The following is a 144,179-nucleotide window of genomic DNA, read 5'->3' on the forward strand; positions in this document are numbered from 1 at the left end:
CGAGAGGAAGCACGATGGTCCCGCCCACATCCAGAGGAGACCCGTTTCCCCTTCGGAGCTCGAGATGAGGGATCCATTCCCTGCTTTCAACGGGAAAGAATTCCCGGCGTTCCCGTCGCATCTCAAGAGGAGGCACTCTCAACAGGAAAGGCGAGAGGAACTCCATGGTCGTACCACCATTCCAAGAGTCCCCCAGATGTCTCAGTCCATTCCAGAGGAGCCTCTTTGCCCTGCACTGGCTCATCTTTCACGCCGAGGATCGACTCACACCACGGTGGCACGTGGGACAGCCCTGTGGGAAAGCCTCGAGGGAAAGCCTCGAGGGAAAACCACAGAACCTTTGATCCACGCGACGGGAAGCGTGACATTGCTGCTACAGCCTGGAAGGAAAGCGCACGTGCATGCCCCCACTCGAGATGAGGCCTGACTCCCCTGGGGAGACTCCACAAGTACCCAAAGATCCATGTCAGCCCCTGAGAGGAATCCTCGGTTCCGGCCCTGACTCCACACAAGGTTTTTGGCCCTGGTATCGACGGGAGAGGAATCCCGAGAGGCCCCCTAGCAACTCGCATGGGGACTGGCCTCTCCTGAGGCCACCAGGGCGGGTCCCTGAGGTCCCCGTCGTAACTCGAGAACACCTGCCGCAACTCGAGAAAATCCAGGAAGTTCTCCCTTCCAGGCGAGATGAGGCCTATTTCCGATGAGGCGTCTGGAGACTAATGACACCTAAACTCTGGAACTTAGAAAGGGTCTTTCACACCCTTGCTGCAACTCAAGAAGTTCACCGCCATACCCGTCTCCACTCGAGAGGAAGCACGATGGTCCCGCCCACATCCAGAGGAGACCCGTTTCCCCCTTGGAGCTCGAGATGAGGGATCCACTCCCTGCTTTCAACGGGAAAGAATTCCTGGCGTTCCCGTCGCATCTCAAGAGGAGGCACTCTCAACAGGAAAGGCGAGAGGAACTCCATGGTCGTACCACCATTCCAAGAGTCCCCCAGATGTCTCAGTCCATTCCAGAGGAGCCTCTTTGCCCTGCACTGGCTCATCTTTCACGCCGAGGATCGACTCACACCACGGTGGCACGTGGGACAGCCCTGTGGGAAAGCCTCGAGGGAAAGCCTCGAGGGAAAACCACAGATCCTTTGATCCACGCGACGGGAAGCGTGACATTGCTGCTACAGCCTGGAAGGAAAGCGCACGTGCATGCCCCCACTCGAGACGAGGCCTGACTCCCCTGGGGAGACTCCACAAGTACCCAAAGATCCATGTCAGCCCCTGAGAGGAATCCTCGGTTCCGGCCCTGACTCCACACAAGGTTTTTGGCCCCGGTATCGACGGGAGAGGAATCCCGAGAGGCCCCCTAGCAACTCGCATGGGGACTGGCCTCTCCTGAGGCCACCAGGGCGGGTCCCTGAGGTCCCCGTCGTAACTCGAGAACACCTGCCGCAACTCGAGAAAATCCAGGAAGTTCTCCCTTCCAGGCGAGATGAGGCCTATTTCCGATGAGGCGTCTGGAGACTAATGACACCTAAACTCTGGAACTTCGAAAGGGTCTTTCACACCCTTGCTGCAACTCAAGAAGTTCACCGCCATACCCGTCTCCACTCGAGAGGAAGCACGATTGTCCCGCCCACATCCAGAGGAGACCCGTTTCCCCCTCGGAGCTCGAGATGAGGGATCCATTCCCTGCTTTCAACGGGAAAGAATTCCCGGCGTTCCCGTCGCATCTCAAGAGGAGGCACTCTCAACAGGAAAGGCGAGAGGAACTCCATGGTCGTACCACCATTCCAAGAGTCCCCCAGATGTCTCAGTCCATTCCAGAGGAGCCTCTTTGCCCTGCACTGGCTCATCTTTCACGCCGAGGATCGACTCACACCACGGTGGCACGTGGGACAGCCCTGTGGGAAAGCCTCGAGGGAAAGCCTCGAGGGAAAACCACAGATCCTTTGATCCACGCCACGGGAAGCGTGACATTGCTGCTACAGCCTGGAAGGAAAGCGCACGTGCATGCCCCCACTCGAGACGAGGCCTGACTCCCCTGGGGAGACTCCACAAGTACCCAAAGATCCAGGTCAGCCCCTGAGAGGTATCCTCGGTTCCGGCCCTGACTCCACACAAGGTTTTTGGCCCTGGTATCGACGGGAGAGGAATCCCGAGAGGCCCCCTAGCAACTCGCATGGGGACTGGCCTCTCCTGAGGCCACCAGGGCGGGTCCCTGAGGTCCCCGTCGTAACTCGAGAACACCTGCCGCAACTCGAGAAAATCCAGGAAGTTCTCCCTTCCAGGCGAGATGAGGCCTATTTCCGATGAGGCGTCTGGAGACTAATGACACCTAAACTCTGGAACTTCGAAAGGGTCTTTCACACCCTTGCTGCAACTCAAGAAGTTCACCGCCATACCCGTCTCCACTCGAGAGGAAGCACGATGGTCCCGCCCACATCCAGAGGAGACCCGTTTCCCCCTTGGAGCTCGAGATGAGGGATCCATTCCCTGCTTTCAACGGGAAAGAATTCCCGGCGTTCCCGTCGCATCTCAAGAGGAGGCACTCTCAACAGGAAAGGCGAGAGGAACTCCATGGTCGTACCACCATTCCAAGAGTCCCCCAGATGTCTCAGTCCATTCCAGAGGAGCCTCTTTGCCCTTCACTGGCTCATCTTTCACGCCGATGATCGACTCACACCACGGTGGCACGTGGGACAGCCCTGTGGGAAAGCCTCGAGGGAAAGCCTCGAGGGAAATCCACAGATCCTTTGATCCACGCGACGGGAAGCGTGACATTGCTGATACAGCCTGGAAGGAAAGCGCACGTGCATGCCCCCACTCGAGACGAGGCCTGACTCCCCTGGGGAGACTCCAGAAGTACCCAAAGATCCATGTCATCCCCTGAGAGGAATCCTCGATTCCGCCCCTGACTCCACACAAGGTTTTTGGCCCCGGTATCGACGGGAGAGGAATCCCGAGAGGCCCCCTAGCCACTGGCATGGGGACTGGCCTCTCCTGAGGCCAACAGGGCGGGTCCCTGAGGTCCCCGTCGTAACTCGAGAACACCTGCCGCAACTCGAGAAAATCCAGGAAGTTCTCCTTTCCAGGCGAGATGAGGCCTATTTCCGATGAGGCGTCTGGACACTAATGACACCTAACCTCTGGAACTTCGAAAGGGTCTTTCACACCCTTGCTGAAACTCAAGAAGTTCACCGCCGTACCCGTCTCCACTCGAGAGGAAGCACGATGGTCCCGCCCACATCCAGAGGAGCCCCGTTTCCCCCTCGTAGCTCGAGATGAGGGATCCTTTCCCTGCTTTCAACGGGAAAGAATTCCCGGCGTTCCCGTCGCATCTCAAGAGGAGGCACTCTCAACAGGAAAGGCGAGAGGAACTCCATGGTCGTACCACCATTCCAAGAGTCCCCCAGATGTCTCAGTCCATTCCAGAGGAGCCTCTTTGCCCTGCACTGGCTCATCTTTCACGCCGAGGATCGACTCACACCACGGTGGCACGTGGGACAGCCCTGTGGGAAAGCCTCGAGGGAAAGCCTCGAGGGAAAACCACAGATCCTTTGATCCACGCGACGGGAAGCGTGACATTGCTGCTACAGCCTGGAAGGAAAGCGCACGTGCATGCCCCCACTCGAGACGAGGCCTGACTCCCCTGGGGAGACTCCACAAGTACCCAAAGATCCATGTCACCCCTGAGAGGAATCCTCGGTTCCGGCCCTGACTCCACACAAGTTTTTGGCCCCGGTATCGACGGGAGAGGAATCCCGAGAGGCCCCCTAGCAACTCGCATGGGGACTGGCCTCTCCTGAGGCCACCAGGGCGGGTCCCTGAGGTCCCCGTCGTAACTCGAGAACACCTGCCGCAACTCGAGAAAATCCAGGAAGTTCTCCCTTCCAGGCGAGATGAGGCCTATTTCCGATGAGGCGTCTGGAGACTAATGACACCTAAACTCTGGAACTTCGAAAGGGTCTTTCACACCCTTGCTGCAACTCAAGAAGTTCACCGCCATACCCGTCTCCACTCGAGAGGAAGCACGATGGTCCCGCCCACATCCAGAGGAGACCCGTTTCCCCCTCGGAGCTCGAGATGAGGGATCCATTCCCTGCTTTCAACGGGAAAGAATTCCCGGCGTTCCCGTCGCATCTCAAGAGGAGGCACTCTCAACAGGAAAGGCGAGAGAAACTCCATGGTCGTACCACCATTCCAAGAGTCCCCCAGATGTCTCAGTCCATTCCAGAGGAGCCTCTTTGCCCTGCACTGGCTCATCTTTCACGCCGAGGATCGACTCACACCACGGTGGCACGTGGGACAGCCCTGTGGGAAAGCCTCGAGGGAAAGCCTCGAGGGAAAACCACAGATCCTTTGATCCACGCCACGGGAAGCGTGACATTGCTGCTACAGCCTGGAAGGAAAGCGCACGTGCATGCCCCCACTCGAGACGAGGCCTGACTCCCCTGGGGAGACTCCACAAGTACCCAAAGATCCATGTCAGCCCCTGAGAGGAATCCTCGGTTCGGGCCCTGACTCCACACAAGGTTTTTGGCCCCGGTATCGACGGGAGAGGAATCCCGAGAGGCCCCCTAGCAACTCGCATGGGGACTGGCCTCTCCTGAGGCCACCAGGGCGGGTCCCTGAGGTCCCCGTCGTAACTCGAGAACACCTGCCGCAACTCGAGAAAATCCAGGAAGTTCTCCCTTCCAGGCGAGATGAGGCCTATTTCCGATGAGGCGTCTGGAGACTAATGACACCTAAACTCTGGAACTTAGAAAGGGTCTTTCACACCCTTGCTGCAACTCAAGAAGTTCACCGCCATACCCGTCTCCACTCGAGAGGAAGCACGATGGTCCCGCCCACATCCAGAGGAGACCCGTTTCCCCCTTGGAGCTCGAGATGAGGGATCCACTCCCTGCTTTCAACGGGAAAGAATTCCCGGCGTTCCCGTCGCATCTCAAGAGGAGGCACTCTCAACAGGAAAGGCGAGAGGAACTCCATGGTCGTACCACCATTCCAAGAGTCCCCCAGATGTCTCAGTCCATTCCAGAGGAGCCTCTTTGCCCTGCACTGGCTCATCTTTCACGCCGAGGATCGACTCACACCACGGTGGCACGTGGGACAGCCCTGTGGGAAAGCCTCGAGGGAAAGCCTCGAGGGAAAACCACAGATCCTTTGATCCACGCGACGGGAAGCGTGACATTGCTGCTACAGCCTGGAAGGAAAGCGCACGTGCATGCCCCCACTCGAGACGAGGCCTGACTCCCCTGGGGAGACTCCACAAGTACCCAAAGATCCATGTCAGCCCCTGAGAGGAATCCTCGGTTCCGGCCCTGACTCCACACAAGGTTTTTGGCCCCGGTATCGACGGGAGAGGAATCCCGAGAGGCCCCCTAGCAACTCGCATGGGGACTGGCCTCTCCTGAGGCCACCAGGGCGGGTCCCTGAGGTCCCCGTCGTAACTCGAGAACACCTGCCGCAACTCGAGAAAATCCAGGAAGTTCTCCCTTCCAGGCGAGATGAGGCCTATTTCCGATGAGGCGTCTGGAGACTAATGACACCTAAACTCTGGAACTTCGAAAGGGTCTTTCACACCCTTGCTGCAACTCAAGAAGTTCACCGCCATACCCGTCTCCACTCGAGAGGAAGCACGATTGTCCCGCCCACATCCAGAGGAGACCCGTTTCCCCCTCGGAGCTCGAGATGAGGGATCCATTCCCTGCTTTCAACGGGAAAGAATTCCCGGCGTTCCCGTCGCATCTCAAGAGGAGGCACTCTCAACAGGAAAGGCGAGAGGAACTCCATGGTCGTACCACCATTCCAAGAGTCCCCCAGATGTCTCAGTCCATTCCAGAGGAGCCTCTTTGCCCTGCACTGGCTCATCTTTCACGCCGAGGATCGACTCACACCACGGTGGCACGTGGGACAGCCCTGTGGGAAAGCCTCGAGGGAAAGCCTCGAGGGAAAACCACAGATCCTTTGATCCACGCCACGGGAAGCGTGACATTGCTGCTACAGCCTGGAAGGAAAGCGCACGTGCATGCCCCCACTCGAGACGAGGCCTGACTCCCCTGGGGAGACTCCACAAGTACCCAAAGATCCAGGTCAGCCCCTGAGAGGTATCCTCGGTTCCGGCCCTGACTCCACACAAGGTTTTTGGCCCTGGTATCGACGGGAGAGGAATCCCGAGAGGCCCCCTAGCAACTCGCATGGGGACTGGCCTCTCCTGAGGCCACCAGGGCGGGTCCCTGAGGTCCCCGTCGTAACTCGAGAACACCTGCCGCAACTCGAGAAAATCCAGGAAGTTCTCCCTTCCAGGCGAGATGAGGCCTATTTCCGATGAGGCGTCTGGAGACTAATGACACCTAAACTCTGGAACTTCGAAAGGGTCTTTCACACCCTTGCTGCAACTCAAGAAGTTCACCGCCATACCCGTCTCCACTCGAGAGGAAGCACGATGGTCCCGCCCACATCCAGAGGAGACCCGTTTCCCCCTTGGAGCTCGAGATGAGGGATCCATTCCCTGCTTTCAACGGGAAAGAATTCCCGGCGTTCCCGTCGCATCTCAAGAGGAGGCACTCTCAACAGGAAAGGCGAGAGGAACTCCATGGTCGTACCACCATTCCAAGAGTCCCCCAGATGTCTCAGTCCATTCCAGAGGAGCCTCTTTGCCCTTCACTGGCTCATCTTTCACGCCGATGATCGACTCACACCACGGTGGCACGTGGGACAGCCCTGTGGGAAAGCATCGAGGGAAAGCCTCGAGGGAAATCCACAGATCCTTTGATCCACGCGACGGGAAGCGTGACATTGCTGATACAGCCTGGAAGGAAAGCGCACGTGCATGCCCCCACTCGAGACGAGGCCTGACTCCCCTGGGGAGACTCCAGAAGTACCCAAAGATCCATGTCATCCCCTGAGAGGAATCCTCGATTCCGCCCCTGACTCCACACAAGGTTTTTGGCCCCGGTATCGACGGGAGAGGAATCCCGAGAGGCCCCCTAGCCACTGGCATGGGGACTGGCCTCTCCTGAGGCCACCAGGGCGGGTCCCTGAGGTCCCCGTCGTAACTCGAGAACACCTGCCGCAACTCGAGAAAATCCAGGAAGTTCTCCTTTCCAGGCGAGATGAGGCCTATTTCCGATGAGGCGTCTGGACACTAATGACACCTAACCTCTGGAACTTCGAAAGGGTCTTTCACACCCTTGCTGAAACTCAAGAAGTTCACCGCCGTACCCGTCTCCACTCGAGAGGAAGCACGATGGTCCCGCCCACATCCAGAGGAGCCCCGTTTCCCCCTCGTAGCTCGAGATGAGGGATCCTTTCCCTGCTTTCAACGGGAAAGAATTCCCGGCGTTCCCGTCGCATCTCAAGAGGAGGCACTCTCAACAGGAAAGGCGAGAGGAACTCCATGGTCGTACCACCATTCCAAGAGTCCCCCAGATGTCTCAGTCCATTCCAGAGGAGCCTCTTTGCCCTGCACTGGCTCATCTTTCACGCCGAGGATCGACTCACACCACGGTGGCACGTGGGACAGCCCTGTGGGAAAGCCTCGAGGGAAAGCCTCGAGGGAAAACCACAGATCCTTTGATCCACGCGACGGGAAGCGTGACATTGCTGCTACAGCCTGGAAGGAAAGCGCACGTGCATGCCCCCACTCGAGACGAGGCCTGACTCCCCTGGGGAGACTCCACAAGTACCCAAAGATCCATGTCACCCCTGAGAGGAATCCTCGGTTCCGGCCCTGACTCCACACAAGTTTTTGGCCCCGGTATCGACGGGAGAGGAATCCCGAGAGGCCCCCTAGCAACTCGCATGGGGACTGGCCTCTCCTGAGGCCACCAGGGCGGGTCCCTGAGGTCCCCGTCGTAACTCGAGAACACCTGCCGCAACTCGAGAAAATCCAGGAAGTTCTCCCTTCCAGGCGAGATGAGGCCTATTTCCGATGAGGCGTCTGGAGACTAATGACACCTAAACTCTGGAACTTCGAAAGGGTCTTTCACACCCTTGCTGCAACTCAAGAAGTTCACCGCCATACCCGTCTCCACTCGAGAGGAAGCACGATGGTCCCGCCCACATCCAGAGGAGACCCGTTTCCCCCTCGGAGCTCGAGATGAGGGATCCATTCCCTGCTTTCAACGGGAAAGAATTCCCGGCGTTCCCGTCGCATCTCAAGAGGAGGCACTCTCAACAGGAAAGGCGAGAGAAACTCCATGGTCGTACCACCATTCCAAGAGTCCCCCAGATGTCTCAGTCCATTCCAGAGGAGCCTCTTTGCCCTGCACTGGCTCATCTTTCACGCCGAGGATCGACTCACACCACGGTGGCACGTGGGACAGCCCTGTGGGAAAGCCTCGAGGGAAAGCCTCGAGGGAAAACCACAGATCCTTTGATCCACGCCACGGGAAGCGTGACATTGCTGCTACAGCCTGGAAGGAAAGCGCACGTGCATGCCCCCACTCGAGACGAGGCCTGACTCCCCTGGGGAGACTCCACAAGTACCCAAAGATCCATGTCAGCCCCTGAGAGGAATCCTCGGTTCCGGCCCTGACTCCACACAAGGTTTTTGGCCCCGGTATCGACGGGAGAGGAATCCCGAGAGGCCCCCTAGCAACTCGCATGGGGACTGGCCTCTCCTGAGGCCACCAGGGCGGGTCCCTGAGGTCCCCGTCGTAACTCGAGAACACCTGCCGCAACTCGAGAAAATCCAGGAAGTTCTCCCTTCCAGGCGAGATGAGGCCTATTTCCGATGAGGCGTCTGGAGACTAATGACACCTAACCTCTGGAACTTCGAAAGGGTCTTTCACACCCTTGCTGCAACTCAAGAAGTTCACCGCCATACCCGTCTCCACTCGAGAGGAAGCACGATGGTCCCGCCCACATCCAGAGGAGACCCGTTTCCCCTTCGGAGCTCGAGATGAGGGATCCATTCCCTGCTTTCAACGGGAAAGAATTCCCGGCGTTCCCGTCGCATCTCAAGAGGAGGCACTCTCAACAGGAAAGGCGAGAGGAACTCCATGGTCGTACCACCATTCCAAGAGTCCCCCAGATGTCTCAGTCCATTCCAGAGGAGCCTCTTTGCCCTGCACTGGCTCATCTTTCACGCCGAGGATCGACTCACACCACGGTGGCACGTGGGACAGCCCTGTGGGAAAGCCTCGAGGGAAAGCCTCGAGGGAAAAACACAGATCCTTTGATCCACGCGACGGGAAGCGTGACATTGCTGCTACAGCCTGGAAGGAAAGCGCACGTGCATGCCCCCACTCGAGACGAGGCCTGACTCCCCTGGGGAGACTCCACAAGTACCCAAAGATCCATGTCAGCCCCTGAGAGGAATCCTCGGTTCCGGCCCTGACTCCACACAAGGTTTTTGGCCCTGGTATCGACGGGAGAGGAATCCCGAGAGGCCCCCTAGCAACTCGCATGGGGACTGGCCTCTCCTGAGGCCACCAGGGCGGGTCCCTGAGGTCCCCGTCGTAACTCGAGAACACCTGCCGCAACTCGAGAAAATCCAGGAAGTTCTCCCTTCCAGGCGAGATGAGGCCTATTTCCGATGAGGCGTCTGGAGACTAATGACACCTAAACTCTGGAACTTAGAAAGGGTCTTTCACACCCTTGCTGCAACTCAAGAAGTTCACCGCCATACCCGTCTCCACTCGAGAGGAAGCACGATGGTCCCGCCCACATCCAGAGGAGACCCGTTTCCCCCTTGGAGCTCGAGATGAGGGATCCATTCCCTGCTTTCAACGGGAAAGAATTCCCGGCGTTCCCGTCGCATCTCAAGAGGAGGCACTCTCAACAGGAAAGGCGAGAGGAACTCCATGGTCGTACCACCATTCCAAGAGTCCCCCAGATGTCTCAGTCCATTCCAGAGGAGCCTCTTTGCCCTGCACTGGCTCATCTTTCACGCCGAGGATCGACTCACACCACGGTGGCACGTGGGACAGCCCTGTGGGAAAGCCTCGAGGGAAAGCCTCGAGGGAAAACCACAGATCCTTTGATCCACGCCACGGGAAGCGTGACATTGCTGCTACAGCCTGGAAGGAAAGCGCACGTGCATGCCCCCACTCGAGAAGAGGCCTGACTCCCCTGGGGAGACTCCACAAGTACCCAAAGATCCATGTCAGCCCCTGAGAGGAATCCTCGGTTCCGGCCCTGACTCCACACAAGGTTTTTGGCCCCGGTATCGACGGGAGAGGAATCCCGAGAGGCCCCCTAGCAACTCGCATGGGGACTGGCCTCTCCTGAGGCCACCAGGGCGGGTCCCTGAGGTCCCCGTCGTAACTCGAGAACACCTGCCGCAACTCGAGAAAATCCAGGAAGTTCTCCCTTCCAGGCGAGATGAGGCCTATTTCCGATGAGGCGTCTGGAGACTAATGACACCTAAACTCTGGAACTTCGAAAGGGTCTTTCACACCCTTGCTGCAACTCAAGAAGTTCACCGCCATACCCGTCTCCACTCGAGAGGAAGCACGATTGTCCCGCCCACATCCAGAGGAGACCCGTTTCCCCCTCGGAGCTCGAGATGAGGGATCCATTCCCTGCTTTCAACGGGAAAGAATTCCCGGCGTTCCCGTCGCATCTCAAGAGGAGGCACTCTCAACAGGAAAGGCGAGAGGAACTCCATGGTCGTACCACCATTCCAAGAGTCCCCCAGATGTCTCAGTCCATTCCAGAGGAGCCTCTTCGCCCTGCACTGGCTCATCTTTCACGCCGAGGATCGACTCACACCACGGTGGCGCGTGACACAGCCCTGTGGCAAAGCCTCGAGGGAAAGCCTCGAGGGAAAACCACAGATCCTTTGATCCACGCGACGGGAAGCGTGACATTGCTGCTACAGCCTGGAAGGAAAGCGCACGTGCATGCCCCCACTCGAGACGAGGCCTGACTCCCCTGGGGAGACTCCACAAGTACCCAAAGATCCATGTCAGCCCCTGAGAGGAATCCTCGGTTCCGGCCCTGACTCCACACAAGGTTTTTGGCCCTGGTATCGACGGGAGAGGAATCCCGAGAGGCCCCCTAGCAACTCGCATGGGGACTGGCCTCTCCTGAGGCCACCAGGGCGGGTCCCTGAGGTCCCCGTCGTAACTCGAGAACACCTGCCGCAACTCGAGAAAATCCAGGAAGTTCTCCCTTCCAGGCGAGATGAGGCCTATTTCCGATGAGGCGTCTGGAGACTAATGACACCTAAACTCTGGAACTTCGAAAGGGTCTTTCACACCCTTGCTGCAACTCAAGAAGTTCACCGCCATACCCGTCTCCACTCGAGAGGAAGCACGATGGTCCCGCCCACATCCAGAGGAGACCCGTTTCCCCCTTGGAGCTCGAGATGAGGGATCCATTCCCTGCTTTCAACGGGAAAGAATTCCCGGCGTTCCCGTCGCATCTCAAGAGGAGGCACTCTCAACAGGAAAGGCGAGAGGAACTCCATGGTCGTACCACCATTCCAAGAGTCCCCCAGATGTCTCAGTCCATTCCAGAGGAGCCTCTTTGCCCTGCACTGGCTCATCTTTCACGCCGATGATCGACTCACACCACGGTGGCACGTGGGACAGCCCTGTGGGAAAGCCTCGAGGGAAAGCCTCGAGGGAAATCTACAGATCCTTTGATCCACGCGACGGGAAGCGTGACATTGCTGATACAGCCTGGAAGGAAAGCGCACGTGCATGCCCCCACTCGAGACGAGGCCTGACTTCCCTGGGGAGACTCCAGAAGTACCCAAAGATCCATGTCATCCCCTGAGAGGAATCCTCGATTCCGCCCCTGACTCCACACAAGGTTTTTGGCCCCGGTATCGACGGGAGAGGAATCCCGAGAGGCCCCCTAGCCACTGGCATGGGGACTGGCCTCTCCTGAGGCCAATAGGGCGGGTCCCTGAGGTCCCCGTCGTAACTCGAGAACACCTGCCGCAACTCGAGAAAATCCAGGAAGTTCTCCCTTCCAGGCGAGATGAGGCCTATTTCCGATGAGGCCTCTGGAGACAAATGACACCTAACCTCTGGAACTTCGAAAGGGTCTTTCACACCCTTGCTGCAACTCAAGAAGTTCACCGCCGTACCCGTCTCCACTCGAGAGGAAGCACGATGGTCCCGCCCACATCCAGAGGAGCCCCGTTTCCCCCTCGTAGCTCGAGATGAGGGATCCTTTCCCTGCTTTCAACGGGAAAGAATTCCCGGCGTTCCCGTCGCATCTCAAGAGGAGGCACTCTCAACAGGAAAGGCGAGAGGAACTCCATGGTCGTACCACCATTCCAAGAGTCCCCCAGATGTCTCAGTCCATTCCAGAGGAGCCTCTTTGCCCTGCACTGGCTCATCTTTCACGCCGAGGATCGACTCACACCACGGTGGCACGTGGGACAGCCCTGTGGGAAAGCCTCGAGGGAAAGCCTCGAGGGAAAACCACAGATCCTTTGATCCACGCCACGGGAAGCGTGACATTGCTGCTACAGCCTGGAAGGAAAGCACACGTGCATGCCCCCACTCGAGACGAGGCCTGACTCCCCTGGGGAGACTCCACAAGTACCCAAAGATCCATGTCAGCCCCTGAGAGGAATCCTCGGTTCCGGCCCTGACTCCACACAAGTTTTTGGCCCCGGTATCGACGGGAGAGGAATCCCGAGAGGCCCCCTAGCAACTCGCATGGGGACTGGCCTCTCCTGAGGCCACCAGGGCGGGTCCCTGAGGTCCCCGTCGTAACTCGAGAACACCTGCCGCAACTCGAGAAAATCCAGGAAGTTCTCCCTTCCAGGCGAGATGAGGCCTATTTCCGATGAGGCGTCTGGAGACTAATGACACCTAAACTCTGGAACTTCGAAAGGGTCTTTCACACCCTTGCTGCAACTCAAGAAGTTCACCGCCATACCCGTCTCCACTAGAGAGGAAGCACGATGGTCCCGCCCACATCCAGAGGAGACCCGTTTCCCCCTCGGAGCTCGAGATGAGGGATCCATTCCCTGCTTTCAACGGGAAAGAATTCCCGGCGTTCCCGTCGCATCTCAAGAGGAGGCACTCTCAACAGGAAAGGCGAGAGGAACTCCATGGTCGTACCACCATTCCAAGAGTCCCCCAGATGTCTCAGTCCATTCCAGAGGAGCCTCTTTGCCCTGCACTGGCTCATCTTTCACGCCGAGGATCGACTCACACCACGGTGGCACGTGGGACAGCCCTGTGGGAAAGCCTCGAGGGAAAGCCTCGAGGGAAAACCACAGATCCTTTGATCCACGCGACGGGAAGCGTGACATTGCTGCTACAGCCTGGAAGGAAAGCGCACGTGCATGCCCCCACTCGAGACGAGGCCTGACTCCCCTGGGGAGACTCCACAAGTACCCAAAGATCCATGTCAGCCCCTGAGAGGAATCCTCGGTTCCGGCCCTGACTCCACACAAGGTTTTTGGCCCCGGTATCGACGGGAGAGGAATCCCGAGAGGCCCCCTAGCAACTCGCATGGGGACTGGCCTCTCCTGAGGCCACCAGGGCGGGTCCCTGAGGTCCCCGTCGTAACTCGAGAACACCTGCCGCAACTCGAGAAAATCCAGGAAGTTCTCCCTTCCAGGCGAGATGAGGCCTATTTCCGATGAGGCGTCTGGAGACTAATGACACCTAAACTCTGGAACTTCGAAAGGGTCTTTCACACCCTTGCTGCAACTCAAGAAGTTCACCGCCATACCCGTCTCCACTCGAGAGGAAGCACGATGGTCCCGCCCCCATCCAGAGGAGACCCGTTTCCCCCTCGGAGATCGAGATGAGGGATCCATTCCCTGCTTTCAACGGGAAAGAATTCCCGGCGTTCCCGTCGCATCTCAAGAGGAGGCACTCTCAACAGGAAAGGCGAGAGGAACTCCATGGTCGTACCACCATTCCAAGAGTCCCCCAGATGTCTCAGTCCATTCCAGAGGAGCCTCTTTGCCCTGCACTGGCTCATCTTTCACGCCGAGGATCGACTCACACCACGGTGGCACGTGGGACAGCCCTGTGGGAAAGCCTCGAGGGAAAGCCTCGAGGGAAAACCACAGATCCTTTGATCCACGCGACGGGAAGCGTGACATTGCTGCTACAGCCTGGAAGGAAAGCGCACGTGCATGCCCCCACTCGAGATGAGGCCTGACTCCCCTGGGGAGACTCCAGAGGTACCCCAAGATCCATGTCAGCCCTTGAGAGGAATCCTCGGTTCCGGCCCTGACTCCACACAAGGTTTTTGGCCCCGGTATCGACGGGAGAGGAATCCCGAGAGGCCCCCTAGCACCTCGCATGGGGACTGGCCTTTCCTGAGGCCACCAGGCCGGTCCCTGAGGTCCCCGTCGTAACTGGAGAACACCTGCCGCAACTCGAGAAAATCCAGGAAGTTCTCCCTTCCAGGCGAGATGAGGCCTATTTCCGATGAGGCGTCTGGAGACTAATGACACCTAAACTCTGGAACTTCGAAAGGGTCTTTCACACCCTTGCTGCAACTCAAGAAGTTCACCGCCATACCCGTCTCCACTCGAGAGGAAGCACGATTGTCCCGCCCACATCCAGAGGAGACCCGTTTCCCCCTCGGAGCTCGAGATGAGGGATCCATTCCCTGCTTTCAACGGGAAAGAATTCCCGGCGTTCCCGTCGCATCTCAAGAGGAGGCACTCTCAACAGGAAAGGCGAGAGGAACTCCATGGTCGTACCACCATTCCAAGAGTCCCCCAGATGTCTCAGTCCATTCCAGAGGAGCCTCTTTGCCCTGCACTGGCTCCTCTTTCACGCCGAGGATCGACTCACACCACGGTGGCACGTGGGACAGCCCTGTGGGAAAGCCTCGAGGGAAAGCCTCGAGGGAAAACCACAGATCCTTTGATCCACGCGACGGGAAGCGTGACATTGCTGCTACAGCCTGGAAGGAAAGCGCACGTGCATGCCCCCACTCGAGACGAGGCCTGACTCCCCTGGGGAGACTCCACAAGTACCCAAAGATCCATGTCAGCCCCTGAGAGGAATCCTCGGTTCCGGCCCTGACTCCACACAAGGTTTTTGGCCCTGGTATCGACGGGAGAGGAATCCCGAGAGGCCCCCTAGCAACTCGCATGGGGACTGGCCTCTCCTGAGGCCACCAGGGCGGGTCCCTGAGGTCCCCGTCGTAACTCGAGAACACCTGCCGCAACTCGAGAAAATCCAGGAAGTTCTCCCTTCCAGGCGAGATGAGGCCTATTTCCGATGAGGCGTCTGGAGACTAATGACACCTAAACTCTGGAACTTCGAAAGGGTCTTTCACACCCTTGCTGCAACTCAAGAAGTTCACCGCCATACCCGTCTCCACTCGAGAGGAAGCACGATGGTCCCGCCCACATCCAGAGGAGACCCGTTTCCCCCTTGGAGCTCGAGATGAGGGATCCATTCCCTGCTTTCAACGGGAAAGAATTCCCGGCGTTCCCGTCGCATCTCAAGAGGAGGCACTCTCAACAGGAAAGGCGAGAGGAACTCCATGGTCGTACCACCATTCCAAGAGTCCCCCAGATGTCTCAGTCCATTCCAGAGGAGCCTCTTTGCCCTGCACTGGCTCATCTTTCACGCCGATGATCGACTCACACCACGGTGGCACGTGGGACAGCCCTGTGGGAAAGCCTCGAGGGAAAGCCTCGAGGGAAATCTACAGATCCTTTGATCCACGCCACGGGAAGCGTGACATTGCTGATACAGCCTGGAAGGAAAGCGCACGTGCATGCCCCCACTCGAGACGAGGCCTGACTTCCATGGGGAGACTCCAGAAGTACCCAAAGATCCATGTCATCCCCTGAGAGGAATCCTCGATTCCGCCCCTGACTCCACACAAGGTTTTTGGCCCCGGTATCGACGGGAGAGGAATCCCGAGAGGCCCCCTAGCCACTGGCATGGGGACTGGCCTCTCCTGAGGCCAATAGGGCGGGTCCCTGAGGTCCCCGTCGTAACTCGAGAACACCTGCCGCAACTCGAGAAAATCCAGGAAGTTCTCCCTTCCAGGCGAGATGAGGCCTATTTCCGATGAGGCCTCTGGAGACAAATGACACCTAACCTCTGGAACTTCGAAAGGGTCTTTCACACCCTTGCTGCAACTCAAGAAGTTCACCGCCGTACCCGTCTCCACTCGAGAGGAAGCACGATGGTCCCGCCCACATCCAGAGGAGCCCCGTTTCCCCCTCGTAGCTCGAGATGAGGGATCCTTTCCCTGCTTTCAACGGGAAAGAATTCCCGGCGTTCCCGTCGCATCTCAAGAGGAGGCACTCTCAACAGGAAAGGCGAGAGGAACTCCATGGTCGTACCACCATTCCAAGAGTCCCCCAGATGTCTCAGTCCATTCCAGAGGAGCCTCTTTGCCCTGCACTGGCTCATCTTTCACGCCGAGGATCGACTCACACCACGGTGGCACGTGGGACAGCCCTGTGGGAAAGCCTCGAGGGAAAGCCTCGAGGGAAAACCACAGATCCTTTGATCCACGCCACGGGAAGCGTGACATTGCTGCTACAGCCTGGAAGGAAAGCGCACGTGCATGCCCCCACTCGAGACGAGGCCTGACTCCCCTGGGGAGACTCCACAAGTACCCAAAGATCCATGTCAGCCCCTGAGAGGAATCCTCGGTTCCGGCCCTGACTCCACACAAGTTTTTGGCCCCGGTATCGACGGGAGAGGAATCCCGAGAGGCCCCCTAGCAACTCGCATGGGGACTGGCCTCTCCTGAGGCCACCAGGGCGGGTCCCTGAGGTCCCCGTCGTAACTCGAGAACACCTGCCGCAACTCGAGAAAATCCAGGAAGTTCTCCCTTCCAGGCGAGATGAGGCCTATTTCCGATGAGGCGTCTGGAGACTAATGACACCTAAACTCTGGAACTTCGAAAGGGTCTTTCACACCCTTGCTGCAACTCAAGAAGTTCACCGCCATACCCGTCTCCACTCGAGAGGAAGCACGATGGTCCCGCCCACATCCAGAGGAGACCCGTTTCCCCCTCGGAGCTCGAGATGAGGGATCCATTCCCTGCTTTCAACGGGAAAGAATTCCCGGCGTTCCCGTCGCATCTCAAGAGGAGGCACTCTCAACAGGAAAGGCGAGAGGAACTCCATGGTCGTACCACCATTCAAAGAGTCCCCCAGATGTCTCAGTCCATTCCAGAGGAGCCTCTTTGCCCTGCACTGGCTCATCTTTCACGCCGAGGATCGACTCACACCACGGTGGCACGTGGGACAGCCCTGTGGGAAAGCCTCGAGGGAAAGCCTCGAGGGAAAACCACAGATCCTTTGATCCACGCGACGGGAAGCGTGACATTGCTGCTACAGCCTGGAAGGAAAGCGCACGTGCATGCCCCCACTCGAGACGAGGCCTGACTCCCCTGGGGAGACTCCACAAGTACCCAAAGATCCATGTCAGCCCCTGAGAGGAATCCTCGGTTCCGGCCCTGACTCCACAAAAGGTTTTTGGCCCTGGTATCGACGGGAGAGGAATCCCGAGAGGCCCCCTAGCAACTCGCATGGGGACTGGCCTCTCCTGAGGCCACCAGGGCGGGTCCCTTAGGTCCCCGTCGTAACTCGAGAACACCTGCCGCAACTCGAGAAAATCCAGGAAGTTCTCCCTTCCAGGCGAGATGAGGCCTATTTCCGATGAGGCGTCTGGAGACTAATGACACCTAAACTCTGGAACTTAGAAAGGGTCTTTCACACCCTTGCTGCAACTCAAGAAGTTCACCGCCATACCCGTCTCCACTCGAGAGGAAGCACGATGGTCCCGTCCACATCCAGAGGAGACCCGTTTCCCCCTTGGAGCTCGAGATGAGGGATCCATTCCCTGCTTTCAACGGGAAAGAATTCCCGGCGTTCCCGTCGCATCTCAAGAGGAGGCACTCTCAACAGGAAAGGCGAGAGGAACTCCATGGTCGTACCACCATTCCAAGAGTCCCCCAGATGTCTCAGTCCATTCCAGAGGAGCCTCTTTGCCCTGCACTGGCTCATCTTTCACGCCGAGGATCGACTCACACCACGGTGGCACGTGGGACAGCCCTGTGGGAAAGCCTCGAGGGAAAGCCTCGAGGGAAAACCACAGATCCTTTGATCCACGCCACGGGAAGCGTGACATTGCTGCTACAGCCTGGAAGGAAAGCGCACGTGCATGCCGCCACTCGAGACGAAGCCTGACTCCCCTGGGGAGACTCCACAAGTACCCAAAGATCCATGTCAGCCCCTGAGAAGAATCCTCGGTTCTGGCCCTGACTCCACACAAGGTTTTTGGCCCCGGTTTCGACGGGAGAGGAATCCCGAGAGGCCCCCTAGCAACTCGCATGGGGACTGGCCTCTCCTGAGGCCACCAGGGCGGGTCCCTGAGGTCCCCGTCGTAACTCGAGAACACCTGCCGCAACTCGAGAAAATCCAGGAAGTTCTCCCTTCCAGGCGAGATGAGGCCTATTTCCGATGAGGCGTCTGGAGACTAATGACACCTAAACTCTGGAACTTTGAAAGGGTCTTTCACACCCTTGCTGCAACTCAAGAAGTTCACCGCCATACCCGTCTCCACTCGAGAGGAAGCACGATGGTCCCGCCCACATCCAGAGGAGACCCGTTTCCCCCTCGGAGCTCGAGATGAGGGATCCATTCCCTGCTTTCAACGGGAAAGAATTCCCGGCGTTCCCGTCGCATCTCAAGAGGAGGCACTCTCAACAGGAAAGGCGAGAGGAACTCCATGGTCGTACCACCATTCCAAGAGTCCCCCAGATGTCTCAGTCCATTCCAGAGGAGCCTCTTTGCCCTGCACTGGCTCATCTTTCACGCCGAGGATCGACTCACACCACGGTGGCACGTGGGACAGCCCTGTGGGAAAGCCTCGAGGGAAAGCCTCGAGGGAAAACCACAGATCCTTTGATCCACGCGACGGGAAGCGTGACATTGCTGCTACAGCCTGGAAGGAAAGCGCACGTGCATGCCCCCACTCGAGACGAGGCCTGACTCCCCTGGGGAGACTCCACAAGTACCCAAAGATCCATGTCAGCCCCTGAGAGGAATCCTCGGTTCCGGCCCTGACTCCACACAAGGTTTTTGGCCCCGGTATCGACGGGAGAGGAATCCCGAGAGGCCCACTAGCAACTCGCATGGGGACTGGCCTCTCCTGAGGCCACCAGGGCGGGTCCCTGAGGTCCCCGTCGTAACTCGAGAACACCTGCCGCAACTCGAGAAAATCCAGGAAGTTCTCCCTTCCAGGCGAGATGAGGCCTATTTCCGATGAGGCGTCTGGAGACTAATGACACCTAAACTCTGGAACTTCGAAAGGGTCTTTCACACCCTTGCTGCAACTCAAGAAGTTCACCGCCATACCCGTCTCCACTCGAGAGGAAGCACGATGGTCCCGCCCCCATCCAGAGGAGACCCGTTTCCCCCTCGGAGCTCGAGATGAGGGATCCATTCCCTGCTTTCAACGGGAAAGAATTCCCGGCGTTCCCGTCGCATCTCAAGAGGAGGCACTCTCAACAGGAAAGGCGAGAGGAACTCCATGGTCGTACCACCATTCCAAGAGTCCCCCAGATGTCTCAGTCCATTCCAGAGGAGCCTCTTTGCCCTGCACTGACTCATCTTTCACGCCGAGGATCGACTCACACCACGGTGGCACGTGGGACAGCCCTGTGGGAAAGCCTCGAGGGAAAGCCTCGAGGGAAAACCACAGATCCTTTGATCCACGCGACGGGAAGCGTGACATTGCTGCTACAGCCTGGAAGGAAAGCGCACGTGCATGCCCCCACTCGAGATGAGGCCTGACTCCCCTGGGGAGACTCCAGAGGTACCCCAAGATCCATGTCAGCCCTTGAGAGGAATCCTCGGTTCCGGCCCTGACTCCACACAAGGTTTTTGGCCCCGGTATCGACGGGAGAGGAATCCCGAGAGGCCCCCTAGCACCTCGCATGGGGACTGGCCTTTCCTGAGGCCACCAGGCCGGTCCCTGAGGTCCCCGTCGTAACTGGAGAACACCTGCCGCAACTCGAGAAAATCCAGGAAGTTCTCCCTTCCAGGCGAGATGAGGCCTATTTCCGATGAGGCGTCTGGAGACTAATGACACCTAACCTCTGGAACTTCGAAAGGGTCTTTCACACCCTTGCTGCAACTCAAGTAGTTCACCGCCATACCCGTGTCGACTCGAGAGGAAGAATGATGGTCCCGCCCACATCCAGAGGAGCCCCGTTTCCCCATCGTAGCTCGAGATGAGGGATCCTTTCCCTGCTTTCAACGGGAAAGAATTCCCGGCGTTCCCATCGCATCTCAAGAGGAGGCACTCTCAACAGGAAAGGCGAGAGGAACTGCATGGTCGTACCACCATTTCAAGAGTCCCCCAGATGTCTCAGTCCATTCCAGAGGAACCTCTTTGCCCTGAACTGGCTCATCTTTCATGCCGAGGATCGAATCACACCACGTTGGCACGTGGGAGAGCCCTGTGGGAAAGCCTCAAGGGAAAGCCTCGAGGGAAAACCACAGATCCTTTGATCCACGTGACGGGAAGCGTGACATTGCTGCTTCAGCCTGGAAGGATAGCGCACGTGCATGCCACCACTCGAGACGAGGCCTGACTCCCCTGGGGAGACTCCAGAAGTACCCAAAGATCCATGTCAGCCCCTTAGAGGAATGCTCGGTTCCGGCCCTGACTCCACACAAGGTTTTTGGCCCCTGTATCGACGGGAGAGGAATCCCGAGAGGCCCCATAGCAAATCGCATGGGGACTGGCCTCTACTGAGGCCACCAGGGCGGGTCCCTGAGGTCCCCGTCTTAACTCGAGAACACCTGCCGCAACTCGAGAAAATCCAGGAAGTTCTCCCTTCCAGGCGAGATGAGGCCTATTTCCGATGAGGCGTCTGGAGACTAATGACACCTAAACTCTGGAACTTCGAAAGGGTCTTTCACACCCTTGCTGCAACTCAAGAAGTTCACCGCCATACCCGTCTCCACTCGAGAGGAAGCACGATGGTCCCGCCCACATCCAAAGGAGACCCGTTTCCCCCTTGGAGCTCGAGATGAGGGATCCATTCCCTGCTTTCAACGGGAAAGAATTCCCGGCGTTCCCGTCGCATCTCAAGAGGAGGCACTCTCAACAGGAAAGGCGAGAGGAACTCCATGGTCGTACCACCATTCCAAGAGTCCCCCAGATGTCTCAGTCCATTCCAGAGGAGCCTCTTTGCCCTGCACTGGCTCATCTTTCACGCCGATGATCGACTCACACCACGGTGGCACGTGGGACAGCCCTGTGGGAAAGCCTCGAGGGAAAGCCTCGAGGGAAATCCACAGATCCTTTGATCCACGCGACGGGAAGCGTGACATTGCTGATACAGCCTGGAAGGAAAGCGCACGTGCATGCCCCCACTCGAGACGAGGCCTGACTCCCCTGGGGAGACTCCAGAAGTACCCAAAGATCCATGTCATCCCCTGAGAGGAATCCTCGATTCCGCCCCTGACTCCACACAAGGTTTTTGGCCCCGGTATCGACGGGAGAGGAATCCCGAGAGGCCCCCTAGCCACTGGCATGGGGACTGGCCTCTCCTGAGGCCAACAGGGCGGGTCCCTGAGGTCCCCGTCGTAACTCGAGAACACCTGCCGCAACTCGAGAAAATCCAGGAAGTTCTCCCTTCCAGGCGAGATGAGGCCTATTTCCGATGAGGCCTCTGGAGACAAATGACACCTAACCTCTGGAACTTCGAAAGGGTCTTTCACACCCTTGCTGCAACTCAAGAAGTTCACCGCCGTACCCGTCTCCACTCGAGAGGAAGCACGATGGTCCCGCCCACATCCAGAGGAGCCCCGTTTCCCCCTCGTAGCTCGAGATGAGGGATCCTTTCCCTGCTTTCAACGGGAAAGAATTCCCGGCGTTCCCGTCGCATCTCAAGAGGAGGCACTCTCAACAGGAAAGGCGAGAGGAACTCCATGGTCGTACCACCATTCCAAGAGTCCCCCAGATGTCTCAGTCCATTCCAGAGGAGCCTCTTTGCCCTGCACTGGCTCATCTTTCACGCCGAGGATCGACTCACACCACGGTGGCACGTGGGACAGCCCTGTGGGAAAGCCTCGAGGGAAAGCCTCGAGGGAAAACCACAGATCCTTTGATCCACGCGACGGGAAGCGTGACATTGCTGCTACAGCCTGGAAGGAAAGCGCACGTGCATGCCCCCACTAGAGACGAGGCCTGACTCCCCTGGGGAGACTCCACAAGTACCCAAAGATCCATGTCAGCCCCTGAGAGGAATCCTCGGTTCCGGCCCTGACTCCACACAAGTTTTTGGCCCCGGTATCGACGGGAGAGGAATCCCGAGAGGCCCCCTAGCAACTCGCATGGGGACTGGCCTCTCCTGAGGCCACCAGGGCGGGTCCCTGAGGTCCCCGTCGTAACTCGAGAACACCTGCCGCAACTCGAGAAAATCCAGGAAGTTCTCCCTTCCAGGCGAGATGAGGCCTATTTCCGATGAGGCGTCTGGAGACTAATGACACCTAAACTCTGGAACTTCGAAAGGGTCTTTCACACCCTTGCTGCAACTCAAGAAGTTCACCGCCATACCCGTCTCCACTCGAGAGGAAGCACGATGGTCCCGCCCACATCCAGAGGAGACCCGTTTCCCCCTCGGAGCTCGAGATGAGGGATCCATTCCCTGCTTTCAACGGGAAAGAATTCCCGGCGTTCCCGTCGCATCTCAAGAGGAGGCACTCTCAACAGGAAAGGCGAGAGGAACTCCATGGTCGTACCACCATTCCAAGAGTCCCCCAGATGTCTCAGTCCATTCCAGAGGAGCCTCTTTGCCCTGCACTGGCTCATCTTTCACGCCGAGGATCGACTCACACCACGGTGGCACGTGGGACAGCCCTGTGGGAAAGCCTCGAGGGAAAGCTTCGAGGGAAAACCACAGATCCTTTGATCCACGCGACGGGAAGCGTGACATTGCTGCTACAGCCTGGAAGGAAAGCGCACGTGCATGCCCCCACTCGAGACGAGGCCTGACTCCCCTGGGGAGACTCCACAAGTACCCAAAGATCCATGTCAGCCCCTGAGAGGAATCCTCGGTTCCGGCCCTGACTCCACAAAAGGTTTTTGGCCCTGGTATCGACGGGAGAGGAATCCCGAGAGGCCCCCTAGCAACTCGCATGGGGACTGGCCTCTCCTGAGGCCACCAGGGCGGGTCCCTTATTTCCCCGTCGTAACTCGAGAACACCTGCCGCAACTCGAGAAAATCCAGGAAGTTCTCCCTTCCAGGCGAGATGAGGCCTATTTCCGATGAGACGTCTGGAGACTAATGACACCTAAACTCTGGAACTTAGAAAGGGTCTTTCACACCCTTGCTGCAACTCAAGAAGTTCACCGCCATACCCGTCTCCACTCGAGAGGAAGCACGATGGTCCCGCCCACATCCAGAGGAGACCCGTTTCCCCCTTGGAGCTCGAGATGAGGGATCCATTCCCTGCTTTCAACGGGAAAGAATTCCCGGCGTTCCCGTCGCATCTCAAGAGGAGGCACTCTCAACAGGAAAGGCGAGAGGAACTCCATGGTCGTACCACCATTCCAAGAGTCCCCCAGATGTCTCAGTCCATTCCAGAGGAGCCTCTTTGCCCTGCACTGGCTCATCTTTCACGCCGAGGATCGACTCACACCACGGTGGCACGTGGGACAGCCCTGTGGGAAAGCCTCGAGGGAAAGCCTCGAGGGAAAACCACAGATCCTTTGATCCACGCCACGGGAAGCGTGACATTGCTGCTACAGCCTGGAAGGAAAGCGCACGTGCATGCCCCCACTCGAGACGAGGCCTGACTCCCCTGGGGAGACTCCACAAGTACCCAAAGATCCATGTCAGCCCCTGAGAGGAATCCTCGGTTCCGGCCCTGACTCCACACAAGGTTTTTGGCCCCGGTATCGACGGGAGAGGAATCCCGAGAGGCCCCCTAGCAACTCGCATGGGGACTGGCCTCTCCTGAGGCCACCAGGGCGGGTCCCTGAGGTCCCCGTCGTAACTCGAGAACACCTGCCGCAACTCGAGAAAATCCAGGAAGTTCTCCCTTCCAGGCGAGATGAGGCCTATTTCCGATGAGGCGTCTGGAGACTAATGACACCTAAACTCTGGAACTTCGAAAGGGTCTTTCACACCCTTGCTGCAACTCAAGAAGTTCACCGCCATACCCGTCTCCACTCGAGAGGAAGCACGATGGTCCCGCCCACATCCAGAGGAGACCCGTTTCCCCCTCGGAGCTCGAGATGAGGGATCCATTCCCTGCTTTCAACGGGAAAGAATTCCCGGCGTTCCCGTCGCATCTCAAGAGGAGGCACTCTCAACAGGAAAGGCGAGAGGAACTCCATGGTCGTACCACCATTCCAAGAGTCCCCCAGATGTCTCAGTCCATTCCAGAGGAGCCTCTTTGCCCTGCACTGGCTCATCTTTCACGCCGAGGATCGACTCACACCACGGTGGCACGTGGGACAGCCCTGTGGGAAAGCCTCGAGGGAAAGCCTCGAGGGAAAACCACAGATCCTTTGATCCACGCGACGGGAAGCGTGACATTGCTGCTACAGCCTGGAAGGAAAGCGCACGTGCATGCCCCCACTCGAGACGAGGCCTGACTCCCCTGGGGAGACTCCACAAGTACCCAAAGATCCATGTCAGCCCCTGAGAGGAATCCTCGGTTCCGGCCCTGACTCCACACAAGGTTTTTGGCCCCGGTATCGACGGGAGAGGAATCCCGAGAGGCCCCCTAGCAACTCGCATGGGGACTGGCCTCTCCTGAGGCCACCAGGGCGGGTCCCTGAGGTCCCCGTCGTAACTCGAGAACACCTGCCGTAACTCGAGAAAATCCAGGAAGTTCTCCCTTCCAGGCGAGATGAGGCCTATTTCCGATGAGGCGTCTGGAGACTAATGACACCTAAACTCTGGAACTTCGAAAGTGTCTTTCACACCCTTGCTGCAACTCAAGAAGTTCACCGCCATACCCGTCTCCACTCGAGAGGAAGCACGATGGTCCCGCCCACATCCAGAGGAGACCCGTTTCCCCCTCGGAGCTCGAGATGAGGGATCCATTCCCTGCTTTCAACGGGAAAGAATTCCCGGCGTTCCCGTCGCATCTCAAGAGGAGGCACTCTCAACAGGAAAGGCGAGAGGAACTCCATGGTCGTACCACCATTCCAAGAGTCCCCCAGATGTCTCAGTCCATTCCAGAGGAGCCTCTTTGCCCTGCACTGGCTCATCTTTCACGCCGAGGATCGACTCACACCACGGTGGCACGTGGGACAGCCCTGTGGGAAAGCCTCGAGGGAAAGCCTCGAGGGAAAACCACAGATCCTTTGATCCACGCGACGGGAAGCGTGACATTGCTGCTACAGCCTGGAAGGAAAGCGCACGTGCATGCCGCCACTCGAGACGAAGCCTGACTCCCCTGGGGAGACTCCACAAGTACCCAAAGATCCATGTCAGCCCCTGAGAAGAATCCTCGGTTCTGGCCCTGACTCCACACAAGGTTTTTGGCCCCGGTTTCGACGGGAGAGGAATCCCGAGAGGCCCCCTAGCAACTCGCATGGGGACTGGCCTCTCCTGAGGCCACCAGGGCGGGTCCCTGAGGTCCCCGTCGTAACTCGAGAACACCTGCCGCAACTCGAGAAAATCCAGGAAGTTCTCCCTTCCAGGCGAGATGAGGCCTATTTCCGATGAGGCGTCTGGAGACTAATGACACCTAAACTCTGGAACTTTGAAAGGGTCTTTCACACCCTTGCTGCAACTCAAGAAGTTCACCGCCATACCCGTCTCCACTCGAGAGGAAGCACGATGGTCCCGCCCCCATCCAGAGGAGACCCGTTTCCCCCTCGGAGCTCGAGATGAGGGATCCATTCCCTGCTTTCAACGGGAAAGAATTCCCGGCGTTCCCGTCGCATCTCAAGAGGAGGCACTCTCAACAGGAAAGGCGAGAGGAACTCCATGGTCGTACCACCATTCCAAGAGTCCCCCAGATGTCTCAGTCCATTCCAGAGGAGCCTCTTTGCCCTGCACTGGCTCATCTTTCACGCCGAGGATCGACTCACACCACGGTGGCACGTGGGACAGCCCTGTGGGAAAGCCTCGAGGGAAAGCCTCGAGGGAAAACCACAGATCCTTTGATCCACGCGACGGGAAGCGTGACATTGCTGCTACAGCCTGGAAGGAAAGCGCACGTGCATGCCCCCACTCGAGACGAGGCCTGACTCCCCTGGGGAGACTCCACAAGTACCCAAAGTTCCATGTCAGCCCCTGAGAGGAATCCTCGGTTCCGGCCCTGACTCCACACAAGGTTTTTGGCCCTGGTATCGACGGGAGAGAAATCCCGAGAGGCCCCCTAGCAACTCGCATGGGGACTGGCCTCTCCTGAGGCCACCAGGGCGGGTCCCTGAGGTCCCCGTCGAAACTCGAGAACACCTGCCGCAACTCGAGAAAATCCAGGAAGTTCTCCCTTCCAGGCGAGATGAGGCCTATTTCCGATGAGGCGTCTGGAGACTAATGACACCTAAACTCTGGAACTTCGAAAGGGTCTTTCACACCCTTGCTGCAACTCAAGAAGTTCACCGCCATACCCGTCTCCACTCGAGAGGAAGCACGATGGTCCCGCCCACATCCAGAGGAGACCCGTTTCCCCCTTGGAGCTCGAGATGAGGGATCCATTCCCTGCTTTCAACGGGAAAGAATTCCCGGCGTTCCCGTCGCATCTCAAGAGGAGGCACTCTCAACAGGAAAGGCGAGAGGAACTCCATGGTCGTACCACCATTCCAAGAGTCCCCCAGATGTCTCAGTCCATTCCAGAGGAGCCTCTTTGCCCTGCACTGGCTCATCTTTCACGCCGATGATCGACTCACACCACGGTGGCACGTGGGACAGCCCTGTGGGAAAGCCTCGAGGGAAAGCCTCGAGGGAAAACCACAGATCCTTTGATCCACGCGACGGGAAGCGTGACATTGCTGCTACAGCCTGGAAGGAAAGCGCACGTGCATGCCCCCACTCGAGATGAGGCCTGACTCCCCTGGGGAGACTCCAGAGGTACCCAAAGATCCATGTCAGCCCTTGAGAGGAATCCTCGGTTCCGGCCCTGACTCCACACAAGGTTTTTGGCCCCGGTATCGACGGGAGAGGAATCCCGAGAGGCCCCCTAGCACCTCGCATGGGGACTGGCCTTTCCTGAGGCCACCAGGCCGGTCCCTGAGGTCCCCGTCGTAACTGGAGAACACCTGCCGCAACTCGAGAAAATCCAGGAAGTTCTCCCTTCCAGGCGAGATGAGGCCTATTTCCGATGAGGCGTCTGGAGACTAATGACACCTAACCTCTGGAACTTCGAAAGGGTCTTTCACACCCTTGCTGCAACTCAAGTAGTTCACCGCCATACCCGTGTCGACTCGAGAGGAAGAATGATGGTCCCGCCCACATCCAGAGGAGCCCCGTTTCCCCATCGTAGCTCGAGATGAGGGATCCTTTCCCTGCTTTCAACGGGAAAGAATTCCCGGCGTTCCCATCGCATCTCAAGAGGAGGCACTCTCAACAGGAAAGGCGAGAAGAACTGCATGGTCGTACCACCATTTCAAGAGTCCCCCAGATGTCTCAGTCCATTCCAGAGGAACCTCTTTGCCCTGAACTGGCTCATCTTTCATGCCGAGGATCGAATCACACCACGTTGGCACGTGGGAGAGCCCTGTGGGAAAGCCTCAAGGGAAAGCCTCGAGGGAAAACCACAGATCCTTTGATCCACGTGACGGGAAGCGTGACATTGCTGCTTCAGCCTGGAAGGATAGCGCACGTGCATGCCACCACTCGAGACGAGGCCTGACTCCCCTGGGGAGACTCCACAAGTACCCAAAGATCCATGTCAGCCCCTTAGAGGAATGCTCGGTTCCGGCCCTGACTCCACACAAGGTTTTTGGCCCCTGTATCGACGGGAGAGGAATCCCGAGAGGCCCCATAGCAAATCGCATGGGGACTGGCCTCTCCTGAGGCCACCAGGGCGGGTCCCTGAGGTCCCCGTCTTAACTCGAGAACACCTGCCGCAACTCGAGAAAATCCAGGAAGTTCTCCCTTCCAGGCGAGATGAGGCCTATTTCCGATAAGGCGTCTGGAGACTAATGACACCTAACCTCTGGAACTTCGAAAGGGTCTTTCACACCCTTGCTGCAACTCAAGAAGTTCACCGCCATACCCGTCTCCACTCGAGAGGAAGCACGATGGTCCCGCCCACATCCAGAGGAGCCCCGTTTCCCCCTCGGAGCTCGAGATGTGGGATCCTTTCCCTGCTTTCAACGGGAAAGAATTCCCGGCGTTCCCGTCGCATCTCAAGAGGAGGCACTCTCAACAGGAAAGGCGAGAGGAACTCCATGGTCGTACCACCATTCCAAGAGTCCCCCAGATGTCTCAGTCCATTCCAGAGGAACCTCTTTGCCCTGCACTGGCTCATCTTTCACGACGAGGATCGACTCAAACCACGGTGGCACGTGGGACAGCCCTGTGGGAAAGCCTCGAGGGAAAGCCTCCAGGGAAAACCACAGATCCTTTGATCCACGCGACGGGAAGCATGACATTGCTGCTACAGCCTGGAAGGAAAGCGCACGTGCATGCCCCCACTAGAGACGAGGCCTGACTCCCCTGGGGAGACTCCAGAAGTACCCAAAGATCCATGTCAGCCCCTGTGAGGAATCCTCGGTTCCGGCCCTGACTCCACACAAGGTTTTTGGCCCCGGTATCGACGGGAGAGGAATCCCGAGAGGCCCCCTAGCAACTCGCATGGGGACTGGCCTCTCCTGAGGCCACCAGGTCGGGACCCTGAGGTCCCCGTCGTAACTCGAGAACACCTGCCGCAACTCGAGAAAATTCAGGAAGTTCTCCCTTCCAGGCGAGATGAGGCCTATTTCCGATGAGGCGTCTGGAGCCTAATGACACGGAACCTCTGGAACTTCGAAAGGGTCTTTCACACCCTTGCTGCAACTCAAGAAGTTCACCGCCATACCCGTGTCGACTCGAGAGGAAGCATGAAGGTCCCGCCCACATCCAGAGGAGCCCCGTTTCCCCCTCGTAGCTCGAGATGAGGGATCCTTTCCCTGCTTTCAACGGGAAAGAATTCCCGGCGTTTCAGTCGCATCTCAAGAGGAGGCACTCTCAACAGGAAAGGCGAGAGGAACTCCATGGTCGTACCACCATTCCAAGAGTCCCCGAGATTTCTCAGTCCATTCCAGAGGAACCTCTTTGACCTGCACTGGCTCATCTTTCACGCCGAGGATCGACTCACACCACGGTGGCACGTGGGACAGCCCTGTGGGAAAGCCTCGAGGGCAAACCACAGATCCTTTGATCCACGCAACGGGAAGCATGACATTGCTGCTACAGACTGGAAGGAAAGCGCACGTGCATGCCCCCACTCGAGATGAGGCCTGACTCCCCTGGGGAGACTCCAGAAGTACCCAAAGATCCATGTCAGCCCCTGAGAGGAATCCTCGGTTCCGGCCCTGACTGCACACAAGGTTTCTGGCCCCGGTATCGACGGGAGAGGAATACCGAGAGGCCCCCTAGCAACTAGCATGGGGACTGGCCGTTCCTGAGGCCACCAGGGCTGGTCCCTGAGGTCCCCGTCGTAACTCGAGAACACCTGCCGCAACTCGAGAAAATCCAGGAAGTTCTCCTTTCCAGGCGAAATGAGGCCTATTTCCGATGAGGCGTCTGGAGACTAATGACACCTAACCTCTGGAACTTCGAAAGGGTCTTTCACACCCTTGCTGCAACTCAAGAATTTCACCGCCATACCCGTCTCCACTCCAGAGGAAGCACGATGGTCCCGCCCACATCCAGAGGAGCCCCGTTTCCCCCTCGTAGCTCGAGATGAGGGATCCTTTCCCTGCTTTCAACGGGAAAGAATTCCCGGCGTTCCCGTCGCATCTCAAGAGGAGGCACTCTCAACAGGAAAGGCGAGAGGAACTCCATGGTCGTACCATCATTCCAAGAGTCCCCCAGATGTCTCAGTCCAATCCAGAGGAACCTCTTTGCCCTGCACTGGCTCATCTTTCACGCCGAGAATTGACTCACACCACGGTGGCACGTGGGACAGCCCTGTGGGAAAGCCTCGAGGGAAAATCACAGATCCTTTGATCCACGAGACGGGAAGCGTGACATTGCTGCTACAGCCTGGAAGGAAAGCGCACGTGCATGCCCCCACTCGAGACGAGGCCTGACTCCCCTGGGGAGACTCCAGAAGTACCCCAAGATCCATGTCAGCCCCTGAGAGGAATACTCGGTTCCGGCCCTGACTCCACACAAGGTTTTTGGCCCCGGTATCCACGGGAGAGGAATCCCGAGAGGCCCCCTAGCACCTCGCATGGGGACTGGCCTTTCCATAGGCCACCAGGCCGGTCCCTGAGGTCCCCGTCGTAACTCGAGAACACCTGCCGCAACTCGAGAAAATCCAGGAAGTTCTCCCTTCCAGGCGAGATGAGGCCTATTTCCGATGAGGCGTCTGGACACTAATGACACCTTACCTCTGGAACTTCGAAAGGGTCTTTCACACCCTTGCTGCAACACAAGAAGTTCACCGCCATACCCGTTTCGACTCGAGAGGAAGCATGATGGTCCCGCCCACATCCAGAGGAGCCCCGTTTCCCCCTCGTAGCTCGAGATGAGGGATCCTTTCCCTGCTTTCAACGGGAAAGAATTCCCGGCGTTCCCGTCACATCTCAAGAGGAGGCACTCTCAACAGGAAAGGCGAGAGGAACTCCATGGTCGTACCACCATTCCAAGAGTCCCCCAGATGTCTCAGTCCACTCCAGAGGAACCTCTTTGCCCTGCACTGGCTCATCTTTCACGACGAGGATCGACTCACACCACGGTGTCACGTGGGACAGCCCTGTGGGAAAGCCTCAAGGGAAAGCCTCGATTGAAAACCACAGATCCTTTGATCCACGCGACGGGAAGCGTGACATTGCTGATACAGCCTGGATGGAAAGCGCACGTGCATGCCCCCACTCGAGACGAGGCCTGACTCCCATCGGGAGACTCCAGAAAGACCCAAAGATCCATGTCAGCCCCTGAGAGGAATCCTCGGTTCCGGCCCTGACTCCACCCAAGGATTTTGTCCCCGGTATCGACGGGAAAGGTATCCCGAGAGGCCCCCTAGCAACTCGCTAGGGGTCTGGCCTCTCCTGAGGCCACCAGGGCGGTTCGCTGAGGTCCCCGTGGTAACTCGAGAACACCTGCCACAACTCGAGAAAATCCAGGAAGTTCTCCCTTCCAGGCGAGATGAGGCCTATTTCCGATGAGGCGTCTGGAGACTAATGACAGCTAACCTCTGGAACTTCGAAAGGGTCTTTCACACCCTTGCTGCAACTAAAGAAGTTCACCCCCATACCCGTCTCCACTCGAGAGGTAGCACGATGGTCCCGCCCACATCCAGAGGAGCCCCGTTTCCACCTCGTAGCTCGAGATGAGGGATCCTTTCCCTGCTTTCAACGGGAAAGAATTCCCGGCGTTCCCGTCGCATCTCAAGAGGAGGCACTCTCAACAGGAAAGGCGAGAGGAACTCCATGGTCGTACCACCATTCCAAGAGTCCCCCAGATGTCTCAGTCCATTCCAGAGGAACCTCTTTGCCCTGCACTGGCTCATCTTTCACGCCGAGGATCGACTCACACCACGGTGGCACGTGGGACAGCCCTGTGGGAAAGCCTCGAGGGAAAGCCTCGAGGGAAAACCACAGATCCTTTGATCCACGCCACGGGAAGCGTGACATTGCTGCTACAGCCTGGAAGGAAAGCGCACGTGCATGCCCCCACTCGAGACGAGGCCTGACTCCCCTGGGGAGACTCCAGAAGTACCCAAAGATCCATGTCAGCCCCTGAGAGGAATGCTCGGTTCCGGCCCTGACTCCACACAAGGTTTTTGGCCCCAGTATCGACGGGAGAGGAATCCCGAGAGGCCCCTAGCAAATCGCATGGGGACTGGCCTCTCCTGAGGCCACCAGGGCGGGTCCCTGAGGTCCCCGTCTTAACTCAAGAACACCTGCAGCAACTCGAGAAAATCCAGGAAGTTCTCCCTTCCAGGCGAGATGAGGCCTATTTCCGATGAGGCGTCTGGAGACTAATGACACCTAACCTCTGTAACTTCGAAAGGGTCTTTCACACCCTTGCTGCAACTCAAGAAGTTCACCGCCATACCCGTCTCCACTCGAGAGGAAGCACGATGGTCCCGCCCACATCCAGAGGAGCCCCGTTTCCCCCTCGTAGCTCCAGATGAGGGATCCTTTCCCTGCTTTCAACGGGAAAGAATTCCCGGCGTTCCCGTCGCATCTCAAGAGGAGGCACTCTCAACAGGAAAGTTGAGAGGAACTTCATGGTCGTACCACCATTCCAAGAGTCCCCCAGATGTCTCAGTCCATTCCAGAGGAACCTCTTTGCCCTGCACTGGCTCATCTTTCACGCCGAGGATCGACTCACACCACGGTGGCACGTGGGACAGCCCTGTGGGAAAGCCTCGAGGAAAATCCTCGAGGGAAAACCACAGATCCTTTGATCCACGCGATGGGAAGCGTGACATTGCTGCTACAGCCTGGAAGGAAAGCGCACGTGCATGCCCCCACTCGAGACGAGGCCTGACTCCCCTGGGGAGACTCCAGAAGTACCCAAAGATCCATGTCAGCCCCTGAGAGGAATCCTCGGTTCCGGCCCTAAATCCACACAAAGATTTTGGCCCCGGTATCGACAGGAGAGGAATCCCGAGAGGCCCGATAGCAACTCGCATGGGGACTGGCCTTTCCTGAGGCCACCAGGGCGGGTCCCTGATGTCACCGTCGTAACTCGAGAACACCTGACGCAACTCGAGAAAATCCACGAAGTTCTCCCTTCCAGGAGAGATGAAGCCTATTTCCGATGAGGGGTCTGGAGACTAATGACACCTAACCTCTGGAACTTCGAAAGGGTCTTTCACACCCTTGCTGCAACTCAAGAAGTTCACCGCCATACCCGTGTCCACTCGAGAGGAAGCACGATGGTCCCGCCCACATCCAGAGGAGCCCCATTTCCCCCTCGTAGCTCGTGATGAGGGATCCTTTCCCTGCTTTCAACGGGAAAGAATTCCCGGCGTTCCCGTCGCATCTCAAGTGGAGGCACTCTCAACAGGAAAGGGGAGAGGAACTCCATGGTCGTAACACGATGCCAAGAGTCCCCCAGATGTCTCAGTCCATTCCCGAGGAACCTCTTTGCCCTGCACTGGCTCATCTTTCACGCCGAGGATCGACTCACATCACGGTGGCACGTGGGACAGGCATGTGGGATAGCCTCGAGGGAAAGCCTCGAGGGAAAACCACAGATCCTTTGATCCACGCGACGGGAAGCGTGACATTGCTGCTACAGCCTGGAAGGCAAGCACACGTGCATGCCCCCACTCGAGACGAGGCCTGACGCCCCTGGCGAGACTCCAGGAGTACCCAAAGATCCATGTCAGCCCCTGAGAGGAATCCTCGGTTCCGGCCCTTACTCCACTCAAGGGTTTTGTCCCTGGTATCGACGGGAGAGGAATCCCGAGAGGACCCCTAGCAACTCGCTTGGGGACTGGCCTCTCCTGAGGCCACCAGGGCGGGTCCCTGAGGTCCCCGTCGTAACTCGAGAACACCTGCCGCAACTCGAGAAAATCCAGGAAGTTCTCCCTTCCAGGCGAGATGAGGCCTATTTCCGATGAGGCGTCTGGAGACTAATGACACCTAACCTCTGGAACTTCGAAAGGGTCTTTCTCACCCTTGCTGCAACTCAAGAAGTTCACCGCCATACCCGTCTCCACTCGAGAGGAAGCACGATGGTCCCGCCCACATCCAGAGGAGCCCCGTTTCCCCCTCGTAGCTCGAGATGAGGGATCCTTTCCCTGCTTTCAACGGGAAAGAATTCCCGGCGTTCCCGTCGCATCTCAAGAGGAGGCACTCTCGACAGGAAAGTCGAGAGGAGCTCCATGGTCGTACCACCATTCCAAGAGTCCCCCACATGTCTCAGTCCATTCCATAGGATCCTCTTTGCCCTGCACTGGCTCATCTTTCACGCCTAGGATCGACTCACACCACGGTGGCACGTGGGACAGCCATGTGGGAAAGCCTCGAGGGAAAGCCTCGAGGGAAAACCACAGATCCTTTGATCCACGCGACGGGAAGCGTGACATTGCTGCTACAGCCTGGAAGGAAAGCGCACGTGCATGCCCCCACTCGAGACGAGGCCTGACTCCCCTGGGGAGACTCCAGAAGTACCCAAAGATCCATGTCAGCCCCTGAGAGGAATCCTCGGTTCCGGCCCTGAATCCACACAAAGATTTTGGCCCCGGTATCGACAGGAGAGGAATCCCGAGAGGCCCGATAGCAACTCGCATGGGGACTGGCCTTTCCTGAGGCCACCAGGGCGGGTCCCTGATGTCCCCGTCGTAACTCGAGAACACCTGCCGCAACTCGAGAAAATCCACGAAGTTCTCCCTTCCAGGAGAAATGAAGCCTATTTCCAATGAGGGGTCTGGAGACTAATGACACCTAAACTCTGGAACTTCGAAAGGGTCTTTCACACCCTTGCTGCAACTCAAGAAGTTCACCGCCATATCCGTCTCCACTCGAGAGGAAGCACGATGGTCCTGCCCACATCCAGAGGAGCCCCGTTTCCCCCTCGTAGCTCGAGATATGGGATTCTTTCCCTGCTTTCAACGGGAAAGAATTCCCGGCGTTCCCATCGCATCTCAAGAGGAGGCACTCTCAACAGGAAAGGCGAGAGGAACTCCATTGTCGTACCACCATTCCAAGAGTCCCCCAGATGTCTCATTCCATTCCAGAGGAACCTGTTTGCCCTGCATTGGCTGATCTTTCACGCCGAGGAACGACTCACACCACGGTGGCACTAGGGACAGCCCTGTGGGAAAGCCTCGAGGGAGAACCACAGATCCTTTGATCCACGCGACGGGAAGCGTGACATTGCTTCTACAGTGTGGAAGGAAAGCGCACGTGCATGACCCCACACGAAACGAGGCCTGACTCCCCTGGGGAGACTCCAGAAGTACCCAAAGATCCATATCAGCCCCTGAGAGGAATCCTCGGTTCCGGCCCTGACTCCACACAAGGGTTTTGGCCCCAGTATCGACGGGAGAGGAATCCCGAGAGGACCCCTAGCAACTCGCTTGGGGACTGGTGTCTCCTGAGGCCACCAGGGCGGGTCCCTGAGGTCCCCGTCGTAACTCGAGAACACCTGCCGCAACTCGAGAAAATCCAGGAAGTTCTCCCTTCCAGGCGAGATGAGGCCTATTTCCGATGAGGCGTCTGGAGACTAATGACACCTAACCTCTGGAACTTCGAAAGGGTCTTTCACACCCTTGCTGCAACTCAAGAAGTTCACCGCCATACCGGTCTCCACTCGAGAGGAAGCACGATGGTCCCGCCCACATCCAGAGGAGCCCCGTTTCCCCCTCGTAGCTCGAGATGAGGGATCCTTTCCCTGCTTTCAACGGGAAAGTATTCCCAGCGTTCCCGTCGCATCTCAAGAGGAGGCACTCTCAATTGGAAAGGCGAGAGGAACTCCATGGTCGAACCACCATTCCAAGAGTCAACCAGATGTCTCAGTCCATTCCAGAGGAACCTCTTTGCCCTGTACTGGCTCATCTTTCACGCCGAGGATCGACTCACACCACGGTGGCACGTGGGACTGCCGTGTGGGAAAGCCTCGAGGGAGGGCCTCGAGGGAAAACCACAGATCCTTTGTTCCACACGACGGGAAGCGTGACATTGCTGCTACAGCCTGGAAGGAAAGCGTACGTGCATGCCCGCACTCGAGACGAGGCCTGACTCCCCTGGGGAGACTCCAGAAGTACCCAAAGATCCATGTCAGCCCCTGAGAGGAATCCTCGGTTCCGGCACTGACTCCACATAAGGTTTTTGGCCCCGGTTTCGACGGGAGAGAAATCCCGAGAGTCCCCCTAGCAACTCGCATGGGGACTGGCCTCTCCTGAGGCCACCAGGGCGGGTCCCTTAGGTCCCCGTCGTAACTCGAGAACACCTGCCGCAACTCGAGAAAATCCAGGAAATTCTCCCTTCCAGGCGAGATGAGGCCTATTTCCGATGATGCATCTGGAGAGTAATGACACCTAACCTCTGGAACTTCGAAAGGGTCTTTCAAACCCTTGCTGCAACTCAAGAAGTTCACCTCCATTCCCGTCTCCACTCGAGAGGAAGCACGATCGTCCCGCCCTCATCCAGAGGAGCCCCGTTTCCCCCTCGTAGCTCGAGATGAGGGATCCTTTCCCTGCTTTCAACGGGAAAGAATTCCCGGCGTTCCCGTCGCTTCTCAAGAGGAGGCACTCTCAACAGGAAAGGCTAGAGGAACTCCATGGTCGTACCACCATGCCAAGAGTACCCCAGATGTCTCAGTCCATTTCAGAGGAACCTCTTTGCCCTGCACTGGCTCATCTTTCACGCCGAGGATCGACTCACACCACGGTGGCACGTGACACAACCCTGTGGCAAAGCCTCGAGGGAAAGCCTCGAGGGAAAACCACAGATCCTTTGATCCACGCGACGGGAAGCGTGACATTGCTGCTACAGCCTGGAAGGAAAGCGCACGTGCATGCCCGCACTCGAGACGAGGCCTGACTCCCCTGGGGAGACTTCAGAAGTACCCAAAGATCCATGTCAGCCCCTGAGAAGAATCCTCGGTTCCGGCCCTGACTCCACACAAGGTTTTTGGCCCCGGTATCGACGGGAGAGGAATCCCGAGAGGCCCCCTAGCAACTCGCATGGGGACTGGCCTCTCCTGAGGCCACCAGGGCGGGTCCCTGAGGTCCCCGTCGTAACTCGAGAGCACCTGCCGCAACTCGAGAAAATCCAGGAAGTTCTCCCTTCCAGGCGAGATGAGGCCTATTTCCGATGAGGCGTCTGGAGACTAATGACACCTAACCTCTGGAACTTCGAAAGGGTCTTTCACACCCTTTCTGCAACTCAAGAAGTTCACCGCCATACCCGTCTCCACTCGAGAGGAAGCACGATGGTCCCGCCCACATCCAGAGGAGCCCCGTTTCCCCTCGGAGCTCGAGATGAGGGATCCTTTCCCTACTTTCAACGGGAAAGAATTCCCGGCGTTCCCGTCGCATCTCAAGAGGAGGCACTCTCAACAGGAAAGGCGAGAGGAACTCCATGGTCGTACCACCATTCCAAGAGTCCCCCAGATGTCTCAGTCCATACCAGAGGAACGTCTTTGCCCTGCACTGGCTCATCTTTCACGCCGAGGATCGACTCACACCACTGTGGCACGTGGGACAGCCCTGTGGGAAAGCCTCGAGGGAAAGCCTCGAGGGAAAACCACAAATCCTTTGATCCACGCGACGGGAAGCGTGACATTGCTGCTACAGCCTGGAAGGAAAGCGCACGTGCATGCCCCCACTCGAGACGAGGCCTGACTCCCTTGGGGAGACTGCAAAAGTACCCAAAGATCCATGTCAGCCCCTGAGAGGAATCCTTGCTTCCGGCCCTGACTCCACACAAGGTTTTTGGCCCTGGTATCAACGGGAGAGGAATCCCGAGAGGCCCCCTAGCAACTCGCATGGGGACTGGCCTCTCCTGAGGCCACCAGGGCGGGTCCCTGAGGTCCCCGTCGTAACTCGAGAACACCTGCCGCAACTCGAGAAAATCCAGGAAGTTCTCCCTTCCAGGCGAGATGAGGCCTATTTCCGATGAGGCGTCTGGAGACTAATGACACCTAACCTCTGGAACTTCGAAAGGGTCTTTCACACCCTTGCTGCAACTCAAGAAGTTGACCGCCATACCCGTCTCCAATCGAGAGGAAGCACGATGGTCCCGCCCACATCCAGAGGAGCCCCGATTCCCCCTCGGAGCTCGAGATGAGGGATCCTTTCCCTGCTTTCAACGGGAAGGAATTCCCGGCGATCCCGTCGCATCTCAAGAGGAGGCACTCTCCACAGGAAAGCCGAGAGGAACTCCATGGTCGTACCACCATTCCAAGAGTCCCCCAGATGTCTCAGTCCATTCCAGAGGAACCTCTTTGCCCTGCACTGGCTCATCTTTCACGCCGAAGATCGACTCACACCACGGTGGCACGTGGGACAGCCCTGTGGGAAAGCCTCGAGGGAAAGCCTCGAGGGAAAACCATAGATCCTTTGATCCACGCGACGGGAAGCGTGACATTACTGCTACAGCCTGGAAGGAAAGCGCACGTGCATGCCCCCACTCGAGACGAGGCCTGAATCCTCTGGGGAGACTCCAGAAGTACCCAAAGATCCATTTCAGCCCCTGAGAGGAATCCTCGGTTCCGGCCCTGACTCCACACAAGGTTTTTGGCCCCGGTATCGACGGGAGAGGAATCCCGAGAGGCCCCCTAGCAACTCGCATGGGGACTGGCCTCTCCTGAGGCCACCAGGGCGGGTCCCTGAGGTCCCCATCGTAACTCGGGAACACCTGCCGCAACTCGAGAAAATCCAGGAAGTTCTCCCTTCCAGGCGAGATGAGGCCTATTTCCGATGAGGCGTCTGGAGACTAATGACACCTAACCTCTGGAACTTCGAAAGGGTCTTTCACACCCTTGCTGCAACTCAAGAAGTTGACCGCCATACCCGTCTCCAATCGAGAGGAAGCACGATGGTCCCGCCCACATCCAGAGGAGCCCCGTTTCCCCCTCGGAGCTCGAGATGAGGGATCCTTTCCCTGCTTTCAACGGGAAGGAATTCCCGGCGATCCCGTCGCATCTCAAGAGGAGGCACTCTCCACAGGAAAGCCGAGAGGAACTCCATGGTCGTACCACCATTCCAAGAGTCGCCCAGATGTCTCAGTCCATTCCAGAGGAACCTCTTTGCCCTGCACTGGCTCATCTTTCACGCCGAAGATCGACTCACACCACGGTGGCACGTGGGACAGCCCTGTGGGAAAGCCTCGAGGGAAAGCCTCGAGGGAAAACCACAGATCCTTTGATCCACGCGACGGGAAGCGTGACATTACTGCTACAGCCTGGAAGGAAAGCGCACGTGCATGCCCCCACTCGAGACGAGGCCTGAATCCCCTGGGGAGACTCCAGAAGTACCCAAAGATCCATGTCAGCCCCTGAGAGGAATCCTCGGTTCCGGCCCTGACTCCACACAAGGTTTTTGGCCCCGGTATCGACGGGAGAGGAATCCCGAGAGGCCCCCTAGCAACTCGCATGGGGACTGGCCTCTCCTGAGGCCACCAGGGCGGGTCCCTGAGGTCCCCGTCGTAACTCGGGAACACCTGCCGCAACTCGAGAAAATCCAGGAAGTTCTCCCTTCCAGGCGAGATGAGGCCTATTTCCGATGAGGCGTCTGGAGACTAATGACACCTAACCTCTGGAACTTCGAAAGGGTCTTTCACACCCTTGCTGCAACTCAAGAAGTTCACCGCCATACCTGTCTCCACTCGAGAGGAAGCACGATGGTCCCGCCCACATCCAGAGGAGCCCCGTTTCCCCCTTGGAGCTCGAGATGAGGGATCCTTTCCCTGCTTTCAACGGGAAAGAATTCCCGGCGTTCCCGTCGCATCTCAAGAGGAGGCACTCTCAACAGGAAAGGCGAGAGGAACTCCATGGTCGTACCACCATTCCAAGAGTCCCCCAGATGTCTCAGTCCATTCCAGAGGAAACTCTTTGCCCTGCACTGGCTCATCTTTCACGCCGAGGATCGACTCACACCACGGTGGCACGTGGGAGAGCCCTGTGGGAAAGCCTCGAGGGAAAGCCTCGAGGGAAAACCACAGATCCTTTGATCCACGCCACGGGAAGCGTGACATTGCTGCTACAGCCTGGAAGGAAAGCGCACGTGCATGCCCCGACTCGAGACGAGGCCTGACTCCCTTGGGGACACTCCAGAAGTACCCAAAGATCCATGTCAGCCCCTGAGAGGAATCCTCGGTTCCGGCCCTGACTCCAAAAAATTCTTTTGGCCCCGGTATCGACGGGAGAGGAATCCCAAGAGGCCCCCTAGCAACTCGCATGGGGACTGGCCTCTCCTGAGGCCACCAGGGCGGGTCCCTGAGGTCCCCGTCGTAACTCGAGAACACCTGCCGCATCTCGAGAAAATCCAGGAAGTTCTCCCTTCCAGGCGAGATGAGGCCTATTTCCGATGAGGCGTCTGGAGATAAATGACACCTAACTTCTGGAACTTCGAAAGGGTCTTTCACACCCTTGCTGCAACTCAAGAAGTTCACCGCCTTACCCGCCTCCACTCGGGACGAAGCACGATGGTCTCGCCCACATCCAGAGGAGCCCCGTTTCCCCCTCGGAGCTCGAGATGAGGGATCCTTTCCCTGCTTTCAACGGGAAAGAATTCCCGGCGATCCCGTCGCATCTCAAGAGGAGGCACTCTCCACAGGAAAGCCGAGAGGAACTCCATGGTCGTACCACCATTCCAAGAGTCCCCCAGATGTCTCAGTCCATTCCAGAGGAACCTCTTTGCCCTGCACTGGCTCATCTTTCACGCCGAGGATCGACTCACACCACGGTGGCACGTGGGACAGCCCTGTGGGAAAGCCTCGAGGGAAAGCCTCGAGGGAAAACCACAGATCCTTTGATCCACGCCACGGGAAGCGTGACATTGCTGCTACAGCCTGGAAGGAAAGCGCACGTGCATGCCCCCACTCGAGACGAGACCTGAATCCCCTGGGGAGACTCCAGAAGTACCCAAAGATCCATTTCAGCCCCTGAGAGGAATCCTCGGTTCCGGCCCTGACTCCACACAAGGTTTTTGGCCCCGGTATCGACGGGAGAGGAATCCCGAGAGGCCCCCTAGCAACTCGCATGGGGACTGGCCTCTCCTGAGGCCACCAGGGCGGGTCCCTGAGGTCCCCGTCGTAACTCGACAACACCTGCCGCAACTCGAGAAAATCCAGGAAGTTCTCCCTTCCAGGCGAGATGAGGCCTATTTCCGATGAGGCATCTGGAGACTAATGACACCTAAACTCTGGAACTTCAAAAGGGTCTTTCACACCCTTTCTGCAACTCAAGAAGTTCACCGCCATACCCGTCTCCACTCGAGAGGAAGCACGATGGTCCCGCCCACATCCAGAGGAGCCCCATTTCCCCCTCGGAGCTCGAGATGAGGGATCCTTTCCCTGCTTTCAACGGGAAAGAATTCCCGGCGTTCCCGTCGCATCTCAAGAGGAGGCACTCTCAACAGGAAAGGCGAGAGGAACTCCATGGTCGTACCACCATTCCAAGAGTCCCCCAGATGTCTCAGTCCATTCCAGAGGAAACTCTTTGCCCTGCACTGGCTCATCTTTCACGCCGAGGATCGACTCACACCACGGTGGCACGTGGGACAGCCCTGTGGGAAAGCCTCGAGGGAAAGCCTCGAGGGAAAACCACAGACCCTTTGATCCACGCGACGGGAAGCGTGACATTGCTGCTACAGCCTGGAAGGAAAGCGCACGTGCATGCCCCCACTCGAGACGAGGCCTGTCTCCCCTGGCGAGACTCCAGAAGTACCCAAAGATCCATATCAGCCCCTGAGAGGAATCCTCGGTTCCGGCCCTGACTCCACACAAGTTTTTGGCCCCGGTATCGACGGGAGAGGAATCCCGAGAGGCACCCTAGCAACTCGCATGGGGACTGGCCTCTCCTGAGGCCACCAGGGCGGGTCCCTGAGGTCCCCGTCGTAACTCGGGATAACCTGCCGCAACTCGAGAAAATCCAGGAAGTTCTCCCTTCCAGGCGAGATGAGGCCTATTTCCGATGAGGCGTCTGGAGACTAATGACACCTAAACTATGAAACTTCGAAAGGGTCTTTCACACCCTTGCTGCAACTCAAGAAGTTCACCGCCATACCTGTCTCCACTCGAGAGGAAGCACGATGGTCCCGCCCACATCCAGAGGAGCCCCGTTTCCCCCTCGGAGCTCGAGATGAGGGATCCTTTCCCTGCTTTCAACAGGAAAGAATTCCCGGCGTTCCCGTCGCATCTCAAGAGGAGGCACTCTCAACAGGAAAGGCGAGAGGAACTCCATGGTCGTACCACCATTCCAAGAGTCCCCCTGATGTCTCAGTCCATTCCAGAGGAACCTCTTTGCCCTGCACTGGCTCATCTTTCACGCCGAGGATCGACTCACACCACGGTGGCACGTAGGACAGCCCTGTGGGAAAGCCTCTAGGGAAAGCTTCGAGGGAAAACCACAGATCCTTTGATCCACGCGACGGGAAGCGTGACATTGCTGCTACAGCCTGGAAGGAAAGCGCACGTGCATGCCCCCACTCGAGACGAGGCCTGACTCCCCTGGGGAGACTCCAGAAATACCCAAAGATCCATGTCAGCCCCTGAGAGGAATCCTCGGTTCCGGCCCTGACGCCACACAATGTTTTTGGCCCCGGTATCGACGGGAGAGGAATCCCGAGAGGCCCCCTAGCAACTCGCATGGGGACTGGCCTCTCCTGAGGCCACCAGGGCGGGTCCCTGAGGTCCCCGTCGTAACTCGAGAACACCTGCCGCAACTCGAGAAAATCCAGGAAGTTCTCCCTTGCAGGAGAGATGAGGCCTATTTCCGATGAAGCTTCTGGAGACTAATGACACCTAAACTCTGGAACTTCGAAAGGGTCTTTCACACCCTTGCTGCAACTCAAGAAGTTCTCCGCCATACCCGTCTCCACTCGAGAGGAAGCACGATGGTCCCGCCCACATCCAGAGGAGCCCCGTTTCCCCCTCGGAGCTCGAGATGAGGGATCCTTTCCCTGCTTTCAAGGGGAAAGAATTCCCGGCGTTCCCGTCGCATTTCAATAGGAGGCACTCTCAACAGGAAAGGCGAGAGGAACTCCATGGTCGTACCACCATTCCAAGAGTCCCCCAGATGTCTCAGTCCATTCCAGAGGAACCTCTTTGCCCTGCACTGGCTCATCTTTCACGCCGAGGATCGACTCACACCACGGTGGCACGTGGGACAGCCCTGTGGGAAAGCCTCGAGGGAAAGCCTCGAGGGAAAACCACAGATCGTTTGATCCACGCGACGGGAAGCGTGACATTGCTGCTACAGCCTGGAAGGAAAGTGCACGTGCATGCCCCCACTCGAGACGAGGCCTGACTCCCCTGGGGAGACTGCAGAAGTACCCAAAGATCCATGTCAGCCCCTGAGAGGAATCCTCGCTTCCGGCCCTGACTCCACACAAGGTTTTTGGCCCTGGTATCAACGGGAGAGGTATCCCGAGAGGCCCCCTAGCAACTCGCATGGGGACTGGCCTTTCCTGAGGCCACCAGGGCGGGTCCCTGAGGTCCACGTCGTAACTCGAGAACACCTGCCGCAACTCGAGAAAATCCAGGAAGTTCTCCCTTCCAGGCGAGATGAGGCCTATTTCCGATGAGGCGTCTGGAGACTAATGACACCTAATCTCTGGAACTTCAAAAGGGTCTTTCACACCCTTGCTGCAACTCAAGAAGTTCACCGCCATACCCGTCTCCACTCGAGAGGAAGCACTATGGACCCGCCAACATCCAGAGGAGCCCCGTTTCCCCCTCGGAGCTCGAGATGAGGGATCCTTCCCCTGCTTTCAACGGGAAAGAATTCCCGGCGTTCCCGTCGCATCTCAAGAGGAGGCACTCTCAACAGGAAAGGCGAGAGGAACTCCATGGTCGTACCACCATTCCAAGAGTCCCCCAGATGTCTCAGTCCATTCCAGAGGAACCTCTTTGCCCTGCACTGGCTCATCTTTCACGCCAAGGATCGACTCACACCACGGTGGCACGTGGGACAGCCCTGTGGGAAAGACTCGAGGGAAAGCCTCGAGGGAAAACCACAGACCCTTTGATCCATGCGACGAGAAGCGTGACATTGCTGCTACAGCCTGGAAGGAAAGCGCACGTGCATGCCCACACTCGAGACGAGGCCTGTCTCCCCTGGCGAGACTCCAGAAGTACCCAAAGATCCATATTAGCCCCTGAGAGGAATCCTCGGTTCCGGCCCTGACTCCACACAGGGCTTTTGGCCCCGGTATCGACGGGAGAGGAATCCCGAGAGGCCCCCTAGCAACTCGCATGGGGACTGGCCTCTCCTGAGGCCACCAGGGCGGGTCCCTGAGGTCCCCGTCGTAACTCGGGATAACCTGCCGCAACTCGAGAAAATCCAGGAAGTTCTCCCTTCCAGGCGAGATGAGGCCTATTTCCGATGAGGCGTCTGGAGACTGATGACACCTAACCTCTGGAACTTCGAAAGGGTCTTTCACACCCTTGCTGCAACTCAAGAAGTTCACCGCCATACCCGTTTCCACTCGAGAGGAAGCACGATGGTCCCGCCCACATCCAGAGGAGCCCCGTTTCCCCCTCGGAGCTCGAGATGAGGGATCCTTTCCCTGCTTTCAACGGGAAAGAATTCCCGGCGTTCCCGTCGCATGTCAAGAGGAGGCACTCTCAACAGGAAAGGCGAGAGGAACTCCATGGTCGTACCACCATTCCAAGAGTCCCCCAGATGTCTCAGTGCATTCCAGAGGAACATCTTTGCCCTGCACTGGCTCATCTTTCACGCCGAGGATCGACTCACACCACGGTGGCACGTGGGACAGCCCTGTGGGAAAGCCTCTAGGGAAAGCTTCGAGGGAAAACCACAGATCCTTTGATCCACGCGACGGGAAGCGTGACATTGCTGCTACAGCCTGGAAGGAAAGCGCACGTGCATGCCCCCACTCGAGACGAGGCCTGACTCCCTTGGGGAGACTCCAGAAGTACCCAAAGATCCATGTAAGCCCCTGAGAGGAATCCTCGGTTCCGGCCCTGACTCCAAAAAATTCTTTTGGCCCCGGTATCGATGGGAGAGGAATCCCGAGAGGCCCCCTAGCAACTCGCATGGGGACTGGCCTCTCCTGAGGCCACCAGGGCGGGTCCCTGAGGTCCCCGTCGTAAGTCGAGAACCCCTGCCGCAACTCGAGAAAATCCAGGAAGTTCTCCCTTCCAGGCGAGATGAGGCCTATTTCCGATGAGGCGTCTGGAGACTAATGACACCTAACCTCTGGAACTTCGAAAGGGTCTTTCACACCCTTGCTGCAACTCAAGAAGTTCACCGCCATACCTGTCTCCACTCGAGAGGAAGCACGATGGTCCCGCCCACATCCAGAGGAGCCCCGTTTCCCCCTCGTAGCTCGAGATGAGGGATCCTTTCCCTGCTTTCAACGGGAAAGAATTCCCGGCGTTCCCGTCGCATCTCAAGAGGAGGCACTCTCAACAGGAAAGGCGAGAGGAACTCCATGGTCGTACCACCATTCCAAGAGTCCCCCAGATGTCTCAGTCCATTCCAGAGGAACCTCTTTGCCCTGCACTGGCTCATCTTTCACGCCGAGGATCGACTCACACCACGGTGGCACGTGGGACAGCCCTGTGGGAAAGCCTCGAGGGAAAGCCTCGAGGGAAAACCACAGACCCTTTGATCCACGCGACGGGAAGCGTGACATTGCTGCTACAGCCTGGAAGGAAAGCGCACGTGCATGCCCCCACTCGAGACGAGGCCTGTCTCCCCTGGCGAGACTCCAGAAGTACCCAAAGATCCATATCAGCCCCTGAGAAGAATCCTCGGTTCCGGCCCTGACTCCACACAAGTTTTTGGCCCCGGTATCGACGGGAGAGGAATCCCGAGAGGCCCCCTAGCAACTCGCATGGGGACTGGCCTCTCCTGAGGCCACCAGGACGGGTCCCTGAGGTCCCCGTCGTAACTCGGGATAACCTGCCGCAACTCGAGAAAATCCAGGAAGTTCTCCCTTCCAGGCGAGATGAGGCCTATTTCCGATGAGGCGTCTGGAGACTAATGACACCTAAACTCTGAAACTTCGAAAGGGTCTTTCACACCCTTGCTGCAACTCAAGAAGTTCACCGCCATACCTGTCTCCACTCGAGAGGAAGCACGATGGTCCCGCCCACATCCAGAGGAGCCCCGTTTCCCCCTCGGAGCTCGAGATGAGGGATCCTTTCCCTGCTTTCAACGGGAAAGAATTCCCGGCGTTCCCGTCGCATGTCAAGAGGAGGCACTCTCAACAGGAAAGGCGAGAGGAACTCCATGGTCGTACCACCATTCCAAGAGTCCCCCAGATGTCTCAGTGCATTCCAGAGGAACATCTTTGCCCTGCACTGGCTCATCTTTCACGCCGAGGATCGACTCACACCACGGTGGCACGTGGGACAGCCCTGTGGGAAAGCCTCTAGGGAAAGCTTCGAGGGAAAACCACAGATCCTTTGATCCACGCGACGGGAAGCGTGACATTGCTGCTACAGCCTGGAAGGAAAGCGCACGTGCATGCCCCCACTCGAGACGAGGCCTGACTCCCTTGGGGAGACTCCAGAAGTACCCAAAGATCCATGTAAGCCCCTGAGAGGAATCCTCGGTTCCGGCCCTGACTCCAAAAAATTCTTTTGGCCCCGGTATCGATGGGAGAGGAATCCCGAGAGGCCCCCTAGCAACTCGCATGGGGACTGGCCTCTCCTGAGGCCACCAGGGCGGGTCCCTGAGGTCCCCGTCGTAAGTCGAGAACCCCTGCCGCAACTCGAGAAAATCCAGGAAGTTCTCCCTTCCAGGCGAGATGAGGCCTATTTCCGATGAGGCGTCTGGAGACTAATGACACCTAACCTCTGGAACTTCGAAAGGGTCTTTCACACCCTTGCTGCAACTCAAGAAGTTCACCGCCATACCTGTCTCCACTCGAGAGGAAGCACGATGGTCCCGCCCACATCCAGAGGAGCCCCGTTTCCCCCTCGTAGCTCGAGATGAGGGATCCTTTCCCTGCTTTCAACGGGAAAGAATTCCCGGCGTTCCCGTCGCATCTCAAGAGGAGGCACTCTCAACAGGAAAGGCGAGAGGAACTCCATGGTCGTACCACCATTCCAAGAGTCCCCCAGATGTCTCAGTCCATTCCAGAGGAACCTCTTTGCCCTGCACTGGCTCATCTTTCACGCCGAGGATCGACTCACACCACGGTGGCACGTGGGACAGCCCTGTGGGAAAGCCTCGAGGGAAAGCCTCGAGGGAAAACCACAGACCCTTTGATCCACGCGACGGGAAGCGTGACATTGCTGCTACAGCCTGGAAGGAAAGCGCACGTGCATGCCCCCACTCGAGACGAGGCCTGTCTCCCCTGGCGAAACTCCAGAAGTACCCAAAGATCCATATCAGCCCCTGAGAGGAATCCTCGGTTCCGGCCCTGACTCCACACAAGTTTTTGGCCCCGGTATCGACGGGAGAGGAATCCCGAGAGGCCCCCTAGCAACTCGCATGGGGACTGGCCTCTCCTGAGGCCACCAGGGCGGGTCCCTGAGGTCCCCGTCGTAACTCGGGATAACCTGCCGCAACTCGAGAAAATCCAGGAAGTTCTCCCTTCCAGGCGAGATGAGGCCTATTTCCGATGAGGCGTCTGGAGACTAATGACACCTAAACTCTGAAACTTCGAAAGGGTCTTTCACACCCTTGCTGCAACTCAAGAAGTTCACCGCCATACCTGTCTCCACTCGAGAGGAAGCACGATGGTCCCGCCCACATCCAGAGGAGCCCCGTTTCCCCCTCGGAGCTCGAGATGAGGGATCCTTTCCCTGCTTTCAACAGGAAAGAATTCCCGGCGTTCCCGTCGTATCTCAAGAGGAGGCACTCTCAACAGGAAAGGCGAGAGGAACTCCATGGTCGTACCACCATTCCAAGAGTCCCCCAGATGTCTCAGTCCATTCCAGAGGAAACTCTTTGCCCTGCACTGGCTCATCTTTCACGCCGAGGATCGACTCACACCACGGTGGCACGTGGGACAGCCCTGTGGGAAAGCCTCGAGGGAAAGCCTCGAGGGAAAACCACAGATCCTTTGATCCACGCGGCGGGAAGCGTGACATTGCTGCTACAGCCTGGAAGGAAAGTGCACGTGCATGCCCCCACTCGAGACGAGGCCTGACTCCCCTGGGGAGACTCCAGAAGTACCCAAAGATACATGTCAGCCCCTGAGAGGAATCCTCGGTTCCGGCCCTGACTCCACACAAGGTTTTTGGCCCCGGTATCGACGGGAGAGGAATCCCGAGAGGCCCCCTAGCAACTCGCATGGGGACTGGCCTCTCCTGAGGCCACCAGGGCGGGTCTCTGAGGTCCCCGTCGTAACTCGAGAACACCTGCCGCAACTCGAGAAAATCCAGGAAGTTCTCCCTTCCAGGCGAGATGAGGCCTATTTCCGATGAGGCGTCTGGAGACTAATGACACCTAACCTCTGGAACTTCGAAAGGGTCTTTCACACCCTTTCTGCAACTCTAGAAGGTCACCGCCATACCCGTCTCCACTCGAGAGGAAGCACGTTGGTCCCGCCCACATCCAGAGGAGCCCCGTTTCCCCCTCGGAGCTCGAGATGAGGGATCCTTTCCCTGCTTTCAACGGGAAAGAATTCCCGGCGTTCCCGTCGCATCTCAAGAGGAGGCACTGTCAACAGGAAAGGCGAGAGGAACTCCATGGTCGTACCACCATTCCAAGAGTCCCCCAGATGTCTCAGTCCATTCCAGAGGAACCTCTTTGCCCTGCACTGGCTCATTTTTCACGCCGAGGATCGACTCACACCACGGTGGCACGTGGGACAGCCCTGTGGGAAAGCCTCTAGGGAAAGCTTCGAGGGAAAACCACAGATCCTTTGATCCACGCGACGGGAAGCGTGACATTGCTGCTACAGCCTGGAAGGAAAGCGCACGTGCATGCCCCCACTCGAGACGAGGCCTGACTCCCCTGGGGAGACTCCAGAAATACCCAAAGATCCATGTCAGCCCCTGAGAGGAATCCTCGGTTCCGGCCCTGACTCCACACAAGGTTTTTGGCGCCGGTATCGACGGGAGAGGAATCCCGAGAGGCCCCCTAGCACCTCGCATGGGGACTGGCCTCTCCTGAGGCCACCAGGGCGGGTCCCTGAGGTCCCCGTCGTAAGTCGAGAACCCCTGCCGCAACTCGAGAAAATCCAGGAAGTTCTCCCTTCCAGGCGAGATGAGGCCTATTTCCGATGAGGCGTCTGGAGACTAATGACACCTAACCTCTGGAACTTCGAAAGGGTCTTTCACACCCTTGCTGCAACTCAAGAAGTTCACCGCCATACCTGTCTCCACTCGAGAGGAAGCACGATGGTCCCGCCCACATCCAGAGGAGCCCCGTTTCCCCCTCGTAGCTCGAGATGAGGGATCCTTTCCCTGCTTTCAACGGGAAAGAATTCCCGGCGTTCCCGTCGCATCTCAAGAGGAGGCACTCTCAACAGGAAAGGCGAGAGGAACTCCATGGTCGTACCACCATTCCAAGAGTCCCCCAGATGTCTCAGTCCATTCCAGAGGAACCTCTGTGCCCTGCACTGGCTCATCTTTCACGCCGAGGATCGACTCACACCACGGTGGCACGTGGGACAGCCCTGTGGGAAAGCCTCGAGGGAAAGCCTCGAGGGAAAACCACAGACCCTTTGATCCACGCGACGGGAAGCGTGACATTGCTGCTACAGCCTGGAAGGAAAGCGCACGTGCATGCCCCCACTCGAGACGAGGCCTGTCTCCCCTGGCGAGACTCCAGAAGTACCCAAAGATCCATATCAGCCCCTGAGAGGAATCCTCGGTTCCGGCCCTGACTCCACACAAGTTTTTGGCCCCGGTATCGACGGGAGAGGAATCCCGAGAGGCCCCCTAGCAACTCGCATGGGGACTGGCCTCTCCTGAGGCCACCAGGGCGGGTCTCTGAGGTCCCCGTCGTAACTCGAGAACACCTGCCGCAACTCGAGAAAATCCAGGAAGTTCTCCCTTCCAGGCGAGATGAGGCCTATTTCCGATGAGGCGTCTGGAGACTAATGACACCTAAACTATGAAACTTCGAAAGGGTCTTTCACACCCTTGCTGCAACTCAAGAAGTTCACCGCCATACCCGTCTCCACTCGAGAGGAAGCACGATGGTCCCGCCCACATCCAGAGGAGCCCCGTTTCCCCCTCGGAGCTCGAGATGAGGGATCCTTGACCTGCTTTCAACGGGAAAGAATTCCCGGTGCTCCCGTCGCATCTCAAGAGGAGGCACTCTCAACAGGAAAGGCGAGAGAAACTCCATGGTCGTACCACCATTCCAAGAGTCCCCCAGATGTCTCAGTCCATTCCAGAGGAACCTCTTTGCCCTGCACTGGCTCATCTTTCACGCCGAGGATCGACTCACACCACGGTGGCACGTGGGACAGCCCTGTGAGAAAGCCTCGAGGGAAAGCCTCGAGGGAAAACCACAGATCCTTTGATCCACGCCACGGGAAGCGTGACATTGCTGCTACAGCCTGGAAGGAAAGCGCACGTGCATGCCCCCACACGAGACGAGGCCTGACTCCCCTGGGGAGACTCCACAAGTACCCAAAGATCCATGTCAGCCCCTGAGAGGAATCCTCGGTTCCGGCCCTGACTCCACACAAGGTTTGTGGCCCCGGTATCGACGGGAGAGGAATCCCGAGAGGCCCCCTAGCAACTCGCATGGGGACGGGCCTCTCATGAGGCCACCAGGGCGGGTGCCTGAGGTCCCCGTCGTAACTCGAGAACACCTGCCGCAACTCGAGAAAATCCAGGAAGTTCTCCCTTCCAGGCGAGATGAGGCCTATTTCCGATGAGGCGTCTGGAGACTAATGACACCTAACCTCTGGAACTTCGAAAGGGTATTTCACACCCTTGCTGCAACTCAAGAAGTTCACCGCCAAACCCGTCTCCACTCGAGAGGAAGCACGATGGTCCCGCCCACATCCAGAGGAGCCCCGTTTCCCCCTCGGAGCTCGAGATGAAGGATACTTTCCCTGCTTTCAACGGGAAAGAATTCCCGGCGATCCCGTCGCATCTCAAGAGGAGGCACTCTCCACAGGAAAGCCGAGAGGAACTCCATGGTCGTACCACCATTCCAAGAGTCCCCCAGATGTCTCAGTCCATTCCAGAGGAACCTCTTTGCCCTGCACTGGCTCATCTTTCACGCCGAGGATCGACTCACACCACGGTGGCACGTTGGACAGCCCTGTGGGAAAGCCTCGAGGGAAAGCCTCGAGGGAAAACCACAGATCCTTTGATCCACGCGACGGGAAGCGTGACATTGCTGCTACAGCCTGGAAGGAAAGCGCACGTGCATGCCCCCACTCGAGACGAGGCCTGTCTCCCCTGGCGAGACTCCAGAAGTACCCAAAGATCCATATCAGCCCCTGAGAGGAATCCTCGGTTCCGGCCCTGACTCCACACAAGGTTTTTGGCCCCGGTATCGACGGGAGAGGAATCCCGAGAGGCCCCCTAGCAACTCGCATGGGGACTGGCCTCTCCTGAGGCCACCAGGGCGGGTCCCTGAGGTCCCCGTCGTAACGCGGGATGACCTGCCGCAACTCGAGAAAAGCCAGGAAGTTCTCCCTTCCAGGCGAGATGAGGCCTATTTCCGATGAGGCGTCTGGAGACTAATGACACCTAACCTCTGGAACTTCGAAAGGGTCTTTCACACCCTTGCTGCAACTCAAGAAGTTCACCGCCATACCCGTCTCCACTCGAGAGGAAGCACGATGGTCCCGCCCACATCCAGAGGAGCCCCGTTTCCCCCTCGGAGCTCGAGATGAGGGATCCTTTCCCTGCTTTCAACGGGAAAGAATTCCCGGCGTTCCCGTCGCATCTCAAGAGGAGGCACTCTCAACAGGAAAGGCGAGAGGAACTCCATGGTCGTACCACCATTCCAAGAGTCCCCCAGATGTCTCAGTCCATTCCAGAGGAACCTCTTTGCCCTGCACTGGCTCATCTTTCACGCCGAGGATCGACTCACACCACGGTGGCACGTGGGACAGCCCTGTGGGAAAGCCTCGAGGGAAAGCCTCGAGGGAAAACCACAGACCCTTTGATCCACGCAACGAGAAGCGAGACATTGCTGCTACAGCCTGGAAGGAAAGCGCACGTGCATGCCCCCACTCGAGACGAGGCCTGTCTCCCCTGGCGAGACTACAGAAGTACCCAAAGATCCATATTAGCCCCTGAGAGGAATCCTCGGTTCCGGCCCTGACTCCACACAAGGCTTTTGGCCCCGGTATCTACGGGAGAGGAATCCCGAGAGGCCCCCTAGCAACTCGCATGGGGACTGGCCTCTCCTGAGGCCACCAGGGCGGGTCCCTGAGGTCCCCGTCGTAACTCGGGATAACCTGCCGCAACTCGAGAAAATCCAGGAAGTTCTCCCTTCCAGGCGAGATGAGGCCTATTTCCGATGAGGCGTCTGGAGACTAATGACACCTAAACTCTGGAACTTCGAAAGGGTCTTTCACACCCTTGCTGCAACTCAAGAAGTTCACCGCCATACCCGTCTCCACTCGAGAGGAAGCACGATGGTCCCGCCTACATCCAGAGGAGCCCCGTTTCCCCCTCGGAGCTCGAGATGAGGGATCCTTTCCCTGCTTTCAACGGGAAAGAATTCCCGGCGTTCCCGTCGCATCTCAAGAGGAGGCACTCTCAACAGGAAAGGCGAGAGGAACTCCATGGTCGTACCACCATTCCAAGAGTCCCCCAGATGTCTCAGTGCATTCCAGAGGAACATCTTTGCCCTGCACTGGCTCATCTTTCACGCCGAGGATCGACTCACACCACGGTGGCACGTGGGACAGCCCTGTGGGAAAGCCTCTAGGGAAAGCTTCGAGAGAAAACCACAGATCCTTTGATCCACGCGACGGGAAGCGTGACATTGCTGCTACAGCCTGGAAGGAAAGCGCACGTGCATGCCCCCACTCGAGACGAGGCCTGACTCCCTTGGGGAGACTCCAGAAGTACCCAAAGATCCATGTAAGCCCCTGAGAGGAAACCTCGGTTCCGGCCCTGACTCCAAAAAATTCTTTTGGCCCCAGTATCGACGGGAGAGGAATCCCGAGAGGCCCCCTAGCAACTCGCATGGGGACTGGCCTCTCCTGAGGCCACCAGGGCGGGTCCCTGAGGTCCCCGTCGTAACTCGGGATAACCTGCCGCAACTCGAGAAAATCCAGGAAGTTCTCCCTTCCAGGCGAGATGAGGCCTATTTCCGATGAGGCGTCTGGAGACTAATGACACCTAAACTCTGAAACTTCGAAAGGGTCTTTCACACCCTTGCTGCAACTCAAGAAGTTCACCGCCATACCCGTCTCCACTCGAGAGGAAGCACGATGGTCCCGCCCACATCCAGAGGAGCCCCGTTTCCCCCTCGGAGCTCGAGATGAGGGATCCTTTCCCTGCTTTCAACGGGAAAGAATTCCCGGCGTTCCCGTCGCATCTCAAGAGGAGGCACTCTCAACAGGAAAGGCGAGAGGAACTCCATGGTCGTACCACCATTCCAAGAGTCCCCCAGATGTCTCAGTCCATTCCAGAGGAACCTCTTTGCCCTGCACTGGCTCATCTTTCACGCCGAGGATCGACTCACACCACGGTGGCACGTGGGACAGCCCTGTGGGAAAGCCTCGAGGGAAAGCCTCGAGGGAAAACCACAGACCCTTTGATCCACACAACGAGAAGCGTGACATTGCTGCTACAGCCTGGAAGGAAAGCGCACGTGCATGCCCCCACTCGAGACGAGGCCTGTCTCCCCTGGCGAGACTCCAGAAGTACCCAAAGATCCATATTAGCCCCTGAGAGGAATCCTCGGTTCCGGCCCTGACTCCACACAAGGCTTTTGGCCCCGGTATCGACGGGAGAGGAATCCCGAGAGGCCCCCTAGCAACTCGCATGGGGACTGGCCTCTCCTGAGGCCACCAGGGCGGGTCCCTGAGGTCCCCGTCGTAACTCGGGATAACCTGCCGCAACTCGAGAAAATCCAGGAAGTTCTCCCTTCCAGGCGAGATGAGGCCTAATTCCGATGAGGCGTCTGGAGACTAATGACACCTAAACTCTGGAACTTCGAAAGGGTCTTTCACACCCTTGCTGAAACTCAAGAAGTTCACCGCCATACCCGTCTCCACTCGAGAGGAAGCACGATGGTCCCGCCCACATCCAGAGGAGCCCCGTTTCCCCCTCGGAGCTCGAGATGAGGGATCCTTTCCCTGCTTTCAACGGGAAAGAATTCCCGGCGTTCCCGTCGCATCTCAAGAGGAGGCACTCTCAACAGGAAAGGCGAGAGGAACTCCATGGTCGTACCACCATTCCAAGAGTCCCCCAGATGTCTCAGTGCATTCCAGAGGAACATCTTTGCCCTGCACTGGCTCATCTTTCACGCCGAGGATCGACTCACACCACGGTGGCACGTGGGACAGCCCTGTGGGAAAGCCTCTAGGGAAAGCTTCGAGAGAAAACCACAGATCCTTTGATCCACGCGACGGGAAGCGTGACATTGCTGCTACAGCCTGGAAGGAAAGCGCACGTGCATGCCCCCACTCGAGACGAGGCCTGACTCCCTTGGGGAGACTCCAGAAGTACCCAAAGATCCATGTAAGCCCCTGAGAGGAATCCTCGGTTCCGTCCCTGACTCCAAAAAATTCTTTTGGCCCCAGTATCGACGGGAGAGGAATCCCGAGAGGCCCCCTAGCAACTCGCATGGGGACTGGCCTCTCCTGAGGCCACCAGGGCGGGTCCCTGAGGTCCCCGTCGTAACTCGGGATAACCTGCCGCAACTCGAGAAAATCCAGGAAGTTCTCCCTTCCAGGCGAGATGAGGCCTATTTCCGATGAGGCGTCTGGAGACTAATGACACCTAAACTCTGAAACTTCGAAAGGGTCTTTCACACCCTTGCTGCAACTCAAGAAGTTCACCGCCATACCTGTCTCCACTCGAGACGAAGCACGATGGTCCCGCCCACACCCAGAGGAGCCCCGTTTCCCCCTCGTATTTCGAGATGAGGGATCCTTTCCCTGCTTTCAACAGGAAAGAATTCCCGGCGTTCCCGTCGCATCTCAAGAGGAGGCACTCTCAACAGGAAAGGCGAGAGGAACTCCATGGTCGTACCACCATTCCAAGAGTCCCCCAGATGTCTCAGTCCATTCCAGAGGAACCTCTTTGCCCTGCACTGGCTCATCTTTCATGCCGAGGATCGACTCACACCACGGTGGCACGTGGGACAGCCCTGTGGGAAAGCCTCGAGGGAAAGCCTCGAGGGAAAACCACAGATCCTTTGATCCACGCCACGGGAAGCGTGACATTGCTGCTACAGCCTGGAAGGAAAGCGCACGTGCATGCCCCCACACGAGACGAGGCCTGACTCCCCTGCGGAGACTCCAGAAGTACCCAAAGATCCATGTCAGCCCCTGAGAGGAATCCTCGGTTCCGGCCCTGACTCCACACAAGGTTTGTGGCCCCGGTATCGACGGGAGAAGAATCCCGAGAGGCCCCCTAGCAACTCGCATGGGGACTGGCCTCTCCTGAGGCCACCAGGGCGGGTGCCTGAGGTCCCCGTCGTAACTCGAGAACACCTGCCGCAACTCGAGAAAATCCAGGAAGTTCTCCCTTCCAGGCGAGATGAGGCCTATTTCCGATGAAGCGTCTGGAGACTAATGACACCTAACCTCTGAAACTTCGAAAGGGTATTTCACACCCTTGCTGCAACTCAAGAAGTTCACCGCCATACCCGTCTCCACTCGAGAGGAAGCACGATGGTCCCGTCCACATCCAGAGGAGCCCCGTTTCCCCCTCGGAGCTCGAGATGAGGGATCCTTTCCCTGCTTTCAACGGGAAAGAATTCCCGGCGATCCCGTCGCATCTCAAGAGGAGGCACTCTCCACAGGAAAGCCGAGAGGAACTCCATGGTCGTACCACCATTCCAAGAGTCCCCCAGATGTCTCAGTCCATTCCAGAGGAACCTCTTTGCCCTGCACTGGCTCATCTTTCACGCCGAGGATCGACTCACACCACGGTGGCACGTTGGACAGCCCTGTGGGAAAGCCTCGAGGGAAAGCCTCGAGGGAAAACCACAGATCCTTTGATCCACGCGACGGGAAGCGTGACATTGCTGCTACAGCCTGGAAGGAAAGCGCACGTGCATGCCCCCACTCGAGACGAGGCCTGTCTCCCCTGGCGAGACTCCAGAAGTACCCAGAGATCCATATCAGCCCCTGAGAGGAATCCTCGGTTCCGGCCCTGACTCCACACAAGGTTTTTGGCCCCGGTATCGACGGGAGAGGAATCCCGAGAGGCCCCCTAGCAACTCGCATGGGGACTGGCCTCTCCTGAGGCCACCAGGGCGGGTCCCTGAGGTCCCCGTCGTAACGCGGGATGACCTGCCGCAACTCGAGAAAATCCAGGAAGTTCTCCCTTCCAGGCGAGATGAGGCCTATTTCCGATGAGGCGTCTGGAGACTAATGACACCTAACCTCTGGAACTTCGAAAGGGTCTTTCACACCCTTGCTGCAACTCAAGAAGTTCACCGCCATACCCGTCTCCACTCGAGAGGAAGCACGATGGTCCCGCCCACATCCAGAGGAGCCCCGTTTCCCCCTCGGAGCTCGAGATGAGGGATCCTTTCCCTGCTTTCAACGGGAAAGAATTCCCGGCGTTCCCGTCGCATCTCAAGAGGAGGCACTCTCAACAGGAAAGGCGAGAGGAACTCCATGGTCGTACCACCATTCCAAGAGTCCCCCAGATGTCTCAGTCCATTCCAGAGGAACCTCTTTGCCCTGCACTGGCTCATCTTTCACGCCGAGGATCGACTCACACCACAGTGGCACGTGGGACAGCCCTGTGGGAAAGCCTCGAGGGAAAGCCTCGAGGGAAAACCACAGACCCTTTGATCCACGCGACGAGAAGCGTGACATTGCTGCTACAGCCTGGAAGGAAAGCGCACGTGCATGCCCCCACTCGAGACGAGGCCTGTCTCCCCTGGCGAGACTCCAGAAGTACCCAAAGATCCATATTAGCCCCTGAGAGGAATCCTCGGTTCCGGCCCTGACTCCACACAAGGCTTTTGGCCCCGGTATCGACGGGAGAGGAATCCCGAGAGGCCCCCTAGCAACTCGCATGGGGACTGGCCTCTCCTGAGGCCACCAGGGCGGGTCCCTGAGGTCCCCGTCGTAACTCGGGATAACCTGCCGCAACTCGAGAAAATCCAGGAAGTTCTCCCTTCCAGGCGAGATGAGGCCTATTTCCGATGAGGCGTCTGGAGACTAATGACACCTAACCTCTGGAACTTCGAAAGGGTCTTTCACACCCTTGCTGCAACTCAAGAAGTTCACCGCCATTCCCGTCTCCACTCGAGAGGAAGCACGATGGTCCCGCCCACATCCAGAGGAGCCCCGTTTCCCCCTCGGAGCTCGAGATGAGGGATCCTTTCCCTGCTTTCAACGGGAAAGAATTCCCGGAGTTCCCGTCGCATCTCAAGAGGAGGCACTCTCAACAGGAAAGGCGAGAGGAACTCCATGGTCGTACCACCATTCCAAGAGTCCCCCAGATGTCTCAGTGCATTCCAGAGGAACATCTTTGCCCTGCACTGGCTCATCTTTCACGCCGAGGATCGACTCACACCACGGTGGCACGTGGGACAGCCCTGTGGGAAAGCCTCTAGGGAAAGCTTCGAGGGAAAACCACAGATCTTTGATCCACGCGACGGGAAGCGTGACATTGCTGCTACAGCATGGAAGGAAAGCGCACGTGCATGCCCCCACTCGAGACGAGGCCTGACTCCCCTGGGGAGACTACACAAGTACCCAAAGATCCATGTCAGCCCCTGAGAGGAATCCTCGGTTCCGGCCCTGACTCCAAACAAGGCTTTTGGCCCCGGTATCGACGGGAGAGGAATCCCGAGAGGCCCCCTAGCAACTCGCATGGGGACTGGCCTCTCCTGAGGCCACCAGGGCGGGTCCCTGAGGTCCCCGTCGTAACTCGGGATAACCTGCCGCAACTCGAGAAAATCCAGGAAGTTCTCCCTTCCAGGCGAAATGAGGCCTATTTCCGATGAGGCGTCTGGAGACTAATGACACCTAACCTCTGGAACTTCGAAAGGGTCTTTCACACCCTTGCTGAAACTCAAGAAGTTCACCGCCATACCCGTCTCCACACGAGAGGAAGCACGTTGGTCCCGCCCACATCCAGAGGAGCCCCGTTTCCCCCTCGTAGCTCGAGATGAGGGATCCTTTCCCTGCTTTCAACGGGAAAGAATTCCCGGCGTTCCCGTCGCATCTCAAGAGGAGGCACTCTCAACAGGAAAGGCGAGAGGAACTCCATGGTCGTACCACCATTCCAAGAGTCCCCCAGATGTCTCAGTCCATTCCAGAGGAACCTCTTTGCCCTGCACTGGCTCATCTTTCACGCCGAGGATCGACTCACACCACGGTGGCACGTGGGACAGCCCTGTGGGAAAGCCTCGAGGGAAAGCCTCGAGGGAAAACCACAGATCCTTTGATCCACGCGACGGGAAGCGTGACATTGCTGCTACAGCCTGGAAGGAAAGCGCACGTGCATGCCCCCACACGAGACGAGGCCTGACTCCCCTGGGGAGACTCCAGAAGTACCCAAAGATCAATGTCAGCCCCTGAGAGGAATCCTCGGTTCCGGCCCTGACTCCACACAAGGTTTGTGGCCCCGGTATCGACGGGAGAGGAATCCCGAGAGGCCCCCTAGCAACTCGCATGGGGACTGGCCTCTCCTGAGGCCACCAGGGCGGGTGCCTGAGGTCCCCGTCGTAACTCAAGAACACCTGCCGCAACTCGAGAAAATCCAGGAAGTTCTCCCTTCCAGGCGAGATGAGGCCTATTTCCGATGAGGCGTCTGGAGACTAATGACACCTAACCTCTGAAACTTCGAAAGGGTATTTCACACCCTTGCTGCACCTCAAGAAGTTCACCGCCATACCCGTCTCCACTCGAGAGGAAGCACGATGGTCCCGTCCACATCCAGAGGAGCCCCGTTTCCCCCTCGGAGCTCGAGATGAGGGATCCTTTCCCTGCTTTCAACGGGAAAGAATTCCCGGCGATCCCGTCGCATCTCAAGAGGAGGCACTCTCCACAGGAAAGCCGAGAGGAACTCCATGGTCGTACCACCATTCCAAGAGTCCCCCAGATGTCTCAGTCCATTCCAGAGGAACCTCTTTGCCCTGCACTGGCTCATCTTTCACGCCGAGGATCGACTCACACCACGGTGGCACGTTGGACAGCCCTGTGGGAAAGCCTCGAGGGAAAGCCTCGAGGGAAAACCACAGATCCTTTGATCCACGCGACGGGAAGCGTGACATTGCTGCTACAGCCTGGAAGGAAAGCGCACGTGCATGCCCCCACTCGAGACGAGGCCTGTCTCCCCTGGCGAGACTCCAGAAGTACCCAAAGATCCATATCAGCCCCTGAGAGGAATCCTCGGTTCCGGCCCTGACTCCACACAAGGTTTTTGGCCCCGGTATCGACGGGAGAGGAATCCCGAGAGGCCCCCTAGCAACTCGCATGGGGACTGGCCTCTCCTGAGGCCACCAGGGCGGGTCCCTGAGGTCCCCGTCGTAACGCGGGATGACCTGCCGCAACTCGAGAAAATCCAGGAAGTTCTCCCTTCCAGGCGAGATGAGGCCTATTTCCGATGAGGCGTCTGGAGACTAATGACACCTAACCTCTGGAACTTCGAAAGGGTCTTTCACACCCTTGCTGCAACTCAAGAAGTTCACCGCCATACCCGTCTCCACTCGAGAGAAAGCACGATGGTCCCGCCCACATCCAGAGGAGCCCCGTTTCCCCCTCGGAGCTCGAGATGAGGGATCCTTTCCCTGCTTTCAACGGGAAAGAATTCCCGGCGTTCCCGTCGCATCTCAAGAGGAGGCACTCTCAACAGGAAAGGCGAGAGGAACTCCATGGTCGTACCACCATTCCAAGAGTCCCCCAGATGTCTCAGTCCATTCCAGAGGAACCTCTTTGCCCTGCACTGGCTCATCTTTCACGCCGAGGATCGACTCACACCACGGTGGCACGTGGGACAGCCCTGTGGGAAAGCCTCGAGGGAAAGCCTCGAGGGAAAACCACAGACCCTTTGATCCACGCGACGAGAAGCGTGACATTGCTGCTACAGCCTGGAAGGAAAGCGCACGTGCATGCCCCCACTCGAGACGAGGCCTGTCTCCCCTGGCGAGACTCCAGAAGTACCCAAAGATCCATATTAGCCCCTGAGAGGAATCCTCGGTTCCGGCCCTGACTCCACACAAGGCTTTTGGCCCCGGTATCGACGGGAGAGGAATCCCGAGAGGCCCCCTAGCAACTCGCATGGGGACTGACCTCTCCTGAGGCCACCAGGGCGGGTCCCTGAGGTCCCCGTCGTAACTCGGGATAACCTGCCGCAACTCGAGAAAATCCAGGAAGTTCTCCCTTCCAGGCGAGATGAGGCCTATTTCCGATGAGGCGTCTGGAGACTAATGACACCTAACCTCTGGAACTTCGAAAGGGTCTTTCACACCCTTTCTGCAACTCAAGAAGTTCACCGCCATTCCCGTCTCCACTCGAGAGGAAGCACGATGGTCCCGCCCACATCCAGAGGAGCCCCGTTTCCCCCTCGGAGCTCGAGATGAGGGATCCTTTCCCTGCTTTCAACGGGAAAGAATTCCCGGAGTTCCCGTCGCATCTCAAGAGGAGGCACTCTCAACAGGAAAGGCGAGAGGAACTCCATGGTCGTACCACCATTCCAAGAGTCCCCCAGATGTCTCAGTGCATTCCAGAGGAACATCTTTGCCCTGCACTGGCTCATCTTTCACGCCGAGGATCGACTCACACCACGGTGGCACGTGGGACAGCCCTGTGGGAAAGCCTCTAGGGAAAGCTTCGAGGGAAAACCACAGATCCTTTGATCCACGCGACGGGAAGCGTGACATTGCTGCTACAGCCTGGAAGGAAAGCGCACGTGCATGCCCCCACTCGAGACGAGGCCTGACTCCCTTGGGGAGACTCCAGAAGTACCCAAAGATCCATGTAAGCCCCTGAGAGGAATCCTCGGTTCCGGCCCTGACTCCAAAAAATTCTTTTGGCCCCGGTATCGACGGGAGAGGAATCCCGAGAGGCCCCCTAGCAACTCGCATGGGGACTGGCCTCTCCTGAGGCCACCAGGGCGGGTCCCTGAGGTCCCCGTCGTAACTCGGGATAACCTGCCGCAACTCGAGAAAATCCAGGAAGTTCTCCCTTCCAGGCGAGATGAGGCCTATTTCCGATGAGGCGTCTGGAGACTACTGACACCTAAACTCTGAAACTTCGAAAGGGTCTTTCACACCCTTGCTGCAACTCAAGAAGTTCACCGCCATACCTGTCTCCACTCGAGACGAAGCACGATGGTCCCGCCCACATCCAGAGGAGCCCCGTTTCCCCCTCGTAGCTCGAGATGAGGGATCCTTTCCCTGCTTTCAACAGGAAAGAATTCCCGGCGTTCCCGTCGCATCTCAAGAGTAGGCACTCTCAACAGGAAAGGCGAGAGGAACTCCATGGTCGTACCACCATTCCAAGAGTCACCCAGATGTCTCAGTCCATTCCAGAGGAAACTCTTTGCCCTGCACTGGCTCATCTTTCACGCCGAGGATCGACTCACACCACGGTGGCACGTGGGACAGCCCTGTGGGAAAGCCTCGAGGGAAAGCCTCGAGGGAAAACCACAGATCCTTTGATCCACGCGGCGGGAAGCGTGACATTGCTGCTACAGCCTGGAAGGAAAGTGCACGTGCATGCCCCCACTCGAGACGAGGCCTGACTCCCCTGGGGAGACTCCAGAAGTACCCAAAGATACATGTCAGTCCCTGAGAGGAATCCTCGGTTCCGGCCCTGACTCCACACAAGGTTTTTGGCCCCGGTATCGACGGGAGAGGAATCCCGAGAGGCCCCCTAGCAACTCGCATGGGGACTGGCCTCTCCTGAGGCCACCAGGGCGGGTCTCTGAGGTCCCCGTCGTAACTCGAGAACACCTGCCGCAACTCGAGAAAATCCAGGAAGTTCTCCCTTGCAGGAGAGATGAGGCCTATTTCCGATGAAGCTTCTGGAGACTAATGACACCTAAACTCTGGAGCTTCGAAAGGGTCTTTCACACCCTTGCTGCAACTCAAGAAGTTCACCGCCATACCCGTCTCCACTCGAGAGGAAGCACGATGGTCCCGCCCACATCCAGAGGAGCCCCGTTTCCCCCTCGGAGCTCGAGATGAGGGATCCTTTCCCTGCTTTCAACGGGAAAGAATTCCCGGCGTTCCCGTCGCATCTCAAGAGGAGGCACTCTCAACAGGAAAGGCGAGAGGAACTCCATGGTCGTACCACCATTCCAAGAGTCCCCCAGATGTCTCAGTCCATTCCAGAGGAACCTCTTTGCCCTGCACTGGCTCATCTTTCACGCCGAGGATCGACTCACACCACGGTGGCACGTGGGACAGCCCTGTGGGAAAGCCTCGAGGGAAAGCCTCGAGGGAAAACCACAGATCCTTTGATCCACGCGACGGGAAGCGTGACATTGCTGCTACAGCCTGGAAGGAAAGCGCACGTGCATGCCCCGACTCGAGACGAGGCCTGACTCCCTTGGGGACACTCCAGAAATACCCAAAGGTCCATGTCAGCCCCTGAGAGGAATCCTCGGTTCCGGCCCTGACTCCAAAAAATGTTTTTGGGCCCGGTATCGACGGGAGAGGAATCCCGAGAGGCCCCCTAGCAACTCGCATGGGGACTGGCCTCTCCTGAGGCCACCAGGGCGGGTCCCTGAGGTCCCCGTCGTAACTCGAGAACACCTGCCGCAACTCGAGAAAATCCAGGAAGTTCTCCCTTCCAGGCGAGATGAGGCCTATTTCCGATGAGGCGTCTGGAGACTAATGACACCTAACCTCTGGAACTTCGAAAGGGTCTTTCACACCCTTGCTGCAACTCAAGAAGTTTACCGCCATACCCGTCTCCACTCGAGAGCAAGCACGATGGTCCCGCCCACATCCAGAGGAGCCCCGTTTCCCCCTCGGAGCTCGAGATGAGGGATCCTTTCCCTGCTTTCAACGGGAAAGAATTCCCGGCGTTCCCGTCGCATCTCAAGAGGAGGCACTCTCAACAGGAAAGGCGAGAGAAACTCCATGGTCGTACCACCATTCCAAGAGTCCCCCAGATGTCTCAGTGCATTCCAGAGGAACCTCTTTGCCCTGCACTGGCTCATCTTTCACGCCGAGGATCGACTCACACCACGGTGGCACGTGGGACAGCCCTGTGGGAAAGCCTCTAGGGAAAGCTTCAAGGGAAAACCACAGATCCTTTGATCCACGCGACGGGAAGATTGACATTGCTGCTACAGCCTGGAAGGGAAGCGCACGTGCATGCCCCCACTCAAGACGAGGCCTGACTCCCCTGGGGAGACTCCAGAAGTACCCAAAGATCCATGTCAGCATCTGAGAGGAATCCTCGGTTCCGGCCCTGACGCCACACAAGGTTTTTGGCCCCAGTATCGAAGGGAGAGGAATCCCGAGAGGCCCCCTAGCAACTCGCATGGGGACTGGCCTCTCCTGAGGCCACCAGGGCGGGTCCCTGAGGTCCCCGTCGTAACGCGGGATGACCTGCCGCAACTCGAGAAAATCCAGGAAGTTCTCCCTTCCAGGCGAGATGAGGCCTATTTCCGATGAGGCGTCTGGAGACTAATGACACCTAACCTCTGGAACTTCGAAAGGGTCTTTCACACCCTTGCTGCAACTCAAGAAGTTCACCGCCATACCCGTCTCCACTCGAGAGGAAGCACGATGGTCCCGCCCACATCCAGAGGAGCCCCGTTTCCCCCTCGGAGCTCGAGATGAGGGATCCTTTCCCTGCTTTCAACGGGAAAGAATTCCCGGCGTTCCCGTCGCATCTCAAGAGGAGGCACTCTCAACAGGAAAGGCGAGAGGAACTCCATGGTCGTACCACCATTCCAAGAGTCCCCCAGATGTCTCAGTCCATTCCAGAGGAACCTCTTTGCCCTGCACTGGCTCATCTTTCACGCCAGCATCGACTCACACCACGGTGGCACGTGGGACAGCCCTGTGGGAAAGCCTCGAGGGAAAGCCTCGAGGGAAAACCACAGACCCTTTGATCCACGCGACGAGAAGCGTGACATTGCTGCTACAGCCTGGAAGGAAAGCGCACGTGCATGCCCCCACTCGAGACGAGGCCTGTCTCCCCTGGCGAGACTCCAGAAGTACCCAAAGATCCATATTAGCCCCTGAGAGGAATCCTCGGTTCCGGCCCTGACTCCACACAAGGCTTTTGGCCCCGGTATCGACGGGAGAGGAATCCCGAGAGGCCCCCTAGCAACTCGCATGGGGACTGACCTCTCCTGAGGCCACCAGGGCGGGTCCCTGAGGTCCCCGTCGTAACTCGGGATAACCTGCCGCAACTCGAGAAAATCCAGGAAGTTCTCCCTTCCAGGCGAGATGAGGCCTATTTCCGATGAGGCGTCTGGAGACTAATGACACCTAACCTCTGGAACTTCGAAAGGGTCTTTCACACCCTTTATGCAACTCAAGAAGTTCACCGCCATTCCCGTCTCCACTCGAGAGGAAGCACGATGGTCCCGCCCACATCCAGAGGAGCCCCGTTTCCCCCTCGGAGCTCGAGATGAGGGATCCTTTCCCTGCTTTCAACGGGAAAGAATTCCCGGAGTTCCCGTCGCATCTCAAGAGGAGGCACTCTCAACAGGAAAGGCGAGAGGAACTCCATGGTCGTACCACCATTCCAAGAGTCCCCCAGATGTCTCAGTGCATTCCAGAGGAACATCTTTGCCCTGCACTGGCTCATCTTTCACGCCGAGGATCGACTCACACCACGGTGGCACGTGGGACAGCCCTGTGGGAAAGCCTCGAGGGAAAGCCTCGAGGGAAAACCACAGATCCTTTGATCCACGCGACGGGAAGCGTGACATTGCTGCTACAGCCTGGAAGGAAAGCGCACGTGCATGCCCCCACTCGAGACGAGGCCTGACTCCCTTGGGGAGACTCCAGAAGTACCCAAAGATCCATGTAAGCCCCTGAGAGGAATCCTCGGTTCCGGCCCTGACTCCAAAAAATTCTTTTGGCCCCGGTATCGACGGGAGAGGAATCCCGAGAGGCCCCCTAGCAACTCGCATGGGGACTGGCCTCTCCTGAGGCCACCAGGGCGGGTCCCTGAGGTCCCCGTCGTAACTCGGGATAACCTGCCGCAACTCGAGAAAATCCAGGAAGTTCTCCCTTCCAGGCGAGATGAGGCCTATTTCCGATGAGGCGTCTGGAGACTACTGACACCTAAACTCTGAAACTTCGAAAGGGTCTTTCACACCCTTGCTGCAACTCAAGAAGTTCACCGCCATACCTGTCTCCACTCGAGACGAAGCACGATGGTCCCGCCCACATCCAGAGGAGCCCCGTTTCCCCCTCGTATTTCGAGATGAGGGATCCTTTCCCTGCTTTCAACAGGAAAGAATTCCCGGCGTTCCCGTCGCATCTCAAGAGGAGGCACTCTCAACAGGAAAGGCGAGAGGAACTCCATGGTTGTACCACCATTCCAAGAGTCACCCAGATGTCTCAGTCCATTCCAGAGGAAACTCTTTGCCCTGCACTGGCTCATCTTTCACGCCGAGGATCGACTCACACCACGGTGGCACGTGGGACAGCCCTGTGGGAAAGCCTCGAGGGAAAGCCTCGAGGGAAAACCACAGATCCTTTGATCCACGCGGCGGGAAGCGTGACATTGCTGCTACAGCCTGGAAGGAAAGTGCACGTGCATGCCCCCACTCGAGACGAGGCCTGACTCCCCTGGGGAGACTCCAGAAGTACCCAAAGATACATGTCAGTCCCTGAGAGGAATCCTCGGTTCCGGCCCTGACTCCACACAAGGTTTTTGGCCCCGGTATCGACGGGAGAGGAATCCCGAGAGGCCCCCTAGCAACTCGCATGGGGACTGGCCTCTCCTGAGGCCACCAGGGCGGGTCTCTGAGGTCCCCGTCGTAACTCGAGAACACCTGCCGCAACTCGAGAAAATCCAGGAAGTTCTCCCTTGCAGGAGAGATGAGGCCTATTTCCGATGAAGCTTCTGGAGACTAATGACACCTAAACTCTGGAACTTCGAAAGGGTCTTTCACACCCTTGCTGCAACTCAAGAAGTTCACCGCCATACCCGTCTCCACTCGAGAGGAAGCACGATGGTCCCGCCCACATCCAGAGGAGCCCCGTTTCCCCCTCGGAGCTCGAGATGAGGGATCCTTTCCCTGCTTTCAACGGGAAAGAATTCCCGGCGTTCCCGTCGCATCTCAAGAGGAGGCACTCTCAACAGGAAAGGCGAGAGGAACTCCATGGTCGTACCACCATTCCAAGAGTCCCCCAGATGTCTCAGTCCATTCCAGAGGAACCTCTTTGCCCTGCACTGGCTCATCTTTCACGCCGAGGATCGACTCACACCACGGTGGCACGTGGGACAGCCCTGTGGGAAAGCCTCGAGGGAAAGCCTCGAGGGAAAACCACAGATCCTTTGATCCACGCGACGGGAAGCGTGACATTGCTGCTACAGCCTGGAAGGAAAGCGCACGTGCATGCCCCGACTCGAGACGAGGCCTGACTCCCTTGGGGACACTCCAGAAATACCCAAAGGTCCATGTCAGCCCCTGAGAGGAATCCTCGGTTCCGGCCCTGACTCCAAAAAATGTTTTTGGGCCCGGTATCGACGGGAGAGGAATCCCGAGAGGCCCCCTAGCAACTCGCATGGGGACTGGCCTCTCCTGAGGCCACCAGGGCGGGTCCCTGAGGTCCCCGTCGTAACTCGAGAACACCTGCCGCAACTCGAGAAAATCCAGGAAGTTCTCCCTTCCAGGCGAGATGAGGCCTATTTCCGATGAGGCGTCTGGAGACTAATGACACCTAACCTCTGGAACTTCGAAAGGGTCTTTCACACCCTTGCTGTAACTCAAGAAGTTTACCGCCATACCCGTCTCCACTCGAGAGCAAGCACGATGGTCCCGCCCACATCCAGAGGAGCCCCGTTTCCCCCTCGGAGCTCGAGATGAGGGATCCTTTCCCTGCTTTCAACGGGAAAGAATTCCCGGCGTTCCCGTCGCATCTCAAGAGGAGGCACTCTCAACAGGAAAGGCGAGAGAAACTCCATGGTCGTACCACCATTCCAAGAGTCCCCCAGATGTCTCAGTGCATTCCAGAGGAACCTCTTTGCCCTGCACTGGCTCATCTTTCACGCCGAGGATCGACTCACACCACGGTGGCACGTGGGACAGCCCTGTGGGAAAGCCTCTAGGGAAAGCTTCAAGGGAAAACCACAGATCCTTTGATCCACGCGACGGGAAGATTGACATTGCTGCTACAGCCTGGAAGGGAAGCGCACGTGCATGCCCCCACTCAAGACGAGGCCTGACTCCCCTGGGGAGACTCCAGAAGTACCCAAAGATCCATGTCAGCATCTGAGAGGAATCCTCGGTTCCGGCCCTGACGCCACACAAGGTTTTTGGCCCCAGTATCGACGGGAGAGGAATCCCGATAGGCCCCCTAGCAACTCGCATTGGGACTGGCCTCTCCTGAGGCCACCAGGGCGGGTCCCTGAGGTCCCCGTCGTAACTCGAGAACACCTGCCGCAACTCGAGAAAATCCAGGAAGTTCTCCCTTCCACGCGAGATGAGGCCTATTTCCGATGAAGCGTCTGGAGACTAATGACACCTAACCTCTGGAACTTCGAAAGGGTCTTTCACATCCTTGCTGCAACTCAAGAAGTTCACCGCCATACCCGTCTCCACTCGAGAGGAAGCACGATGGTCCCGCCCACATCCAGAGGAGACCCGTTTCCCCCTCGGAGCTCGAGATGAGGGATCCTTTCCCTGCTTTCAACGGGAAAGAATTCCCGGCGTTCCCGTCGCATCTCAAGAGGAGGCACTCTCAACAGGAAAGGCGAGAGGAACTCCATGGTCGTACCACCATTCCAACAGTCCCCCAGATGTCTCAGTCCATTCCAGAGGAACCTCTTTGCCCTGCACTGGCTCATCTTTCACGCCGAGGATCGACTCACACCACGGTGGCACGTGGGACAGCCCTGTGGGAAAGCCTCGAGGGAAAGCCTCGAGGGAAAACCACAGATCCTTTGATCCACGCGACGGGAAGCGTGACATTGCTGCTACAGCCTGGAAGGAAAGCGCACGTGCATGCCCCGACTCGAGACGAGGCCTGACTCCCTTGGGGACACTCCAGAAATACCCAAAGGTCCATGTCAGCCCCTGAGAGGAATCCTCGGTTCCGGCCCTGACTCCAAAAAATGTTTTTGGGCCCGGTATCGACGGGAGAGGAATCCCGAGAGGCCCCCTAGCAACTCGCATGGGGACTGGCCTCTCCTGAGGCCACCAGGGCGGGTCCCTGAGGTCCCCGTCGTAACTCGAGAACACCTGCCGCAACTCGAGAAAATCCAGGAAGTTCTCCCTTCCAGGCGAGATGAGGCCTATTTCCGATGAGGCGTCTGGAGACTAATGACACCTAACCTCTGGAACTTCGAAAGGGTCTTTCACACCCTTGCTGCAACTCAAGAAGTTTACCGCCATACCCGTCTCCACTCGAGAGCAAGCACGATGGTCCCGCCCACATCCAGAGGAGCCCCGTTTCCCCCTCGGAGCTCGAGATGAGGGATCCTTTCCCTGCTTTCAACGGGAAAGAATTCCCGGCGTTCCCGTCGCATCTCAAGAGGAGGCACTCTCAACAGGAAAGGCGAGAGAAACTCCATGGTCGTACAACCATTCCAAGAGTCCCCCAGATGTCTCAGTGCATTCCAGAGGAACCTCTTTGCCCTGCACTGGCTCATCTTTCACGCCGAGGATCGACTCACACCACGGTGGCACGTGGGACAGCCCTGTGGGAAAGCCTCTAGGGAAAGCTTCAAGGGAAAACCACAGATCCTTTGATCCACGCGACGGGAAGATTGACATTGCTGCTACAGCCTGGAAGGGAAGCGCACGTGCATGCCCCCACTCAAGACGAGGCCTGACTCCCCTGGGGAGACTCCAGAAGTACCCAAAGATCCATGTCAGCATCTGAGAGGAATCCTCGGTTCCGGCCCTGACGCCACACAAGGTTTTTGGCCCCAGTATCGAAGGGAGAGGAATCCCGAGAGGCCCCCTAGCAACTCGCATGGGGACTGGCCTCTCCTGAGGCCACCAGGGCGGGTCCCTGAGGTCCCCGTCGTAACGCGGGATGACCTGCCGCAACTCGAGAAAATCCAGGAAGTTCTCCCTTCCAGGCGAGATGAGGCCTATTTCCGATGAGGCGTCTGGAGACTAATGACACCTAACCTCTGGAACTTCGAAAGGGTCTTTCACACCCTTGCTGCAACTCAAGAAGTTCACCGCCATACCCGTCTCCACTCGAGAGGAAGCACGATGGTCCCGCCCACATCCAGAGGAGCCCCGTTTCCCCCTCGGAGCTCGAGATGAGGGATCCTTTCCCTGCTTTCAACGGGAAAGAATTCCCGGCGTTCCCGTCGCATCTCAAGAGGAGGCACTCTCAACAGGAAAGGCGAGAGGAACTCCATGGTCGTACCACCATTCCAAGAGTCCCCCAGATGTCTCAGTCCATTCCAGAGGAACCTCTTTGCCCTGCACTGGCTCATCTTTCACGCCAGCATCGACTCACACCACGGTGGCACGTGGGACAGCCCTGTGGGAAAGCCTCGAGGGAAAGCCTCGAGGGAAAACCACAGACCCTTTGATCCACGCGACGAGAAGCGTGACATTGCTGCTACAGCCTGGAAGGAAAGCGCACGTGCATGCCCCCACTCGAGACGAGGCCTGTCTCCCCTGGCGAGACTCCAGAAGTACCCAAAGATCCATATTAGCCCCTGAGAGGAATCCTCGGTTCCGGCCCTGACTCCACACAAGGCTTTTGGCCCCGGTATCGACGGGAGAGGAATCCCGAGAGGCCCCCTAGCAACTCGCATGGGGACTGACCTCTCCTGAGGCCACCAGGGCGGGTCCCTGAGGTCCCCGTCGTAACTCGGGATAACCTGCCGCAACTCGAGAAAATCCAGGAAGTTCTCCCTTCCAGGCGAGATGAGGCCTATTTCCGATGAGGCGTCTGGAGACTAATGACACCTAACCTCTGGAACTTCGAAAGGGTCTTTCACACCCTTTCTGCAACTCAAGAAGTTCACCGCCATTCCCGTCTCCACTCGAGAGGAAGCACGATGGTCCCGCCCACATCCAGAGGAGCCCCGTTTCCCCCTCGGAGCTCGAGATGAGGGATCCTTTCCCTGCTTTCAACGGGAAAGAATTCCCGGAGTTCCCGTCGCATCTCAAGAGGAGGCACTCTCAACAGGAAAGGCGAGAGGAACTCCATGGTCGTACCACCATTCCAAGAGTCCCCCAGATGTCTCAGTGCATTCCAGAGGAACATCTTTGCCCTGCACTGGCTCATCTTTCACGCCGAGGATCGACTCACACCACGGTGGCACGTGGGACAGCCCTGTGGGAAAGCCTCTAGGGAAAGCTTCGAGGGAAAACCACAGATCCTTTGATCCACGCGACGGGAAGCGTGACATTGCTGCTACAGCCTGGAAGGAAAGCGCACGTGCATGCCCCCACTCGAGACGAGGCCTGACTCCCTTGGGGAGACTCCAGAAGTACCCAAAGATCCATGTAAGCCCCTGAGAGGAATCCTCGGTTCCGGCCCTGACTCCAAAAAATTCTTTTGGCCCCGGTATCGACGGGAGAGGAATCCCGAGAGGCCCCCTAGCAACTCGCATGGGGACTGGCCTCTCCTGAGGCCACCAGGGCGGGTCCCTGAGGTCCCCGTCGTAACTCGGGATAACCTGCCGCAACTCGAGAAAATCCAGGAAGTTCTCCCTTCCAGGCGAGATGAGGCCTATTTCCGATGAGGCGTCTGGAGACTACTGACACCTAAACTCTGAAACTTCGAAAGGGTCTTTCACACCCTTGCTGCAACTCAAGAAGTTCACCGCCATACCTGTCTCCACTCGAGACGAAGCACGATGGTCCCGCCCACATCCAGAGGAGCCCCGTTTCCCCCTCGTAGCTCGAGATGAGGGATCCTTTCCCTGCTTTCAACAGGAAAGAATTCCCGGCGTTCCCGTCGCATCTCAAGAGGAGGCACTCTCAACAGGAAAGGCGAGAGGAACTCCATGGTCGTACCACCATTCCAAGAGTCACCCAGATGTCTCAGTCCATTCCAGAGGAAACTCTTTGCCCTGCACTGGCTCATCTTTCACGCCGAGGATCGACTCACACCACGGTGGCACGTGGGACAGCCCTGTGGGAAAGCCTCGAGGGAAAGCCTCGAGGGAAAACCACAGATCCTTTGATCCACGCGGCGGGAAGCGTGACATTGCTGCTACAGCCTGGAAGGAAAGTGCACGTGCATGCCCCCACTCGAGACGAGGCCTGACTCCCCTGGGGAGACTCCAGAAGTACCCAAAGATACATGTCAGTCCCTGAGAGGAATCCTCGGTTCCGGCCCTGACTCCACACAAGGTTTTTGGCCCCGGTATCGACGGGAGAGGAATCCCGAGAGGCCCCCTAGCAACTCGCATGGGGACTGGCCTCTCCTGAGGCCACCAGGGCGGGTCTCTGAGGTCCCCGTCGTAACTCGAGAACACCTGCCGCAACTCGAGAAAATCCAGGAAGTTCTCCCTTGCAGGAGAGATGAGGCCTATTTCCGATGAAGCTTCTGGAGACTAATGACACCTAAACTCTGGAGCTTCGAAAGGGTCTTTCACACCCTTGCTGCAACTCAAGAAGTTCACCGCCATACCCGTCTCCACTCGAGAGGAAGCACGATGGTCCCGCCCACATCCAGAGGAGCCCCGTTTCCCCCTCGGAGCTCGAGATGAGGGATCCTTTCCCTGCTTTCAACGGGAAAGAATTCCCGGCGTTCCCGTCGCATCTCAAGAGGAGGCACTCTCAACAGGAAAGGCGAGAGGAACTCCATGGTCGTACCACCATTCCAAGAGTCCCCCAGATGTCTCAGTCCATTCCAGAGGAACCTCTTTGCCCTGCACTGGCTCATCTTTCACGCCGAGGATCGACTCACACCACGGTGGCACGTGGGACAGCCCTGTGGGAAAGCCTCGAGGGAAAGCCTCGAGGGAAAACCACAGATCCTTTGATCCACGCGACGGGAAGCGTGACATTGCTGCTACAGCCTGGAAGGAAAGCGCACGTGCATGCCCCGACTCGAGACGAGGCCTGACTCCCTTGGGGACACTCCAGAAATACCCAAAGGTCCATGTCAGCCCCTGAGAGGAATCCTCGGTTCCGGCCCTGACTCCAAAAAATGTTTTTGGGCCCGGTATCGACGGGAGAGGAATCCCGAGAGGCCCCCTAGCAACTCGCATGGGGACTGGCCTCTCCTGAGGCCACCAGGGCGGGTCCCTGAGGTCCCCGTCGTAACTCGAGAACACCTGCCGCAACTCGAGAAAATCCAGGAAGTTCTCCCTTCCAGGCGAGATGAGGCCTATTTCCGATGAGGCGTCTGGAGACTAATGACACCTAACCTCTGGAACTTCGAAAGGGTCTTTCACACCCTTGCTGTAACTCAAGAAGTTTACCGCCATACCCGTCTCCACTCGAGAGCAAGCACGATGGTCCCGCCCACATCCAGAGGAGCCCCGTTTCCCCCTCGGAGCTCGAGATGAGGGATCCTTTCCCTGCTTTCAACGGGAAAGAATTCCCGGCGTTCCCGTCGCATCTCAAGAGGAGGCACTCTCAACAGGAAAGGCGAGAGAAACTCCATGGTCGTACCACCATTCCAAGAGTCCCCCAGATGTCTCAGTGCATTCCAGAGGAACCTCTTTGCCCTGCACTGGCTCATCTTTCACGCCGAGGATCGACTCACACCACGGTGGCACGTGGGACAGCCCTGTGGGAAAGCCTCTAGGGAAAGCTTCAAGGGAAAACCACAGATCCTTTGATCCACGCGACGGGAAGATTGACATTGCTGCTACAGCCTGGAAGGGAAGCGCACGTGCATGCCCCCACTCAAGACGAGGCCTGACTCCCCTGGGGAGACTCCAGAAGTACCCAAAGATCCATGTCAGCATCTGAGAGGAATCCTCGGTTCCGGCCCTGACGCCACACAAGGTTTTTGGCCCCAGTATCGACGGGAGAGGAATCCCGATAGGCCCCCTAGCAACTCGCATTGGGACTGGCCTCTCCTGAGGCCACCAGGGCGGGTCCCTGAGGTCCCCGTCGTAACTCGAGAACACCTGCCGCAACTCGAGAAAATCCAGGAAGTTCTCCCTTCCACGCGAGATGAGGCCTATTTCCGATGAAGCGTCTGGAGACTAATGACACCTAACCTCTGGAACTTCGAAAGGGTCTTTCACATCCTTGCTGCAACTCAAGAAGTTCACCGCCATACCCGTCTCCACTCGAGAGGAAGCACGATGGTCCCGCCCACATCCAGAGGAGACCCGTTTCCCCCTCGGAGCTCGAGATGAGGGATCCTTTCCCTGCTTTCAACGGGAAAGAATTCCCGGCGTTCCCGTCGCATCTCAAGAGGAGGCACTCTCAACAGGAAAGGCGAGAGGAACTCCATGGTCGTACCACCATTCCAACAGTCCCCCAGATGTCTCAGTCCATTCCAGAGGAACCTCTTGGCCCTGCACTGGCTCATCTTTCACGCCGAGGATCGACTCACACCACGGTGGCACGTGGGACAGCCCTGTGGGAAAGCCTCGAGGGAAAGCCTCGAGGGAAAACCACAGATCCTTTGATCCACGCGACGGGAAGCGTGACATTGCTGCTACAGCCTGGAAGGAAAGTGCACGTGCATGCCCCCACTCGAGACGAGGCCTGACTCCCCTGTGGAGACTCCACAAGAACCCAAAGATCCATGTCAGCCCCTGAGAGGAATCCTCGGTTACGGCCCTGACTTCACACAAGGTTTTTGGCGCCGGTATCGACGGGAGAGGAATCCCGAGAGGCCCCCTAGCACCTCGCATGGGGACTGGCCTCTCCTGAGGCCACCAGGGCGGGTCCCTGAGGTCCCCGTCGTAACTCGAGAACACCTGCCGCAAATCGAGAAAATCCAGGAAGTTCTCCCTTGCAGGAGAGATGAGGCCTATTTCCGATAAGGCGTCTGGAGACTAATGACACCTAACCTCTGGAACTTCGAAAGGGTCTTTCACACCCTTGCTGCTACTCAAGAAGTTCACCGCCATACCCGTCTCCACTCGAGAGGAAGCACGATGGACCTGCCAACATCCAGAGGAGCCCCGTTTCCCCCTCGGAGCTCGAGATGAGGGATCCTTTCCCTGCTTTCAACGGGAAAGAATTCCCGGCGTTCCCGTCGCATCTCAAGAGGAGGCACTCTCAACAGGAAAGGCGAGAGGAACTCCATGGTCGTACCACCATTCCAAGAGTCCCCCAGATGTCTCAGTCCATTCCAGAGGAACCTCTTTGCCCTGCACTGGCTCATCTTTCACGCCGAGGATCGACTCACACCACGGTGGCACGTGGGACAGCCCTGTGGGAAAGCCTCGAGGGAAAGCCTCGAGGGAAAACCACAGATCCTTTGATCCACGCGACGGGAAGCGTGACATTGCTGCTACAGCCTGGAAGGAAAGCGCACGTGCATGCCCCGAATCGAGACGAGGCCTGACTCCCATGGGGACACACCAGAAGTACCCAAAGATCCATGTCAGCCCCTGAGAGGAATCCTCGGTTCCGGCCCTGACTCCAAAAAATGTTTTTCGGCCCGGTATCGACGGGAGAGGAATCCCGAGAGGCCCCCTAGCAACTCGCATGGGGACTGGCCTCTCCTGAGGCCACCAGGGCGGGTCCCTGAGGTCCCCGTCGTAACTCGAGAACACCTGCCGCAACTCGAGAAAATCCAGGAAGTTCTCCCTTCCAGGCGAGATGAGGCCTATTTCCGATGAGGCGTCTGGAGATAAATGACACCTAACTTCTGGAACTTCGAAAGGGTCTTTCACACCCTTGCTGCAACTCAAGAAGTTCACCGCCATACCCGTCTCCACTCGGGAGGAAGCACGATGGTCCCGCCCACATCCAGAGGAGTCCCGTTTCCCCCTCGTAGCTCGAGATGAGGGATCCTTTCCCTGCTTTCAACGGGAAAGAATTCCCGGCGTTCCCGTCGCATCTCAAGAGGAGGCACTCTCAACAGGAAAGGCGAGAGGAACTCCATGGTCGTACCACCATTCCAAGAGTCCCCCAGATGTCTCAGTCCATTCCAGAGGAACCTCTTTGCCCTGCACTGGCTCATCTTTCACGCCGAGGATCGACTCACACCACGGTGGCACGTGGGACAGCCCTGTGGGAAAGCCTCGAGGGAAAGCCTCGAGGGAAAACCACAGATCCTTTGATCCACGCCACGGGAAGCGTGACATTGCTGCTACAGCCTGGAAGGAAAGCGCAAGTGCATGCCCCCACACGAGACGAGGCCTGACTGCCCTGGGGAGACTCCAGAAGTACCCAAAAATCCATGTCAGCACCTGAGAGGAATCCTCGGTTCCGGCCCTGACACCACACAAGGTTTTTGGACCCGGTATCGACGGGAGAGGAATCCCGAGAGGCCCCCTAGCAACTCGCATGGGGACTGGCCTCTCCTGAGGCCACCAGGGCGGGTCCCTGAGGTCCCCGTCGTAACTCGAGAACACCTGCCGCAACTCGAGAAAATCCAGGAAGTTCTCCCTTCCAGGCGAGATGAGGCCTATTTCCGATGAGGCGTCTGGAGACTAATGACACCTAACCTCTGGAACTTCGAAAGGGTCTTTCACACCCTTGCTGCAACTCAAGAAGTTTACCGCCATACCCGTCTCCCTTCGAGAGGAAGCACGATGGTCCCGCCCACATCCAGAGGAGCCCCGTTTCCCCCTCGGAGCTCGAGATGAGGGATCCTTTCCCTGCTTTCAACGGGAAAGAATTCCCGGCGTTCCCGTCGCATCTCAAGAGGAGGCACTCTCAACAGGAAAGGCGAGAGGAACTCCATGGTCGTACACCATTCCAAGAGTCCCCCAGATGTCTCAGTCCATTCCAGAGGAACCTCTTTGCCCTGCACTGGCTCATCTTTCACGCCGAGGATCGACTCACACCACGGTGGCACGTGGGACAGCCCTGTGGGAAAGCCTCTAGGGAAAGCTTCGAGGGAAAACCACAGATCCTTTGATCCACGCGACGGGAAGAATGACATTGCTGCTACAGCCTGAAAGGAAAGCGCACGTGCATGCCCCCACTCGAGACGAGGCCTGACTCCCCTGGCGAGACTCCAGAAGTACCCAAAGATCCATGTCAGCCCCTGAGAGGAATCCTCGGTTCCGGCCCTGACGCCACACAAGGTTTTTGGCCCCGGTATCGACGGGAGAGGAATCCCGATAGGCCCCCTAGCAACTCGCATGGGGACTGGCCTCTCCTGAGGCCACCAGGGCGGGTCCCTGAGGTCCCCGTCGTAACTCGAGAACACCTGCCGCAACTCGAGAAAATCCAGGAAGTTCTCCCTTCCAGGCGAGATGAGGCCTATTTCCGATGAAGCGTCTGGAGACTAATGACACCTAACCTCTGGAACTTCGAAAGGGTCTTTCACATCCTTGCTGCAACTCAAGAAGTTCACCGCCATACCCGTCTCCACTCGAGAGGAAGCACGATGGTTCCGCCCACATCCAGAGGAGCCCCGTTTCCCCCTCGTAGCTCGAGATGAGGGATCCTTTCCCTGCTTACAACGGGAAAGAATTACCGGCATTCCAGTCGCATCTCAAGTGGAGGCACTCTCAACAGGAAAGGCGAGAGGAACTCCATGGTCGTACCACCATTCCAAGAGTCCCCCAGATGTCTCAGTCCATTCCAGAGGAACCTCTTTGCCCTGCACTGGCTCATCTTTCACGCCGAGGATCGACTCACACCACGGTGGCACGTGGGACAGCCCTGTGGGAAAGCCTCGAGGGAAAGCCTCGAGGGAAAACCACAGATCCTTTGATCCACGCGACGGGAAGCGTGACATTGCTGCTACAGCCTGGAAGGAAAGCGCACGTGCATGCCCCCACTCGAGACGAGGCCTGACTCCCCTGGGGAGACTCCACAAGTACCCAAAGATCCATGTCAGCCCCTGAGAGGAATCCTCGGTTCCGGCCCTGACTTCACACAAGGTTTTTGGCGCCGGTATTGACGGGAGAGGAATCCCGAGAGGCCCCCTAGCACCTCGCATGGGGACTGTCCTCTCCTGAGGCCACCAGGGCGGGTCCCTGAGGTCCCCGTCGTAACTCGAGAACACCTGCCGCAACTCGAGAAAATCCAGGAAGTTCTCCCTTCCAGGCGAGATGAGGCCTATTTCCGATAAGGCGTCTGGAGACTAATGACATCTAACCTCTGGAACTTCGAAAGGGTCTTTCACACCCTTGCTGCAACTCAAGAAGTTCACCGCCATACCCGTCTCCACTCGAGAGGAAGCACGATGGTCCCGCCCACATCCAGAGGAGCCCCGTTTCCCCCTCTTAGCTCGAGATGAGGGATCCTTTAACTGCTTTCAACGGGAAAGAATTCCCGGCGTTCCCGTCGCATCTCAAGAGGAGGCACTCTCAACAGGAAAGGCGAGAGGAACTCCATGGTCGTACCACCATTCCAAGAGTCCCCCAGATGTCTCAGTCCATTCCAGAGGAGCCTCTTTGCCCTGCACTGGCTCATCTTTCACGCCGAGGATCGACTCACACCACGGTGGCACGTGGGACAGCCCTGTGGGAAAGCCTCGAGGGAAAGCCTCGAGGGAAAACCACAGATCCTTTGATCCACGCGACGGGAAGCGTGACATTGCTGCTACAGCCTGGAAGGAAAGCGCAAGTGCATGCCCCGACTCGAGACGAGGCCTGACTCCCTTGGGGACACTCCAGAAGTACCCAAAGATCCATGTCAGCCCCTGAGAGGAATCCTCGGTTCCGGCCCTGACTCCAAAAAATGTTTTTCGGCCCGGTATCGGCGGGAGAGGAATCCCGAGAGGCCCCCTAGCAACTCGCATGGGGACTGGCCTCTCCTGAGGCCACCAGGGCGGGTCCCTGAGGTCCCCGTCGTAACTCGAGAACACCTGCCGCAACTCGAGAAAATCCAGGAAGTTCTCCCTTCCAGGCGAGATGAGGCCTATTTCCGATGAGGCGTCTGGAGATAAATGACACCTAACTTCTGGAACTTCGAAAGGGTCTTTCACACCCTTGCTGCAACTCAAGAAGTTCACCGCCATACCCGTCTCCACTCGGGAGGAAGCACGATGGTCCCGCCCACATCCAGAGGAGTCCCGTTTCCCCCTCGTAGCTCGAGATGAGGGATCCTTTCCCTGCTTTCAACGGGAAAGAATTCCCGGCGTTCCCGTCGCATCTCAAGAGGAGGCACTCTCAACAGGAAAGGCGAGAGGAACTCCATGGTCGTACCACCATTCCACGAGTCCCCCAGATGTCTCAGTCCATTCCAGAGGAACCTCTTTGCCCTGCACTGGCTCATCTTTCACGCCGAGGATCGACTCACACCACGGTGGCACGTGGGACAGCCCTGTGGGAAAACCTCGAGGGAAAGCCTCGAGGGAAAACCACAGATCCTTTGATCCACGCCACGGGAAGCGTGACATTGCTGCTACAGCCTGGAAGGAAAGCGCAAGTGCATGCCCCCACACGAAACGAGGCCTGACTCCTCTGGGGAGAATCCAGAAGTACCCAAAGATCCATGTCAGCACCTGAGAGGAATCCTCGGTTCCGGCCCTGACACCACACAAGGTTTTTGGACCCGGTATCGACGGGAGAGGAATCCCGAGAGGCCCCCTAGCAACTCGCATGGGGACTGGCCTCTCCTGAGGCCACCAGGGCGGGTCCCTGAGGTCCCCGTCGTAACTCGAGAACACCTGCCGCAACTCGAGAAAATCCAGGAAGTTCTCCCTTCCAGGCGAGATGAGGCCTATTTCCGATGAGGCGTCTGGAGACTAATGACACCTAACCTCTGGAACTTCGAAAGGGTCTTTCACACCCTTGCTGCAACTCAAGAAGTTTACCGCCATACCTGTCTCCACTCGAGAGGAAGCACGATGGTCCCGCCCACATCCAGAGGAGCCCCGTTTCCCCCTCGGAGCTCGAGATGAGGGATCCTTTCCCTGCTTTCAACGGGAAAGAATTCCCGGCGTTCCCGTCGCATCTCAAGAGGAGGCACTCTCAACAGGAAAGATGAGAGGAACTCCATGGTCGTACCACCATTCCAAGAGTCCCCCAGATGTCTCAGTCCATTCCAGAGGAAACTCTTTGCCCTGCACTGGCTCATCTTTCACGCCGAGGATCGACTCACACCACGGTGGCACATGGGACAGCCCTGTGGGAAAGCCTCGAGGGAAAGCCTCGAGGGAAAACCACAGATCCTTTGATCCACGCGACGGGAAGCATGACATTGCTGCTACAGCCTGGAAGGAAAGCGCACGTGCATGCCCCCACTCGAGACGAGGCCTGACTCCCCTGGCGAGACTCCAGAAGTACCCAAAGATCCATGTCAGCCCCTGAGAGGAATCCTCGGTTCCGGCCCTGACTCCACACAAGGTTTTTGGCCCCGGTATCGACGGGAGAGGAATCCCGAGAGGCCCCCTAGCAACTCGCATGGGGACTGGCCTCTCCTGAGGCCACCAGGGCGGGTCCCTGAGGTCCCCGTCGTAACTCGAGAACACCTTCCGCAACTCGAGAAAATCCAGGAAGTTCTCCCTTCCAGGCGAGATGAGGCCTATTTCCGATGAGGCCTCTGGAGACAAATGACACCTAACCTCTGGAACTTCGAAAGGGTCTTTCACACCCTTGCTGCAACTCAAGAAGTTCACCGCCATACCCGTCTCCACTCGAGAGGAAGCACGATGGTCCCGCCCACATCCAGAGGAGCCCCGTTTCCCCCTCGTAGCTCGAGATGAGGGATCCATTCCCTGCTTTCAACGGGAAAGTATTCCCGGCGTTCCCGTCGCATCTCAAGAGGAGGCACTCTCAACAGGAAAGGCGAGAGGAACTCCATGGTCGTACCACCATTCCAAGAGTCCCCCAGATGTCTCAGTCCATTCCAGAGAAGCCTCTTTGCCCTGCACTGGCTCATCTTTCACGCCGAGGATCGACTCACACCACGGTGGCACGTGGGACAGCCCTGTGGGAAAGCCTCGAGCGAAAGCCTCGAGGGAAAACCACAGATCCTTTGATCCACGCGACGGGAAGCGTGACATTGCTGCTACAGCCTGGAAGGAAAGCGCACGTGCATGCCCCCACTCGAGACGAGGCCTGACTCCCCTGGGGAGACTCCACAAGTACCCAAAGATCCATGTCAGCCCCTGAGAGGAATCCTCGGTTCCGGCCCTGACTCCACACAAGGTTTTTGGCCCCGGTATCGACGGGAGAGGAATCCCGAGAGGCCCCCTAGCAACTAGCATGGGGACTGGCCGTTCCTGAGGCCACCAGGGCGGGTCCCTGAGGTCCCCGTCGTAAATCGAGAACACCTGCCGCAACTCGAGAAAATCCAGGAAGTTCTCCTTTTCAGGCGAAATGAGGCCTATTTCCGATGAGGCGTCTGGAGACTAATGACACCTAACCTCTGGAACTTCGAAAGGGTCTTTCACACCCTTGCTGCAACTCAAGAAGTTCACCGCCATACCCGTCTCCACTCGAGAGGAAGCACGATGGTCCCGCCCACATCCAGAGGAGCCCCGTTTCCCCCTCGTAGCTCGAGATGAGGGATCCTTTCCCTGCTTTCAACGGGAAAGAATTCCCGGCGTTCCCGTCGCATCTCAAGAGGAGGCACTCTCAACAGGAAAGGCGAGAGGAACTCCATGGTCGTACCACCATTCCAAGAGTCCCCCAGATGTCTCAGTCCATTCCAGAGGAACCTGTTTGCCCTGCACTGGCTGATCTTTCACGCCGAGGATCGACTCACACAACGGTGGCACGTGAGACAGCCCTGTGGGAAAGCCTCGAGGGAAAGCCTCGAGGGAAAACCACAGATCCTTTGATCCACGCGACGGGAAGCGTGACATTGCTGCTACAGCCTGGAAGGAAGGCGCACGTGCATGCCCCCACTCGAGACGAGGCCTAACCCCCCTGGGGAGACTCCAGAAGTACCCAAAGACACATGTCAGCCCCTGAGAGGAATCCTCGGTTCCGGCCCTGACTCCACAGAAGGATTTTGGCCCCGGTATCGACGGGAGAGGAATCCCGAGAGGCCCCCGAGCAACTCGCATGGGGACTGGCCTTTCCTGAGGACACCAGGGCGGGTCCCTGAGGTCCCCGTCGTAACTCGAGAACACCTGCCGCAACTCGAGAAAATCCAGGAAGTTCTCCCTTCCAGGCGAGATGAGGCCTATTTCCGATGAGGCGTCTGGAGACTAATGACACTGAACCTCTGGAACTTCGAAAGGGTCTTTCACACCCTTGCTGCAACTCAAGAAGTTCACCGCCATACCCGTCTCCACTCGAGAGGAAACACGATGGTCCCGCCCACATCCAGAGGAGCCCCGTTTCCCCCTCGTAGCTCGAGATGAGGGATCCTTTCCCTGCTATCAACGGGAAAGAATTCCCGGCGTTCCCGTCGCATCTCAAGAGGAGGCACTCTCAACAGGAAAGATGATAGGAACTCCATGGTCGTACCACCATTCCAAGAGTCCCCGAGATTTCTCAGTCCATTCCAGAGGAAACTCTTTGCCCTGTACTGGCTCATCTTTCACGCCGAGGATCGACTCACACCACGGGGGCACGTGGGACAGCCCTGTGGGAAAGCCTCGAGGGAAAGCCTCGAGGGAAAACCACAGATCCTTTGATCCACGCGACGGGAAGCATGACATTGCTGCTACAACCTGGAAGGAAAGCGCACGTGCATGCCCCCACTCGAGACGAGGCCTGACTCCCCTGGGGAGACTCCAGAAGTACCCAAAGATCCATGTCAGCCCCTGAGAGGAATCCTCGGTTCCGGCCCTGACTCCACACAAGGTTTTTGGCCCCGGTATCGACGGGAGAGGAATCCCGAGAGGCCCCCTAGCAACTCGCATGGGGACTGGCCTCTCCTGAGGCCACCAGGGCGGGTCCCTGAGGTCCCCGTCGTAACTCGAGAACACCTTCCGCAACTCGAGAAAATCCAGGAAGTTCTCCCTTCCAGGCGAGATGAGGCCTATTTCCGATGAGGCCTCTGGAGACAAATGACACCTAACCTCTGGAACTTCGAAAGGGTCTTTCACACCCTTGCTGCAACTCAAGAAGTTCACCGCCATACCCGTCTCCACTCGAGAGGAAGCACGATGGTGCCGCCCACATCCAGAGGAGCCCCGTTTCCCCCTCGTAGCTCGAGATGAGGGATCCATTCCCTGCTTTCAACGGGAAAGAATTCCCGGCGTTCCCGTCGCATCTCAAGAGGAGGCACTCTCAACAGGAAAGGCGAGAGGAACTCCATGGTCGTACCACCATTCCAAGAGTCCCCCAGATGTCTCAGTCCATTCCAGAGCAGCCTCTTTGCCTTGCACTGGCTCATCTTTCATGCCGAGGATCGAATCACACCACGTTGGCACGTGGGAGAGCCCTGTGGGAAAGCCTCAAGGGAAAGCCTGGAGGGAAATCCACAGATCCTATGATCTACGCGACCGGAAGAGTGTCTTTGCTGCTTCAGCCTGGAAGGAAAGCGCACGTGCATGCCACCACTCGAGTCGAGGCCTGACTCCCCTCGGGAGACTCCAGAAAGACCCAAAGATCCATGTCTGCCCCTGAGAGTAATCCTCGGTTCCGGCCCTCACTCCACACAAGGTTTTTGGTCCAGGTATCGACGGGAGAGGAATACCGAGAGGCAACCTAGCAACTCGCATGAGGACTGGCCTTTCCTGAGGCCACCATGGCGGGTCCCTGAGGTCCCCGTCGTAACTCGAGAACACCTGCTGCAACTCGAGAAAATCCAGGAAGTTCTCCCTTCCAGGCGAGATGAGGCCTATTTCCGATGAGGCGTCTTGAGACTAATGACACCTAACTTCTGGAACTTCGAAAGGGTCTTTCACACCCTTGCTGCAACTCAAGAAGTTCACCGCCATACCCGTCTCCACTCGAGAGGAAGCACGATCGTCCCACCCACAACCAGAGGAGCCCCGTTTCCCCCTCGTAGCTCGAGATGAGGGATCCTTTCCCTGCTTTCAATGGGAAATAATTCCCGGTGTTCCCGTCGCATCTCAAGAGGAGGCACTCTCAACAGGAAAGGCGAGAGGAACTCCATGGTCGTACCACCATTCCAAGAGTCCCCCAGATGTCTCAGTCCATTCCAGAGGAGCCTCTTTGCCCTGCACTGGCTCATCTTTCACGCCGAGGATCGACTCACACCACGGTGGCACGTGGGACAGCCCTGTGGGAAAGCCTCGAGGGAAAGCCTCGAGGGAAAACCACAGATCCTTTGATCCACGCGACGGGAAGCGTGACATTGCTGCTACAGCCTGGAAGGAAAGCGCAAGTGCATGCCCCGACTCGAGACGAGGCCTGACTCCCTTGGGGACACTCCAGAAGTACCCAAAGATCCATGTCAGCCCCTGAGAGGAATCCTCGGTTCCGGCCCTGACTCCAAAAAATGTTTTTCGGCCCGGTATCGGCGGGAGAGGAATCCCGAGAGGCCCCCTAGCAACTCGCATGGGGACTGGCCTCTCCTGAGGCCACCAGGGCGGGTCCCTGAGGTCCCCGTCGTAACTCGAGAACACCTGCCGCAACTCGAGAAAATCCAGGAAGTTCTCCCTTCCAGGCGAGATGAGGCCTATTTCCGATGAGGCGTCTGGAGATAAATGACACCTAACTTCTGGAACTTCGAAAGGGTCTTTCACACCCTTGCTGCAACTCAAGAAGTTCACCGCCATACCCGTCTCCACTCGGGAGGAAGCACGATGGTCCCGCCCACATCCAGAGGAGTCCCGTTTCCCCCTCGTAGCTCGAGATGAGGGATCCTTTCCCTGCTTTCAACGGGAAAGAATTCCCGGCGTTCCCGTCGCATCTCAAGAGGAGGCACTCTCAACAGGAAAGGCGAGAGGAACTCCATGGTCGTACCACCATTCCACGAGTCCCCCAGATGTCTCAGTCCATTCCAGAGGAACCTCTTTGCCCTGCACTGGCTCATCTTTCACGCCGAGGATCGACTCACACCACGGTGGCACGTGGGACAGCCCTGTGGGAAAGCCTCGAGGGAAAGCCTCGAGGGAAAACCACAGATCCTTTGATCCACGCCACGGGAAGCGTGACATTGCTGCTACAGCCTGGAAGGAAAGCGCAAGTGCATGCCCCCACACGAAACGAGGCCTGACTCCTCTGGGGAGAATCCAGAAGTACCCAAAGATCCATGTCAGCACCTGAGAGGAATCCTCGGTTCCGGCCCTGACACCACACAAGGTTTTTGGACCCGGTATCGACGGGAGAGGAATCCCGAGAGGCCCCCTAGCAACTCGCATGGGGACTGGCCTCTCCTGAGGCCACCAGGGCGGGTCCCTGAGGTCCCCGTCGTAACTCGAGAACACCTGCCGCAACTCGAGAAAATCCAGGAAGTTCTCCCTTCCAGGCGAGATGAGGCCTATTTCCGATGAGGCGTCTGGAGACTAATGACACCTAACCTCTGGAACTTCGAAAGGGTCTTTCACACCCTTGCTGCAACTCAAGAAGTTTACCGCCATACCTGTCTCCACTCGAGAGGAAGCACGATGGTCCCGCCCACATCCAGAGGAGCCCCGTTTCCCCCTCGGAGCTCGAGATGAGGGATCCTTTCCCTGCTTTCAACGGGAAAGAATTCCCGGCGTTCCCGTCGCATCTCAAGAGGAGGCACTCTCAACAGGAAAGATGAGAGGAACTCCATGGTCGTACCACCATTCCAAGAGTCCCCCAGATGTCTCAGTCCATTCCAGAGGAAACTCTTTCCCCTGCACTGGCTCATCTTTCACGCCGAGGATCGACTCACACCACGGTGGCACATGGGACAGCCCTGTGGGAAAGCCTCGAGGGAAAGCCTCGAGGGAAAACCACAGATCCTTTGATCCACGCGACGGGAAGCATGACATTGCTGCTACAGCCTGGAAGGAAAGCGCACGTGCATGCCCCCACTCGAGACGAGGCCTGACTCCCCTGGCGAGACTCCAGAAGTACCCAAAGATCCATGTCAGCCCCTGAGAGGAATCCTCGGTTCCGGCCCTGACTCCACACAAGGTTTTTGGCCCCGGTATCGACGGGAGAGGAATCCCGAGAGGCCCCCTAGCAACTCGCATGGGGACTGGCCTCTCCTGAGGCCACCAGGGCGGGTCCCTGAGGTCCCCGTCGTAACTCGAGAACACCTTCCGCAACTCGAGAAAATCCAGGAAGTTCTCCCTTCCAGGCGAGATGAGGCCTATTTCCGATGAGGCCTCTGGAGACAAATGACACCTAACCTCTGGAACTTCGAAAGGGTCTTTCACACCCTTGCTGCAACTCAAGAAGTTCACCGCCATACCCGTCTCCACTCGAGAGGAAGCACGATGGTCCCGCCCACATCCAGAGGAGCCCCGTTTCCCCCTCGTAGCTCGAGATGAGGGATCCATTCCCTGCTTTCAACGGGAAAGTATTCCCGGCGTTCCCGTCGCATCTCAAGAGGAGGCACTCTCAACAGGAAAGGCGAGAGGAACTCCATGGTCGTACCACCATTCCAAGAGTCCCCCAGATGTCTCAGTCCATTCCAGAGAAGCCTCTTTGCCCTGCACTGGCTCATCTTTCACGCCGAGGATCGACTCACACCACGGTGGCACGTGGGACAGCCCTGTGGGAAAGCCTCGAGCGAAAGCCTCGAGGGAAAACCACAGATCCTTTGATCCACGCGACGGGAAGCATGACATTGCTGCTACAACCTGGAAGGAAAGCGCACGTGCATGCCCCCACTCGAGACGAGGCCTGACTCCCCTGGGGAGACTCCACAAGTACCCAAAGATCCATGTCAGCCCCTGAGAGGAATCCTCGGTTCCGGCCCTGACTCCACACAAGGTTTTTGGCCCCGGTATCGACGGGAGAGGAATCCCGAGAGGCCCCCTAGCAACTCGCATGGGGACTGGCCTCTCCTGAGGCCACCAGGGCGGGTCCCTGAGGTCCCCGTCGTAACTCGAGAACACCTTCCGCAACTCGAGAAAATCCAGGAAGTTCTCCCTTCCAGGCGAGATGAGGCCTATTTCCGATGAGGCCTCTGGAGACTAATGACACCTAACCTCTGGAACTTCGAAAGGGTCTTTCACACCCTTGCTGCAACTCAAGAAGTTCACCGCCATACCCGTCTCCACTCGAGAGGAAGCACGATGGTCCCGCCCACATCCAGAGGAGCCCCGTTTCCCCCTCGTAGCTCGAGATGAGGGATCCATTCCCTGCTTTCAACGGGAAAGAATTCCCGGCGTTCCCGTCGCATCTCAAGAGGAGGCACTCTCAACAGGAAAGGCGAGAGGAACTCCATGGTCGTACCACCATTCCAAGAGTCCCCCAGATGTCTCAGTCCATTCCAGAGAAGCCTCTTTGCCCTGCACTGGCTCATCTTTCACGCCGAGGATCGACTCACACCACGGTGGCACGTGGGACAGCCCTGTGGGAAAGCCTCGAGCGAAAGCCTCGAGGGAAAACCACAGATCCTTTGATCCACGCGACGGGAAGCGTGACATTGCTGCTACAGCCTGGAAGGAAAGCGCACGTGCATGCCCCCACTCGAGACGAGGCCTGACTCCCCTGGGGAGACTCCAGAAGTACCCAAAGATCCATGTCAGCCCCTGAGAGGAATGCTCGGTTCCGGCCCTGACTCCACACAAGGTTTTTGGCCCCGGTATCGACGGGAGAGGAGTCCCGAGAGGCCCCCTAGCAAATCGCATGGGGACTGGCCTCTCGTGAGGCCACCAGGGCGTTCCCTGAGGTCCCCGTCGTAACTGGAGAACACCTGCCACAACTCGAGAAAATCCAGGAAGTTCTCCCTTCCAGGCGAGATGAGGCCTATTTCCGATGAGGCGTCTGGACACTAATGACACCTAACCTCTGGAACTTCGAAAGGGTCTTTCACACCCTTGCTGCAACTGAAGAAGTTCACCGCCATACCCGTGTCGACTCGAGAGGAAGCATGATGGTCCCGCCCACATCCAGAGGAGCCCCGTTTCCCCCTCGTAGCTCGAGATGAGGGATCCTTTCCCTTCTTTCAACGGGAAAGAATTCCCGGTGTTCCCATCGCATCTCAAGAGGAGGCACTCTCAACAGGAAAGGCGAGAGGAACTCCATGGTCGTACCACCATTCCAAGAGTCCCCCAGATGTCTCAGTCCATTCCAGAGCAACCTCTTTGCCTTGCACTGGCTCATCTTTCATGCCGAGGATCGAATCACACCACGTTGGCACGTGGGAGAGCCCTGTGGGAAAGCCTCAAGGGAAAGCCTGGAGGGAAATCCACAGATCCTATGATCTACGCGACCGGAAGAGTGTCTTTGCTGCTTCAGCCTGGAAGGAAAGCGCACGTGCATGCCACCACTCGAGTCGAGGCCTGACTCCCCTCGGGAGACTCCAGAAAGACCCAAAGATCCATGTCTGCCCCTGAGAGTAATCCTCGGTTCCGGCCCTCACTCCACACAAGGTTTTTGGTCCAGGTATCGACGGGAGAGGAATACCGAGAGGCAACCTAGCAACTCGCATGAGGACTGGCCTTTCCTGAGGCCACCATGGCGGGTCCCTGAGGTCCCCGTCGTAACTCGAGAACACCTGCTGCAACTCGAGAAAATCCAGGAAGTTCTCCCTTCCAGGCGAGATGAGGCCTATTTCCGATGAGGCGTCTTGAGACTAATGACACCTAACTTCTGGAACTTCGAAAGGGTCTTTCACACCCTTGCTGCAACTCAAGAAGTTCACCGCCATACCCGTCTCCACTCGAGAGGAAGCACGATCGTCCCACCCACAACCAGAGGAGCCCCGTTTCCCCCTCGTAGCTCGAGATGAGGGATCCTTTCCCTGCTTTCAATGGGAAATAATTCCCGGTGTTCCCGTCGCATCTCAAGAGGAGGCACTCTCAACAGGAAAGGCGAGAGGAACTCCATGGTCGTACCACCATTCCAAGAGTCCCCCAGATGTCTCAGTCCATTCCAGAGCAACATCTTTGCCCTGCACAGGCTCATCTTTCACGCCGAGGATCGACTCACACCACGGTGGCACGTGGGACAGCCCTGTGGGAAAGCCTCGAGGGAAAGCCTCGAGGGAAAACCACAGATCCTTTGATCCACGCCACGGGAAGCGTGACATTGCTGCTACAGCCTGGAAAGAAAGCGCACGTGCATGCCCCCACTCGAGACGAGGCCTGACTCCCCTGGGGAGACTCCAGAAGTACCCAAAGATACATGTCAGCCCCTGAGAGGAATCCTCGGTTCCGGCCCTGTCTCCACACAAGGTTTTTGGCCCCGGTATCGACGGGAGAGGAATCTCGAGAGGCCCCCTAGCACATCGCATGGGGAATGGCCTCTCCTGAGGCCACCAGGGCGGGTCCCTGAGGTCCCCGTCGTAACACGAGAACACCTGCCGCAACTCGAGAAAATCCAGGAAGTTCTCCCTTCCAGGCGAGATGAGCCCTATTTCCGATGAGGCGTCTGGAGACTAATGACACCTAACCTCTGGAACTTCGAAAGGGTCTTTCACACCCTTGCTGCAACTCAAGAAGTTCACTGCCATACCCATCTCCACTCGAGAGGAAGCACGATGGTCCCGCCCACATCCAGAGGAGCCCCGTTTCCCCCTCGTAGTTCGAGATGAGGGATCCTTTCCCTGCTTTCAACGGGAAAGAATTCCCGGCATTCCCGTCGCATCTCAAGAGGAGGCACTCTCAACAGGAAAGGCGAGAGGAACTCCATGGTCGTACCACCATTCCAAGAGTCCCCCAGATGTCTCAGTCCATTCCAGAGGAACCTCTTTGCCCTGCACTGGCTCATCCTTCACGCCGAGGATCGACTCACACCACGGTGGCACGTGGGACAGCCCTGTGGGAAAGCCTCGAGGGAAAGCCTCGAGGGAAAACCACAGATCCTTTGATACACGCTACGGGAAGCGTGACATTGCTGCTACAGCCTGGAAGGAAAGCGCACATGCATGCCCCCACTCGAGACGAGGCCTGACTCCCCTGGGGAGACTCCACAAGTACACAAAGATCCATGTCAGCCCCTGAGAGGAATCCTCGGTTCTGGCCCAGACTCCGCACAAGGTTTTTGGCCCCGGTATCGACGGGAGAGGAATCCCGAGAGGCCCCCTAGCACATCGCATGGGGACTGGCCTCTCCTGAGTCCACCAGGGCGGGTCCCTGAGGTCCGCGTCGTAACTCGAGAACACCTGCCGCAACTCGAGAAAATCCAGGAAGTTCTCCCTTCCAGGCGAGATGAGGCCTATTTCCGATGAGGCGTCTGGAGACTAATGACACCTAACCTCTGGAACTTCGAAAGGGTCTTTCACACCCTTGCTGCAACTCAAGAAGTTCACCGCCATACCCGTCTCCACTCGAGAGGAAGCACGATGGTCCCGCCCACATCCAGAGGAGCCCCGTTTCCCTCTCGTAGCTCTAGATGAGGGATCCTTTCCCTGCTTTCAACGGGAAAGAATTCCCTGCGTTCCCGTCGCATCTCAAGAGGAGGCACTCTCAACAGGAAAGGCGAGAGGAACTCCATGGTCGTACCACCATTCCAAGAGTCCCCCAGATGTCTCAGTCCATTCCAGAGGAACCTCTTTGCCCTGCACTGGCTCATCTTTCACGCCGAGGATCGACTCACACCACGGTGGCACGTGGGACAGCCCTGTGGGAAAGCCTCGAGGGAAAGCCTCGAGGGAAAGCCTCGAGGGAAAACCACAGATCCTTTGATCCACGCGACGGGTAGCGTGACATTGCTGCTACAGCCTGGAAGGAAAGCGCACGTGCATGCCCCCACTCGAGACGAGGCCTGACTCCCCTGGGGAGACTCCAGAAGTACCCAAAGATCCATGTCAGCCCCTGAGAGGAAACCTCGGTTCCGGCCCTGACTCCACACAATGTTTTTGGCCCCGGTATCGACGGGAGAGGAATCCCGAGAGGCCCCCTAGCAACTCGCATGGGGACTGGCCTCTCCTGAGGCCACCAGGGCGGGTCCCTGAGGTCCCCGTCGTAACTCGAGAACACCTGCCGCAACTCGAGAAAATCCAGGAAGTTCTCCCTTCCAGGCGAGATGAGGCCTATTTCCGATGAGGCCTCTGGAGACTAAGGACACCAAACCTCTGGAACTTCGAAAGGGTCTTTCACACCCTTGCTGCAACTCAAGAAGTTCACCGCCATACCCGTCTCCACTCGAGAGGAAGCACGATGGTCCCGCCCACATCCAGAGGAGCCCCGTATCCTCCTCGTAGCTCGAGATGAGGGATCCTTTCCCTGCTTTCAACGGGAAAGTATTCCCGGCGTTCCCGTCGCATCTCAAGAGGAGGCACTCTCAACAGGAAAGGCGAGAAGAACTCCATGATCGTACCACCATTCCAAGAGTCCCCCAGATGTCTCAGTCCATTCCAGAGGAACCTCTTTGCCCTGCACTGGCTCATCTTTCACGCCGAGGATCGACTCACAACACGGTGGCACGTGGGACAGCCCTGTGGGAAAGCCTCGAGGGAAAGCCTCGAGGGAAAACCACAGATCCTTTGATCCACGCCACGGGAAGCGTGACATTGCTGCTACAGCCTGGAAGGAAAGCGCACGTGCATGCCCCCACTCGAGACGAGGCCTGACTCCCCTGGGGAGACTCCAGAAGTACCCAAAGATCCATGTCAGACCCTGAGAGAAATCCTCGGTTCCGGCCCTGACTCCACACAAGGTTTTTGGCCCCGGTATCGACGGGAGAGGAATCCCGAGAGGCCCCCTAGCAACTCGCATGGGGACGGGCCTCTCCTGAGGCCACCATGGCGGGTCCCTGAGGTCCCCGTCGTAACTCGAGAACACCTGCCGCAACTCGAGAAAATCCAGGAAGTTCTCCCTTCCAGGCGAGATGAGGCCTATTTCCGATGAGGCGTCTGGAGACTAATGACACCTAACCTCTGGAACTTCGAAAGGGTCTTTCACACCCTTGCTGCAACTCAAGAAGTTCACCGCCATACCCGTCTCCACTCGAGAGGAAGCACGATGGTCCCGCCCACATCCAGAGGAGCCCCGTTTCCCCCTCGTAGCTCGAGATGAGGGATCCTTTCCCTGCTTTCAACGGGAAAGAATTCCCGGCGTTCCCGTCGCATCTCAAGAGGAGGCACTCTCAACAGGAAAGGCGAGAGGAACTCCATGGTCGTACCACCATTCCAAGAGTCCCCCAGATGTCTCAGTCCATTCCAGAGGAACCTCTTTGCCATGCACTGGCTCATCTTTCACGCCGAGGATCGACTCATACCACGGTGGCACGTGGGACAGCCCTGTGGGAAAGCCTCGAGGGAAAGCCTCGAGGGAAAACCACAGATCATTTGATCCAAGCGACGGGAAGCGTGACATTGCTGCTAAAGCCTGGAAGGAAAGCGCCCGCGCATGCCCCCACTCGAGACGAGGCCTGACTCCCCTGGGGAGACTCCAGAAGTACCCAAAGATCCATGTCAGCCCCTGAGAGGAATCCTCGGTTCCGGCCCTGACTCCACACAAGGTTTTTGGCCCCGGTATCGACGGGAGAGGAATCCCGAGAGGCCCCCTAACAACTCGCATGGGGACTGGCCTCTCCTGAGGCCACCAGGGCGGGTCCCTGAGGTCCCCGTCGTAACTCGAGAACACCTGCCGCAACTCGAGAAAATCCAGGAAGTTCTCCCTTCCAGGCGAGATGAGGCCTATTTCCGATGAGGCGTCTGGAGACTAATGACACCTAACCTCTGGAACTTCGAAAGGGTCTTTCACACCCTTGCTGCAACTCAAGAAGTTCACCGCCATACCCGTCTCCACTCGAGAGGAAGCACGATGGTCCCGCCCACATCCAGAGGAGCCCCGTTTCCCCCTCGGAGCTCGAGATGAGGGATCCTTTCCCTGCTTTCAACGGGAAAGAATTCCCGGCGTTCCCGTCGCATCTCAAGAGGAGGCACTCTCAACAGGAAAGGCGAGAGGAACTCCATGGTCGTACCACCATTCCAAGAGTCCCCCAGATGTCTCAGTCCATTCCAGAGGAACCTCTTTGCCCTGCACTGGCTCATTTTTCACGCCGAGAATCGACTCACACCACGGTGTCACGTGGGACAGCCCTGTGAGAAAGCCTCGAGGGAAAGCCTCGAGGGAAAACCACAGATCCTTTGATCCACGCGACGGGAAGCGTGACATTGCTGCTACAGCCTTTAAGGAAAGGGCACGTGCATGCCCCCACACGAGACGAGGCCTGTCTCCCCTGGCGAGACTCCAGAAGTACCCAAAGATCCATATTAGCCCCTGAGAGGAATCCTCGGTTCCGGCCCTGACTCCACACAAGGTTTTTGGCCCCGGTATCGACGGGAGAGGAATCCCGAGGGGCCCCCTAGCAACACGCATAGGGACTGGCCTCTCCTGAGGCCACCAGGGCGGGTCCCTGAGGTCCCCGTCGTAACTCGAGAACACCTGCCGCAACTCGAGAAAATCAAGGAAGTTCTCCCTTCCAGGCGAGATGAGGCCTATTTCCGATGAGGCGTCTGGAGACTAATGACACCTAACCTCTGGAACTTCGAAAGGGTCTTTCACACCCTTGCTGCAACTCAAGAAGTTCACCGCCATACCCGTCTCCACTCGAGAGAAAGCACGATGGTCCCGCCTACATCCAGAGGAGCCCCGTTTCCCCCTCGTAGCTCGAGATGAGGGATCCTTTCCCTGCTTTCAACGGGAAAAAATTCCCGGCGTTCCCGTCGCATCTCAAGAGGTGGCACTCTCAACAGGAAAGGAGAGAGGAACTCCATGGTCGTACCACCATTCCAAGAGTCCCCCAGATGTCTCAGTCCATTCCAGAGGAACCTCTTTGCCCTGCACTGGCTCATCTTTCACGCCGAGGATCGACTCACACCACGGTGGCACGTGGGACAGCCCTGTGGGAAAGCCTCGAGGGAAAACCACACATCATTTGATCCACGCGACGGGAAGCGTGACATTGCTGCTACAGCCTGGAAGGGAAGTGCACGTGCATGCCCCCACTCGAGACGAGGCCTGACTCCCCTGGGGAGACTCCAGAAGTACCCAAAGATCCATGTCAGCCCCTGAGAGGAATCCTCGGTTCCGGCCCTGACTCCTCACAAGGTTTTTGGCCCCGGTATCGACGGGAGAGGAATCCCGAGAGGCCCCCTAGCAACTCGCATAGGGACTGGCCTCTCCTGAGGCCACCAGGGTGGGTCCCTGAGGTCCCCGTCGTAACTCGAGAACACCTGCCGCAACTCGAGAAAATCCAGGAAGTTCTCCCTTCCAGGCGAGATGAGGCCTATTTCCGATGAGGCGTCTGGAGACTAATGACACCTTACCTCTGGAACTTCGAAAGGGTCTTTCACAGCCTTGCTGCAACTCAAGAAGTTCACCACCATACCCATCTCCACTAGAGAGGAAGCACGATGGTCCCGCCCACATCCAGAGGAGCCCCGTTTCCCCCTCGTAGCTCGAGATGAGGGATCCTTTCCCTGCTTTCAACGGGAAAGAATTCCCGGCGTTCCCGTCGCATCTCAAGAGGAGGCACTCTCAACAGGAAAGGCGAGAGGAACTCCATGGTCGTACCACCATTCCAAGAGTCCCCCAGATGTCTCAGTCCATTCCAGAGGAACCTCTTTGCCCTGCACTGGCTCATCTTTCACGCCGAGGATCGACTCACACCACGGTGGCACGTGGGACAGCCCTGTGGGAAAGGCTCGAGGGAAAGCCTCGAGGGAAAACCACAGATCCTTTGATCCACGCGCCGGGAAGCGTGACATTGCTGCTACAGCCTGGAAGGAAAGCGCACGTGCATGCCCCCACTCGAGACGAGGCCTGACTCCCCTGGGGAGACTCCAGAAGTACCCAAAGATCCATGTCAGCCCCTGAGAGGAATTCTCGGTTCCGGCCCTGACTCCACACAAGCTTTTTGGCCCCGGTATCGACGGGAGAGGAATCCCGAGAGGCCCCCTAGCAACTCGCATGGGGACTGGCCTCTCCTGAGGCCACCAGGGCGGGTCCCTGAGGTCCCCGTCGTAACTCGAGAACACCTGCCGCAACTCGAGAAAATCCAGGAAGTTCTCCCTTCCAGGCGAGATGAGGCCTATTTCCGATGAGGCCTCTGGAGACTAAGGACACCAAACCTCTGGAACTTCGAAAGGGTCTTTCACACCCTTGCTGCAACTCAAGAAGTTCACCGCCATACCCGTCTCCACTCGAGAGGAAGCACGATGGTCCCGCCCACATCCAGAGGAGCCCCGTATCCTCCTCGTAGCTCGAGATGAGGGATCCTTTCCCTGCTTTCAACGGGAAAGTATTCCCGGCGTTCCCGTCGCATCTCAAGAGGAGGCACTCTCAACAGGAAAGGCGAGAAGAACTCCATGATCGTACCACCATTCCAAGAGTCCCCCAGATGTCTCAGTCCATTCCAGAGGAACCTCTTTGCCCTGCACTGGCTCATCTTTCACGCCGAGGATCGACTCACAACACGGTGGCACGTGGGACAGCCCTGTGGGAAAGCCTCGAGGGAAAGCCTCGAGGGAAAACCACAGATCCTTTGATCCACGCCACGGGAAGCGTGACATTGCTGCTACAGCCTGGAAGGAAAGCGCACGTGCATGCCCCCACTCGAGACGAGGCCTGACTCCCCTGGGGAGACTCCAGAAGTACCCAAAGATCCATGTCAGACCCTGAGAGAAATCCTCGGTTCCGGCCCTGACTCCAGACAAGGTTTTTGGCCCCGGTATCGACGGGAGAGGAATCCCGAGAGGCCCCCTAGCAACTCGCATGGGGACGGGCCTCTCCTGAGGCCACCATGGCGGGTCCCTGAGGTCCCCGTCGTAACTCGAGAACACCTGCCGCAACTCGAGAAAATCCAGGAAGTTCTCCCTTCCAGGCGAGATGAGGCCTATTTCCGATGAGGCGTCTGGAGACTAATGACACCTAACCTCTGGAACTTCGAAAGGGTCTTTCACACCCTTGCTGCAACTCAAGAAGTTCACCGCCATACCCGTCTCCACTCGAGAGGAAGCACGATGGTCCCGCCCACATCCAGAGGAGCCCCGTTTCCCCCTCGTAGCTCGAGATGAGGGATCCTTTCCCTGCTTTCAACGGGAAAGAATTCCCGGCGTTCCCGTCGCATCTCAAGAGGAGGCACTCTCAACAGGAAAGGCGAGAGGAACTCCATGGTCGTACCACCATTCCAAGAGTCCCCCAGATGTCTCAGTCCATTCCAGAGGAACCTCTTTGCCATGCACTGGCTCATCTTTCACGCCGAGGATCGACTCATACCACGGTGGCACGTGGGACAGCCCTGTGGGAAAGCCTCGAGGGAAAGCCTCGAGGGAAAACCACAGATCATTTGATCCAAGCGACGGGAAGCGTGACATTGCTGCTAAAGCCTGGAAGGAAAGCGCCCGCGCATGCCCCCACTCGAGACGAGGCCTGACTCCCCTGGGGAGACTCCAGAAGTACCCAAAGATCCATGTCAGCCCCTGAGAGGAATCCTCGGTTCCGGCCCTGACTCCACACAAGGTTTTTGGCCCCGGTATCGACGGGAGAGGAATCCCGAGAGGCCCCCTAACAACTCGCATGGGGACTGGCCTCTCCTGAGGCCACCAGGGCGGGTCCCTGAGGTCCCCGTCGTAACTCGAGAACACCTGCCGCAACTCGAGAAAATCCAGGAAGTTCTCCCTTCCAGGCGAGATGAGGCCTATTTCCGATGAGGCGTCTGGAGACTAATGACACCTAACCTCTGGAACTTCGAAAGGGTCTTTCACACCCTTGCTGCAACTCAAGAAGTTCACCGCCATACCCGTCTCCACTCGAGAGGAAGCACGATGGTCCCGCCCACATCCAGAGGAGCCCCGTTTCCCCCTCGGAGCTCGAGATGAGGGATCCTTTCCCTGCTTTCAACGGGAAAGAATTCCCGGCGTTCCCGTCGCATCTCAAGAGGAGGCACTCTCAACAGGAAAGGCGAGAGGAACTCCATGGTCGTACCACCATTCCAAGAGTCCCCCAGATGTCTCAGTCCATTCCAGAGGAACCTCTTTGCCCTGCACTGGCTCATTTTTCACGCCGAGAATCGACTCACACCACGGTGTCACGTGGGACAGCCCTGTGAGAAAGCCTCGAGGGAAAGCCTCGAGGGAAAACCACAGATCCTTTGATCCACGCGACGGGAAGCGTGACATTGCTGCTACAGCCTTTAAGGAAAGGGCACGTGCATGCCCCCACACGAGACGAGGCCTGTCTCCCCTGGCGAGACTCCAGAAGTACCCAAAGATCCATATTAGCCCCTGAGAGGAATCCTCGGTTCCGGCCCTGACTCCACACAAGGTTTTTGGCCCCGGTATCGACGGGAGAGGAATCCCGAGGGGCCCCCTAGCAACATGCATAGGGACTGGCCTCTCCTGAGGCCAACAGGGCGGGTCCCTGAGGTCCCCGTCGTAACTCGAGAACACCTGCCGCAACTCGAGAAAATCAAGGAAGTTCTCCCTTCCAGGCGAGATGAGGCCTATTTCCGATGAGGCGTCTGGAGACTAATGACACCTAACCTCTGGAACTTCGAAAGGGTCTTTCACACCCTTGCTGCAACTCAAGAAGTTCACCGCCATACCCGTCTCCACTCGAGAGAAAGCACGATGGTCCCGCCTACATCCAGAGGAGCCCCGTTTCCCCCTCGTAGCTCGAGATGAGGGATCCTTTCCCTGCTTTCAACGGGAAAAAATTCCCGGCGTTCCCGTCGCATCTCAAGAGGTGGCACTCTCAACAGGAAAGGAGAGAGGAACTCCATGGTCGTACCACCATTCCAAGAGTCCCCCAGATGTCTCAGTCCATTCCAGAGGAACCTCTTTGCCCTGCACTGGCTCATCTTTCACGCCGAGGATCGACTCACACCACGGTGGCACGTGGGACAGCCCTGTGGGAAAGCCTCGAGGGAAAACCACACATCATTTGATCCACGCGACGGGAAGCGTGACATTGCTGCTACAGCCTGGAAGGGAAGTGCACGTGCATGCCCCCACTCGAGACGAGGCCTGACTCCCCTGGGGAGACTCCAGAAGTACCCAAAGATCCATGTCAGCCCCTGCGAGGAATCCTCGGTTCCGGCCCTGACTCCTCACAAGGTTTTTGGCCCCGGTAACGACGGGAGAGGAATCCCGAGAGGCCCCCTAGCAACTCGCATAGGGACTGGCCTCTCCTGAGGCCACCAGGGCGGGTCCCTGAGGTCCCCGTCGTAACTCGAGAACACCTGCCGCAACTCGAGAAAATCCAGGAAGTTCTCCCTTCCAGGCGAGATGAGGCCTATTTCCGATGAGGCGTCTGGAGACTAATGACACCTTACCTCTGGAACTTCGAAAGGGTCTTTCACAGCCTTGCTGCAACTCAAGAAGTTCACCACCATACCCATCTCCACTAGAGAGGAAGCACGATGGTCCCGCCCACATCCAGAGGAGCCCCGTTTCCCCCTCGTAGCTCGAGATGAGGGATCCTTTCCCTGCTTTCAACGGGAAAGAATTCCCGGCGTTCCCGTCGCATCTCAAGAGGAGGCACTCTCAACAGGAAAGGCGAGAGGAACTCCATGGTCGTACCACCATTCCAAGAGTCCCCCAGATGTCTCAGTCCATTCCAGAGGAACCTCTTTGCCCTGCACTGGCTCATCTTTCACGCCGAGGATCGACTCACACCACGGTGGCACGTGGGACAGCCCTGTGGGAAAGGCTCGAGGGAAAGCCTCGAGGGAAAACCACAGATCCTTTGATCCACGCGACGGGAAGCGAGACATTGCTGCTACAGCCTGGAAGGAAAGCGCACGTGCATGCCCCCACTCGAGACGAGGCCTGACTCCCCTGGGGAGACTCCAGAAGTACCCAAAGATCCATGTCAGCCCCTGAGAGGAATCCTCGGTTCCGGCCCTGACTCCACACAAGGTTTTTGGCCCCGGTATCGACGGGAGAGGAATCCCGAGAGGCCCCCTAGCAACTCGCATGGGGACGGGCCTCTCCTGAGGCCACCATGGCGGGTCCCTGAGGTCCCCGTCGTAACTCGAGAACACCTGCCGCAACTCGAGAAAATCCAGGAAGTTCTCCCTTCCAGGCGAGATGAGGCCTATTTCCGATGAGGCGTCTGGAGACTAATGACACCTAACCTCTGGAACTTCGAAAGGGTCTTTCACACCCTTGCTGCAACTCAAGAAGTTCACCGCCATACCCGTCTCCACTCGAGAGGAAGCACGATGGTCCCGCCCACATCCAGAGGAGCCCCGTTTCCCCCTCGTAGCTCGAGATGAGGGATCCTTTCCCTGCTTTCAACGGGAAAGAATTCCCGGCGTTCCCGTCGCATCTCAAGAGGAGGCACTCTCAACAGGAAAGGTGAGAGGAACTCCATGGTCGTACCACCATTCCAAGAGTCCCCCAGATGTCTCAGTCCATTCCAGAGGAACCTCTTTGCCATGCACTGGCTCATCTTTCACGCCGAGGATCGACTCATACCACGGTGGCACGTGGGACAGCCCTGTGGGAAAGCCTCGAGGGAAAGCCTCGAGGGAAAACCACAGATCATTTGATCCAAGCGACGGGAAGCGTGACATTGCTGCTAAAGCCTGGAAGGAAAGCGCCCGCGCATGCCCCCACTCGAGACGAGGCCTGACTCCCCTGGGGAGACTCCAGAAGTACCCAAAGATCCATGTCAGCCCCTGAGAGGAATCCTCGGTTCCGGCCCTGACTCCACACAAGGTTTTTGGCCCCGGTATCGACGGGAGAGGAATCCCGAGAGGCCCCCTAACAACTCGCATGGGGACTGGCCTCTCCTGAGGCCACCAGGGCGGGTCCCTGAGGTCCCCGTCGTAACTCGAGAACACCTGCCGCAACTCGAGAAAATCCAGGAAGTTCTCCCTTCCAGGCGAGATGAGGCCTATTTCCGATGAGGCGTCTGGAGACTAATGACACCTAACCTCTGGAACTTCGAAAGGGTCTTTCACACCCTTGCTGCAACTCAAGAAGTTCACCGCCATACCCGTCTCCACTCGAGAGGAAGCACGATGGTCCCGCCCACATCCAGAGGAGCCCCGTTTCCCCCTCGGAGCTCGAGATGAGGGATCCTTTCCCTGCTTTCAACGGGAAAGAATTCCCGGCGTTCCCGTCGCATCTCAAGAGGAGGCACTCTCAACAGGAAAGGCGAGAGGAACTCCATGGTCGTACCACCATTCCAAGAGTCCCCCAGATGTCTCAGTCCATTCCAGAGGAACCTCTTTGCCCTGCACTGGCTCATTTTTCACGCCGAGAATCGACTCACACCACGGTGTCACGTGGGACAGCCCTGTGAGAAAGCCTCGAGGGAAAGCCTCGAGGGAAAACCACAGATCCTTTGATCCACGCGACGGGAAGCGTGACATTGCTGCTACAGCCTTTAAGGAAAGGGCACGTGCATGCCCCCACACGAGACGAGGCCTGTCTCCCCTGGCGAGACTCCAGAAGTACCCAAAGATCCATATTAGCCCCTGAGAGGAATCCTCGGTTCCGGCCCTGACTCCACACAAGGTTTTTGGCCCCGGTATCGACGGGAGAGGAATCCCGAGGGGCCCCCTAGCAACACGCATAGGGACTGGCCTCTCCTGAGGCCAACAGGGCGGGTCCCTGAGGTCCCCGTCGTAACTCGAGAACACCTGCCGCAACTCGAGAAAATCAAGGAAGTTCTCCCTTCCAGGCGAGATGAGGCCTATTTCCGATGAGGCGTCTGGAGACTAATGACACCTAACCTCTGGAACTTCGAAAGGGTCTTTCACACCCTTGCTGCAACTCAAGAAGTTCACCGCCATACCCGTCTCCACTCGAGAGAAAGCACGATGGTCCCGCCTACATCCAGAGGAGCCCCGTTTCCCCCTCGTAGCTCGAGATGAGGGATCCTTTCCCTGCTTTCAACGGGAAAAAATTCCCGGCGTTCCCGTCGCATCTCAAGAGGTGGCACTCTCAACAGGAAAGGAGAGAGGAACTCCATGGTCGTACCACCATTCCAAGAGTCCCCCAGATGTCTCAGTCCATTCCAGAGGAACCTCTTTGCCCTGCACTGGCTCATCTTTCACGCCGAGGATCGACTCACACCACGGTGGCACGTGGGACAGCCCTGTGGGAAAGCCTCGAGGGAAAACCACACATCATTTGATCCACGCGACGGGAAGCGTGACATTGCTGCTACAGCCTGGAAGGGAAGTGCACGTGCATGCCCCCACTCGAGACGAGGCCTGACTCCCCTGGGGAGACTCCAGAAGTACCCAAAGATCCATGTCAGCCCCTGAGAGGAATCCTCGGTTCCGGCCCTGACTCCTCACAAGGTTTTTGGCCCCGGTATCGACGGGAGAGGAATCCCGAGAGGCCCCCTAGCAACTCGCATAGGGACTGGCCTCTCCTGAGGCCACCAGGGTGGGTCCCTGAGGTCCCCGTCGTAACTCGAGAACACCTGCCGCAACTCGAGAAAATCCAGGAAGTTCTCCCTTCCAGGCGAGATGAGGCCTATTTCCGATGAGGCGTCTGGAGACTAATGACACCTTACCTCTGGAACTTCGAAAGGGTCTTTCACAGCCTTGCTGCAACTCAAGAAGTTCACCACCATACCCATCTCCACTAGAGAGGAAGCACGATGGTCCCGCCCACATCCAGAGGAGCCCCGTTTCCCCCTCGTAGCTCGAGATGAGGGATCCTTTCCCTGCTTTCAACGGGAAAGAATTCCCGGCGTTCCCGTCGCATCTCAAGAGGAGGCACTCTCAACAGGAAAGGCGAGAGGAACTCCATGGTCGTACCACCATTCCAAGAGTCCCCCAGATGTCTCAGTCCATTCCAGAGGAACCTCTTTGCCCTGCACTGGCTCATCTTTCACGCCGAGGATCGACTCACACCACGGTGGCACGTGGGACAGCCCTGTGGGAAAGGCTCGAGGGAAAGCCTCGAGGGAAAACCACAGATCCTTTGATCCACGCGCCGGGAAGCGTGACATTGCTGCTACAGCCTGGAAGGAAAGCGCACGTGCATGCCCCCACTCGAGACGAGGCCTGACTCCCCTGGGGAGACTCCAGAAGTACCCAAAGATCCATGTCAGCCCCTGAGAGGAATTCTCGGTTCCGGCCCTGACTCCACACAAGCTTTTTGGCCCCGGTATCGACGGGAGAGGAATCCCGAGAGGCCCCCTAGCAACTCGCATGGGGACTGGCCTCTCCTGAGGCCACCAGGGCGGGTCCCTGAGGTCCCCGTCGTAACTCGAGAACACCTGCCGCAACTCGAGAAAATCCAGGAAGTTCTCCCTTCCAGGCGAGATGAGGCCTATTTCCGATGAGGCCTCTGGAGACTAAGGACACCAAACCTCTGGAACTTCGAAAGGGTCTTTCACACCCTTGCTGCAACTCAAGAAGTTCACCGCCATACCCGTCTCCACTCGAGAGGAAGCACGATGGTCCCGCCCACATCCAGAGGAGCCCCGTATCCTCCTCGTAGCTCGAGATGAGGGATCCTTTCCCTGCTTTCAACGGGAAAGTATTCCCGGCGTTCCCGTCGCATCTCAAGAGGAGGCACTCTCAACAGGAAAGGCGAGAAGAACTCCATGATCGTACCACCATTCCAAGAGTCCCCCAGATGTCTCAGTCCATTCCAGAGGAACCTCTTTGCCCTGCACTGGCTCATCTTTCACGCCGAGGATCGACTCACAACACGGTGGCACGTGGGACAGCCCTGTGGGAAAGCCTCGAGGGAAAGCCTCGAGGGAAAACCACAGATCCTTTGATCCACGCCACGGGAAGCGTGACATTGCTGCTACAGCCTGGAAGGAAAGCGCACGTGCATGCCCCCACTCGAGACGAGGCCTGACTCCCCTGGGGAGACTCCAGAAGTACCCAAAGATCCATGTCAGACCCTGAGAGAAATCCTCGGTTCCGGCCCTGACTCCAGACAAGGTTTTTGGCCCCGGTATCGACGGGAGAGGAATCCCGAGAGGCCCCCTAGCAACTCGCATGGGGACGGGCCTCTCCTGAGGCCACCATGGCGGGTCCCTGAGGTCCCCGTCGTAACTCGAGAACACCTGCCGCAACTCGAGAAAATCCAGGAAGTTCTCCCTTCCAGGCGAGATGAGGCCTATTTCCGATGAGGCGTCTGGAGACTAATGACACCTAACCTCTGGAACTTCGAAAGGGTCTTTCACACCCTTGCTGCAACTCAAGAAGTTCACCGCCATACCCGTCTCCACTCGAGAGGAAGCACGATGGTCCCGCCCACATCCAGAGGAGCCCCGTTTCCCCCTCGTAGCTCGAGATGAGGGATCCTTTCCCTGCTTTCAACGGGAAAGAATTCCCGGCGTTCCCGTCGCATCTCAAGAGGAGGCACTCTCAACAGGAAAGGCGAGAGGAACTCCATGGTCGTACCACCATTCCAAGAGTCCCCCAGATGTCTCAGTCCATTCCAGAGGAACCTCTTTGCCATGCACTGGCTCATCTTTCACGCCGAGGATCGACTCATACCACGGTGGCACGTGGGACAGCCCTGTGGGAAAGCCTCGAGGGAAAGCCTCGAGGGAAAACCACAGATCATTTGATCCAAGCGACGGGAAGCGTGACATTGCTGCTAAAGCCTGGAAGGAAAGCGCCCGCGCATGCCCCCACTCGAGACGAGGCCTGACTCCCCTGGGGAGACTCCAGAAGTACCCAAAGATCCATGTCAGCCCCTGAGAGGAATCCTCGGTTCCGGCCCTGACTCCACACAAGGTTTTTGGCCCCGGTATCGACGGGAGAGGAATCCCGAGAGGCCCCCTAACAACTCGCATGGGGACTGGCCTCTCCTGAGGCCACCAGGGCGGGTCCCTGAGGTCCCCGTCGTAACTCGAGAACACCTGCCGCAACTCGAGAAAATCCAGGAAGTTCTCCCTTCCAGGCGAGATGAGGCCTATTTCCGATGAGGCGTCTGGAGACTAATGACACCTAACCTCTGGAACTTCGAAAGGGTCTTTCACACCCTTGCTGCAACTCAAGAAGTTCACCGCCATACCCGTCTCCACTCGAGAGGAAGCACGATGGTCCCGCCCACATCCAGAGGAGCCCCGTTTCCCCCTCGGAGCTCGAGATGAGGGATCCTTTCCCTGCTTTCAACGGGAAAGAATTCCCGGCGTTCCCGTCGCATCTCAAGAGGAGGCACTCTCAACAGGAAAGGCGAGAGGAACTCCATGGTCGTACCACCATTCCAAGAGTCCCCCAGATGTCTCAGTCCATTCCAGAGGAACCTCTTTGCCCTGCACTGGCTCATTTTTCACGCCGAGAATCGACTCACACCACGGTGTCACGTGGGACAGCCCTGTGAGAAAGCCTCGAGGGAAAGCCTCGAGGGAAAACCACAGATCCTTTGATCCACGCGACGGGAAGCGTGACATTGCTGCTACAGCCTTTAAGGAAAGGGCACGTGCATGCCCCCACACGAGACGAGGCCTGTCTCCCCTGGCGAGACTCCAGAAGTACCCAAAGATCCATATTAGCCCCTGAGAGGAATCCTCGGTTCCGGCCCTGACTCCACACAAGGTTTTTGGCCCCGGTATCGACGGGAGAGGAATCCCGAGGGGCCCCCTAGCAACATGCATAGGGACTGGCCTCTCCTGAGGCCAACAGGGCGGGTCCCTGAGGTCCCCGTCGTAACTCGAGAACACCTGCCGCAACTCGAGAAAATCAAGGAAGTTCTCCCTTCCAGGCGAGATGAGGCCTATTTCCGATGAGGCGTCTGGAGACTAATGACACCTAACCTCTGGAACTTCGAAAGGGTCTTTCACACCCTTGCTGCAACTCAAGAAGTTCACCGCCATACCCGTCTCCACTCGAGAGAAAGCACGATGGTCCCGCCTACATCCAGAGGAGCCCCGTTTCCCCCTCGTAGCTCGAGATGAGGGATCCTTTCCCTGCTTTCAACGGGAAAAAATTCCCGGCGTTCCCGTCGCATCTCAAGAGGTGGCACTCTCAACAGGAAAGGAGAGAGGAACTCCATGGTCGTACCACCATTCCAAGAGTCCCCCAGATGTCTCAGTCCATTCCAGAGGAACCTCTTTGCCCTGCACTGGCTCATCTTTCACGCCGAGGATCGACTCACACCACGGTGGCACGTGGGACAGCCCTGTGGGAAAGCCTCGAGGGAAAACCACACATCATTTGATCCACGCGACGGGAAGCGTGACATTGCTGCTACAGCCTGGAAGGGAAGTGCACGTGCATGCCCCCACTCGAGACGAGGCCTGACTCCCCTGGGGAGACTCCAGAAGTACCCAAAGATCCATGTCAGCCCCTGCGAGGAATCCTCGGTTCCGGCCCTGACTCCTCACAAGGTTTTTGGCCCCGGTAACGACGGGAGAGGAATCCCGAGAGGCCCCCTAGCAACTCGCATAGGGACTGGCCTCTCCTGAGGCCACCAGGGCGGGTCCCTGAGGTCCCCGTCGTAACTCGAGAACACCTGCCGCAACTCGAGAAAATCCAGGAAGTTCTCCCTTCCAGGCGAGATGAGGCCTATTTCCGATGAGGCGTCTGGAGACTAATGACACCTTACCTCTGGAACTTCGAAAGGGTCTTTCACAGCCTTGCTGCAACTCAAGAAGTTCACCACCATACCCATCTCCACTAGAGAGGAAGCACGATGGTCCCGCCCACATCCAGAGGAGCCCCGTTTCCCCCTCGTAGCTCGAGATGAGGGATCCTTTCCCTGCTTTCAACGGGAAAGAATTCCCGGCGTTCCCGTCGCATCTCAAGAGGAGGCACTCTCAACAGGAAAGGCGAGAGGAACTCCATGGTCGTACCACCATTCCAAGAGTCCCCCAGATGTCTCAGTCCATTCCAGAGGAACCTCTTTGCCCTGCACTGGCTCATCTTTCACGCCGAGGATCGACTCACACCACGGTGGCACGTGGGACAGCCCTGTGGGAAAGGCTCGAGGGAAAGCCTCGAGGGAAAACCACAGATCCTTTGATCCACGCGACGGGAAGCGAGACATTGCTGCTACAGCCTGGAAGGAAAGCGCACGTGCATGCCCCCACTCGAGACGAGGCCTGACTCCCCTGGGGAGACTCCAGAAGTACCCAAAGATCCATGTCAGCCCCTGAGAGGAATCCTCGGTTCCGGCCCTGACTCCACACAAGGTTTTTGGCCCCGGTATCAACGGGAGAGGAATCCCGAGAGGCCCCCTAGCAACTCGCCTAGGGACTGGCCTCTCCTGAGGCCACCAGGGCGGGTCCCTGAGGTCCCCGTCGTAACTCGAGAACACCTGCCGCAACTCGAGAAAATCCAGAAAGTTCTCCCTTCCAGGCGAGATGAGGCCTATTTCCGATGAGGCCTCTGGAGACTAATGACACCTAACCTCTGGAACTTCGAAAGGGTCTTTCACACCCTTGCTGCAACTCAAGAAGTTCACCGCCATACCCGTCTCCACTAGAGAGGAAGCACGATGGTCCCGCCCACATCCAGAGGAGCCCCGTTTCCCCCTCGTAGCTCGAGATGAGGGATCCTTTCCCTGCTTTCAACGGGAAAGAATTCCCGGCGTTCCCGTCGCATCTCAAGAGGAGGCACTCTCAACAGGAAAGGCGAGAGGAACTCCATGGTCGTACCACCATTCCAAGAGTCCCCCAGATGTCTCAGTCCATTCCAGAGGAACCTCTTTGCCCTGCACTGGCTCATCTTTCACGCCGAGGATCGACTCACACCACGGTGGCACGTGGGACAGCCCTGTGGGAAAGCCTCGAGGGAAAACCACAGATCATTTGATCCAAGCGACGGGAAGCGTGACATTGCTGCTACAGCCTGGAAGGAAAGCGCACGCGCATGCCCCCACTCGAGACGAGGCCTGACTCCCCTGGGGAGACTCCAGAAGTACCCAAAGATCCATGTCAGCCCCTGAGAGGAATCCTCGGTTCCGGCCCTGACTCCACACAAGGTTTTTGGCCCCGGTATCGACGGGAGAGGAATCCCGAGAGGCCCCCTAACAACTCGCATGGGGACTGGCCTCTCCTGAGGCCACCAGGGCGGGTCCCTGAGGTCCCCGTCGTAACTCGAGAACACCTGCCGCAACTCGAGAAAATCCAGGAAGTTCTCCCTTCCAGGCGAGATGAGGCCTATTTCCGATGAGGCGTCTGGAGACTAATGACACCTAACCTCTGGAACTTCGAAAGGGTCTTTCACACCCTTGCTGCAACTCAAGAAGTTCACCGCCATACCCGTCTCCACTCGAGAGGAAGCACGATGGTCCCGCCCACATCCAGAGGAGCCCCGTTTCCCCCTCGGAGCTCGAGATGAGGGATCCTTTCCCTGCTTTCAACGGGAAAGAATTCCCGGCGTTCCCGTCGCATCTCAAGAGGAGGCACTCTCAACAGGAAAGGCGAGAGGAACTCCATGGTCGTACCACCATTCCAAGAGTCCCCCAGATGTCTCAGTCCATTCCAGAGGAACCTCTTTGCCCTGCACTGGCTCATTTTTCACGCCGAGAATCGACTCACACCACGGTGTCACGTGGGACAGCCCTGTGAGAAAGCCTCGAGGGAAAGCCTCGAGGGAAAACCACAGATCCTTTGATCCACGCGACGGGAAGCGTGACATTGCTGCTACAGCCTTTAAGGAAAGGGCACGTGCATGCCCCCACACGAGACGAGGCCTGTCTCCCCTGGCGAGACTCCAGAAGTACCCAAAGATCCATATTAGCCCCTGAGAGGAATCCTCGGTTCCGGCCCTGACTCCACACAAGGTTTTTGGCCCCGGTATCGACGGGAGAGGAATCCCGAGGGGCCCCCTAGCAACACGCATAGGGACTGGCCTCTCCTGAGGCCAACAGGGCGGGTCCCTGAGGTCCCCGTCGTAACTCGAGAACACCTGCCGCAACTCGAGAAAATCAAGGAAGTTCTCCCTTCCAGGCGAGATGAGGCCTATTTCCGATGAGGCGTCTGGAGACTAATGACACCTAACCTCTGGAACTTCGAAAGGGTCTTTCACACCCTTGCTGCAACTCAAGAAGTTCACCGCCATACCCGTCTCCACTCGAGAGAAAGCACGATGGTCCCGCCTACATCCAGAGGAGCCCCGTTTCCCCCTCGTAGCTCGAGATGAGGGATCCTTTCCCTGCTTTCAACGGGAAAAAATTCCCGGCGTTCCCGTCGCATCTCAAGAGGTGGCACTCTCAACAGGAAAGGCGAGAGGAACTCCATGGTCGTACCACCATTCCAAGAGTCCCCCAGATGTCTCAGTCCATTCCAGAGGAACTTCTTTGCCCTGCACTGGCTCATCTTTCACGCCGAGGATCGACTCACACCACGGTGGCACGTGGGACAGCCCTGTGGGAAAGCCTCGAGGGAAAACCACACATCATTTGATCCACGCGACGGGAAGCGTGACATTGCTGCTACAGCCTGGAAGGGAAGTGCACGTGCATGCCCCCACTCGAGACGAGGCCTGACTCCCCTGGGGAGACTCCAGAAGTACCCAAAGATCCATGTCAGCCCCTGAGAGGAATCCTCGGTTCCGGCCCTGACTCCTCACAAGGTTTTTGGCCCCGGTATCGACGGGAGAGGAATCCCGAGAGGCCCCCTAGCAACTCGCATAGGGACTGGCCTCTCCTGAGGCCACCAGGGCGGGTCCCTGAGGTCCCCGTCGTAACTCGAGAACACCTGCCGCAACTCGAGAAAATCCAGGAAGTTCTCCCTTCCAGGCGAGATGAGGCCTATTTCCGATGAGGCGTCTGGAGACTAATGACACCTTACCTCTGGAACTTCGAAAGGGTCTTTCACAGCCTTGCTGCAACTCAAGAAGTTCACCACCATACCCATCTCCACTAGAGAGGAAGCACGATGGTCCCGCCCACATCCAGAGGAGCCCCGTTTCCCCCTCGTAGCTCAAGATGAGGGATCCTTTCCCTGCTTTCAACGGGAAAGAATTCCCGGCGTTCCCGTCGCATCTCAAGAGGAGGCACTCTCAACAGGAAAGGCGAGAGGAACTCCATGGTCGTACCACCATTCCAAGAGTCCCCCAGATGTCTCAGTCCATTCCAGAGGAACCTCTTTGCCCTGCACTGGCTCATCTTTCACGCCGAGGATCGACTCACACCACGGTGGCACGTGGGACAGCCCTGTGGGAAAGGCTCGAGGGAAAGCCTCGAGGGAAAACCACAGATCCTTTGATCCACGCGCCGGGAAGCGTGACATTGCTGCTACAGCCTGGAAGGAAAGCGCACGTGCATGCCCCCACTCGAGACGAGGCCTGACTCCCCTGGGGAGACTCCAGAAGTACCCAAAGATCCATGTCAGCCCCTGAGAGGAATTCTCGGTTCCGGCCCTGACTCCACACAAGCTTTTTGGCCCCGGTATCGACGGGAGAGGAATCCCGAGAGGCCCCCTAGCAACTCGCATGGGGACTGGCCTCTCCTGAGGCCACCAGGGCGGGTCCCTGAGGTCCCCGTCGTAACTCGAGAACACCTGCCGCAACTCGAGAAAATCCAGGAAGTTCTCCCTTCCAGGCGAGATGAGGCCTATTTCCGATGAGGCCTCTGGAGACTAAGGACACCAAACCTCTGGAACTTCGAAAGGGTCTTTCACACCCTTGCTGCAACTCAAGAAGTTCACCGCCATACCCGTCTCCACTCGAGAGGAAGCACGATGGTCCCGCCCACATCCAGAGGAGCCCCGTATCCTCCTCGTAGCTCGAGATGAGGGATCCTTTCCCTGCTTTCAACGGGAAAGTATTCCCGGCGTTCCCGTCGCATCTCAAGAGGAGGCACTCTCAACAGGAAAGGCGAGAAGAACTCCATGATCGTACCACCATTCCAAGAGTCCCCCAGATGTCTCAGTCCATTCCAGAGGAACCTCTTTGCCCTGCACTGGCTCATCTTTCACGCCGAGGATCGACTCACAACACGGTGGCACGTGGGACAGCCCTGTGGGAAAGCCTCGAGGGAAAGCCTCGAGGGAAAACCACAGATCCTTTGATCCACGCCACGGGAAGCGTGACATTGCTGCTACAGCCTGGAAGGAAAGCGCACGTGCATGCCCCCACTCGAGACGAGGCCTGACTCCCCTGGGGAGACTCCAGAAGTACCCAAAGATCCATGTCAGCCCCTGAGAGGAATCCTCGGTTCCGGCCCTGACTCCACACAAGGTTTTTGGCCCCGGTATCGACGGGAGGGGAATCCCGAGAGGCCCCCTAGCAACTCGCATGGGGACGGGCCTCTCCTGAGGCCACCATGGCGGGTCCCTGAGGTCCCCGTCGTAACTCGAGAACACCTGCCGCAACTCGAGAAAATCCAGGAAGTTCTCCCTTCCAGGCGAGATGAGGCCTATTTCCGATGAGGCGTCTGGAGACTAATGACACCTAACCTCTGGAACTTCGAAAGGGTCTTTCACACCCTTGCTGCAACTCAAGAAGTTCACCGCCATACCCGTCTCCACTCGAGAGGAAGCACGATGGTCCCGCCCACATCCAGAGGAGCCCCGTTTCACCCTCGTAGCTCGAGATGAGGGATCCTTTCCCTGCTTTCAACGGGAAAGAATTCCCGGCGTTCCCGTCGCATCTCAAGAGGAGGCACTCTCAACAGGAAAGGCGAGAGGAACTCCATGGTCGTACCACCATTCCAAGAGTCCCCCAGATGTCTCAGTCCATTCCAGAGGAACCTCTTTGCCATGCACTGGCTCATCTTTCACGCCGAGGATCGACTCACACCACGGTGGCACGTGGGACAGCCCTGTGGGAAAGCCTCGAGGGAAAGCCTCGAGGGAAAACCACAGATCATTTGATCCAAGCGACGGGAAGCGTGACATTGCTGCTACAGCCTGGAAGGAAAGCGCACGCGCATGCCCCCACTCGAGACGAGGCCTGACTCCCCTGGGGAGACTCCAGAAGTACCCAAAGATCCATGTCAGCCCCTGAGAGGAATCCTCGGTTCCGGCCCTGACTCCACACAAGGTTTTTGGCCCCGGTATCGACGGGAGAGGAATCCCGAGAGGCCCCCTAACAACTCGCATGGGGACTGGCCTCTCCTGAGGCCACCAGGGCGGGTCCCTGATGTCCCCGTCGTAACTCGAGAACACCTGCCGCAACTCGAGAAAATCCAGGAAGTTCTCCCTTCCAGGCGAGATGAGGCCTATTTCCGATGAGGCGTCTGGAGACTAATGACACCTAACCTCTGGAACTTCGAAAGGGTCTTTCACACCCTTGCTGCAACTCAAGAAGTTCACCGCCATACCCGTCTCCACTCGAGAGGAAGCACGATGGTCCCGCCCACATCCAGAGGAGCCCCGTTTCCCCCTCGGAGCTCGAGATGAGGGATCCTTTCGCTGCTTTCAACGGGAAAGAATTCCCGGCGTTCCCGTCGCATCTCAAGAGGAGGCACTCTCAACAGGAAAGGCGAGAGGAACTCCATGGTCGTACCACCATTCCAAGAGTCCCCCAGATGTCTCAGTCCATTCCAGAGGAACCTCTTTGCCCTGCACTGGCTCATTTTTCACGCCGAGAATCGACTCACACCACGGTGTCACGTGGGACAGCCCTGTGAGAAAGCCTCGAGGGAAAGCCTCGAGGGAAAACCACAGATCCTTTGATCCACGCGACGGGAAGCGTGACATTGCTGCTACAGCCTTTAAGGAAAGGGCACGTGCATGCCCCCACACGAGACGAGGCCTGTCTCCCCTGGCGAGACTCCAGAAGTACCCAAAGATCCATATTAGCCCCTGAGAGGAATCCTCGGTTCCGGCCCTGACTCCACACAAGGTTTTTGGCCCCGGTATCGACGGGAGAGGAATCCCGAGGGGCCCCCTAGCAACACGCATAGGGACTGGCCTCTCCTGAGGCCAACAGGGCGGGTCCCTGAGGTCCCCGTCGTAACTCGAGAACACCTGCCGCAACTCGAGAAAATCAAGGAAGTTCTCCCTTCCAGGCGAGATGAGGCCTATTTCCGATGAGGCGTCTGGAGACTAATGACACCTAACCTCTGGAACTTCGAAAGGGTCTTTCACACCCTTGCTGCAACTCAAGAAGTTCACCGCCATACCCGTCTCCACTCGAGAGAAAGCACGATGGTCCCGCCTACATCCAGAGGAGCCCCGTTTCCCCCTCGTAGCTCGAGATGAGGGATCCTTTCCCTGCTTTCAACGGGAAAAAATTCCCGGCGTTCCCGTCGCATCTCAAGAGGTGGCACTCTCAACAGGAAAGGCGAGAGGAACTCCATGGTCGTACCACCATTCCAAGAGTCCCCCAGATGTCTCAGTCCATTCCAGAGGAACCTCTTTGCCCTGCACTGGCTCATCTTTCACGCCGAGGATCGACTCACACCACGGTGGCACCTGGGACAGCCCTGTGGGAAAGCCTCGAGGGAAAACCACACATCATTTGATCCACGCGACGGGAAGCGTGACATTGCTGCTACAGCCTGGAAGGGAAGTGCACGTGCATGCCCCCACTCGAGACGAGGCCTGACTCCCCTGGGGAGACTCCAGAAGTACCCAAAGATCCATGTCAGCCCCTGAGAGGAATCCTCGGTTCCGGCCCTGACTCCTCACAAGGTTTTTGGCCCCGGTATCGACGGGAGAGGAATCCCGAGAGGCCCCCTAGCAACTCGCATAGGGACTGGCCTCTCCTGAGGCCACCAGGGCGGGTCCCTGAGGTCCCCGTCGTAACTCGAGAACACCTGCCGCAACTCGAGAAAATCCAGGAAGTTCTCCCTTCCAGGCGAGATGAGGCCTATTTCCGATGAGGCGTCTGGAGACTAATGACACCTTACCTCTGGAACTTCGAAAGGGTCTTTCACAGCCTTGCTGCAACTCAAGAAGTTCACCACCATACCCATCTCCACTAGAGAGGAAGCACGATGGTCCCGCCCACATCCAGAGGAGCCCCGTTTCCCCCTCGTAGCTCGAGATGAGGGATCCTTTCCCTGCTTTCAACGGGAAAGAATTCCCGGCGTTCCCGTCGCATCTCAAGAGGAGGCACTCTCAACAGGAAAGGCGAGAGGAACTCCATGGTCGTACCACCATTCCAAGAGTCCCCCAGATGTCTCAGTCCATTCCAGAGGAACCTCTTTGCCCTGCACTGGCTCATCTTTCACGCCGAGGATCGACTCACACCACGGTGGCACGTGGGACAGCCCTGTGGGAAAGGCTCGAGGGAAAGCCTCGAGGGAAAACCACAGATCCTTTGATCCACGCGACGGGAAGCGAGACATTGCTGCTACAGCCTGGAAGGAAAGCGCACGTGCATGCCCCCACTCGAGACGAGGCCTGACTCCCCTGGGGAGACTCCAGAAGTACCCAAAGATCCATGTCAGCCCCTGAGAGGAATCCTCGGTTCCGGCCCTGACTCCACACAAGGTTTTTGGCCCCGGTATCAACGGGAGAGGAATCCCGAGAGGCCCCCTAGCAACTCGCCTAGGGACTGGCCTCTCCTGAGGCCACCAGGGCGGGTCCCTGAGGTCCCCGTCGTAACTCGAGAACACCTGCCGCAACTCGAGAAAATCCAGAAAGTTCTCCCTTCCAGGCGAGATGAGGCCTATTTCCGATGAGGCCTCTGGAGACTAATGACACCTAACCTCTGGAACTTCGAAAGGGTCTTTCACACCCTTGCTGCAACTCAAGAAGTTCACCGCCATACCCGTCTCCACTAGAGAGGAAGCACGATGGTCCCGCCCACATCCAGAGGAGCCCCGTTTCCCCCTCGTAGCTCGAGATGAGGGATCCTTTCCCTGCTTTCAACGGGAAAGAATTCCCGGCGTTCCCGTCGCATCTCAAGAGGAGGCACTCTCAACAGGAAAGGCGAGAGGAACTCCATGGTCGTACCACCATTCCAAGAGTCCCCCAGATGTCTCAGTCCATTCCAGAGGAACCTCTTTGCCCTGCAATGGCTCATCTTTCACGCCGAGGATCGACTCACACCACGGTGGCACGTGGGACAGCCCTGTGGGAAAGCCTCGAGGGAAAACCACAGACCCTTTGATCCACGCGACGGGAAGCGTGACATTGCTGCTACAGCCTGGAAGGAAAGCGCACGTGCATGCCCCCACTCGAGACGAGGCCTGACTCCCCTGGGGAGACTCCAGAAGTACCCAAAGATCCATGTCAGCCCCTGAGAGGAATCCTCGGTTCCGGCCCTGACTCCACACAAGCTTTTTGGACCCGGTATCGACGGGAGAGGAATCCCGAGAGGCCCCCTAGCAACTCGCATGGGGACTGGCCTCTCCTGAGGCCACCAGGGCCGGTCCCTGAGGTCACCGTCGTAACTCGAGAACACCTGCCACAACTCGAGAAAATCCAGGAAGTTCTCCCTTCCAGGCGAGATGAGGCCTATTTCCGATGAGGCGTCTGGAGACTAATGACACCTAACCTCTGGAACTTCGAAAGGGTCTTTCACACCCTTGGTGCAACTCAAGAAGTTCACCGCCATACCCGTCTCCACTCGATAGGAAGCACGATGGTCCCGTCCACATCCAGAGGAGCCCCGTTTCCCCCTCGTAGCTCAAGATGAGGGATCCTTTCCCTGCTTTCAACGGGAAAGAATTCCCGGCGTTCCCGTCGCATCTCAAGAGTAGGCACTCTCAACAGGAAAGGCGAGAGGAACTCCATGGTCTTACCACCATTCCAAGAGTCCCCCAGATGTCTCAGTCCATTCCAGAGGAAACTCTTTGCCCTGCACTGGCTCATCTTTCACGCCGAGGATCGACTCACACCACGGTGGCACGTGGGACAGCCCTGTGGGAAAGCCTCGAGGGAAAGCATCGAGGAAAAACCACAGATCCTTTGATCCACGTGACGGGAAGCGTGACATTGCTGCTACAGCCTGGAAGTAAAGCGCACGTGCATGCCCCCACTCGAGACGAGGCCTGACTCCCCTGGGGAGACTCCACAAGTACCCAAAGATCCATGTCAGCCCCTGAGAGGAATCCTCGGTTCCGGCCCTGACTCCACACAAGGTTTTTGGCCCCGGTATCGACGGGAGAGGAATCCCGAGAGGCCCCCTAGCAACTCGCATGGGGACTGGCCTCTCCTGAGGCCACCAGGGCGGGTGCCTGAGTTCCCCGTCGTAACTTAAGAACACCTGCCGCAACTCGAGAAAATCCAGGAAGTTCTCCCTTCCAGGCGAGATGAGGCCTATTTCCGATGAGGCGTCTGGAGACTAATGACACCTAACCTCTGGAACTTTGAAAGGGTCTTTCACACCCTTGCTGCAACTCAAGAAGTTCTCCGCCATACCCGTCTCCACTCGAGAGGAAGCACGATGGTCCCGCCCACATCCAGAGGAGCCCCGTTTCCCCCTCGTAGCTCGAGATGAGGGATCCTTTCCCTGCTTTCAACGGGAAAGAATTCCCGGCGTTCCCGTCGCATCTCAAGAGGAGGCACTCTCAACAGGAAAGGCGAGAGGATCTCCATGGTCGTACCACCATTCCAAGAGTCCCCCAGATGTCTCAGTCCATTCCAGAGGAACCTCTTTGCCCTGCACTGGCTCATCTTTCACGCCGAGGATCGACTCACACCACGGTGGCACGTGGGACAGCCCTGTGGGAAAGCCTCGAGGGAAAGCCTCGAGGGAAAACCACAGATCCTTTGATCCACGCGACGGGAAGCGTGACATTGCTGCTACAGCCTGGAAGGAAAGCGCACGTGCATGCCCCCACTCGACACGAGGCCTGACTCCACTGGGGAGACTCCAGAAGTACCCAAAGATCCATGTCAGCCCCTGAGAGGAATCCTCGGTTCCGGCCCTGACTCCACACAAGGTTTTTGGCCCCGGTATCGACGGGAGAGGAATCCCGAGAGGCCCCCTAGCAACTCGCATGGGGACTGGCCTCTCCTGAGGCCACCAGGGCGGGTCCCTGAGGTCCCCGTCGTAACTCGAGAAAACCTGCCGCAACTCGAGAAAATCCAGAAAGTTCTCCCTTCCAGGCGAGATGAGGCCTATTTCCGATGAGGCCTCTGGAGACTAATGACACCAAACCTCTGGAACTTCGAAAGGGTCTTTCACACCCTTGCTGCAACTCAAGAAGTTCACCGCCATACCCGTCTCCACTCGAGAGGAAGCACGATGGTCCCGCCCACATCCAGAGGAGCCCCGTTTCCCCCTCGGAGCTCGAGATGAGGGATCCTTTCCCTGCTTTCAACGGGAAAGAATTCCCGGCGTTCCCGTCGCATCTCAAGAGGAGGCACTCTCAACAGGAAAGGCGAGAGGAACTCCATGGTCGTACCACCATTCCAAGAGTCCCCCAGATGTCTCAGTCCATTCCAGAGGAACCTCTTTGCCCTGCACTGGCTCATCTTTCACGCCGAGGATCGACTCACAACACGGTGGCACGTGGGACAGCCCTGTGGGAAAGCCTCGAGGGAAAGCCTCGAGGGAAAACCACAGATCCTTTGATCCACGCGACGGGAAGCGTGACATTGCTGCTACAACCTGGAAGGAAAGCGCACGTGCATGCCCCCACTCGAGACGAGGCCTGACTCCCCTGGGGAGACTCCAGAAGTACCCAAAGATCCATGTCAGCCCCTGAGAGGAATCCTCGGTTCCGGCCCTGACTCCACACAAGCTTTTTGGCCCCGGTATCGACGGGAGAGGAATCCCGAGAGGCCCCCTAGCAACTCGCATGGGGACTGTCCTCTCCTGAGGCCACCAGGGCCGGTCCCTGAGGTCCCCGTCGTAACTCGAGAACACCTGCCGCAACTCGAGAAAATCCAGGAAGTTCTCCCTTCCAGGCGAGATGAGGCCTATTTCCGATGAGGCGTCTGGAGACTAATGACACCTAACCTCTGGAACTTCGAAAGGGTCTTTCACACCCTTGCTGCAACTCAAGAAGTTCACCACCATACCCGTCTCCACTCGAGAGGAAGCACGATGGTCCCGACCACATCCAAAGGAGCCCCGTTTCCCCCTCGTAGCTCGAGATGAGGGATCCTTTCCCTGCTTTCAACGGGAAATAATTCCCTGCGTTCCCGTCGCATCTCAAGAGGAGGCACTCTCAACAGGAAAGGCGAGAGGAACTCCATGGTCTTACCACCATTCCAAGAGTCCCCCAGATGTCTCAGTCCATTCCAGAGGAACCTCTTTGCCCTGCACTGGCTCATCTTTCACGCCGAGGATCGACTCACACCACGGTGGCACGTGGGACAGCCCTGTGGGAAAGCCTCGAGGGAAAGCCTCGAGGGAAAACCACAGATCCTTTGATCGACGCGACGGGAAGCGTGACATTGCTGCTACAGCCTGGAAGGAAAGCGCACGTGCATGCCCCCACTCGACACGAGGCCTGACTCCACTGGGGAGACTCCAGAAGTACCCAAAGATCCATGTCAGCCCCTGAGAGGAATCCTCGGTTCCGGCCCTGACTCCACACAAGGTTTTTGGCCCCGGTATCGACGGGAGAGGAATCCCGAGAGGCCCCGTAGCAACTCGCATGGGGACTGGCCTCTCCTGAGGCCACCAGGGCGGGTCCCTGAGGTCCCCGTCGTAACTCGAGAACACCTGCCGCAACTCGAGAAAATCCAGGAAGTTCTCCCTTCCAGGCGAGATGAGGCCTATTTCCGATGAGGCCTCTGGAGACTAATGACACCAAACCTCTGGAACTTCGAAAGGGTCTTTCACACCCTTGCTGCAACTCAAGAAGTTCACCGCCATACCCGTCTCCACTCGAGAGGAAGCACGATGGTCCCGCCCACATCCAGAGGAGCCCCGTTTCCCCCTCGGAGCTCGAGATGAGGGATCCTTTCCCTGCTTTCAACGGGAAAGAATTCCCGGCGTTCCCGTCGCATCTCAAGAGGAGGCACTCTCAACAGGAAAGTCGAGAGGAACTCCATGGTCGTACCACCATTCCAAGAGTCCCCCAGATGTCTCAGTCCATTCCAGAGGAACCTCTTTGCCCTGCACTGGCTCATCTTTCACGCCGAGGATCGACTCACAACACGGTGGCACGTGGGACAGCCCTGTGGGAAAGCCTCGAGGGAAAGCCTCGAGGGAAAACCACAGATCCTTTGATCCACGCGACGGGAAGCGTGACATTGCTGCTACAACCTGGACGGAAAGCGCATGTGCATGCCCCCACTCGAGACGAGGCCTGACTCCCCTGGGGAGACTCCAGAAGTACCCAAAGATCCATGTCAGCCCCTGAGAGGAATCCTCGGTTCCGGCCCTGACTCCACACAAGGTTTTTGGCCCCGGTATCGACGGGAGAGGAATCCCGAGAGGCCCCCTAGCAACTCGCATAGGGACTGGCCTCTCCTGAGGCCACCAGGGCGGGTCCCTGAGGTCCCCGTCGTAACTCGAGAACACCTGCCGCAACTCGAGAAAATCCAGGAAGTTCTCCCTTCCAGGCGAGATGAGGCCTATTTCCGATGAGGCGTCTGGAGACTAATGACACCTTACCTCTGGAACTTCGAAAGGGTCTTTCACAGCCTTGCTGCAACTCAAGAAGTTCACCACCATACCCTGCCGGAAGCCAGTGTGAGGAATCCCGCCCGTGACAAGGTCATGAGGAAAGAAGCTGACATACGCAAGGCGTGCTCAGACTTCAGGGACCCCTCTGGATATTCCTAAGCATGTACCCCAGCAAAAATCTGCTGGCTTTTGTGCTCTGCTTTTCCACTTTTCTGATATTCTCTGGAAAAAAGTCAATTCAGGGTTTTAGTCTTCTGCATTTGAAAGGGATGTTTCAGTTAAACCCCTCTGATAGCTCTCTAGTCTGCCTAACAGGTTCCCCAGACCTCTTACAGCTTGTGAATTGCTTACAGCCCCCCAACCGCGAGAGGCACAAAGCTTACAGCTTGTGAATTGCTTATAGCCCCCCAACCGCGGGAGGCACAAAGCTTAAAAGCAGCTTAAAGATACAGAGCCTTTTGTAAAGAGTTAAAAATTATATTGGTAGAGGGTTTTCACTGTTGACTCAAGGATTGCTGCCAGACCTCCTTATTCTTTATCTTTTAGGCACCTGGAAGGATGTTAATGTAAGCAGGATGTAGAAAAAGATACATAGTAGTTTTGATGTTAGCAACACTAGACTTTTGAGTTAATTGCTTCTCTTTTGCTATAAATCACTGCACTCCCTCTACTTGTTATAAGTTGCTGTATCCTTGCTGTCTAAGAATGTAACTTTCTTTAGTGCTTTCCGAGAGTGGCACCAGACCTTGGGAAGATCAACACAAATAAGTCTTGTGGTTGACAAACCCTTATCAGAAAAAAGGCTGTAAAATGTTAATTGGCCCTTTTGGTTGGAAGATGATGTAAATTACCTAAGACTTGTGTATACAATTAGGTATGCAGAGAGAAAAGCCTGGTTTTGATAAGAGTCTGGACTGCTAACGCTGCATAACTTTGTGTTACCCATTGATCTCCATGTTTTATCAAAAGTATAAAAGGCCTTCTGAACAATAAAGGACGGGACCAGATTCTCAGACCAGTTTCTCGGACTAGTCTCGGCCTGGTTTCTTGGGAATCTGGCTCCCCCCGTGTCTCTCTCTCTCTCTCTTTTTCTCTCCCTTTTCTTCCCTCTGCTCTTTACTTTAATTTCAGGCTGAATTTCCATCTGGGGCGCGGAGGCTCGCCAGGTCTACTTATTTGCCCTGGTTATTAAGATCCGCGAGAAAGGGAGCTTAAGGCGAGGCACCCTTAGATATTCAAGCGGGCACCGGTGGCCCAACGTAGATGGTGCAAATTCCTTGTCTGGAATTTTATTGGTCTTCCGCGTAAACCAAGCTATTCAGCCCTCTTTCTCCACTTAATCTTCCTACTGCACTACAGTTTCTTAATCTAATCTTATATTAATAAATAAACAAGTCTTTCCACGCCAACGCCGTCCACCCTTCGAATTCCCTGGATCCACCGGGGCTGGACCCCGGCAAGTGGCGCCCGGAACAGGCTATTCGAAGGTAGGTTCCTCGGAGCAAAAGCTCCCCCCGGAGCACTCTCTGTAGCTCCCCCCGGAGCACTCTCTGTTGCTCCCCCCGGAGCACTCTCTGTTGCTCCCCCCCGGAGTGACTTAATCACTCCCCCCGGAGTACTTTCGGGTACTCCCCCAGTGTTGAGTGTTCGGGACGGCTAGGACCCCACTCAGGGTGCCGCGGACCCCCCTGTAGGATAGACAGGGTGAGGAGGAGTGGGAAGTGTTCAAGGGTTTAAGAGAAACCTGGTGCTCTAGAGGTTGAAAAGAAACCTGCTATCTTAGGGTTGAAAACAAAACCCCCCTCGCCAAAGGTAAAACCTTTTTGTTGAGGTAGACTTTTCTATAAGACTTAATTTTCTGACATGGGTAACAGTGAATCAAAAGAAAGACAGCTTTTTACAGGAGTAATCTTGCAGTTACTAACTAAACGAGGAATTAAAGTTAAAAAATCCAATATTCATTCATTTTTTTCCTTTGTACAAGAACAGTGTCCCTGGTTTCCAGAAGAAGGCACTGTTAACTTAGACACCTGGGAGAGAGTAGGAAAACAACTAAAAACTTACCATGCTGAACATGGCTCACAAAAGGTGCCTACTGACGCCTTTTCCTTATGGAATATAATTAGGGACGCTCTAGACCCTGCCCCTGAATCTGAAAAGGTACATCTTAAAGAGGAAAGTGCAGAGAAAAAGGTATCTATCGAAGAGGAGAGTGATGAAAAGGAGGCTACACCTAACTATCGGCAGTTGAGTCAAATGATAGCTGCAATGACTGCCCAAGAAAAGGTAATAGATAGAGATGACAAAAAAGAGCAGCTTTCAGATGAGGAAGATTTGGAAGAGGAAGTAAGTCAAGATCATTCTGATGAGGACTGGTCTTTATTAAATAAAGATGCTCCAAGGAGTTTAAGAGAAACTTCTCCAATTAGATTATCTGCTCCAAAGAGCTTAATAAAAACTTCCCCAACCAGACCACCTGCTTCCACAAATTCAAGAGAAATTTCCTTAATTAAGCCTTCTGCTTCCAGAGGCTCAAGACAAATGTCCCCCATCAGATTATATGCACCTGAGAGTTTAAGGCCAGATTCCCCAGATAAAACATCCGTAAGACCTAAACACAGAACGGATAAAAAATTCCCAAAGTACGAAGAAAGTGACATAGGACACCCCTTGCCCCCCCCTCCCTATAAGGGTGAGGGGCCTCCACTAGAAGCTCCCCGAAGAAGAGTTTTCTCTAGCCCAGATGATGAACTTGATCCCCACCTTGAGGCTTGTTTCCCCATAATATTTGGTGGAAGTGGTGGGAGAACAGCCCCCCCACTGGGAACCCATTCCAATGAAAATGATTAAAGAACTCAAACAGGCTTGTGCTTTGTATGGGCCTAAAGCCCCGTACACTGTATCATTGGTGGAAGCTTTAGCGGGCAGATGGATGACACCCCATGACTGGAAGACAGTCGCTAAAGCTTGTCTGTCTGGAGGTCAATATGTACTTTGGAGAACTGAATATGAAGATCTAGCCCAAAAACAGGCTGATGCTAACCAAAAATATGGCCCAAGATATATTATAAAAAATATGTTGGCAGGGACTAATGATTTTGGAACACTTAGAGATCAAATGGGATTAGATAAAACCACTTTAGATCAAGTAACCGCCTGCGCCCTTGGGGCTTGGCGTTTGTTGCCTGAAGGGAAAGAATCTACCTCTTCCTTCTCAAATGTTAAACAAAAACCAGAAGAGCCATATGAAGACTTTATATCAAGACTTGCAGAGGCAGTCAACAGAGTAATTTCCAACACTGAGGCAGCTAGTATATTGATAAAACAACTGGCATTTGAAAATGCTAATTCTACCTGCCAGGCCATTTTACGTCCTATTAAAAAAACTGGGGAAATAATAGATTATATCAGGCAATGTGCAGATGTAGGACCAGCGATGATGCAGGGCGTTGCCATAGCTGCAGCCATAAAGGGAAATTCTTACCAGCAGGCAGTACAGTCCTTTTTTACAAATAGAAATAACCCGTCAAAGAGTCATTCCAGTAGTCCAGGCCAGAATATTGGTTTATCCAAGGCCTGCTTCTCTTGCGGACGGGAAGGGCACCTTATGCGAGCTTGTCCCCAAAAAGCAGCCGGTTCTTCTCTGCCGAATTCTCCCTCCCCGGCTGTGCCTACTAATCTCCCTAGATCTCTCTGCCCTCGTTGTCAAAAAGGATATCACTGGGCAAAAGAATGTAGGTCACAATTCCATAGAAATGGAGCCTTTTTGGGCCCCGACCAGCAGTCGGGAAACGGATTGAGGGGCCAGCCTCAGGCCCCGACAACAATTGGGGCAGCCTCACTGAACCCATTCATTCCCTTCGTCCCATCGCAGAACTCATCAGAGCAACCCCAGGCAGCGCAGGACTGGACCTCAGTTCCACCACCTCAGCAATATTAACACCAGATAGCCCCACTGTAAAAATACCTACAGGAGTTAAAGGCCCATTACCAACAGGTTTAGTAGGAATTATACTAGGCAGAAGTTCCTTAGCTATGCAAGGTCTCACAATCATCCCTGGAGTAATTGACTCAGATTATACAGGAGAAATCCAGATAATGATTTCACCCCCAACTAAAACTTTCCAAATACATCAGGGACAAAGAATAGCCCAACTTTTGCTTTTGCCTTACCACACTGCAATTGGGCGCACAGCTACTCAAAATGAAAGGCAGGATAAAGGATTTGGGTCTAGTGATATGGTTTTTTGGATAACAGAAATTACTCAGAAACGTCCTATGAAGACTATCCTGATTAATGGCAAGTCTATTGTGGGGTTATTAGACACAGGAGCAGATGTTTCTTGCATTTCAGGAAAAGACTGGCCCAGCTCCTGGCCCACACATACTACTGAAAATAACTTGGTGGGGATAGGAAGAGCCCCCACAATAGCCAAAAGTGCAAAAATTTTAGATTGGCAATTTGAGGATACCCGTGGAACTTTCCAACCTTATGTCGTTCCTTCGCTCCCCCTTACCCTGTGGGGGAGGGACGTGCTATCTCAAATGGGAGTGTTACTTTTTAGCCCTGATGATAAAGTGACCTCTCAGATGTTGCAGATGGGCTATGATCCATCAAAAGGATTGGGTAAACAACAGACAGGAATAATTGAGCCAATTTGCCCAACTCCTCGCAAGCTACGTGCTGGATTGGGATATCCAAATTTATAATTGAGGCCATTGTTTTTGCTGCCGACCCCATCACATGGAAATCTCAAGATCCGGTGTGGGTAGAACAGTGGCCTCTGCATAAGGAAAAATTATTGGCAGCTAAAGCATTAATCTTTGAACAATTAGAATTGGGACATATTGAGCCCTCCAATAGCCCCTGGAACACTCCTATTTTTGTCATTAAGAAAAAATCTGGTAAATGGCGACTTTTACAGGATTTGAGAGCTATTAATGCCACCATGGAGGACATGGGGGCCTTACAGCCTGGGTTCCCTTCCCCAGTAGCCGTTCCAGAGGGATATAATATAATTGTTATTGATTTACAAGATTGTTTTTTCACTATTCCCTTAAATCCTGAGGATAAAAAGCGATTTGCCTTTAGTCTGCCATCAGAAAATCTTAAACAGCCTTATTTACGGTTTCAGTGGAAGGTTCTGCCTCAGGGAATGAAAAATAGCCCTACTTTATGCCAAAAATTTGTTAATGCCGCTCTAGAAGATACTAGGGCTAAATATGAACACGTGTATATGATTCACTATATGGATGATATTTTAATAGCTCATCCTGATAGAGTTCACCTGCAGACTGTGCTCCAGGACCTGACCCAGGCATTGACAGACAGAGGCCTAAAAATTGCCCCAGAAAAAATTCAAATCAATCCGCCCATAACTTACTTAGGAAGAGTCATAAATTCGGAAACGGTGACTCATACCCCGCTGCAATTGAGAAAAGACCATCTTATTACTTTAAATGATTATCAAAAACTCTTAGGTGATATTAATTGGATTAGACCATATTTAAAATTAACCACTGCCGAATTAAAACCTCTTTTTAACACTTTACGCGGGGATCCTGATCCAACCTCAAAAAGACAATTAACAGCTGAGGCTCAAGAAGCCCTAGGCAAAGTAGAAGCAGCCTTATCAAATAGCTATGTAAAAAGAATTGATTTGACGATGACGTGGCAGTTCCTTTGCCTAGCTACTCCAACGGCGCCTACGGGAGTTCTGTGGCAACGCGGCCCTTTAGAATGGATCCATCTTCCTACCCAAGCTAAAAAAGTCGTGGCTTCTTATCCTGGTTTAATTGCCACATTAATGCTAAAAGGAAGGAAGCGGAGCATTGAATTGTTTGGTAAAGAGCCATCAGAGATTGTAATTCCATATAATAAGGAGCAGCTTGATGCTCTTTTAATGTTTGATGAAGACTGGCAGATTGCCATAGGGAATTACTGTGGTCAAATTTTGCATCATTTACCCTCGCATGTTTTACTAAATTTTATGTCTAACCATCCAGTTATTTTTCCTGTCCGGTGTAAACAGTTCCCTATTTCAGATGCTCAGGTAGTCTTTACTGATGGATCGGCTAACGGTAGAGCCTCTATAGTCACAAGAGATCATCAAAAACTTTTGGAAACACAAGAAACTTCAGCTCAAAGGGCTGAAATCACAGCTGTTATTGAGGCCTTTGTTATGTTTGCGGAGAAAGAATTTAACCTTTATTCTGACTCTCAGTATGTGGTCAGGCTGTTTCCACACATTGAGACTGCAGTTTTGCCTGAAAACAAAACTGCTATCTTCCATTTGTTAACTAAACTGCAGCAGCAAATATGGAAAAGAAATCGGGCGTTCTTTATCGGCCACATTCGGGCTCATTCCGGCCTGCCTGGCCCTTTAAATGCTCTCAATGAATTGGCAGATTCGTTAACCAGGATTTCAGTGGCTTCTGTTTTTGAAGAAGCTCGAGCTTCTCACTCACTTCATCACCAAAATGCCACTGCCTTACGATACCAGTTTCAAATTCCTCGAGAATCTGCCCGAGAGATTGTTCGTTCTTGTTCACATTGTCCTACTACCGTGAATGCTTTGCCTCTGGGAGTTAACCCTCGCGGTCTCAAACCTAATGCACTCTGGCAAATGGATGTAACCCATGTCTCTTCATTTGGAAAACTGTCTTTTGTTCATGTAACTGTAGATACCTTCTCTCATGTTATTATTGCCACTGCTCGTACAGGGGAAGCAGTTAAAGATGTAATACAACATCTTTTTACATGCTTTTCCTATCTGGGCTTGCCAAAAGCTTTAAAAACTGATAATGCTCCTGCTTACACTTCTAAATCTTTTCAGCAATTCTGTACAAGATTTCAAATTAAACATAACACCGGCATCCCTTATAACCCACAAGGACAAGCCATTGTGGAAAGAGCACATCAAACACTGAAAATCCATATTCAAAAACTAAAAGAAGGGGAATTTAAATATAGTTCCCCCCATCAGATTTTGCAACATGCTCTTTTCGTAATAAATAACTTAAATGCTGATTCATCCGGAAACACTGCAATGCTTCGCCATTGGTGCCCAGAGCAATTGAATGCAAAACCATTAGTAAAATGGAGGGACCTTCTTTCCGGACAATGGAAAGGTCCTGACCCCTTATTAACCAATGGGCGAGGGTATGCTTGTGTTTTTCCACAGGACGCGGACGCTCCGATTTGGGTTCCAGACAGACTAATTCGCCATGTCTCAGCTCCCCGGATACCAGAATCCCCCGCCACCGCGATCTCTAAAAAGGAAGAAACTCCCTCTTCCCCCGCTCCCTCCGCCAGCACGGGAAACGCCGCTGACCCCAGGACAGCTGACATTGGAGATCCCGGATAGGCGCGGATCGGAGCCACCCACTGGACAGATGTCACGACTTCAGATACAGGATATTGCACCCCCTGATTTTTTGCCTCGCAGGAATCCATTAGGACGCCCAGCTCAGTCAACCCAACAAGCCTCCTTGCCCACCTGGGGACAGATTAAAGCTCTCTGTCGCCAGGCACAGGGGATAGCTACCCTACAGGGATCGTCAGTCTCTCCTGAAAAGGTGTTTATTGCCATGCTTGCCTTGCTCTCTTGCCAGGTAAGCGCTGCTCCCATTCCAACCAAATATTGGGCGTTTCTCCCGGATCCTCCAACTTTCCAAGTTGTTACTTGGAACAGTGACCCCATACGAGTTAGTACAGACCAGCCTCGCCTTTTGGGAGGATCTTATACTTCCTATACAAAAGACCAATACCCTATTAATTTCAATTATACCTTTAAAGGACTAGCAGATGATTTTCCTGTCTGCTTTAATTTTCCTCCTGGCCTTACAGGAGACTTCTTTACCAAGACAGGATGCGTTGGAGCCTCCACAAAAGCAGTTATGACAGATTCCCCAACCTCTAAATTTGCATCTATAGGGGATCGGTCTGCTTGGATATTACGAGCCCGTATGCCTGGGGTCCTTGGCCCCTATAAGTCTTTGTCTCTCAAAACTCCATCAGAATATCCAAATTGTGATGATGTTGCTCCCTCAGATGTTATTTGGAAAACTATAGATGATCATTCAGGATATCCGATTTGGAAATCTTGTATTTATAATTCGAGAGTAGATTACAATATGCCGGGAGGAAGAAATTGTGCGATTCAGGACTGGAGCAACCCAAATCCAGGTCAAGACCCTGAGTCTGACGATGACTTTATCAATAGATTGGATAATTGGAAAGAATATTCAATTTCTTGGCCGTTAGTTGCCACCAGACGGCATCATAACCAATTTGTTCCCCCTATGCTGTCTTATATAACTAGAGGTAAAACCTTTTGGCAGCCAGAAATTTGGAGAGCCCTTGCGGCTACCGCCCCTATTATTTTAATCCGACCAAAAAATACCTCTATTTACTCTATTTTAGCTTGTCTACCCTCTCCTTATGTTTTTCTTTTCACTAATGATTCTGAAAGACTTAACATACAATTGAATTATACAGGTGGACCCCATGTAGTGTCTTGTGAACAATGTATGCTTTCATCCTGTTTAACTCCTCAATATAAAGTTTGCTCTTTCATGGTTTTAAAACGTCCGCCCTATCTCATGGTACCTGTAACTGTAGCCACGTATTGGTATGATAACCATGGCCTAGCTGTACTGCAACAGCTACAAGATTTAATGCGAACACGACGGTTTGTGGGCTTACTTGTTTTGGGAATATCAGCTTTGATAACCGCAATTACTTCTGTTACTGTGGCGGCATTATCATTGTCTCAACAAGTGTATACTGCCCAATATGTTGACACCGTATCCAAAAATGTTTCTCTAACGCTGGCAACCCAGGAAATTATAGATAGGAAGCTAGAAATAAGGATTGATGCCTTAGAAGAAGCAGTAATGCATATTGGGAATGAATTACAGAGTCTGAAAATGAAATTGGCTCTTTCATGTCATGCCGATTACCGGTGGATATGTGTTACATCCCTGAAAGTAAATGAGACAGATTTTAAATGGGAGAGGGTCAAAAATCATATTTTAGGTGTCTGGAACAGCTCAGATATTAGTTTAGATTTAGGGAAACTTCATAATCAGATTCAGACCTTGGAACACTCCCGATTAGATTTTACCGCCGCAGGAGAAGCCAATGACTTTTTCCACACCTTCTCTGACTTCATTTCTGGAAAAACTCTTCTGACTACTGTCTCTAGCTATGCTGCTGTGGGTGCCATAATCCTGCTCCTTGTAATCGTGCTTCCTTGTGTTGTCAGGACTCTTCGGCAGAGCATTCGGAATCTCGCGACTGAACTGCACCTAATTTTTTTAAAAAACTAATAAAGAAGGGGGAGTTGCCGGAAGCCAGTGTGAGGAATCCCGCCCGTGACAAGGTCATGAGGAAGGAAGCTGACATACGCAAGGCGTGCTCAGACTTCAGGGACCCCTCTGGATATTCCTAAGCATGTACCCCAGCAAAAATCTGCCGGCTTTTGTGCTCTGCTTTTCCACTTTTCTGATATTCTCTGGAAAAAAGTCAATTCAGGGTTTTAGTCTTCTGCATTTGAAAGGGATGTTTCAGTTAAACCCCTCTGATAGCTCTCTAGTCTGCCTAACAGGTTCCCCAGACCTCTTACAGCTTGTGAATTGCTTACAGCCCCCCAACCGCGAGAGGCACAAAGCTTACAGCTTGTGAATTGCTTACAGCCCCCCAACCGCGGGAGGCACAAAGCTTAAAAGCATCTTAAAGATACAGAGCCTTTTCTAAAGAGTTAAAAATTATATTGGTAGAGGGTTTTCACTGTTGACTCAAGGATTGCTGCCAGACCTCCTTATTCTTTATCTTTTAGGCACCTGGAAGGATGTTAATGTAAGCAGGATGTAGAAAAAGATACATAGTAGTTTTGATGTTAGCAACACTAGACTTTTGAGTTAATTGCTTCTCTTTTGCTATAAATCACTGCACTCCCTCTACTTGTTATAAGTTGCTGTATCCTTGCTGTCTAAGAATGTAACTTTCTTTAGTGCTTTCCGAGAGTGGCACCAGACCTTGGGAAGATCAACACAAATAAGTCTTGTGGTTGACAAACCCTTATCAGAAAAAAGGCTGTAAAATGTTAATTGGCCCTTTTGGTTGGAAGATGATGTAAATTACCTAAGACTTGTGTATACAATTAGGTATGCAGAGAGAAAAGCCTGGTTTTGATAAGAGTCTGGACTGCTAACGCTGCATAACTTTGTGTTACCCATTGATCTCCATGTTTTATCAAAAGTATAAAAGGCCTTCTGAACAATAAAGGACGGGACCAGATTCTCAGACCAGTTTCTTGGACTAGTCTCGGCCTGGTTTCTTGGGAATCTGGCTCCCCCCGTGTCTCTCTCTCTCTCTCTTTTTCTCTCCCTTTTCTTCCCTCTGCTCTTTACTTTAATTTCAGGCTGAATTTCCATCTGGGGCGCGGAGGCTCGCCAGGTCTACTTATTTGCCCTGGTTATTAAGATCCGCGAGAAAGGGAGCTTAAGGCGAGGCACCCTTAGATATTCAAGCGGGCACCGGAGGCCCAACGTAGATGGTGCAAATTCCTTGTCTGGAATTTTATTGGTCTTCCGCGTAAACCAAGCTATTCAGCCCTCTTTCTCCACTTAATCTTCCTACTGCACTACAGTTTCTTAATCTAATCATATATTAATAAATAAACAAGTCTTTCCACGCCAACGCCGTCCACCCTTCGAATTCCCTGGATCCACCGGGGCTGGACCCCGGCAATACCCGTCTCCACTAGAGAGGAAGCACGATGGTCCCGCCCACATCCAGAGGAGCCCCGTTTCCCCCTCGTAGCTCGAGATGAGGGATCCTCTCCCTGCTTTCAACGGGAAAGAATTCCCGGCGTTCCCGTCGCATCTCAAGAGGAGGCACTCTCAACAGGAAAGGCGAGAGGAACTCCATGGTCGTACCACCATTCCAAGAGTGCCCCAGATGTCTCAGTCCATTCCAGAGGAACCTCTTTGCCCTGCCCTGGCTCATCTTTCATGCCGAGGATCGACTCACACCACGGTGGCACGTGGGACAGCCCTGTGGGAAAGCCTCGAGGGAAAACCACAGATCCTTTGATCCACGCGACGGGAAGCGTGACATTGCTGCTACAGCCTGGAAGGAAAGCGCACGTGCATGCCCCCACTCGAGACGAGGCCTGACTCCCCTGGGGAGACTCCAGAAGTACCCAAAGATCCATGTCAGCCCCTGAGAGGAATCCTCGGTTCCGGCCCTGACTCCACACAAGGTTTTTGGCCCCGGTATCAACGGGAGAGGAATCCCGAGAGGCCCCCTAGCAACTCGCCTAGGGACTGGCCTCTCCTGAGGCCACCAGGGCGGGTCCCTGAGGTCCCCGTCGTAACTCGAGAACACCTGCCGCAACTCGAGAAAATCCAGGAAGTTCTCCCTTCCAGGCGAGATGAGGCCTATTTCCGATGAGGCGTCTGGAGATTAATGACACCTAACCTCTGGAACTTCGAAAGGGTCTTTCACACCCTTGCTGCAACTCAAGAAGTTCACCGCCATACCCGTCTCCACTCGAGAGGAAGCACGATGGTCCCGCCCACATCCAGAGGAGCCCCGTTTCCCCCTCGTAGCTCGAGATGAGGGATCCTTTCCCTGCTTTCAACGGGAAAGAATTCCCGGCGTTCCCGTCGCATCTCAAGAGGAGGCACTCTCAACAGGAAAGGCGAGAGGAACTCCATGGTCGTACCACCATTCCAAGAGTCCCCCAGATGTCTCAGTCCATTCCAGAGGAACCTCTGTGCCCTGCACTGGCTCATCTTTCACGCCGAGGATCGACTCACACCACGGTGGTACGTGGGACAGCCCTGTGGGAAAGCCTCGAGGGAAAGCCTCGAGGGAAAAGCACAGATCCTTTGATCCACGTGACGGGAAGCGTGACATTGCTGCTACAGCCTGAAAGGAAAGCGCACGTGCATGCCCCCACTTGAGACGAGGCCTGACTCCACTGGGGAGACTCCAGAAGTACCCAAAGATCCATGTCAGCCCCTGAGAGGAATCCTCGGTTCCGGCCCTGACTCCACACAAGGTTTTTGGCCCCGGTATCGACGGGAGAGGAATCCCGAGAGGCCCCCTAGCAACTCGCATGGGGACTGGCCTCTCCGGAGGCCACCAGGGCGGGTCCCTGAGGTCCCCGTCGTAATTCGAGAACACCTGCCGCAACTCGAGAAAATCCAGGAAGTTCTCCCTTCCAGGCGAGATGAGGCCTATTTCCGATGAGGCGTCTGGAGACTAATGACACCTAACCTCTGGAATTTCGAAAGGGTCTTTCACACCCTTGTTGCAACTCAAGAAGTTCACCGCCATACCCGTCTCCACTCGAGAGAAAGCACGATGGTCCCGCCCACATCCAGAGGAGCCCCGTTTCCCCCTCGTAGCTCGAGATGAGGGATCCTTTCCCTGCTTTCAACGGGAAAAAATTCCCGGCGTTCCCGTCGCATCTCAAGAGGAGGCACTCTCAACAGGAAAGGCGAGAGGAACTCCATGGTCGTACCACCATTCCAAGAGTCCCCCAGATGTCTCAGTCCATTCCAGAGGAACCTCTTTGCCCTGCATTGGCTCATCTTTCACGCCGAGGATCGACTCACACCACGGTGGCACGTGGGACAGCCCTGTGGGAAAGCCTCTAGGGAAAACCACACATCATTTGATCCACGCGACGGGAAGCGTGACATTGCTGCTACAGCCTGGAAGGAAAGTGCACCTCCATGCGCCCACTCGAGACGAGGCCTGACTCCCCTGGGGAGACTCCAGAAGTACCCAAAGATCCATGTCAGCCCCTGAGAGGAATCCTCGGTTCCGGCCCTGACTCCACACAAGGTTTTTGGCCCCGGTATCGACGGGAGAGGAATCCCGAGAGGCCCCCTAGCAACTCGCATAGGGACTGGCCTGTCCTGAGGCCACCAGGGCGGGACCCTGAGGTCCCCGTCGTAAATCGAGAACACCTGCCGCAACTCGAGAAAATCCAGGAAGTTCTCCCTTCCAGGCGATATAAGGCCTATTTCCGATGAGGCGTCTGGAGACTAATGACACCTAACCTCTGGAACTTCGAAATGGTCTTTCACACCCTTGCTGCAACTCAAGAAGTTCACCGCCATACCCGTCTCCACTAGAGAGGAAGCACGATGGTCCCGCCCACATCCAGAGGAGCCCCGTTTCCCCCTCGTAGCTCGAGATGAGGGATCCTTTCCCTGCTTTCAACGGGAAAGAATTCCCGGCGTTCCCGTCGCATCTCAAGAGGAGGCACTCTCAACAGGAAAGGCGAGAGGAACTCCATGGTCGTACCACCATTCCAAGAGTCCCCCAGATGTCTCAGTCCATTCCAGAGGAACCTCTTTGCCCTGCATTGGCTCATCTTTCACGCCGAGGATCGACTCACACCACGGTGGCACGTGGGACAGCCCTGTGGGAAAGCCTCGAGGGAAAGCCTCGAGGGAAAAGCACAGATCCTTTGATCCACGTGACGGGAAGCGTGACATTGCTGCTACAGCCTGAAAGGAAAGCGCACGTGCATGCCCCCACTTGAGACGAGGCCTGACTCCACTGGGGAGACTCCAGAAGTACCCAAAGATCCATGTCAGCCCCTGAGAGGAATCCTCGGTTCCGGCCCTGACTCCACACAAGGTTTTTGGCCCCGGTATCGACGGGAGAGGAATCCCGAGAGGCCCCCTAGCAACTCGCATGGGGACTGGCCTCTCCGGAGGCCACCAGGGCGGGTCCCTGAGGTCCCCGTCGTAATTCGAGAACACCTGCCGCAACTCGAGAAAATCCAGGAAGTTCTCCCTTCCAGGCGAGATGAGGCCTATTTCCGATGAGGCGTCTGGAGACTAATGACACCTAACCTCTGGAATTTCGAAAGGGTCTTTCACACCCTTGTTGCAACTCAAGAAGTTCACCGCCATACCCGTCTCCACTCGAGAGAAAGCACGATGGTCCCGCCCACATCCAGAGGAGCCCCGTTTCCCCCTCGTAGCTCGAGATGAGGGATCCTTTCCCTGCTTTCAACGGGAAAAAATTCCCGGCGTTCCCGTCGCATCTCAAGAGGAGGCACTCTCAACAGGAAAGGCGAGAGGAACTCCATGGTCGTACCACCATTCCAAGAGTCCCCCAGATGTCTCAGTCCATTCCAGAGGAACCTCTTTGCCCTGCATTGGCTCATCTTTCACGCCGAGGATCGACTCACACCACGGTGGCACGTGGGACAGCCCTGTGGGAAAGCCTCTAGGGAAAACCACACATCATTTGATCCACGCGACGGGAAGCGTGACATTGCTGCTACAGCCTGGAAGGAAAGTGCACCTCCATGCGCCCACTCGAGACGAGGCCTGACTCCCCTGGGGAGACTCCAGAAGTACCCAAAGATCCATGTCAGCCCCTGAGAGGAATCCTCGGTTCCGGCCCTGACTCCACACAAGGTTTTTGGCCCCGGTATCGACGGGAGAGGAATCCCGAGAGGCCCCCTAGCAACTCGCATAGGGACTGGCCTCTCCTGAGGCCACCAGGGCGGGTCCCTGAGGTCCCCGTCGTAACTCGAGAACACCTGCCGCAACTCGAGAAAATCCAGGAAGTTCTCCCTTCCAGGCGAGATGAGGCCTATTTCCGATGAGGCGTCTGGAGACTAATGACACCTTACCTCTGGAACTTCGAAAGGGTCTTTCACAGCCTTACTGCAACTCAAGAAGTTCACCACCATACCCGTCTCCACTCGAGAGGAAGCACGATGGTCCCGCCCACATCCAGAGGAGCCCCGTTTCCCCCTCGGAGCTCGAGATGAGGGATCCTTTCCCTGCTTTCAACGGGAAAGAATTCCCGGCGTTCCCGTCGCATCTCAAGAGGAGGCACTCTCAACAGGAAAGGCGAGAGGAACTCCATGGTCGTACCACCATTCCAAGAGTCCCCCAGATGTCTCAGTCCATTCCAGAGGAACCTCTTTGCCCTGTACTGGCTCATCTTTCACGCCGAGGATCGACTCACACCACGGTGGCACGTGGGACAGCCCTGTGGGAAAGCCTCGAGGGAAAGCCTCGAGGGAAAACCACAGATCCTTTGATCCACGCCACGGGAAGCGTGACATTGCTGCTACAGCCTGGAAGGAAAGCGCACGTGCATGCCCCCACTCGAGACGAGGCCTGACTCCCCTGGGGAGACTCCAGAAGTACCCAAAGTTCCATGTCAGCCCCTGAGAGGAATCCTCGGTTCCGGCCCTGACTCCACACAAGGTTTTTGGCCCCGGTATCAACGGGAGAGGAATCCCGAGAGGCCCCCTAGCAACTCGCCTAGGGACTGGCCTTTCCTGAGGCCACCAGGGCGGGTCCCTGAGGTCCCCGTCGTAACTCGAGAACACCGGCCGCAACTCGAGAAAATCCAGGAAGTTCTCCCTTCCAGGCGAGATGAGGCCTATTTCCGATGAGGCCTCTGGAGACTAATGACACCTAACCTCTGGAACTTCGAAAGGGTCTTTCACACCCTTGCTGCAACTCTAGAAGTTCACCGCCATACCCGTCTCCACTAGAGAGGAAGCACGATGGTCCCGCCCACATTCAGAGGAGCCCCGTTTCCCCCTCGTAGCTCGAGATGAGGGATCCTTTCCCTGCTTTCAACGGGAAAGAATTCCCGGCGTTCCCGTCGCATCTCAAGAGGAGGCACTCTCAACAGGAAAGGCGAGAGGAACTCCATGGTCGTACCACCATTCCAAGAGTCCCCCAGATGTCTCAGTCCATTCCAGAGGAACCTCTTTGCCCTGCACTGGCTCATCTTTCACGCCGAGGATCGACTCACACCACGGTGGCACGTGGGACAGCCCTGTGGGAAAGCCTCGAGGGAAAGCCTCGAGGGAAAACCACAGATCCTTTGATCCACGTGACGGGAAGCGTGACATTGCTGCTACAGCCTGAAAGGAAAGCGCACGTGCATGCCTCCATTCGAGACGAGGCCTGACTCCACTGGGGAGACTCCAGAAGTACCCAAAGATCCATGTCAGCCCCTGAGAGGAATCCTCGGTTCCGGCCCTGACTCCACACAAGCTTTTTGGCCCCGGTATCGACGGGAGAGGAATCCCGAGAGGCCCCCTAGCAACTCGCATGGGGACTGGCCTCTCCTGAGGCCACCAGGGCGGGTCCCTGAGGTCCCCGTCGAAACTCAGAACACCTGCCGCAACTCGAGAAAATCCAGGAAGTTCTCCCTTCCAGGCGAGATGAGGCCTATTTCCGATGAGGCGTCTCTAGACTAATGACACCTAACCTCTGGAACTTCGAAAGGGTCTTTCACACCCTTGCTGCAACTCAAGAAGTTCACCGCCATACCCGTCTCCACTCGAGAGGAAGCACGATGGTCCCGCCCACATCCAGAGGAGCCCCGTTTTCCCCTCGTAGCTCGAGATGAGGGATCCTTTCCCTGCTTTCAACGGGAAAGAATTCCCGGCGTTCCCGTCGCATCTCAAGAGGAGGCACTCTCAACAGGAAAGGCGAGAGGAACTCCATGGTCGTAACACCATTCCAAGAGTCCCCCAGATGTCTCAGTCCATTTCAGAGGAACCTCTTTGCCCTGCACTGGCTCATCTTTCACTCCGAGGATCGACTCACAACACGGTGGCACGTGGGATAGCCCTGTGGGAAAGCCTCGAGGGAAAGCCTCGAGGGAAAACCACAGATCCTTTGATCCACGCGACGGGAAGCGTGACATTGCTGCTACAGCCTGGAAGGAAAGCGCACATGCATTCCCCACTCGAGACGAGGCCTGACTCCCCTGGGGAGACTCCAGAAGTACCCTAAGATCCATGTCAGCCCCTGAGAAGAATCCTCGGTTCCGGCCCTGACTCCACACAAGCTTTTTGGCCCCGGTATCGACGGGAGAGGAATCCCGAGAGACCCCCTAGCAACTCGCATGGGGACTGGCCTCTCCTGAGGCCACCAGGGCGGGTCCCTGAGGTCCCCGTCGTAACTCGAGAACACCTGCCGCTACTCGAGAAAATCCAGGAAGTTCTCCCTTCCAGGCGAGATGAGGCCTATTTCCGATGAGGCCTCTGGAGACTATTGACACCAAACCTCTGGAACTTCGAAAGGGTCTTTCACACCCTTGCTGCAACTCAAGAAGTTCACCGCCATACCCGTCTCCACTCGAGAGGAAGCACGATGGTCCCGCCCACATCCAGAGGAACCCCGTTTCCCCCTCGTAGCTCGAGATGAGGGATCCTTTCCCTGGTTTCAACGGGAAAGAATTCCCGGCGTTCCCGTCGCATCTCAAGAGGAGGCACTCTCAACAGGAAAGGCGAGAGGAACTCCATGGTCGTACCACCATTCCAAGAGTCCCCCAGATGTCTCAGTCCATTCCAGAGGAACCTCTTTGCCCTGCACTGGCTCATCTTTCACGCCGAGGATCGACTCACACCACGGTGGCACGTGGGACAGCCCTGTGGGAAAGCCTCGAGGGAAAGCCTCGAGGGAAAACCACAGATCCTTTGATCCACGCGACGGGAAGGGTGACATTGCTGCTACAGCCTGGAAGGAAAGCGCACGTGCATGCCCCCACTCGAGACGAGGCCTGACTCCCCTGGGGAGACTCCAGAAGTACCCAAAGATCCATGTCAGCCCCTGAGAGGAATCCTCGGTTCCGGCCCTGACTCCACACAAGCTTTTTGGCCCCGGTATCGACGGGAGAGGAATCCCGAGAGGCCCCCTAGCAACTCGCAAGGGGACTGGCCTCTCCTGAGGCCACCAGGGCCGGTCCCTGAGGTCCCCGTCGTTACTCGAGAACACCTGCCACAACTCGAGAAAATCCAGGAAGTTCTCCCTTCCAGGCGAGATGAGCCTTATTTCCGATGAGGCGTCTGGAGACTAATGACACCTAACCTCTGGAACTTCGAAAGGGTCTTTCACACCCTTGCTGCAACTCAAGAAGTTCACCACCATACCCTTCTCCACTCGAGAGGAAGCACGATGGTCCCGACCACATCCAGAGGAGCCCCGTTTCCCCCTCGTAGCTCGAGATGAGGGATCCTTTTCCTGCTTTCAACGGGAAAGAATTCCCTGCGTTCCCGTCGCATCTCAAGAGGAGGCACTCTCAACAGGAAAGGCGAGAGGAACTCCATGGTCGTACCACCATTCCAAGAGTCCCCCAGATGTCTCAGTCCATTCCAGAGGAAGCTCTTTGCCCTGCACTGGCTCATCTTTCACGCCGAGGATCGACTCACACCACGGTGGCACGTGGGACAACCCTGTGGGAAAGCCTCGAGGGAAAACCACACATCATTTGATCCACGCGACGGGAAGCGTGACATTGCTGCTACAGCCTGGAAGGAAAGTGCACGTGCATGCCCCCACTCGAGACGAGGCCTGACTCCCCTGGGGAGACTCCAGAAGTACCCAAAGATCCATGTCAGCCCCTGAGAGGAATCCTCGGTTCCGTCCCTGACTCCACACAAGGTTTTTGGCCCCGGTATCGACGGGAGAGGAATCCCGAGAGGCCCCCTAGCAACTCGCATGGGGACTGGCTTCTCCTGAGGCCACCAGGGCGGGTCCCTGAGGTCCCCGTCGTAACTCGAGAACACCTGCCGCAACTCGAGAAAATCCAGGAAGTTCTCCCTTCCAGGCGAGATGAGGCCTATTTCCGATGAGGCGTCTGGAGACTAATGACACCTAACCTCTGGAACTTCGAAAGGGTCTTTCACAGCCTTGCTGCAACTCAAGAAGTTCACCACCATACCCGTCTCCACTAGAGAGGAATCACGATGGTCCCGCCCACATCCAGAGGAGCCCCGTTTCCCCCTCGTAGCTCGAGATGAGGGATCCTTTCCCTGCTTTCAACGGGAAAGAATTCCCGGCGTTCCCGTCGCATCTCAAGAGGAGGCACTCTCAACAGGAAAGGCGAGAGGAACTCCATGGTCGTACCACCATTCCAAGAGTCCCCCAGATGTCTCAGTCCATTCCAGAGGAACCTCTTTGCCCTGCACTGGCTCATCTTTCACGCCGAGGATCGACTCACACCACGGTGGCACGTGGGACAGCCCTGTGGGAAAGCCTCGAGGGAAAGCCTCGAGGGAAAACCACAGATCCTTTGATCCACGCGACGGGAAGCGTGACATTGCTGCTACAGCCTGGAAGGAAAGCGCACGTGCATGCCCCCACTCGAGACGAGGCCTGACTCCCCTGGGGAAACTCCAGAAGTACCCAAAGATCCATGTCAGCCCCTGAGAGGAATCCTCGGTTCCGGCCCTGACTCCACACAAGGTTTTTGGCCCCGGTATCAACGGGAGAGGAATCCCGAGAGGCCCCCTAGCAACTCGCCTAGGGACTGGCCTTTCCTGAGGCCACCAGGGCGGGTCCCTGAGGTCCCCGTCGTAACTTGAGAACACCTGCCGCAACTCGAGAAAATCCAGGAAGTTCTCCCTTCCAGGCGAGATGAGGCCTATTTCCGATGAGGCCTCTGGAGACTAATGACACCTAACCTCTGGAACTTCGAAAGGGTCTTTCACACCCTTGCTGCAACTCAAGAAGTTCACCGCCATACCCGTCTCCACTCGAGAGGAAGCACGATGGTCCCGCCCACATCCAGAGGAGCCCCGTTTCCCCCTCGTAGCTCGAGATGAGGGATCCTTTCCCTGCTTTCAACGGGAAAGAATTCCAGGCGTTCCTGTCGCATCTCAAGAGGAGGCACTCTCAACAGGAAAGGCGAGAGGAACTCCATGGTCGTACCACCATTCCAAGAGTCCCCCAGATGTCTCAGTCCATTCCAGAGGAACCTCTTTGCCCTGCACTGGCTCATCTTTCACGCCGAGGATCGACTCACACCACGGTGGCACGTGGGACAGCCCTGTGGGAAAGCCTCGAGGGAAAGCCTCGAGGGAAAACCACAGATCCTTTGATCCACGCGACGGGAAGCGTGACATTGCTGCTACAGCCTGGAAGGAAAGCGCACGTGCATGCCCCCACTCGAGACGAGGCCTGACTCCCCTGGGGAGACTCCACAAGTACCCAAAGATCCATGTCAGCCCCTGAGAGGAATCCTCGGTTCCGGCCCTGACTCCACACAAGCTTTTTGGCCCCGGTATCGACGGGAGAGGAATCCCGAGAGGCCCCCTAGCAACTCGCATGGGGACTGGCCTCTCCTGAGGCCACCAGGGCGGGTCCCTGAGTTCCCCGTCGTAACTTAAGAACACCTGCCGCAACTCGAGAAAATCCAGGAAGTTCTCCCTTCCAGGCGAGATGAGGCCTATTTCCGATGAGGCGTCTGGAGACTAATGACACCTAACCTCTGGAACTTTGAAAGGGTCTTTCACACCCTTGCTGCAAATCAAGAAGTTCTCCGCCATACCCGTCTCCACTCGAGAGGAAGCACGATGGTCCCGCCCACATCCAGAGGAGCCCCGTTTTCCCCTCGGTGCTCGAGATGAGGGATCCTTTCCCTGCTTTCAACGGGAAAGAATTCCCGGCGTTCCCGTCGCATCTCAAGAGGAGGCACTCTCAACAGGAAAGGCGAGAGGATCTCCATGGTCGTACCACCATTCCAAGAGTCCCCCAGATGTCTCAGTCCATTCCAGAGGAACCTCTTTGCCCTGCACTGGCTCATCTTTCACGCCGAGGATCGACTCACACCACGGTGGCACGTGGGATAGCCCTGTGGGAAAGCCTCGAGGGAAAGCCTCGAGGGAAAACCACAGATCCTTTGATCCACGCCACGGGAAGCGTGACATTGCTGCTACAGCCTGGAAGGAAAGCGCACGTGCATGCCCCCACTCGAGACGAGGCCTGACTCCCCTGGGGAGACTCCAGAAGTACCCAAAGATCCATGTCAGCCCCTGAGAGGAATCCTCGGTTCCGGCCCTGACTCCACTCAAGGTTTTTGGCCCCGGTATCGACGGGAGAGGAATCCTGAGAGGCCCCCTAGCAACTCGCATGGGGACTGGCCTCTCCTGAGGCCACCAGGGCGGGTCCCTGAGTTCCCCGTCGTAACTTAAGAACACCTGCCGCAACTCGAGAAAATCCAGGAAGTTCTCCCTTCCAGGCGAGATGAGGCCTATTTCCGATGAGGCGTCTGGAGACTAATGACACCTAACCTCTGGAACTTCGAAAGGGTCTTTCACAGCCTTGCTGCAACTCAAGAAGTTCACCACCATACCCGTCTCCACTAGAGAGGAAGCACGATGGTCCCGCCCACATCCAGAGGAGCCCCGTTTCCCCCTCGTAGCTCGAGATGAGGGATCCTTTCCCTGCTTTCAACGGGAAAGAATTCCCGGCGTTCCCGTCGCATCTCAAGAGGAGGCACTCTCAACAGGAAAGGCGAGAGGAACTCCATGGTCGTACCACCTTTCCAAGAGTCCCCCAGATGTCTCAGTCCATTCCAGAGGAACCTCTTTGCCCTGCACTGGCTCATCTTTCACGCCGAGGATCGATTCACACCACGGTGGCACGTGGGACAGCCCTGTGGGAAAGCCTCGAGGGAAAGCCTCGAGGGAAAACCACAGATCCTTTGATCCAAGCGACGGGAAGCGTGACATTGCTGCTAAAGCCTGGAAGGAAAGCGCACGCGCATTCCCCCACTCGAGAGGAGGCCTGACTCCCCTGGGGAGACTCCAGAAGTACCCAAAGATCCATGTCAGCCCCTGAGAGGAATCCTCGGTTCCGGCCCTGACTCCACACAAGGTTTTTGGCCCCGGTATCGATGGGAGAGGAATCCCGAGAGGCCCCCTAGCAACTCGCATGGGGACTGGCCTCTCCTGAGGCCACCAGGGCGGGTCCCTGAGGTCCCCGTCGTAACTCGAGAACACCTGCCGCAACTCGAGAAAATCCAGGAAGTTCTCCCTTCCAGGCGAGATGAGGCCTATTTCCGATGAGGCGTCTGGAGACTAATGACACCTAACCTCTGGAACTTCGAAAGGGTCTTTCACACCCTTGCTGCAACTCAAGAAGTTCACCGCCATACCCGTGTCCACTCAAGAGGAAGCACGATGGTCCCGCCCACATCCAGAGGAGCCCCGTTTCCCCCTCGTAGCTCGAGATGAGGGATCCTTTCCCTGCTTTCAACGGGAAAGAATTCCCGGCGTTCCCGTCGCATCTCAAGAGGAGGCACTCTCAACAGGAAAGGCGAGAGGAACTCCATGGTCGTACCACCATTCCAAGAGTCCCCCAGATGTCTCAGTCCATTCCAGAGGAACCTCTTTGCCCTGCACTGGCTCATTTTTCACGCCGAGAATCGACTCACACCACGGTGTCACGTGGGACAGCCCTGTGGGAAAGCCTCGAGGGAAAGCCTCGAGGGAAAACCGCAGATCCTTTGATCCACGCGACGGGAAGCGTGACATTGCTGCTACAGCCTGGAAGGAAAGTGCACGTGCATGCCCCCACACGAGACGAGGCCTGTCTCCCCTGGCGAGACTCCAGAAGTACCCAAAGATCCATATCAGTCCCTGAGAGGAATCCTCGGTTCCGGCCCTGACTCCACACAAGGTTTTTGGCCCCGGTATCGACGGGAGAGGAATCCAGAGGGGCCCCCTAGCAACACGCACAGGGACTGGCCTCTCCTGAGGTCAACAGGGCGGGTCCCTGAGGTCCCCGTCGTAACTCGAGAACACCTGCCGCAACTCGAGAAAATCAAGGAAGTTCTCCCTTCCAGGCGAGATGAGGCCTATTTCCGATGAGGCGTCTGGAGACTAATGACACCTAACCTCTGGAACTTCGAAAGGGTCTTTCACACCCTTGCTGCAACTCAAGAAGTTCACCGCCATACCCGTCTCCACTCGAGAGGAAGCACGATGGTCCCGCCCACATCCAGAGGAGCCCCGTTTCCCCCTCGTAGCTCGAGATGAGGGATCCTTTCCCTGCTTTAAACGGGAAAGAATTCCCGGCGTTCCCGTCGCATCTCAAGAGGAGGCACTCTCAACAGGAAAGGCGAGAGGAACTCCATGGTCGTACCACCATTCCAAGAGTCCCCCAGATGTCTCAGTCCATTTCAGAGGAACCTCTTTGCCCTGCACTGGCTCATCTTTCACGCCGAGGATCGACTCACAACACGGTGGCACGTGGGACAGCCCTGTGGGAAAGCCTCGAGGGAAAGCCTCGAGGGAAAACCACAGATCCTTTGATCCACGCGACGGGAAGCGTGACATTGCTGCTACAGCCTGGAAGGAAAGCGCACATGCATGCCCCCACTCGAGACGAGGCCTGACTCCCCTGGGGAGACTCCAGAAGTACCCAAAGATCCATGTCAGCCCCTGAGAAGAATCCTCGGTTCCGGCCCTGACTCCACACAAGCTTTTTGGCCCCGGTATCGACGGGAGAGGAATCCCGAGAGACCCCCTAGCAACTCGCATGTGGACTGGCCTCTCCTGAGGCCACCAGGGCGGGTCCCTGAGGTCCCCGTCGTAACTCGAGAACACCTGCCGCAACTCGAGAAAATCCAGGAAGTTCTCCCTTCCAGGCGAGATGAGGCCTATTTCCGATGAGGCCTCTGGAGACTATTGACACCAAACCTCTGGAACTTCGAAAGGGTCTTTCACACCCTTGCTGCAACTCAAGAAGTTCACCGCCATACCCGTCTCCACTCGAGAGGAAGCACGATGGTCCCGCCCACATCCAGAGGAGCCCCGTTTCCCCCTCGTAGCTCGAGATGAGGGATCCTTTCCCTGGTTTCAACGGGAAAGAATTCCCGGCGTTCCCGTCGCATCTCAAGAGGAGGCACTCTCAACAGGAAAGGCGAGAGGAACTCCATGGTCGTACCACCATTCCAAGAGTCCCCCAGATGTCTCAGTCCATTCCAGAGGAACCTCTTTGCCCTGCACTGGCTCATCTTTCACGCCGAGGATCGACTCACACCACGGTGGCACGTGGGACAGCCCTGTGGGAAAGCCTCGAGGGAAAGCCTCGAGGGAAAACCACAGATCCTTTGATCCACGCCACGGGAAGCGTGACATTGCTGCTACAGCCTGGAAGGAAAGCGCACGTGCATGCCCCCACTCGAGACGAGGCCTGACTCCCCTGGGAAGACTCCAGAAGTACCAAAAGATATATGTCAGCCCCTGAGAGGAATCCTCGGTTCCGGCCCTGACTCCACACAAGCTTTTTGGCCCCGGTATCGACGGGAGAGGAATCCCGAGAGGCCCCCTAGCAACTTGCATGGGGACTGGCCTCTCCTGAGGCCACCAGGGCCGGTCCCTGAGGTCCCCGTCGTTACTCGAGAACACCTGCCACAACTCGAGAAAATCCAGGAAGTTCTCCCTTCCAGGCGAGATGAGGCTTATTTCCGATGAGGCGTCTGGAGACTAATGACACCTAACCTCTGGAACTTCGAAAGGGTCTTTCACACCCTTGCTGCAACTCAAGAAGTTCACCGCCATACCCGTCTCCACTCGAGAGGAAGCACGATGGTCCCGCCCACATCCAGAGGAGCCCCGTTTCCCCCTCGTAGCTCGAGATGAGGGATCCTTTCCCTGCTTTCAACGGGAAAGAATTCCCGGCGTTCCCGTCGCATCTCAAGAGGAGGCACTCTCAACAGGAAAGGCGAGAGGAACTCCATGGTCGTACCACCATTCCAAGAGTCCCCCAGATGTCTCAGTCCATTCCAGAGGAACCTCTTTGCCCTGCACTGGCTCATCTTTCACGCCGAGGATCGACTCACACCACGGTGGCACGTGGGACAGCCCTGTGGGAAAGCCTCGAGGGAAAGCCTCGAGGGAAAACCACAGATCCTTTGATCCACGTGACGGGAAGCGTGACATTGCTGCTACAGCCTGAAAGGAAAGCGCACGTGCATGCCCCCACTCGAGACGAGGCCTGACTCCCCTGGGGAGACTCCAGAAGTACCCAAAGATCCATGTCAGCCCCTGAGAGGAATCCTCGGTTCCGGCCCTGACTCCACACAAGCTTTTTGGCCCCGGTATCGACGGGAGAGGAATCCCGAGAGGCCCCCTAGCAACTCGCATGGGGACTGGCCTCTCCTGAGGCCACCAGGGCGGGTCCCTGAGTTCCCCGTCGTAACTTAAGAACACCTGCCGCAACTCGAGAAAATCCAGGAAGTTCTCCCTTCCAGGCGAGATGAGGCCTATTTCCGATGAGGCGTCTGGAGACTAATGACACCTAACCTCTGGAACTTCGAAAGGGTCTTTCACAGCCTTGCTGCAACTCAAGAATTTCAACACCATACCCGTCTCCACTAGAGAGGAAGCACGATGGTCCCGCCCACATCCAGAGGAGCCCCGTTTCCCCCTCGTAGCTCGAGATGAGGGATCCTTTCCCTGCTTTCAACGGGAAAGAATTCCCGGCGTTCCCGTCGCATCTCAAGAGGAGGCACTCTCAACAGGAAAGGCGAGAGGAACTCCATGGTCGTACCACCATTCCAAGAGTCCCCCAGATGTCTCAGTCCATTCCAGAGGAACCTCTTTGCCCTGCACTGGCTCATCTTTCACGCCGAGGATCGACTCACACCACGGTGGCACGTGGGACAGCCCTGTGGGAAAGCCTCGAGGGAAAGCCTCGAGGGAAAACCACAGATCCTTTGATCCACGCGACGGGAAGCGTGACATTGCTGCTACAGCCTGGAAGGAAAGCGCACGTGCATGCCCCCACTCGAGACGAGGCCTGACTCCCCTGGGGAGACTCCAGAAGTACCCAAAGATCCATGTCAGCCCCTGAGAGGAATCCTCGGTTCCGGCCCTGACTCCACACAAGGTTTTTGGCCCCGGTATCAACGGGAGAGGAATCCCGAGAGGCCCCCTAGCAACTCGCCTAGGGACTGGCCTCTCCTGAGGCCACCAGGGCGGGTCCCTGAGGTCCCCGTCGTAACTCGAGAACACCTGCCGCAACTCGAGAAAATCCAGGAAGTTCTCCCTTCCAGGCGAGATGAGGCCTATTTCCGATGAGGCCTCTGGAGACTAATGACACCTAACCTCTGGAACTTCGAAAGGGTCTTTCACACCCTTGCTGCAACTCAAGAAGTTCACCGCCATACCCGTCTCCACTCGAGAGGAAGCACGATGGTCCCGCCCACATCCAGAGGAGCCCCGTTTCCCCCTCGTAGCTCGAGATGAGGGATCCTTTCCCTGCTTTCAACGGGAAAGAATTCCCGGCGTTCCCGTCGCATCTCAAGAGGAGGCACTCTCAACAGGAAAGGCGAGAGGAACTCCATGGTCGTACCACCATTCCAAGAGTCCCCCAGATGTCTCAGTCCATTCCAGAGGAACCTCTTTGCCCTGCACTGGCTCATCTTTCACGCCCAGGATTGACTCACACCACGGTGTCACGTGGGACAGCCCTGTGGGAAAGCCTCGAGGGAAAGCCTCGAGGGAAAACCGCAGATCCTTTGATCCACGCGACGGGAAGCGGGACATTGCTGCTACAGCCTGGAAGGAAAGCGAACGTGCATGCCCCCACTCGAGACGAGGCCTGACTCCCCTGGGGAGACTCCAGAAGTACCCAAAGATCCATGTCAGCCCCTGAGAGGAATCCTCGGTTCCGGCCCTGACTCCACACAAGGTTTTTGGCCCCGGTATCGACTGGAGAGGAATCCGAGAGGCCCCCTAGCAACTCGCCTAGGGACTGGCCTCTCCTGAGGCCACCAGGGCGGGTCCCTGAGGTCCCCGTCGTAACTCGAGAACACCTGCCGCAACTCGAGAAAATCCAGGAAGTTCTCCCTTCCAGGCGAGATGAGGCCTATTTCCGATGAGGCCTCTGGAGACTAATGACACCTAACCTCTGGAACTTCGAAAGGGTCTTTCACACCCTTGCTGCAACTCAAGAAGTTCACCGCCATACCCGTCTCCACTAGAGAGGAAGCACGATGGTCCCGCCCACATCCAGAGGAGCCCCGTTTTCCCCTCGGTGCTCGAGATGAGGGATCCTTTCCCTGCTTTCAACGGGAAAGAATTCCCGGCGTTCCCGTCGCATCTCAAGAGGAGGCACTCTCAACAGGAAAGGCGAGAGGAACTCCATGGTCGTACCACCATTCCAAGAGTCCCCCAGATGTCTCAGTCCATTCC

Source organism: Capricornis sumatraensis, chromosome 6, assembly GCF_032405125.1.
Source record: "Capricornis sumatraensis isolate serow.1 chromosome 6, serow.2, whole genome shotgun sequence".
Classification (NCBI taxonomy): Eukaryota; Metazoa; Chordata; class Mammalia; order Artiodactyla; family Bovidae; genus Capricornis; species Capricornis sumatraensis.